Genomic DNA, 144179 nt, shown 5'->3' with positions numbered 1-144179 from the left:
ATGTTTCAATATCTATATTAAAATTTCTACAATGAGTTTAACAAGAATTTCAAGTCTTATGCTACTTTTAGAATGATTTTAGTATGAATATGATGCAGCGAGCCTCATAAAATTTGTCATAAAGCACTATAATGGGAATCTAATCCATTTCTTAAATGCACTAGGGATCTCTGGATGCTTAAGGAGATCAGTAAACTACACAGTGTTTTCTGAAGAGGGAATATGTACATAAACAAGTGGAATTGACATAATAGAAAATAAGAAAAATGGTAACATAATTTTGGTATTTTTATAACGAAATTATTGCAGAATTGTTCATGAAATTTACTTTTATATAATTTGATCTTTAAACAAAACCTACTAAGTTGATAAATTGGAGAAAAAAGAAAAATGAGTCACAAAATAGTATAATTTAATCTAAAAAATTTGTGCTGACATTTATTGCCCTACATCTCAGGAAATATTCAGTCTTTCAGAGGCACCATCATATAATCCTGGAATGCTTTACTTGCATAGACTTAGGTTTAATTTCCATAATTTTATAGCCATGGTAATTAAGAGATAGAGAAGTAAATTATTTCCCAATAAAATTAAGCTAATTAGAGTTATGTCTTTACAAAAACCTAACCCCACTCTGTCTGCAACATTCTTCTATTCTTGTTTGGTGGGAAATGATTTTTATTGGTTTTATAATTTGATAATGATTTGTGTGGCAGTTTGACTCATACAGGATTCCTCACAGCCACAGTTATAGGCAACACCATGAACTCTAAAGATATACTAAAGGCTTACTAAATAAGCAGTTATTTTACTGTCTTATTTATGATTAATAGTATGAATTTGGAAAAACCCAAATTCAGTGTTGGTGGTGCAGTATGTGACCATTGAATAGAATTAACCTCACAGCATGCATACAAATTCAACCCATACAGTGCACTTTGAAAAAAGCCTTCTAGATTGTAGTACTATAAAGATTTAAAACAAAATTAAAATAGTAATTTGATTGTTTTTATTAAATATTAATAAGTACGTATAAAACAAAATTTCTAGGGCTTGTCAAGGAAAAATATTTCTCAGTGACCAGCTTAACTTTAGAATATTACTAGTCCTGTACAGGACTTTTGCAAATTATTTCCTGACTCTATACTTCTCACTCCTCCTCAGCAGGTACATATACTTTGAAATTTTGGTCTCTTATTTATTTGTTGTTTTTTACTACTTTATCTCACATACTTTTACTTCAATCATTTGTTGTTTATTTTATGACCTGTTGAATTTTAGCCAAGTGGAATTAACCAATGCATATTCCTGTGTAAAATAGTTTAACTCAACCCTTGAGTGATAAGAGATACATACATCAAAACATACATAAAAATACATACATACCTATATACATCAAAAGGGCAAGTTATGTTGGGTGAAAAAGCAGGCCTTACTGGGAAAAATAGCATGCAGATTTTTGGGAGAGAATTCTCCATGTGTCTCTTAGGTTTTTGCATGTCTTGTGAAGAGAGAACTGACTGCCCTTTCTTTTGGAATATAATTTCAAAGACGTTTGTTTAGTGTACAATCTTAGAAGACAGAGATAGAATCTCTCTGGAGCAAAGGGAAGGTTTGGAAGATAGAGATGGTGTCACTTTCCAAACAAAAGTGCAGCCCTGTTTACTGTTCAGTTTAATCAAGGTAATATTTGCATCTGGTAAAAAGTGTAGGGCTTCCCTGGTGGCGCAGTGGTTGGGAGTCCACCTGCCGATGCAGGGGACACGGGTTTGTGCCCCGGTCTGGTAAGATCCCACATGCCGTGAAGTGGCTGGGCCTGTGAGCCGTGGCCGCTGGGCCTGCGCGTCCGGAGCCTGTGCTCCGCGGCGGGAGAGGCCACAGCACTGAGAGGCCCGCGTACCGCAAAAAAAAAAAAAAAAAAAGTGTAGGTACACTTGCTGCCCACTGTAGAACATTCAGGTTTTGTAAGCTCAGGGTTTCTCTTCTATAACACAATTACTATGTGTAATGTGTCATCTGGATCTATTTGCATTCCTCTATGGAAATCATGGTTTATAAATTGGTTAAAATGCCATTACTCCGGTTCCTATTACTGTTTTGAGTAATAAATTTGTTTGTGTTTGATCCAAGGACACATATCTTCTACCAACTTTCATGCAATCTATGGAAATTTTATTTAAGAAAAAAATTACTTAAGCTCAGAGGACAGTGAGACTTACAAAAGTTAACTTGGCCTACCTCATTCCTCTCCCCTGCTCTGTGGTGGTCTTAAAAAACATCAGACTTACAATTTATGGTAATGATGAAGACCAGCAATGTTGCAGGTATTGGAAGAGATAGGCCAAATTTGGAGCACCTTATAAATCCCTGCTCCCAGGCATTGTCACCATTTGTTCTATCTGTGGCCCTATAGAAAAGCCCTATTCTAATGGTATTGTCAATTTGTGACTTGACTTGGAACACCCTTCGTAGAAAAGGCCCTTTTCCCAGGGTATTTTTCAAAAAGAATCAGCTGCAACTGACTAACACCAAAGCTGCCAAAGACTGTGGTACTAGTTGAAGCAAACAAAAGCCTAGACAAAGTTTAAAAGTAAGGTTTGGGAACTAGATGTCCATAGGGTACTCTGAAATGCTCTGACAGATTGCTGAGGATTTAGAAGGATGTGTGCATATGCAGCACTGTGCGCATGCCCAGGCAAGATATGAAACATCTCCAGTTCCTTACCTCTGGCTGACTTTAGGCCCTGTGCAAGCAAGAAGCAATCGTTAATGCAGACTTGTAAACTGCCTGAGCATTGAAAGTATATCCCAACACACACACACACACACACAGACACACACACACACACACGCGCACACACACAGCCACTTGGCTAAGGTAGAAGATATATGTATGTTAGCTAACCTATAAACTAATCAAGCAGTTGCTTCAGTGGCTGCATATGACAAGGAACACAAATTTTACAGAGTCCAGGGAAGTCACTCAACAAACAAACAGCAATAAAAACAACAAACAACAAAGATCAAAAACAAACTCTGGAGACAGGAGAAGAATCTCATTTCCAGAGTTTCCACATGACATTTTTATATTGTTCAGTTTCAAACAAAAATGTTAAGACATACAAAGGAATAGGAAAATATGGCTTATAAGTTAGAAAAGAAAAATCAGTCAATAGAAATTGTCCTAGAGGGGGCCCAGAAGTTGGAAAATTATAATATGTTGAGTACTTTAGATTTAAAAAACCAAATAATTTGAAAGTAAAATGATGAAATATATGCAAATATAACCTAGAAAGAGAGTGGCTATGCTAACCTCAAAAAAAGAATAGTCATTAAGATAGTAATTACTACTAAAGACAATGAGGGACAGTGCATAATGATAAAAAATTAGAGATAACAATTATAAGTATATATGCACCTAACAAGAGAACATCAAATTATGTGAAACTAAAGCTGATAATAGTAGACAGAAATAATTTAACAATAAGTTCATGATTTCAATATTTTATTCTCAATAATTGATAGAAGTAGAATTAGTTATTAAAAATTAGAAATTAACAGTGATTTGTTATTAGAAAATAACAATATTTAGAAAACTTGTGTAGAGCAATCAACCAACTTGATCTAAGAGACATCTACGGAACACTAAAAGCCAAAACAGCAGAGTATACTTTCTTTTGACATGCTCATGGAACATTTTCCAAGATAGTCTGTATGGTATGCCATAGACCAATTTTAACACATTTAAAAGAATAAAAGTCATACAAAATATGAATTTTGTACAAAATGCTAAAATATAAATTAAAAATTGAAAGAAATTTGGTAAATCAACATATATTAAAGTTGACATAAAATCTTAGGTAAATATATTATTTTCTTTTTGTCCTTCGGCCCCTACTAATCATTACAAAAGATATATATGTATCCATATTTAAAAAGTGTTTTTGGCAACTGGTCTGTTAAATCTTATGTGTTTATATTAAAACTATCAACAATGAGGACAAAATAAAAGAAACTACAAAGAAGCTGTAGTACAAAGATGCTAAAATTGAGGGCAAAACAAATAAAATTCAGTTTTTATTTTTGTTTTCCAGTTGAAATCAAGGTGAAAACTCTATCTCATTTTGTTAGCTTCATGTTCTGGCTATAATTTGGGCAACAGAGATACATGAGACTTGCCTAGTGAAGAGCTGGCAGTCCATTAGTAAATCCTTCAGGGAATCTTAAAACCAGGGAGAGAGATCCTTACAAATTAACAATAAAATGAGATAAGAACCATTCCTCTTGGAAGAAAAAACTTTGAGAAGTGCACCACAAATACAAGATATGTTAACCTTGGACTGAAGTTTAAGTGGCTTGATACAAATTAGTTCAGTCTTTTTTTCTGGGTCTCACTGCAGATTTAACCTGGTGAGTTGATACAATGCAATTACTTAAAACATCATTATTCTAAGTTCTATGTGAAGTCATGCTATTCTGTCCCTATTTAAGAAAGATAATATATACATCATAATATGGTATTCCATAGAAACAATGAAATAAAAAGGAGGATATCTTTTCCAATAAAGTGGCATTGCTTGGCTGAATACAAAAATTGCCTCTTCTGAGAATCTGTGTAATTTAATCACTCATTTGGCAAATACAACTTTTTATAAAGCACTGTATTTAAAAACACACATGAGAGTAAATCCCTTATAAGAGATACACACATTGGTTTAACTTCATACATAAGACATGAGGAAATTCTGAATAAGAAAACACTCTCAGAGGTGCAATATTAATGATGTAAGGCAACAAAACAAATGGGAATGACTGTTTATTAGTTTCTGAAAATCTTCACACATATATAAGACTGTTTCTGTGTGTGGCTCATTTTTAGTTTTTCATTGTTATGTTTTTAACCTTTTTCAAAAAATGTTTTTCCTCTCTGTCCTTACTCCTAAACACACGGGTGTACACACACACACATCCCAATACTCACATACAAGGATTCCATTAATTTATAATACAGAAAAGAAAAATCCAACCAACCTATGTCTTAAGTAAATTTCGACTTATTATTTTCTCATTTAACAGGAAAAACAGATATAGTCATTTGAGGACTGAACTAATTTCTTCATAATGACATCAATGATTCAGTTGCCTTATAAATTTCTACTCTGTCATTTTTTTTTTTTTTTTTTTTTTGCGTTACGTAGGCCTCTCACTTTTGTGGCCTCTCCCGTTGTGGAGCACAGGCTCCGGACGCGCAGGCTCAGCGGCCATGGCTCCGGGGCCCAGCCGCTCTGTGGCATGTGGGATCTTCCCCGACCAGGGCACGAACCCATGTCCCCTGCATCGGCAGGTGGACTCTCAACCACTGCGCCACCAGGGAAGCCCTCTACTCTGTCGTTTTTAGTTTATGGGCTTCATCCTCATATTTATCACCTCAAAGTCCCAAGAAATCTTCTTCACTTCCATTATATATCTGTATTTCCAGCAGGGAAAAAGAATAGGAAGATGGATAAAATAATATCAATCACCCAAATTTGTTCTTTTTCAAGGATATTTACTGTGAGCCTTATCCAATATCATCTACTAACATCTCTTTCGTCAGAATTATTGTGTCAGATACTTATTTTTAGCTATGAATAATGATGAGAAATGTAGTTAGTTTAAAGCTGAGCACATTGCCCCCAAACTAAATATAAGTTCTGTTAGTTAGCAAGAAAAGGAGGGTGAATATTGAATTGGAATTTGTCAGTGTGTGTGCACATACACACAGGTTTGAGTCGAATATACTCTATTAAGCTCTCCTGTTTTGTTTTTTTCTTCTGGCTCTCTGCCACTTATATAGTATAAGTAACAATTTGTTATATTTTTATTTTATTTTTTTTGTGGTACGTGGGCCTCACTGTTGTGGCCTCTCTCATTGCGGAGCACAGGCTCCAGACGCGCAGGCTCAGCGACCATGGTTCACGGGCCCAGCCGCTCCGCGGCATGTGGGATCTTCCCGGACCGGGGCACGAACCCGTGTTCCCTGCATCAGCAGGCGGACTCTCCACCACTGTGCCACCAGGGAAGCCCTAAGTAACAATTTTTAATACTCTCTATTCTTCACTGTGCATCCCTTTACCTAACACATTGCCTAGGAAATGGGGACATTTAAGAAATATATGTTAATTTGTGCTTATATATCTGTGTGTATGTGTATATACATGAGTAAACACATCAGATTAGGTTTGAAACTGGTAAGCATATGATGCCAGCAGCCTGGTGACGTCCAGAATTCATTGATGGTGACTGCCAACTAGAAACTGTTAAATAAGGCTGCAGAAGTTCTATTGAGAACACAGAAGGAAAAAAGGAAAATCCTTGTATTTTTTTTAGCAAATTTATATAACCTTATTTTGTACTCCTTATCAGAATAGCAATATATGTGAAAGATGAGTCTCACTGTCTGACTTTTTCTGTTTGTTTTTTTTGTTAAATTCAGTAAAAAAAAAAAAACAAGAATGTTAAGAATGAGTCAACTCATATGAAACCCATGTTAAGAGGTAGCAGCTTCCCAGGATAGTGCATCAGAGTACAAGATAAATGAGTATAAATGAAGAATTCATTTCAGGGAATTAGATGTTGATGTATGTTTTGTGCCTTATGGGCTTGTTTCACTGAATGAATTTGAAAAATAATAAACTTTCTTATAAGCTGATTGGAAAAAATTGAGAAAGCTTTTAAAAAATCGGTTTATAAGTAGTTCACATGATTATAAAGGCAAAGAGAAATAATAACTATGAAGTTTGTGTGTGCGTCTTTGTGTGTGTGTGTATATGTGGTAACTCTGATAATAGAAGTCATTTATTTAATTCAACAAACCAATAAGCAGCTATTAGTATCTTGATTTTATAGATTTAAAAAACTGATGGGCTTCCCTGGTGGTGCAGTGGTTGAAAGTCTGCCTGCCGATGCAGGGGACACGGGTTCGTGCCCCAGTCAGGGAAGATCCCACATGCCTCGGAGTGGCTGGGCCTGTGAGCCATGGCTGCTGAGCCTGCACGTCCGGAGTCTGTGCTCCACAATGGGAGAGGCCACAACAGTGAAAGGCCCGCGTACCGCAAAAACAAAACAAAACAAAATGAAACTGATGATCAGAGTTTAGTAATGTCCTCAAGTATAAGAGCTGGTTAATGGAACATCTAGGATGTCCCTCTCTTCAGAGTCCTTTTGCGATATATGGCGCATTCAACCCACAATTTTCTTAAAAATAGATATTCTGAGGAATTTGTTGTAGAATATAATTGCCTTTATATAATTCCCTGCTTTGGCTATCCATTGAGCAGGCATATTCTTTACTAAGATTGTCTACTTATTAAAATGTGACTTTTAAAAAGTTTTCCAAATTACTCACATACAAGTTTTATCTTAGAATTTTAATATTCGTTGTTTATCTGTATAACTCTGTTTAACTCAGCCATGACCTCAGTGATTTAACAGCCTTCTTCTTTTGTGCTGTCACTTGGTCTTAGACCCTTCGTACTGAAGAGTCATATTATTTTCTGTCTCTTCTTATACAGCAGCTCTTTTCATCCTATCTATCTACCTATATCTATATCAATATCATCTATATCTATATCTATGTAGGTTTATGTGTGTATGTGTGTTTCTCATTGATCTTTCCCTGCATATTATTTTATTTTAACTTTCTGAAGGTGCACATTTAGAGTTACATACAGCATGCCATAATTTTAATATTATTTTATTTAAGAAAATTGAGCACTTGATTTTAATAAGGTACTATACCAGACCTCTTAATATTTTCTCTTTTGTTTCTGTTTGTCTCCATCATGCCAATATATTCTTTTAAGCTATAGCAGCACATTAGGAACAACTTATTGGCTCATTTACATGGTCATATGTTTGGGCAAGACACTTTTTCATTAAAAAGTTATTTTGGGAGGGGCAATGTCCTTGGCATTGTGAATTCTATGTATCAAATATTTTAATAAAAATGCCTTCCAAATAAAAAACCCATATTTTCCAATTAACTTTTAGATGTGAAACTGAATAAAACAAATATCTACTTAAAGTAATTTATTAATTTTATATGTGTAAGTACATGTCATCTTTGTAAAATGTATTAATTCTTATATATTGTTTACATATATGATAAAATTAAATTTTACATCTACTTTAAGCATCTTTTTCTCTGCAATAAATATAAAAAAAAATTCAGATGCTGTGCTGGCATCTTTGATAACAATTTTTGATTTATTAACACACTATTCCAGAGGATATCGGGGTTTTTTTTTTTTTTTGCGGTACGCGGGCCTCTCACTGTTGTGGCCTCTCCCGCTGCAGAGCACAGGCTCCAGACGCACAGGCCCAGCAGCCATGGCTCACGGACCCAGCTGCTCCGCAGCATGTGGGATCTTCCCGGACCGGGGCACGAACGTGTGTCCCCTGCATCGGCAGGTGAACTCTCAACCACTGCGCCACCAGGGAAGCCCGAGGATATCGTTTTTACTTCCTTTTAAGCCATTTAATATGGATTATTTTTCCTTGTGTGAATTTCGTTTTTAGTTCATGTATTACAATACCTGAAGAATCCATTCACACATCATTGGACTGCTGTTTTTATGTTTGTATTTTTATGATTACCATATTTTAGTTACTTCTAGTGACTTAAAATGTTTATTTGCAATTACATCAAATAATTGCAATTGTGAAGTTGCATCTTTGAGATTAAATGGCAGATCTGTGTTGTTTGTTTGTTTATCCCCATGATTTTATTTAACAATTTTAAAACAAATTTCTTTAAGTATGCAAATTGATATTGATTGAAAATGTTTCTGGTTATTCTATATTCCCTGAACCATATTTAGGGCTCAAAATACAGCATTATATTTTATCCATTTTAAGACGTTTATTTTCATGTTTTAACAACTTTGAAATTAGGATGTCTCTTATAGTCAGTGATATGTCATAGTTTAATTGCAATCATTTTTTCCCTTTTTAGTAATATATAAAATAATGTGCCTCTTCCAATGAATGGCATTTTAAATTTGAAGAACTAGAGCAATTGAGTACTTTGTTACAACCGATATATTTAATGAACCCCTCTTTTCGGGGGAATAATTATGTACATCCAAGTTTGTACATTTGGGAACAGATGGAACATGGTTTCTAACCTTAAAGCTCTCATGGAGGAGGATAATTACACTGCAGTTAGTAATGTCTATAATAGAAGTATAAAGAAAGCTCTGCTGGAGTCCACTGAAGGGCTAAACAGAGTGTCTCACTGTAGAGAGTCAGAAAAGGCTTTAAAGAGTAGATGACTTTGAGGTGAAATTTGTAAAATTAGGCTTTTATTAGGTGGAAAATGTGAAGAGGAAAATTTGAACAGAGAAGGAAAACTGTGAATAAACATGAAGACCAATGAAAGAATGACATGATCTAGATGCCCAATTATTCTGACTGGATTATAGGGTGTGGGACAAAATTGTGAAAATAATCTGAAAAATTATACAGGAGCACTTAAATAAAAGTCTGTGGCCTTAATAAAGAAAATGGACTTTTTCTTATAGGTAAAAGAGCACCATGGAACAGCTATTATTATCCACTATATGATTTAGAATGATCAGTATGAGGGCAATGTGCAGATCAAGACGAAAAGGCTGGAAGTCGGAAGATATAACATGTTAATGAAGAGAGGACCTTAAAAGAGAAACAGTGATTGTATCTAGAGATTATCTAGAAGAAATTATCTGGCATATGTGATAATGTTACTGAACCAAACGTGGATCCATTGTCCTGTGGGCAGTAAAGCCAATGTACTGACACCAGGTGGTGGTGAAGGAAAGTACAGCATTTATTGCAGGGCACCAAGCAAGAAGAAACAGGCAACTCATGCTCAAAAGACCTGAACTCCAAGTTTCAAGGAAGGGGTTTTAAAGGGAGTGTGAGGGAGGGGGCTGCAGGGTACTTGATCACCTAGTGCACAAATGTCGGATTGGTTGGCATGAGGTGAAGTTTCAAGCATCATCAACCTTCTGGTTTCAACCAGTCTAGGGTCTATGTTCTTGCAGTCCATAGTTTTCATCTGGTGGAGGTCTGCTTCCTGTAAAAACAACTTAGGAGTGTGTGTCAGGACTTTATCTATATCTTTCAAGGAACTGTGTGTTTTGTGATTCTGCTATGTGACAGATTTATAGTCTAAATTTTACCAGTTTCCCAGCCCAACAGCTAATTTTTGTTTCTACACCTTTACATTTCCTAATCATTAACTCTTGAGTCGGCCTTTAGAGACTCAAGGGAGGCCTGGGAGACTAAAGCAAAAGCCTGTTACTTCAAAGGACAGGGACACAAGGGCTTGTATATGGTTTCAATAGTAGACTACATACAAAAAGAAAGAACTTGAACATGAGCATTTAGGATTTGGGGAACATTAGCTGAGATAATATGTAAAGGAGTAGCTTTGGTGAGAATGTATGTGTTGTTCTAGGTATGGAGATGTACAGTAGATAGAAATAGTATAAAGTCAGATATCTTAACTTGTAGTAGGCCTCAGAAAAGTAATCATTATAACTATGGAGGATTTTATGTCATAAATAATACCACACAGCTCTTACTTAAAGCTTAAATGTTGCTTAAGTTAATTGTTCCTGGACTGTTAGGGGGAAGCACTAGATAGCACAGGGTTATTTTAAGAGTCTCTTGGATGGTGGGGGTTGTGGGATTTGATAAAAGTAAGTAAAATTTTAGTTTCTTCATCACACTTCACCAAGAGGAGCTCTGCTGATATTTAATTTATTTGTCTATGTTCCTTGGTATGATTTCATTGGAAGAGAGACAGAGACAGACAGACAAACAGGACAGAGATTTCCCATGTACCCACTGCCCTCACTACACATGCATAGCCTTTCTTATTACCCATATCCTCCACCAGAGTTGTACATTTGTTACAATTGGTAACTAATAGATTAACCTCAATTTACACATTATTATCACCCAAAGTCAATAGTTTACATTGGGGTTGACTCTTGGTATTGCACATTATATAGATTTGGACTAATATATAATTACATGTATTCACCAGGTAATTATAGTATCATACATAGTGTTGCTACTGGTCTAAAAACCTTCTGTGCTTTGCCTTTTCATCCCATTTTCCCCCCGTCCCTTGGCAACTGCTGATCTTTTTACTGTCTACATAGTTTTGCCTTTTCCAGAATGTCATGTAGTTAGAAACGTACAGCATGTAGATATTTCAGAATGCCTTACTTCATTCTCCATGTCTTTTCATGGCTAGATAGCTCATTTCTTTTGAGCACAATATTATTCCATTGTCTGGGTATAATTCAATGTATTTATCCATTCATCTACTAAAGGACATCTTGACTGCTTCCAAGTTTTGGTGATTATGAATAAAGCTGCTATAAATATCCCTGTGCAGGTTTGTATGTGGATATAAGTTTTCACTTCATTTGGGTAAATACCAAAGAGCACAATTTCTGGATCGTATAAGAGTATGGTTAGTTTTACAAGAAACTGCCAAACTGTCCTCCAAAGTAACTGTACCATTTTGCGTTCCCACCAGAAATAATGAGAGTTTTGGTTATTCCATACTCTCTGCCTCTCTGCAGTATTTGGTGTTGTCAGTATTCTGAATTTTGCCAAAGGTGTGTAGTGTTAATAGGTGTGTAATGCTATCTCATTGTTTTAATTTACATTTCCATGATGACAAATAATATGAAGTACCTTTTTCTAAGTTTATTTGCCATTTGTATAACTTTATTTTGAAGTGTCTGTTAAGGTCATTGGCCCACTTTTTAATTGCTTTTTTATTGTTGAGTTATGAGTTACTTTTATATTTTGGATAACAGTCATTTATCAGATACATCTTTTGCAAATATTTTCTCCCAGTTTGTGGTTTATCTTTTAATTCTATTGTCCTTCACAGAGAAGAAAATTTAATTTTAATAAAGTCCAACTTAATTATTTCTTCCATTGATTGTGTGTTTGGTGTTGTATCTCAAAAATCATCATCAAACCCAAGGTCACCTAGACTTTCTCTTATGTTATCCTCTCGAAGTTTTATAGTTTAATGTTTTACATTCATGTTTGTAATCTATTCTTAGTTGATTTTTTGTGAAGGGTGTAAGGTCTTTGTCTAGGTTCAATTTTTTTTGCATGTTGATGTCCAGTTGAAAAGACTATCTTTGCTCCATTGTATTGCTTTTGCTCCATTGTCAAAGATAAGTTGACTATATTTATATATTCTATTTCTGGTCTTTCTATTATCTTCCATTGATCTAGCCATCTACGTTTTTGTCAAGACTAAGCTGCCTTGATTATTGTAGCTTTATAATAAGTCAATATCTGGAAGTATCAGTCCTCCAACTTTGTTTTTCTCCTTCCATTTGCTATTCTGGGTCTTTTAGCTCGGCATATAAATTTTAGAAGAAAATTGTCAATATTCACAAAGTAACTTGCTGGAGTTTTGTTTAGGATTGCAATGAATCTATACATCAAGTTGGGAAGAACTGCCATCTTGACAATATTGAGACTTCTTATTCACAAGCATTAAAGATCTCTCCATTTGCTTAGTTCTTTGATTTCTTTCATCAGAGTTCTGTAGTTTTTCTCATATAGTTCTTAAACATATTTTGTTAGATTTATATTGCTAATGTAAATGGTATTGTGTTTTAAATTTTAAATTACACTTGTTTATTGCTGATATATAGGAAAGTGATTGACTTTTATATATTAATGTTGTATCCTATAACTGTCCTATAATTGCTCATTAGTTCCTGAGGTTTATTTTTTCTGTTCTTTCAGATTTTCAACTTTTCAATCATGTCATCTGAAAACAAAGACAGTTTTATTTCTTCCTTCTCAGTGCCATTTATTTTATTTTCTTGTCTTACTGCATTACCTAGGACTTCCAGTACAGGGTTGAAAAGCAGTGGTGAGAGTGGACATTCTTGTCTTGTTTTTAATCTCTGTGAGAAAGCTTCAAGTTTTTCATCATTAGTATGCTATTAGCTAAACGTTTCTTTAATAGATATTCTTTATCAAATTGGGGAAGTTCCCTTCTACTCCTAGTTTACTTAGAGCTTTTATCATATATTAGTGTTGGAATTTTGTCAAATATTGAATAGTTTTTCTGCATCTATTGATATCATGCGAGTTTTTGTTTTGTTTTTTTTTTTTTGCCTTTTGATGTGATGGATTATATTAACTGCCTTTTGGAATGTGAACTAGCCTTGCATACCTGGAATAAATCCTACTTGGTCATGGTGTGTAATTCATTTTATACATTGTTGGATTCAATTTGAGAACATTTTGTTGACAATTTTTGCACCTATGTTCCTGAGAGGTATTGGTTTGTAGCTTTCTTGTAATATCTTTGTCTTGTCTTGGTATTAAGGTAGTGCTGGCCTTCAGCTTCTGTCTTTTGAAAGAGATTATAGAGAAGTGGTGTAATTTCTTTCTTTAACTGGAATTCACTTTTTATCTGAGCCTAGTGCTTTCTGTTTTGGAAGGTTATTAATTATTGATTCATTTTTATATTTGATAAAGTCTTATTCAGATTGTTTATTTCTTCTTGTATAAGTTTTGGCAGGTGTGTCTTTCAAGAAATTGTTTAATTTCATCTATGTTATCAAATTTTAGGGCATAGAGTTTTTTATAGTATTCCTTGATTATCCTTTTTCTGTCCTTGGGATCTGTTGTGATGTCCCCTATTTCATTTTTGATATCAGTAATACATGCCCTCTCATTTGTCTTAGATATTCTGGTTAGAAGCGTATTGATTTTATTGTTTAGAAAAATTTTAAATAGAATGGTAAAGAAAATCTCACCAGGAAGTTGGCATTTAAAAACAAACAATCAAACAAAAAGTTTGTAGGAAGAAAAGTGTGAATCGTGTATATTTGGGGAAAATATAAATGTGAAAATGTGTTTCAGGCAGAGAAAACAGCAAGAGGAAATCCTTGAGTTTTAAGCTTGTCTGGTGTGCTCCAGGAATAGGAATGGTGCCAAAATAGCTAGAATTAAATGAGCATGATTGGGGAGACAGTATAAAAAGAGATCAGACATGCTATGAGAAAGTGCTTAGAGTTTATAGGTTATTTTATGCAAATGTAAATATTGGGATACTTATTTCAAGTAAGATGGAATTTTGTTGGAAATGAGTGAGCCTTTACATTAAAAAAATCACTTTAGCTTTTGATGAAGATGGGGTAGACAATACTAGAAGCATTTATCAGATAGAAAACATTTTGTGATTATCCAAGTGAGAGATAATGGTGGCTTGGACCAGAGTCTTAGCAATGGAGGCTCTGAAACATTGCTGTGTCATAACCACTAGGATTTGATCATTTGTTTTTTAAAAGCCCCAAGTAAATTACAATTGCCAAGTTTATACATACATACATACATATTTGTGTGTGTGTGTGTGTGTGTGTGTGTATGTGTATATACATAGAGAGAGAGAGCGAGAGCACTTCTGTATACAAGAAAAGTGATGGGAGTAATACAAAAATAATAACTAACAGTTACTGAGTGCTTAGTAGCTTAGTATATGTCAGGCCCTGTTCTGTGTGTTTGAGATATATTTACTCAGTTAATCGTGATAATAACCCTTTAAGGTAAGTAAGTACTATATATATATGACTATTATAAAGAAAATAAACTTTCTGTATATGGTGCTGTCCAAAGTCCCAAAGTTAATAAATGTAATAGAAACTAAAACCTAAACAGTTTAATCTAGAACCTATACACCTCACCATTGTTGTATATTGCTTCCCTCCTGTATATAAATGTGAAGGTAGAAGAATGAGCAAGTATGTGTGCTAAAATTTTCAGCTTTTTTATGGAAAAGCATAGGAGGTTTTCAACATTTAATGAATCAAGTACACAATTTAATTCACATTATACAATTGTACAATTATAGAAGTAATCACCAGAAGCACTAAAACCAGAAATGTTTAATAGAAATTCCCTCTTGGGAATGATTCTCTAAAACAGGGAAGATAAGGGCAGAAGCCGTTACCTTAAAACCGAACTTCCATGATCACCCCAGTCAGTGCCCACTTTACATGTTTACTAGGCTCACCCACTTTATGGGAAACATTTTCACTGTTAGATGTAAGATGATTTTTTTAAGGGCTAAAAGTTATATTCTGCTTTATTATCAGTAGAAGGATTTTATGAAAGTCAATGAAATTGTAACCTCATAAACATTAGGATTTTATGGAAGATAGTGCTAATCTCTAATGTAACCCCAGCTCCTTAGCTATTTGAGAGGCTTTTGAATAAATAGACTTGGTCTAGTGTTTGTCCAGCTTTTTGAATTTTGATATTAGCTGTAGTATTACTGAGTTACAGATATTTGTCCACATAATTTGTGTGAGAACAACATAGGAGGTATTCAGTAGAGGGCCAAGAGAAGATCAAGAGTGCCAATTAGTAGCCACTCAGAGTCCCCTGCCAGGAACTTTTTCATTTGTATTCAGAGGTTTGGAAAAGATGGTTATCCACGCCCAGAAGAATTCAATGTGAACTCTTGGGTGACATATAAAAGAGAAAAGTTTCATTTCCAGAGAGCAGTGGAAACACAACTAATCTTATGTCCACAATTCTTCCTTCCAAATTTAAGAGAAAATATGTATAGAAATTTTTAATTTTTATTTTAATATTATAATGTAGATGAAAGTCTGAAATTTAAAAAGAAAAAGCAACTCATGAAAAGAAATAGTGTATTCATTTCTTTAATTTATAACCTTTGTTTTTGCAAACAAATGACCCAGGGCTTCAAAATTACTTATGTCTTTTGTAATTTAGGATTGTTTTCTTCTTCTTTCTGAAACACTTCCTTATATACTTATTTTCTATGCCCCGTGCCTACAACCTATCCTTTTAGAACCTGATTAAAGGAAGACAGAGGGTCAAATAACTTTTGAAGCTCAATAATTTATTAATATAGCTCCAGTCAAAAACATTGACCTGAATACTGTCTTCCTTTTTAACTGAGATGTTAAAAGCTATTTTAGGGATTCTTTTTTCCATTTAATTATGCTTATACTTAATTAAATCTACATAATTCAGCTGATTTCCATCATTATAAAGTATTGTTGTAGGCATGCAGAGAATAAATAGATTTGATTCTATCAGGAAGAAAGAGCAAAAGCTGAGAGTTGCTGATTCTTTAAAATGTAATTTCTACTTAGTAAAGAAATTAACTCCAAAAAATACTTATGTCCTTGCTTTTTCTCAGGATCACACTCAAGTAATGAGCAATTGGGTAATCTCCAGAGCCTACCCTAGGTTTAATGATAATTTTCCCCTTATCTTTCCCATTACTTTCTTTACTCTTTTTTCTTCGTGGTCTACAGTCCTCTGCATGCCCTAAATTCTAAAGCTTTCCCCTGATTTCCCAGAGATTCTTCTGTGACACATGTGATTCTCCACCCTGAATTCAAACTAATCTATAATTTCTTAGCTAGTGTCTTGTGCTCTTGATCTCGTCATCCTTTCCCTACCTCAACTGTCAATAATTCAATATGATAACTCATATGAGACTCATCTGTGCCCATGTAGTATTTCCTCATAGGAGTAATTCTCTAACTAGATATTTAGGGTTGCTGGGGAAACATATTTTCAGAGTGTAGTGAGTTCTGTACAAGAATCTATGAAAACCTTTTATTTGTATTTCAAAGATCATCTATTATAAGCATATTTTCCGTACTTATTATTGGGATAAGTATTGAATCATTTAGTATCTAAAGGAATTATTCAGTGGATGATTATCATCATTTTTGCAGCATGCATAGATCCAAAGACCCTCCATGAAATTGTAGTTAGTTCAATAGTTCAAATAGAGAAAAACAGTGGAAAAATTAAGCCATTATATCATGTCTAGGAAAAAACGCATGTAGGGGAGAAAAAAATTTCCTTAACTCCCTTAGGATCCCTGGCTGAGCCTGAAAATTAGACTGACAAAGACAAATCAACAGGAGAAACACATAAAAATGTATTTAATTAATAGAAGTTTTATGTGATATGGGGACCTTCATAAGGAAATGAAGACTTAGAAGAAATGATTAAGTCTGATGATTTTATACTATGATGAAAAGTGGAGAGCTGTGGGAAAACATGATAGCACAAAGGGTATGAGCCAAGGGTAGTAAACTGGGGAAAACTTAGCAAGGCCTGTTCATTCAGATTCCTCTTAGTGTCTTTCCATCTTTGCAGATAAAAATGTTACTTTCCTCTGGATATGAAGTCTCCTCTCACATGAAGGTCCTATGATCTGCTTCAGGGGAGAAAGGGGAGTTTAGAGAGCCCTTCACCTGCTGTTGCTAGTATTCCTTAAAATCTTCAATATGCCAAAGCACCATATTTCAGGAGCAATGCATCCTGAACCCCAATAGGTATATCAAATTTAAAGAAATCAATTCTATCACCATCAATACTCAATTTACATGACTAGCAAAAGTAATATGTCAGTCATATCTATTTAATACTAACTTGCTAAAATTCATTGGCAATAAGAATCCTGGTCAGTGTAAAATGAGTAAATGCTATGTTCCTGATTCTATCAGTATAGATTATATATCCATTTTTGGTAAAGCCAGAGAGCTAAATTTAAATTTCAGGTGAGTGAGACAGTTTTTAGAGATACCTTGTTAAAATAAGCCTTTGAAAGTTGTTCCCAGGAAGTTGTTCCCATATTATTTTGGCTAAATGTAAATTGGAATTATCCTGAGTTAGCAAGTATATTTTCAAGTTATTAGAATGTTTTGCACAGTATACTTATGTTACATTTTACTAAAGTCAAAATGCAGAATCAGAATAAATCTAGACCTGAACCTGATGCTACTGTTTGTATTTTTAAACTTCACATTAGAAGTTGGTCAACTGGTTTTAGGAAAAACAAGATCTGTCACATTAAACTATGTATGCTATTGAATTTTATTGTTTTTTAAGAATCATTTGTATCTAGCTTATAATTTTATTGTTAAAATTTAATAATGTTTGTATCTATTGTTATATTTATTTGTTTTTAAATAGCATCAAAAGAAATATAAAATACATTGACACAGAGTCAAGTAAAATTATTGCATTACTTTTCACTTGGATATCACTGAAGTTTGAAGAAAAATGCCTCATGGCTTCTGCAGATAAAGGGATTGTTAGTCTCTAAGTTAAATGTTTCAATTAGAAGAACGGATTTGTTTTAACCTTTTGCTAATGTTAGCATTTAAATGAAGAAAAGTACATTTATGAGGAAAATTTTTATTCTATGGCTAGTCAGCTAAGACATGCCTTTTTTTTTTTTTTTTTTTTTTTTTGTCTCACTGTTGTGGCCTCTCCCGTTGTGGAGCACAGGCTCCGGATGCGCAGGCTCATCGGCCATGGCTCACGGGCCTAGCTGCTCCACGGCATGTGGGATTTTCCCAGACTGGTGCACGAACCTGTGTCCCCTGCATCGGCAGGTGGACTCTCAACAACTGTGCCACCAGGGAAGCCCTAAGACATGCCTTTTGCACAGCTAAAAAACACACACAAAATATTTTTACCCATAACTTTCAGGTCATATCTTGACAGTTATCTATTTTCTTACAAATTATGCCATCCTCCAAACTGAAGTTAGTTCTCCATCGTCTCAAAAATGTTACATTTTGATTACTTTAAAGGTGAACACTTTATAAGACAAGTCCTTCAAAATATCTCATTTATTTTGATACCTGCAAATTGTTTTGCTTTCTTTGCTGTCTCACATCAGTGATCAGTTTTCTTCACAACACAAGGTACTAGGAGGAATGGGAACTCTACCAGGTTTAATGTTACTAATAGAAAATTTTAATTTTTTTTTCCATAGGATCCGAGGTTTTAATCATATATACTTTAAAAAAGCAATTATTTTAATATGGAATAGTACAAACACATATAGATTTTATAATCACTGGCATTCAGAGTGTCTCATCTTCCTGGACATCTGCTTTTACTTACATGGGAATGCATGTGTGTAACTTTACATAATATTTTACTTTTTTAAATTTTTTATTTTTTAAAATCTTTATTGAAGTATAATTGCTTTACAATGGTGTGTTAGTTTCTGCTTTATAACAAAGTGAATCAGCTATACATATACAAATATCCCCATATCTCCTCCCTCTGGCATCTCCCTTCCACCCTCCCTATGCCACCCCTCTAGGTGGACACAAGGCACCAAGCTGATCACCCTGTGCTATGTGGCTGCTTCCCACTAGCTATCTATTTTACATTTGGTAGTGTATATATGTAAATGTTACTCTCTCACTTTGTTCCAGCTTACCCTTCCCCCTCCCCTTGTCCTCAAATCCATTCTCTACATCTGCATCTTTATTCCTGTCCTGACCCTAGGTTCATCAGAACCATTTCTTTTTTATAGATTCCATATATATGTGTTAGCATACAGTATTTGATTTTCTCTTTCTGACTTACTTCACTCTGTATGACAGACAATAGGTCCATCCACCTCACTACAAATAACTCAATTTTGTTTCTTTTCATGGCTGAGTAGTATTCCATTGTGTATATTCCATTGTGTATATTCCATATGTACATTCCATTGTACATATTCCATTGTGTATATGTGCTATGTCTTCTTTATCCATTTATCTGTCGATGGACACTTAGGTTGCTTCCATATCCTGGCTATTGTTAATAGAGCTGCAATAAACATTGTGCTAAATGACTCTTTGTGAATTATGGTTTTCTCAGGGTATATGCCCAGTGGTGGGATTGCTGGGTCATACGGTAGTTCTATTTTTTAGTTTTTTAAGGAACCTCCATACTGTTCTCTGTAGTGGCTATATCAATTTATATTCCCACCAAGAGTGCAAGAATGTTCCCTTTTCTCCACACCCTCTACAGCATTTATTGTTTGTAAATTTTTGATGATGGCCATTCTGACCAGTGTGAGGTGATACCTCATTGTAGTTTTGATTTGCATTTCTCTAATGATTAGTGTTGTTGAGCATCCTTTCACGTGTTTGCTGGCAATCTGTATATCTTCTTTGGAGAATTGTCTATTTAGGTCTTCTGCCCATTTTTGGATTGGGTTGTTGGTTTTTTTGGTATTGAGCTGCATTAGCTGCTTATATATTTTGGAGATTAATCCACTGTCAGTTGCTTCATTTCCAAATATTTTCTCCCATTCTGAGGGTTTTCTTTTCGTCTAGTCTGTGGTTTCCTTTGCTGTGCAAAAGCTTTAAAGTTTCATTAGGTCCCATTTGTTTACTTTTGTTTTTGTTTCCATTTCTCTGCGAGGGGGGTCAAAAGGGATCTTGCTGTGATTTATACCGTAGAGTGTTCTGCCTGTGTTTTACTCTAAGAGATTTATACGCTCTGGCCTTACATTTAGGTCTTTAATCCATTTTGAGTTTATTTTTGTGTATGGTGTTAGGGAGTGTTCTAATTTCATTGTTTTACATGTAGCTGTCCAGTTTTCCCAGTGCCACTTATTGAAGAGGCTGTCGTTTATCTATTGTATAGTCTTTTATTAAAAATAAGGAGTCCATATGTGTGTGAGTTTATCTCTGGGCTTCCTATCCTGTTCCATTGATGTATATTTCTGTTTTTGTGCCAGTACCATACTGTCTTGATTACTGTAGCTTTGTAGTGTAGTCTAAAGTCAGGGAGTCTGATTCCCCCAGCTCCATTTTTCTTTCTCAAGATTCTTTTTGTTATTCGGGGTCTTTTGTGTTTCCATACAAATTGTGAATTTTTTTGTTCTAGTTCTGTGAAAAATGCCATTGGTAGTTTGGTAGAGATTGCATTGAATCTGTAGATTGCTTTGGGTCATATAGTTATTTTCACAATGTTGATTCTTCCAATCCAAGAACATGGTATCTCTCCATCTGTTTATATCATCTTTAATTTCTTTCATCAGTGTCTTATAGTTTTCTGCCTACAGGTCTTTTTTCTCCATAGGTAGGTTTATTCCTAGGCATTTTATTATTTTTGTTGCAATGGTAAATGGAAGTGTTTCCTTAATATCTCATTCAGATTTTTCATCGTTAGTTTATAGGAATGCAAGAGATTTCTCTGAATTAATTTTGTATTCTACTTTACCAAGCTCATTGATTAGCTGTAGTAGTTTTCTGGTAGCATCTTTCGGATTCTGTATGTATAGTATCATGTCATCTGCAAACAGTGACGGTTTTACTTCTTCTTTTCTGAGTTGGATTCCTTTTACTTCTTTTTCTTCTCTGATTGCTGTGACTAAAACTTTCAAATCTATGTTGAATAAGTGGTGAGAGTGGGCAACCTTGTCTTCTTCCTGATCTTAGTGGAAATGGTATCAATTTTTCACCATTGAGAATGATGTTGGCTGTGGGTTTGTCATATATGGCCTTTATTAAGTTAGGTAAGATCCCTCTATGCCAATTTTCTGGAGGGTTTTTATCATAAATGGGTGTTGAATTTTGTCGAAAGCTTTTTCTGCATCTATTGAGATGATCATATGGTTTTTCTCTTTCAATTTGTTAATATGATTTATCACATTGATTGATTTGCATATATTGAAGAATCCTTGCATTCCTGGGATAAAACCCACTTGATCATGATGTATGATCTTTTAATGTGCTATAGGATTCTGTTTGCTAGTATTTGGTTGAGGATTTTGGTATCTGTGTTCATCAGCGATATTGGCCTGTAATTTTTTTTTTGTAGTACATTTCTCTGGTTTTGATATCAGGGTGATGGTGGCCTTGTAGACCTCTGAGCTGAATGCTGTTTTTCTCCTTAATAGGAGTAATGATTAATGTATCTTACCCTGATCGCTTGTGAGATTGTATTAGTTTTCCACAACTATCCACTCCCCTTTCTCTTTAATACCTTGAGAGGACTACATTTCCCCCTTCCTCACATTTCCTTAACTTTGTGTTTGGCCAAGTAACTTGCTTCAGCCAAGGACATGTGGGAAGACATGAAAATACATGAGTTCCAAGTTTCTATGAGCTTTCTTGCCCTCCTGCAGTCTACCATAAGAAGATTGTGACTGCTTCACGTAGTTACTGCTCTTTGCCTTGTTCCCCAAAAAGCAAATCTATACAGTGGACCTAAACCCAAGTCTAGTCAAGCTCAGCTGAGCCAAGTAGTATGCCATACAACCTACTGACCCATGAGTGAAAAATACATGTCTGTTTTAAGCTAATAAATTTTGATCTGTTGTTTATGTAGAATTTTTGCAGCAAAATCTAAGATATTTCTTGCAGAGCTGTGATCTTCAAATAGGTTCCCATATACAAATATGATTTATAAATGTTATAGTATAAAAATATCTTACAGCCATTATACTGCAAATAAATCAAAGACTAAAAATACACACTGCATAATTGTACTTTTGTGAAGTTGTAGAACAGGCAAAACAAGTCCATGGTGATAGTAATTGCCTCAGGGGTGAGGCTGAAGGACCTTGGCAATAATTTAATAGTATGAGCATTAAGGAACTATTTGGAGTAGTGGAAAGTTTCTAAAATTTGTTATCCATGTTGAATACAGAGATATGTACAACTGTCAAAGCTCAAATAGCTTAAAAATTATGCACCATATTATATGTTAATTATAACTTAGTAACACAAAACCCATTCAATATTGCTGACTCATCCCTGAACTTGACTTTTACATCCAAGTACACACTCAGCATTTTCACTTGAACATTGATAGGCAACTCCCACTCAGTATTCTCACAACCAAACTCCTAATTCTACCCACCCCTTAAGAAAATTTCTCTCGCAACAGTATGCCTTATCCAAGAAGAGAAAACAGCTCCATTTCCCTAGTTCTTCAGGCCAAAAATTTTTTAAAAACATTGATTCCTATCTCTCAAATAGTGCATCCAACTCATTGTCCACTCCTCACTACTTCCTCTGCAAATATCCTGGTCCAAGCCGTAGTCATTTGTAAGGCTCCCAACTTTTATCCTTGACATTCTGCTGCTCAGATAGCTAGTGTGCATAGTTGATTCTCATTGATATTTACTAAAGTGATGAGTGAATGAAAATGACTTTGCATCCTAGCTTTTTCTATTTAATTTCATCCAGAAGAATCGTGATCTCCCAGGAGTTTTTATGGCTCAAACACCAGCTCTGCAAGCACTTACTGCTTGTTCAATCTAATTAGCATTACTTACAAAGGAAATGTAGAACAGCCCAATGCAAGTGTAAAGAAAGCATTAATCATCCTGAGTGCAAAGCTTAAAAGCAAGATAGTAAGTAAGAGAAACTACTTCCCTGCTCCGTTAATTATTCTGGCAGCCACAAACAAAACAGAATGAAGAGAGAGGATGAAGGCACTAAAAAGAACACTGCCATGATTTTATCCCAAGGAAGTCATCCTTTCTCCCATTTTCTTCCAGGTTTCTGGCACCTCCATCCTAAACAGTTCTAAATCTTTACAAAGTGAATTCAATCACCCTAGAATTCATGCCTGAATTCTAAAATTTACAAGCCTGCCTTATATCGGTTAAGTAAAAACAAAATCTTCACAGAGAGAAGAGAGCATCAGTGAGCCCAAAACAATATGATAATGACAACCCAAGTATCTGAACACATGTTAAGAAGACCAACTTTCCCTCTTTAACTTTGTACATTCTGGTTCTTCCAGTCATTAATTCACTTAATAATAGCAGTAAAGTATAATTTTTAAAAAGAATAAATTTATGATTCACACACAAATATAAATGAACACTTGTAAAATATTTCAGTCAACTCAATAATTAATGAGTGAGCCAATAGACATTACAACCAGTTCAAATGAGATTTTAATTACAGAGATTTTTATTCTGTACAGGACAAAATTCATTTCCATCACCATGAACAAGAATCATCTGCATTGCTGTAAGCATTACTGTTTTCTACAAGTTAACTTCTATCTACAGAGTTGTTCAGTTGTTGGTTGAAGACATAGCTAGCTACACACCCCTATGGAATCCAGTATTTCCAGTAAGTCTGTTAAACAATGCAAGCATGCCACTCAAAAGACACTTGAATTCTATTTTGCCCATTTCCAAGTCGTTGTCAATTTTTCCTGGCAACAAGAAAAGGAATTACCTTACTGAACTATTATATAATAACTTTTCAAAACAAGTTCTACTGAAAAGTTTCCTAAACAGTGAAATAGTTTAAACATCTTTATTATATCAAAAAAACAGTATGTACATGTTTTCTTCTCAATTCTTCTTCGACTCATGGCTTAAAAGTTTACTCTCTAGAGGACTGACTTTAAAAAAAAACAATTGCACTCCATTGCTGCAGTGAAACTATCATTTGTTATGAGTGTGTGACTGCAAAAACAGTGACAAAGCAACAAGCAAAATGTTACAGAAATGCTTCATTTAAATTTATTGTTTTCCATTTTTCGTTTTCATGTGTCTGTAGTCTGAGTGCTCCTGCTGGCAAGAGAAAAGCTCTTTACTCTGTGGCAAAAGTGAAATCAATGAACAATGCCACATACATTGTACAATACTGTTCTCACAGTTTCACTAAGACACATAAACATAAATACCTCCATTCTATAAGAAATTGCTCTTTCAATTTTATACACAGAATTGCCAGTAAGCATTTGGATTTTAAAGTTTGTCATGCTCTCAAATTAAAATATATATATATATATATATAATTTTACATATACTTTAAAGTCTTCTCATCCCAATGGCTTAGAGAATGTCTTCATTTTAAATACATACATACATACATACATAGTATAAAAATGTAAATCATTTCAAAAATCTGAAATTGATTAGTCACCACCACCACTGCCAACAACAACCAAATAACATGAAATTTATTTTAGTAAGTTTACCAGTTTTATATTATTTGTAAGCAATTTTTTTTACTGAATATCAAATCTTGGAAAAGGTTTGAAAAATCATTACCATTTGCTAAACACACTCTTATTATCCTGTTTCACCCTTCTAAATTCAACTACCTTCTCTCTGTTTTGTATTCTCTCAGGGACAAATTCACATCTTCTATTGCCCCATGTGGAATTTTCCTTTGGGTAACATATCTCCATGATTTTTCCACATTTGAATAAAATGAAAAAATATTATGGTTCACATAAACCTACATCCAAATCATCTATACTAGCATAAAAAGCCATTTTTTTGATGCTAACATCAGTTCTTTTTTATTTTTTACAAACGTAACATCTTACTCATTTTATTTTGTTTTTAGTTTTTCAATTGTGTGCTTGTTATTTAGTTGTGACAAAATTATTATTAAATTTAATCCCAACAGATGTTTTTATATAATTCAATAAATATTGCACGCATCATTTATTATTTCTTGATATGCAAAGAATCCATGATGATATTACATATTTAAATATGCTACAGTATATTTAAAATGTTATGGGAGAGACCTTCAAGACGGCGGAGGAGTAAGACGTGGAGATCACCTTCCTCCCCACAAATACATCAGAAATACAACTACATGGGGAACAACTCTTACAGAACACCTTGCCTTTGGGGCAAGAAACTCCCCACATACCTGGGCAGGGCAAAGAAAAAAGAAAAAACAGAGACAAAAGAACAGGGATGGGACCTGCACCAGTGGGAGGGAGCTGTGAAGGAGGAAAGGTTTCCACACACTAGGAAGCCCCTTCACTGGCAGAGATGGGGGGTGCGTGGGCAGGAAGCTTCAGAGCCACGGAGGAGAGCGCAGCCACAGGGGTGTAGAGGGCAAAGCGGAGAGATTCCTGCACAGAGGATCAGTGCCGACCAGCACTCACCAGCCCGAGAGGCTTGTCTGCTCACCCGCTGGGGCGGGTGGGGCTGGGAGCTGAGGCTCGGGCTTCGGAGGTCGGATCCCAAGGAGAGGACTGGGGTTGGCTGCCTGTGCGAGGAGAGAGGTTTCAGAGCACCACCTAAACCAGCTCCAGAGCCGCGGCCATCAGCGTGGACACCAGAGACGGGCATGAAATGCTAAGGCTGCTGCTGCAGTCACCAAGAAACCTGTGTGGGAGCACATGTCACACGTATAAAAAGTGATAAAGTAAATGGAATGCTTCTTTAGAGGATATGAAGACATAGCACAAGGTAAAGCAGCTTTTTTTTAAACTCTATGAGACATCTGGAAAACACTATAGACCAAAATTTAGTGTAGTGTAGACCATCTTGGAAGCCATTTATGTCAATTTAGTCTCTAAATTATTATGCCTAACACAGGGTCTTGGTCAACATAAGTGCATTTTTGCCTTTATGAAGTGTTTTTCTTGAAGTGGCTCCAGTGGCATAAATCCCAAGGATTTCTATAAAATAAAGCACAGGATACAGTCCAAACTCAACTTATTTTCATGTTGATTTACATATATGATAATTTATGTGATGGATATCTTATTTAGGCATCTACAGGAATATTTCATTTTTTCTGTTGTTACAGATTTACTTCTATTTGAAGAAGGAATAATTGCTTTTTATAATTCGATTGATGGTTTATTTGAGATGGCTTTTATTTGAGAATCACTAAGTTAGCTGCCAGAGATGCAGAGGTAGAAAATTCATGTAGCTTGGAGTTCAGCATAAAAGTAAAATGAATGAACAATTATAACAGAGTTTGGGAAAAGTGTTATGATGTAGTTATGCCCAAAGGCCTGCGGGGTTACAGTGAAAGGGTTCAAACTGAGATTAAAAGATCAATGTTTGAAGGATGAATAGGAGTTAGATATAACTAAAGTTAAAGAGAATGAAGAGAGAAGAACATTCTTAACACGGGAAACAGACTGCATGGATGAATAAGAGGTGTGCTGAGAATTTCAAGTGGTTCAACATGACTGAATTGAAAAATGAATATGATGCAATGGCAGAATATAAAGGATCCCACAGTACTTGAACTTTCCTTTTTTCACTTTGCCTATGTTTCTTCCCCATAAATTCCCTGTCTCAGAAGCTCCAGTGTCTCCCAGGATCTTCTTATTCACCCAGAAAATAAAGAGTTAGTTGAAATCAGAAACTAGTAAAGCTGGAAGGAACCTTAAAGGTGATATATTAAACCCTTCGTTTTTCAGATAAATATCTTTAAGTACATAAAATTTCAATTTGTAAATAGGAATTCAAATATGACTATAAACTAAGACTTCCTGCTTTAATTTCAAATATGTTACTAAAGAACTTGTTGATAGTCTCCTATTTTTCAATCAGATTTTCAACCAGCTGAACATCTTGTTTTATTCAAGCTTAAAACCCAGCTACTGGATGACACTTATTTTTAGAGTAAAATGTTAAACCCCCAGCTTTTTTCCACCCAGTTTCAATTATTTTGTCAGAGGTCCTTGTTAATTCTAAACACATTCACTAGGCAGAGTTGATGGGCACTACTGAGGCCTAATTATTCTTGAATAACATACCACACATATCTAAATCATTCCCTTATGATTGGGATGACTTATAGCCTGGCTTTCCCAGGAGATGCTCACTTTACTACTGTTGTCCTAAATGTAATTACTCATAGCTCTTATTTTGTTCTCTAATAGCACCCAAGTTTGGACAATAAATGATATGGTCACCTTTCTAGTCAGTCAGATGAGTCCCTTTTACAATTAGCATAATTGTCCTGCAAAATTTCACCCAATACCATTTTAAGTTATAATTCAGCTATTCCATAATCAAGATAAATGAACAATATGATATAAGCACTCTTATCAAGTTGTCAAGGAACAGGGAAGTCCCTAAACTTATAGATACCAGGAACATATACTCTTAGCACATTTATTCTAGAACAGGATCAGGGGAGTTATGACCATGAGTTGTGTCTGGGATACTTCTAATGGGACATTCTGAAAGTGGATGTGGTCTTTGAGCTTTCCAGGGTACTTTTAAAGAACTGACTGATTTTGTATGCCTTTAATTGTGAGAAATGTATATCTTCTTTTATACCTCGGCTAAAATATCTCTTCCTGCCATTTCCTACACAGTGTGAGAAGGAACTTAGCAGAGAGTGAAGATCCCTAGATAGCAACCTACTGCCAGCCTAACAGCCCCCACATAACAGTTATTTTTGCTTTGCCCATGGAACTGCTCTATGTTTAATGCCTTCCTGATTGAGGAACCAAATTTAACCTCCTCAGAGCCATGAGAAAAGTCCTGTGAGCCTGTGTCATTTCTGAGTGCCCTTATCCAGGTACAAAAGCTATTGAGCTGTTTTAAAGCACCATTTCTTCTTTCCAGAAATGTGATTACCCCTGCTGTAGAAAAGGGAACTAAAACCCTCTCTGACAGAGAACAGCTAAACTTTCATGTGTATGTTTAACAAAGTGGGGATGAAGAAAAATACAAGAAGCAAATGGAAACTCACATCCTTCATATCACAGAAAAGATCTAGGCACCCTTCCAAGAACTTTTCAGCTTAGGTTAAAACTGTCTGGAGTGAGACACCATTAAACTCAGTAATACTCCAGACATATTTGTTTAACAATAAATAATTCCACAGTAAATGATTCTGGAAATGGAGTTGTGGTAAAGATATTCATGTATTTAGATACTTTAAAGTAAGTAATTTTTTAAAATTATAAATTACATACGCTTGAAAGGATTAGTACAGTGACTTAACTGATGATGCATATTTGCCAAAAGTTGTCCTAGTGGGTTTTCTATTCATAAAAGAGAAAATTCAGTTATACTTAGCGACAACTCTTTTACTCCTGAAATCCAGCTGCTCAGGTTCTTAAAAATTGTTTTCCATTGAAGTATATTGAACATGACTATCTATATACATATTTTAACAAACTTTTCCCCAAAAGGTATGTGAAGATAAATCACAGTCCAATGTGTGAGAATCATTTTGCTGAAAACTGTTTGTTCTGATCAATATAAATCGTTTTATTCAACTAATGTCTGTCTAGTCTATATTTAAATGTGTTTAACAATAAGAAATCAATGCTACTTGATTATTATTGTAGAACTTTAAAAAATTTTCTTTAAAGGAAACAAAAGTATGACGTGTTCCCACCAGTGTCAGACTTCATAGGCTAGCTAGATCATTTGTCAATGATATTCTACTGTTCACAGTTTTGTTCTTAACACCAACTCCCCCTACTACTCCCAAGCACACATTGACTCTACTAACTTGGCCTAGTGACCTGACCAGTCAGGCTTGTCTGTGATGCTTACATAGTCATGTAATAATTACATAGGTATTGGCACTCCAAGACACCTGCCAGCAAATCAGGGGAGAATAACATCTAAGTGGGTTGTCACCAAGAGAGCTGAGTTAACCCCACGATGATCAAACTGTCAGAGAAAGGCTAGTAAACATCAACCAGTGTGCTTCAGTGCACAGGGACTTGCAGAGAGGAGTCAACAGTACATGGCTTCTTGGCTTCTGGTCCTCTCATGGAAAAGCAAGCATCTGCCAGGCCGTACCTGGAAGCCTCATGACTTTGTATAAACTGAGGAGATACCCTGCCCTTGACACTCTCTCTTTCTATGTTTTTCCTTTTATAGGCTATCTAAAGAGAATGGAAGCATTTTGATCACACAACGCTTTTACTAGAAAATGCACAGAATCTCCAAATCATATAATTGTTTCTCTCTCACTCTCTTTCTCTCCCTGTGTTTATCTGTCTCTCCTTCTCTCATTTTCTCTACACACACACACACACACACACACACACACATACACATTGCATTCCACTTCATTATACAGCATAGTATGTCTGACAATGCAAAAAGAACCAGCAACTTTGAGAGGGTTCTTTATCTTTTCATTTCAGAAACAATCCAACAATTAAAAGTAAGCATAATAGTTAAAATAATAAAACAATATGTGATTTACAATCAATATTGTGATTTACAATCATTGTAATCTTTATTTTACAGTCCACATAATATTACTTTTGTAAATACAGCTTTTGGACAACAAATATCAACCAGATTTCCACCTTTACAATCATCCTAATAAGACAAAGAGGACACTCTTGAACTTTAACAGTGTCGAAAAAATGCCTAGGGAAAAAAAATAGGCAAACTCCATAAGAAACTACTAAAAGAAAAGAAAAAGAATCAATCAAGATATTTCAGCTGATGAAAATTCCTTTCCTCCCAAAGCTACCCACAAAGCAGAATAAAATGAAAACACAACTTTTCAACTAAATTCAATATACTTAAATGAGCATTTAGACCTATAAAAACATTGTAAAACAAAAATCCAAAAACTCTGAAAAGAAATAGAGAAGAAATACACTGAGAGCTGATCAAACTAAGAAAGTCTGGAGTGGAGGGTGGGTGAAATGAGAGTAGAAGGTCAAAAGGTACAAACTTCCACTTTTAAGATACGTAAGTCCTGGGAGTGTAATATACAGCATGGTGACTATAGTAATAATGCTGTATTCCATATTTGAAAGTTGCTAAGAGAGTAGATCTCAAAAATTCTCATCACAAGAAAAAAATGTAAGGGTGCTGATGGATGTTAACTAGACCTTATTTTGGTGATCATTTCATGATATATACATATATTGAGCCATTAGAATCATTGTATTGTTTACCTGAAACTAATATAATGGTTTATGTCAATTATATTTAAATTAAAAAAATAGGAAAAAAAAAAAAAACCTCAGAAGTAAAGCATAAACTGTAAGGTGCCCAAAATAGAAATTAAAAATAAATTATAGCAGATAATTTTATATTGCTCTACAGAAATATTCTTTAAAATTTATATGATATAAATTCATAGAAGGATAAAATTGACAAAACTGGCCACAGTAGAGATAAGCACACACACACATAAATACATACATACACAGCCCCAGATGGTTTTACTAACCAATACAACCAACCTTTAGATACACAGTAGTGTCAATAAATAAATTGTTTTAGAAAAAAGAAAATGAAAGAAACTTGCCACGTGATTTTGTTAAGTAAGTATAAAATTCATGCTTAAAGATGATAAAGACTGCACAAAAAAGAATAATATTATGCATGAATATTGATGGAAAATATCTGAATAAAATATTAGCAAACAGGATCTAATTTAACATTTAAAAAATGATATAACATGACCAAGTGGGTTTGTATGAGAAATATAAAGGGAATTCAATAGTGAGTCATTTTAATATAATGTACTAATAGGTATAAGGAGAAAAATGATACCTTTATAGAGGCTGAAAATCCTTTTAGACTTAGCTCATCACATATTACTAATTAAAATCTTGGGAAAATAGGAATGGGTGGATACTTCCTTAATATGATAAAATGTATATGTATATGTGTATATATCTCAATTTTAAACTCAGCATTCTATTTAACAAAAAAGTAATGAAGGCATTCTGGCTGTGATCAGGAAAAAGGCAAGGATGCTCAACATCTCCAGTAATATTTAATATTGTATTGTAGATATTAACTACTCAATAAAATTTGATAAGAGTAGACAAATTGAGAAATAATAATTTTAAAAATATAATTTATTTGAAGATGGCAAAATAACATTCCTGGAAAAACGTATAAGACTAATAAAACTAATTCAAACAATAAGATAATTCAGCCAATTAGTATAATATAAAATTAATGTACAAAATATTCATGTAATAACCATTTAAAAGATATAGTGAAAGAGAAGACCCTACTCAATATAGCACACAAAAAATAAAATTCTTAGGAATAAACTTAAAACTTTTTGAAACTTGCAAAAAATTAAAATATTCCTAAAAACACAGAAGTTGACTTGAAGAAATGTAAATATAACCCTGTTCTTAGGATGTTTGAGTTCTCTATGAGTTGCTTTATAAATTTAATAAGATCACAGTAAATTTTCATTAAGATTTTTTTCTGGAACTAAGAGTTGATTCTAAATCTCATAGGAAAAAGTAAGCACACAAGAATAGATACTGAGAAGGAAGAGTTATGGAGGTTGATGAGCCCTGCCAAAGCTTAAATATCTATTACAAAGCCTCTATACTTAAAACAGAAAAAGAATATAGAAATAGAATACACAACAAAGACAGTATTATGGGCTAATTCTGTCCCCCAAAATTCCTATGTCAAAGCCCTAACCCTGGTACTTCAGAATGTGATTGTATTTGGAGAATGGGCTTTCAAAGAAGTGATTAAGTTAAAATGAGGCCCTTAGGGTGTGCCCTAATCCAATCTGATTGGTGTCCTTATAAGAAGAGGATATTAAGACATATAAAGAGGCAAGGAGAAAAGACCTGTGAACACAGTGAGAAGGTGGCCTTTTGTAAGCTAAGCTGAGAGTCTTCAGAAGAAAGCAAACCTGCTGACACCTTGATCTTGAACTGCCAGCCTCCACAACTGTGAGAAAATTAATTTACCTTATTCAAGTCACCCAGTCTGTTATATTTTGTTATGACCCTAGCAAATATACACAGATAGTATCTCAAATTCTTGGAAAAGATAGACTTTGAAATAAATGGTGCTTGAACCACTGGCAGCTTTATGAGTGTAAAATTAAATTAGATACATTTCTCACTGTGCACAAGAATAATTTCCATTTAGGTATACAGATCTAAATTTAAGAAAAAAATTCGAGTATTAAAAGACAATATGTGTTAATTCTTATACAAGCTCAGTCATCAAAAAAGTCTCTCTAAATATGACTAAAAATTCAGATACAATGAAAGAAAAGAGTGATAAATTTGATTATGAAATATAAAATATTTTTGCATGACAAAAGAAAAACAACAAAAAACTCAAAAGACAACAACTGGGATAAAATATTTGCACTATATATAATAAATAGAGGGCCAATATTAGACTAAAAGAACATTTAAAATTGAGGGTAATAAAGAACTATATTCCTACAGAAAATTTTGTAGAAATCATCAATAGAAAATTAACAGAAGAGAAATAAAGAATGACCTTTAAAAATATGAAAAGATATTCAACTTCATATATACTAGAGTAAATGAGGATTAAAACTGTGTTGACATACTATTTCTTACCCATCAGATTAGTAAAAATTGAACAACCTATATCTATTGGTGAGGCTGTGAGTAAAAAGGCACTCTTTTACATTGCTGGCCATAATGCAAAATGGCATAAATTTTAGAAAGGAATTTAGCAATAAAATGACATGATATATATACAACCTAAGCCCAAATAGGTCAGAATTTTGTTGAACTTTGTGTGTGTATGTGTAACAGAGAGAGAGACAGACTGATCAAGAAATAAATCTGATTGAAGGGCATATAAAAGTGTCTCTGAATTAGTTTTGTAACTTTTCTATAATTTTAAAATAAAAATAAAATAATTTATAAAGAATGTAGGGAAGAGCATTTTTATGACATTGAGTTGGGTAAATTTGGGTTAGGAAAATATTTCTTAAGCAAGTAAAAAAAGCACACCTCCCCCCAAAATTTTTGCAATCTAGGAGAAGATAAGTAGAATGCATATAATTAACTGAGGATTAATATTCATAATAAATAAATAATATTCACAGTTATAATTTTTAATAGAAAAATAGGCTAATCATGAAAACTTAATTCAGAGAATAAGAATGCTTAACATTTGATAAAATGTAAAAACATTCTAAAAATCTATACTAACCAAATTAATTTTAAAAACAGCCTTGGAATATTGAACATAGATTTTAAATAATATTATACTAATAGTCTTTGATGTTACACCAAGAACTCTCAAACTTTGCTGAAAGTATTACAGTACTTTGGAACACAGTTTGGGAATATCTAAAAAAATGGAAAATCTATGTATCCTATATTCAGTAATTCTGTTCCTATGTGCATCCAAGAGAAAATTCCCTTCGTGTTAAAAAGAAAGATCTGTGCAACAATATTACTTTATTATGATATAAAAACAAAAAAAGGAGCAACCTCAGCTTTATCAATTAATAGGATAAATAGTGGTGTATTCATGTAATTGAAAACTAAAGAACAATTAAAGAGAATGGATTATATGTATATATCTTTCTATTTGTATACATGAACCTCAAAAACATAATTTGAGGGGAAAAGTATATATAGAATTATATGTAGAGTAGTATATGTTACATAAAATTTAAGAACTCAAGAACAATACATGTTTAATATATTCAGACACATGTAGAAAAAGCATAACAAAGGGAAGTATTATATAGACAACTCATGAGAGTGTTTTTATCTCTGATTCCATTCAGAACATGGAATGTGGAAGAGGTAGAGTTTCTCTTGAAAGGATTTTCAATATTTATTCTGAAATCAACTTGTTAAATATGGATGATTGGATTATGGTTGATTCCTATATTACATATACATTTTTCTAAGCATTTTAAATACTTCTAATACAAAAGTATATTTATAAATAAAATGTAACTGTAGTTGATGTATTTGCTTTTATCCTGTTAAACAGTGAGCCTGTCTCTGATTTGTAATTTTCCTGTTCTCCTTCCTCCCTTCCTTGTCCATACTTGTCTCCTCTTCCTTTTCTAAAATGCTTAGGATCTACATCATAATACCACATACAATAATAAGTGTTAAGAATTAGATGGGAAGACTCTAAATCCTGGTGTCACTTCTTACTAGCTGAATAAGCTTACTGAGATACTAAAATTTGCATAATTTTCCTAATCTTTTGTGAGCTACTGCTAGTAACCAGCTACAACTAGCTATATCAAACTAACTAGCTGCTATGTACTACCTCAAAATATATGCCTTAGATGGATCTCAAAAGCATAATTTGAGGGAAAAAAGCATATTTCAAAATACATACAAGTCTCTTTCTGTCATACCAACATGGAGATTTTGGAGATATTTGACTAAATTTAGAGTCTATTTAGTAGACAGAATCTCCTTTTTCCACTTTACCCTTTTCATACATCCCTTCCTTCCCCTCTTCCCACCCTCCCTCCCTCTCTCCCTTCCTTCCCTCCTTCCCTCCTGCCTCCCTCCCTTCCTTCCTTCCTTTACATTTTCTCTCTTTTTAGCTAAATGTCATTTCTTTTGCTCAGAGTCAGGCAAAATATCTCTGCTAAAATGGCATCAGTGGTGGCCTAGTGGATTGTCAACATTTTTTAACCACTATGCAAGTATACTATCCACTCTCACCAAAATGTCAGTGAAGAACCTGTGGGAAGCTGCTCCCAACCCTGCCCAATAATAAGGAGGCTTCCTTCAGGTGTCAACAGATGTTGACTGGTAAACATGAACTTCTACCTCCACCTGAAAGTACCAAGGCAACCCCCCTTCCATGATGGAGCAGTGTCAGAAAAAGCCACCAAAATTAGAAAGTTTAAATAAGATTTTGTATCTCATAATATAATATGAAAGTGTCTAGGTTTCAAACAAAAATCAAGACACAGGAAGATCTCAAACTGAATTTTAAAAAATCAATTGCTGCTAACACTGAGATGACAGAGATATTAGACTTAGGACTTTCAAACAGCCATTATGAAAATGTTTCAATAACCATATACAAGAAGTAATTAAAAATAGAAAGGTAGGGACTTCCCTGGTGGCCCAGTGGTTAAGACTCCACGCTTCCACTGCAGGGGGTGTGGGTCAATCCCTGGTCAGGGAACTAAGATCCCACAGGCTGCATGGGCAGCCAATAAAAATAAATAAATAATAGAAAGGAAAAGCAAAAAATAGAAATTCTCAACAAAGTAATAGATTATATAAATAATCAAATGGAAATTATTAAACTTAAAAATATAATAACCAATATAAAAAGCTCAGTGGATGTGTTCAACAACAGACTGGATATGGCAGAGTAAGGGATCAGTGAGCTGGAAGACAGAACAAAATAAATTGCTCATATGAACAAGAGAGATAAAATAGGTTAAACAACACCAAAACAAAGCAAAAAATGTGATCGAACCTCATGAACCTGTGGGACTATAACATAGATCTAATAGCTGAAAGCTTCACAAATGTGCTAAGAGCCAGATACCTACAGATTCAAGAAGTGGAGCAAAACCCAAATTGGATAAATGCAGAGGAATCTGTGGCAAGACATATCATAATTACACTTTTGAAAAGTAATGAAAGAAAAAATCTTGAAAGCAGCTAGAGAAAAGAAACACCTTACCTATGAAGAGAAAATAATTCAAATGATAAATACTGCTTATCAGAGACAAAGGAGGCCAGAAGGAAGTGGCACAATGTTTTTAAATACTGGAAGAAAAGAATTATCAACCATGGAATCTGTATCTGGCAAAGCTATGCTTTAAGAATGAAGGAGAAATCGAGACATTCTCAGCTGAAGGAAAACCAAGAAAATCTGTTGTGAGACCTACCCTAAAACAATGGTTAAAAGATGTTATCTAAACAGAAAAAGAAATAATAAAAGAAAAACTACTAGAGCATCAAGAGTAAAAAAAAAACATGATAAGCAAAAATGTGAGAAAATAAAATAGGCTTTCCTTCACCTGTTGGATTTCCTAAGTTATGTATCATCGTTGAAACAAAGATTATCACATTGTCTAATGTGATTCTAAATCTGTATACAAGAAATATTTAAGACTGGACACACATTGGCCAAATAACAAACAACAAAAAACCTCAGCTAAGTCTCACACCTTATACAAAATTAATTCAAAATTGATCAGAGACTTAAATGTCAAATAGAAAACTACAAGTTTTTAGAAAAGAAATGTAGGTAAAAATTTTTAGTATCTAGGACTAATCGAAGAGCTTTTAGACTTGGTGCCAAATGCACAACCCACACAGGTATAAATTAACAAATTGGACTTTATAAAAATTAAGAACTTCTGCACTGCAAAAGGTTATGTGAAGAGGATGAAAGGACAAATTACAGACCAAACGAAAATATTTGTAAACCACATGTCCAAAAAGCGTTTGGTATCCAGAATAAATAATGTACTCTAATCTTAATAGAAACCAACCAAATCCAATAGAAAATGGGCAAAAGACATGAAGAGACATTTAACTGAAGAAGATATACAGATGGCAAATAAGCACATGAAATGATTTTTAACATCATTAACAATTAGGGAAATGCAAATTAAAACCATAAAGAATAAACAAGATGAAAAGACAATCCTCAGAATGGGAGAAAATATTTGCAAATTAAGCAACTGACAAAGGATTAATCTCCAAAATTTACAAGCAGCTCATGCAGCTCAATATTAAAAAAATAAACAACCTAATCCAAAAATGGGCAGAAGACCTAAATAGACATTTCTCCAAAGAAGATATACAGATTGCCAACAAACACATGAAAGAATGCTCAGCACCACTAATTATTAGAGAAATACATGTCAAAACTACAATGAGGTATCACCTCACAGTGGTCATAATGGCCATCATCAAAAAATCTACAAACTATAAATACTGGAGAGGGTGTGGAGAAAAGGGAACCCTCTTGCACTGTTGGTGGGAATGTAAATTGATACAGCCACTATGGAGAACAGTATGGAGGTTTCTTAAAAAACTAAAAATAGAACTATCATATGACCCAGCAATCCCATTACTGGGCATATACCCTGAGAAAACCTTAATTCAAAATAGTCATTTAGCACAATGTTCATTGCAGCTCTATTTACAACAGCCAGGACATGGAAGCAACCTAAGTGTCCATCAACAGATGAATGGATAAAGAAGATATGGCATATATATACACAATGGAATATTACTCAGCCATAAACAGAAATGAAATTGAGTTATTTGTAGTGAGGTGGATGGACTTAGAGTCAGTCGTACAGAGTGAAGTAAGTCAGAAAGAGAAAAACAAATACTGTATGCTAACACATATATATGGAATCTAAAAAAAAAAAAAAAAGGTTCTGAAGAACGTAGAGGCAGGACAGGAATAAAGACACAGACGTAGAGCATGGACTTGAGAACATGTGGAGGGGGAAGGGGAAGCTGGGACGAAGTGAGAGAGTAGCATGGACTTATATACACTACCAAACGTAAAAATAAATAGCTAGTGGGAAGCAGCTGCCTAGCACAGTGAGATCAGCTTAGTGCTTTGTGACCACCTAGAGGGGTAGGATAGGGAGGGTGGGAGGAGACGCAAGAGGGAGGAGATATGGGTATATATGTATATGTATAGCTGATTCACTTTGTTATAAAGCAGAAACTAACACACCATTGTAAAGCAATTATACTCCAGTAAAGATGTTAAAAAAAAAACAAACACTAAAAGATATAATTACATACTTATAAGAATGGTTAAAAATGATTGACAATACCAAACGCTGATGAGGATGTAGACTAGATCACTCATATATTGCTGGTAGGAATGAGAAATGGTACAATGACCCTGGGAAACAGTTGGACAGTCTCCTAAACAATCTAAACATGCACCTATCACATGACCCAGCAATTTGCACTCCGGGGTATTTTTCCCAGAGAAATGATGGGTTTAGGTCACACAAAAAACTGTACACAAAGAGTTTTAGAAGTTTTATCCATAACAGCTCCAAACTGGAAAAACTAAATGTGTTTTTCAGTGGGTGAATAGTTAAACAAATAATATACACCCGTATCGTGACATACTACTCAGCAATAAAAATGAATGAACTACTGATACACATGAAGCAACCTGGATAAATCTCTAGAGAATTATGAGTGAACAGAGCCAATCCCCAAAGGTTACATGATATATGATTGCATATACTTGAAATGACAAATTTATAGAAATGAGAACAGATTAGGAATTGACAGTTTATAAGGAGTAGATGGGGTGTAAGCAACCTGGGATGGCTATACAAGGGCAATATGAAGGATTCTTGTGGTGATGGAAACATTCTGTATCTGCCTGTAGCAGTGTCAGTATTTTGGTTGTGATATTTTACTATAGAGTTGAAGATGCTACCATTAAGAGAAATTAGGTAAAGGACACATAGGATCTTTCTGTATTATTTCTTGTAACTGTATGTAAATTTATAATAATTCCAAAATAAAAAGTTTTATCAAAAAAACAAGAATTTTTAAAATTTTCACATTGGAATGCCTGGGAACATTGGCATAGAGGGCCAATCTAAAGCAATTAGATAGAACAATGGTAGGAATAAATAAAAGACATAAATATATGACCAATTAGATTAATCCTGAAGAACTTGCCCTAAGATTAAGGAAAATGGTATCACATTCAGAAATTTACATGTGGTTTTGTTTACATTTTCACTTTAATATCAGACTATAGTATTTTACAAAAGTCTACATCATTATAAAATAACAAAAGTAAAGGCTGCCATTACTTGAGCACTGTGTAGATTTTCAGCACTGTACTGCTCTGTGGGTAGCTTTACAATCATTGATGCACTAGATCCTCTCAAATCTCGTTGAGACTAGAACCATAATTATTTTGAAATGCTTGAGACAAACAGAGGTGAAGTTAATTATGTAAGACCAAATAGTTAATAAATACTGGATTGAACTCATTTGTGACCTGATGATAAATACTGGGTTGAACTCAAGTATCTGTGACCTGAGAACCCGAAGTTTTTAAACCCTATACATCCACCAGACAGATTACCAGAGATTTTAATTTTTCGTCCCTCTCTTTCCCTCTCCTTCCTCACCTCTGATTCTTAGTCACACCCCCACCCTTCTTTCTCCCTCCCTGCCCACCCCCCCACCCCCATCCCTAGCATTTAATTACAACCACTTTATGTCTGGCACTGAACTAGATGGTAGAAATAAAAGATTATATGTACTGATAATTCAGGTCAGTAAGATATAGTCTTCATCTTTGAAATAATGCTCTGTTTCTCTTTAAATAAAAGACAGTATTTTGAAAGAGCAAGTTGGCAGTTTACTCCTGCCCCCTCATAAACTGTTCTGATCCTTCTTGTATCAGAAAAATAAGAAAGTTTAATTATATATATATAAAAATTGCTAGTATTTTGCTGCCTTTTGCCCCACGACCACTATTAAGAACTTGTTCTGGCTGGCAGGGCTTTTCCCTCTCCAAAGTGCTAGGAGGATGATGAGCTGGAAATCAGGAGTTCAGGATTTATTCTTATGAAACCATCATTCTTCTAAATTCAGGAGAAAAAGGAAAACTTCTACTGACTTCCTTCAGAGTCCAAAATATATTCCATAATATTGGGGATACATCCATTTCTGTCAAGATCAAAATGTATAGATATGAAAATTTGAATAATGAACTTTAAAATGGTTTTAGAAAAAATTTAGGTTATCTCCCCCAAATTTCTGCCATATAGGAAGCTATATTACTTTGCTAACTTAATATGTTAGTTACTGATTTTTGAGCACAAAAATGTAATACCTGATACTTTTAATAATGAACATGTCATGGTTTTTTCTCTCTATCTTAAAAAAAATTATCTATTTATCAATAACTTGCAATCCTGGATTTTTTACTCTATTTTCTTTAAAATTATATATCTCTTGAATTTATGAGCTAGCTCAAATTTACCACTTGAAAATTTGTTAAAATGAAAGCAAACATCCCTTTCTCAAAATACGTGTTTTTTTTTTTACTTCTTATTTACTATTTCTATTTAGAAAAATTGTTTTTATTTTTATTTGCATATTTATGCACAGTGAAGCCACAGGAGGAGAGAATAAAGGTTTTCTTCTCAGAAGGGGACATCTGTAGATACCCTAAGCTCACGGGTAGCTTCAGGGTAGGATTTAGTTCGATGAGAAAGGGAAAGAAATCAACTATAAGAAAGTCATCCATGAAAATCACTTTATTGCCACATAGCTGGTATCCTGTTCAGAATTCCATAACTTGGCAGACATTGGGAGCATACTGCCTGATAACTGAGTATCACTGTATTTTTTGAATAGGATTCCAATGAGACACATATCCATGGGGATCTTTTATAGTGAAATAGAAAACTCAATTTTTCTCCAGTAAACTGTGATGTAACACTGTTTTTCAGAATAAATGAAAAGGAAGATAGCAGAGGAAAGAATCATCATGTGCCCCCATGCACATTCTGCCCATTGGTTCTGAATTATTCAGCTACTATGTGAAACCTGGGCATAAGTCCTGACCTATCGTGCCAGTTACACCAGAGCCATCTGATGGTTTGTTGACATTCAGATTTTTAGTCCCCCAAACAGAGTTCCCCACTGAAACAGAATCTGCTTCATTCTTACTCATTCTACAGGGAGAGAATTGCTTCTCTAAACATCTACAGCCTCCTGGGTAGTTAGCATCTTGAATCACACCTGGAAATGACTACATAGCTTGTCCATAAGGCATCAACAGCAGATGTCCTGCACTGTGTGCAGAGGAAGCTCTTTCCAATACCTAAATCTAGGACTAAGAAGTGTGTTTCTTTCATTTATTATGCTGTTATTTCATGATTCCAGGAACGGTGTTTTAGTCAGCAGATGGAGAGCTAGATCACGCCTGCCTTCTTATTTATTATCAATAGTTTGCTGTATCCTTAGAGGAATGAACAACTATTGCACTACTTAGAACAAAAAGAAAATTATAAAATTAGTGTAAAAATCAAGCATCTATTCCTCTCGTTCCCCTTTAGGGGGTGTCCAATAAATGATTTATAGGCACTTATATAATGCACTTATGACTGTTTATAGAATTGGCTATTCAAAGCATAATTCTTCTGGTCATATATTGTACATCATAGAGTTTAATTAAAAGTGTATCTGCTTCACTATGTAGTAAATGTTGCATGCACCTTACTCCACAGTACATACATATTTCATGTTATAATTATGCATTTCACAATCTAAAGTTTGCATTTAATTATACAAAAAGGTTTTACAATTTACAAACTTCGTAGATGATAAACACCGTTTTTTTAGGAAGGAATGAGGGGAATGTGAAAACAGGGGTTCTCTTAAAGAATTTGTACTTGAAAATTTAACCTCTCTAATATCAATTGCTTTTATCTTTAGAACCATATATTTTAATCCAATATATCATATATATCTTATAGAATGTTTTAGCTGAGGGCCAAGCTGAGGATGATGATACTGAGAATCATAATTCTTGTTTTTACAAACCCAAAAACATTTTCTGTGAAAAGGCAAATATTTTAAGTTTGTGAAATTTGACATAAATACTCTTAGATGTGTCTTTTGTTAGCCATTCTCTTTTGGGCCTCCTTAGACTTTCAGTTAGTACTGCTGCCATCACTCTTTTAAAACCTGATCTCTGGAATGAAGCTGAAACTTGCTATTTACAAAGAATTTGCTCTGAAATTGACCCTACCTCTCCCAGGGTTAGGCTCATTTAAGTGTCACCTCTATGTGAGCACATCTTGCTGACCAAGCCACTGTTAACATTTTCCTAGAAAAGTACCTGCTTCTTTTTTCATACCTAAGTTGTGTAGATTGGCCTCGAGTCTATTTGTTGCATCACTGTAGATGACTTTTTCTTTCTGTTGCTGCTTTTAATGTTTCCTAAGTTTTATTTTCATCAGTTTTGCCTAAAAGAAAACTACTTTAATACAAAGACACAAATAGATTAAATGCACAATTATGGATAAAGATATCCTATGACAATGCAGCTAAAAAAAGTTGGAATGACTATATCTCAAACAGAGGGCAAAATATTACCAGACATATGGAGGATCAATTCATAATTATGAAAAAGCCAGTTCATGAAGGACATAACAATTCTAAACATTTATGCATTGAATCATGTACCTTAAAAACACATGAAGCAAAAACTACTAGTACTGCAAGGAGAAAGACAAATCCATAATTATTATCAGAGATTTCAGAAACCTAAATTCAATAATTAATTAAAAATATGGGAGAAAATCAGTAAAGACATCGAAGACTTGAAGAATACTACCAACCAATCAGACCTAACTGACATTTATAAAACAGTTCACCCTACAATGAAGAATATATATTGTTTACAAGTGCTACTGTATTTACCAAGAATGATTTATTTTTGGTCATGTAACAAGTCTCAATACATTTTAAGTACTCTAATTACATAAAGTATTAATATATTCTTTGACCACAATTGATTTAAAATACATACCAACAGCAAAAAGTTATATAGATGATCCCCAAATATTTGCAGACTAAATAACACATTTGTAAATAATGCAGGGGACAATGAAGAAATACAATTAAATTTGAAATAATTTTAAACCAAATAACAATGAAAAGATGGCACATAAAAATTTGTAGCATGCTGCTAATGCAGTAAAGAGGGAAATTTACATCACTAACTGCCTAAATTAGAAATTATGAAAGATATCAAATCACTGACCTCAGCTTCCACCTTCAAAATTTAGAAAACAATTAGTGCAAAAACCAGAAGATAGGAAATGGATATCAATGAAAGAGTAAAGAGTCAAAAAATGCAGAAAAATTGATGAAACCAAAAGGTAGTTTGCTGAGAAGAGAAATAAATATAACAATCATCCAGCCAGACTAATCACAAAATAAAGTCATAAACTACAGGAAATAAGAATGAGAAAGATAACATTGCTAAAGATTCTACAGATATTTAAAATACATTAAGGAAATAACATGAAAAACTTTAAAGCAATTCAATTGACAACTTGGATAAAATGAAAAAAATTCTTTAAAGAGAAAAATTATCAAAGTTTGCTTAGGAAGAAACATATAACCTAAATGACTCTAATCCACATATAACCTAAATGACTAATCCATTAAAGAAATTTAAAAAATTTTAAAACCTTTCTCACAAAGAAAACTTCAGGCCCACATGGCATTACTGAGAAATTCTATATAACATTTAAGAAAGAGATAATACCAATTCTACATGATTCTTCCAGAAAATTGCATAAGAAACACTTTCAAATTCTTCCTATGAAGCTAGAATTAGTATGAAACCATACCAGACAAAAAAGATATTACAAGAAAAGAAATCTACAGAACAATGTCTCTCATAAATATAGATGCAAAAAAACTTTTCAAAATTATAGCAAGTTATATTCAATGATATTTAAAAAGGACAGTATAACTTGGCAAAATAGTGTTTATCTGAAGAGTGCAGTGTAGGTTTAACATTTGAGAATGAAGTCATGTTATTCATCATAGAAATAAACTAAAAGATAAAAGCTATGCTATCATCTCAATAGACACTAAAAGAACCACTGACAAAATTCAACATCCATTCTTGGTACAAACTTCCTCAGCACACACTATAACCAAACTTTCTCAGTCTCATGAAGGGCATGTACAAAAAACCTTACGGCTTACACCATATTTAATAATGAAAGACTGAATGCTATAATGTTAAGATCAGGAAGAAAACAAAGATATGCACTCTCACTATGTCTATTCAACGTTTGACTGAGAGTTCTGGCCAGTACAAGTAAATAAAGTATAATTGATTTTTTTTTTTAAAGACTTAAAATAATACATGAACGTACCTGTACTTGCTGATGAAAGGACTGTTCATGTAAAAAAAAAGTGATAAAATTTTAAAAAGAGCTACTATAACTGCATTGACACCAGATCAATATGCAAAAGTCAAATTTAATTCTATGTTCTAGCACAAATTTAATTCTATATTACAGTAATAATCAGAAATTGAAATAAAAAGAATCATAAGATTTACAATAGCAAGATCTAAGTCTGTCTGAAGATGTGCATATCCTGAACATTAAAAACTGTAAAACATTGCTGAAAAGAATTAAAGAAGACCTAAATAGATGTAGACATATAGGTATTTAATATATATAATAAAATTTATTTATATACATTTAATTATATTCATATATTTACATATTATATGTATATATCTTATTTATATATATTTAATATATTTATTAAATGTATGTATATAAATTACTGTTATGTATAATATAGTATTTATATACCAGAAAACCGATTATAGTTAAAGTGCTAATTCTACTCCCAAATTAATATATATATTTAATGTAATCTCAATCAAAATCCCAGCAGCCTTTTGTAGAAACTGATGATTCTTAACTTCATATAGATATATGAATAATCAAATCATTTTGAAAAAGAACAAAGCTAGATAACTTATCCTATCTGACATTAAGACTTATTATGAAGCTATGTTATTGAGAGAGTGTGGTACTAACATCACAGCAGACAAAAGTCAATGGCATAAAATAGATAATCAAGAAATAAACCTACAAGTAAAAGGAAAATAATTTTGGAGAAAGATCTAAAGGCATATCAATTGAGAAATGTTAGTCTTTTTTTTTTTTGGCGGTACGCGGGCCTCTCACTATCGTGGCCTCTCCCGTTGCGGAGCAGAGGCTCCGGACGCGCAGACCCAGCGGCCATGGCTCCCGGGCCCAGCGGCTCCGCGGCATGTGCCTCCCGGACCGGGGCACGAACCTGTGTCCCCTGCATCGGCAGGCGGACTCTCAACCACTGCGCCACCAGGGAAGCCCGAGAAATGTTAGTCTTTTCAATAAATTGCTCTTAAACTAAAATTAAATTAAATTAAATTTAATTTAAATTGCTCTTAAATTAAACTTTAATTTATACCTTATACCTAAAAAAATTAGTGTATAATAATTTATATCCAAAATATGTAAATGGACTTTGACACATATGTCACACCTGCAAAAATTAATACAAAATGTTTCATCACCCCAAATGTAAAATGTAAAACTTCAAAAATTCTAAAAGTAAACATAGAAGAAAAAATGGTGACCTTGGGTTAAACAAATGTTTCTTATTTATGATGCCAAAACTATGATCCATAAAGAAATAGGACTTTATCAAAATTAAGAACTGGTTTTTGTAGAACACTATTAGAACAATGAAAAATAAATAAATAAACTGGGAGAAATTCCTTGAAACCATATACCTGATAAAGAACTTCCAACCATAATACATGAAACATCTCAAAACTCAATAACAAGTAAACAATAAAATTAGGCAAAAATTTCGAATAGACATTTGACCAAAGAAAATATGGATGTTCAGTTAGCATAGAAATGATATACAACATTATCAGTCATTAGGGAAATGCAAAATCCAATGAGATGTCTCTCTATATTATCTATTAGAATGGATAAAGTTAAGATGACTGATCATGCCAAATGCTAGAGAGGATGCAGAGGAACCATAACTCATGTCCTGGTGGTGAGAATGTTAATTGCAAAATGTCTTTGCAAAACAGTTTGGCTGTTTCTAAAAAGCAAAATATATATTTTATTCTTATATCAACCATCCTATCTACTCTTAGGTATTAACCCAAGAGAAATTAAAACAATTGTCCATACAAATACTTGTATACCAATGTTCATAATAGCTTTATTGTAATAGCTAAAAGTTGGCAACAAACCAAACGTTCATTTGGCGCCAAATGGGTAAGCATATTTTGTCATATCAACACAATGGAACACTATTCAGCATTAAAAATGAAGTTACACACAAAAACATGAATGAATCTCAAAATAATTATGCTGAGTTAAAGAAGCCAGACAGAAAGATTAATACTGTATGATTTAATTTATATAAAATTCCAGAAAATAATCATAGTAACAGAAAGTGGATCAGTGGTTTCCTGAGGAAAGGGATTGGGCAAGGAAAAAGGGTCAAAAAGGGAACTGGTTTTATAGCTATATTTAGGCAACGATGTTTATGGTCACTATCTTGATTGTGATCATGATTTCACGCATATATGCATACAACACAACTTGAACACTTTAAAGATGTGAAGTTTATTATATGTCAATTATACCATTATAAATTTGTTTAAGAATTAAAAAGTAATAAAATATGCAAAATGGCAGTAGCTAGAGAAATGTGTTTCTATATCAATGAGAATGAGCCAGTAGAGAATCAGATATTGATTATGAGGCATGGGGTTTAATTTAAGGAGAAAAATATTAAAGAAGGCAAAATAAAATTGAATTCAGAGAAAAGAAGGATTATAATCAAAATAAAAATATATTTTATTGTAACTAAAAGGATGACAGAGATACATAGTATAAGTGGACTAAACATTTAGGGGTGGCAAATGAGAACATTCCACTTCGCAGTGAAATCAAAAACTTGTGAAGAAAGAAAAATTTGAGAGAAGAGGAAAGCTATACATAGTTTCCTTAGAGAGCTGGAAGGAAAATTACTGTACACTAATTGCAGTGTTAATAGAGATGTATACATCATGATGTGGAAGGAGAATGCTGGAGGAAATGCAAAAGATTTCAGGATAGAAGAGATATATATTCTATAATGTAAAAAGGGTTCTGAAGCTACCAGCATATAATGAAGACCATATTTCTTTAAATATTATTTGAAGTGCAGTATTAGTATGACTAAGATTAGACTGTTGTTTTCTTTCCTTTATATTATTGGGTAGAAGTTGATGAACAGAAATGAATATGCTGATTCATGAAATGGAGCTCATTAAGCTTTATTTTCATCTTTTTTTTTTTTTTTTTTTTTTTTTTTTGCGGTATGCGGGCCTCTCACTGTTGTGGCCTCTCCCGTTGCGGAGCACAGGCTCCGGACGCGCAGGCTCAGCGGCCATGGCTCACGGGCCTAGCCGCTCCGCGGCATGTGGGATCTTCCCGGACCGGGGCACTAACCCGTGTCCCCTGCATCGGCAGGCGGACTCTCAACCACTGCGCCACCAGGGAAGCCCTCATCAATATTTTTAATAAGTAAGACATACTTATTATTATGCCAGTACCAAGTCAGCTGTCAAACGTAGACTGAAATAAGATGGACAGGTGTGTATGACATTTCTATGAATGGTTAGGGCTACACATTTTAAGTGTGCATAGTGTAACAGGAGTCAATATTCATAACAGATGCCATATGTAGCATGGCAATACAATCATAACATTAATGATTATCCTAAGGCTATGACTGCTACAAGAAAGAAAACACTATAATCCACAAACCAGAGTTTCTTTTTAGAGAATAATGGGAAAAAATAAGAAAAATGAACCAGAAATAACCCAAGCTTGTCAGACTGCTAATTATCTACCAGTATCCATTCTCTTCTTTCTTAGTCATAGAGTTTGGGTAGGCATGTGACCACTCAGCTAAATACTAATTTCTTTTTTCTTCTTCTTGGTAGATGTGGTCATGTAAATCAATTTTGCCCAGTCTTATGTGTACGATAGAGTGGTTGCCTATTCTAAGAATGGTTCATAAAAGGGTTAGGTATTTCCTACTTTAGTCCTTTCTCACATCCATTTGCAAAAAGATGACAGAAACAGAATAGCACAGTTGACACAGAGAATGGCAAGAATGTCTGAGCAGCCAAAACAGCCCTAATATGCCTACCTTTCTACAGTTACTTACTTCAACCTTGTTTCAGCCATTATCTTTTGTGGTCTTCTTGTTTGAGCAATTTATCAAAATCTTCCCAGAGAACTACCAAATATGTGATAACCATAATGGATACTGTTTATCAAGAGCTTACAATAAGCCAGTATTTTCTTATATTATTTATATCCTAAACAACCCTATAGGCTATAGAGAGAACAATGAGACTGGGAGAAAATAAGCAGCATTCACAAGTTCAGACATTTAACAGGTTGTAGATGTGGAATGGAATTTGAACCCCGATCTTGGAGGGGCGCTAAAGTTCTTCTTCCTTCCATTATGTTACAGAATCTTTTCAAAAGCCAAGAAAAAACTTCATAGAAGCAGCAAACACCCAATCTGAAAGATGTAAAAATGAATCTGAGGTCATGGCTTACCCATTTTTGCATTTCTAGAATTTCTAAGACATTTAAGAAATGCTTTAAGCTGCTTTAAGTTATTCATTAGAAAGAAATTGTACCTTCTCTGTCTGTGTTAGACAAGAAAAGTAGCTGAGTGACCTTGTAGGACTTTTCCATGATAACATCAAAAACCAATTCAAAGATATGGGTGGCATACAATCCAAACAATATGCCTCTTTTCAAAACAGAAATAGCAGAATCAGGATGGAAGTCTTTCTTGCAGGGCTTGTTGCTGTTGTTGTTTATTTAATAAAGTTTACTGATAATTTATAATCATTAACAACTACTGAATCAATAGTGTAAAACAATTATAAAGTGCCTCAGAAGCATGTGCCTTTAAGGGAGTGTGAGATGGCAGAGTGGATAGTATAATCTGTGACAGTCTTTAACACAGCCAGCTAAGGCAGCCACATAGGATTTAGTAGTTAAGAGGCCATGTAGCAACAGCAGCATATCCAGCCAGTTTTCAGAGAAGGAGCGTGGCCTCCTCAGTGTTGAAGTCAGTGTGGCTCACCCAGAGCTATTTAGGAACATTGGGTATAGCAGGACCTCTAAGGGTCCACAGCCACAGGAGAAGTGGCACACAGATGAGAAAACTCCATTTGTCAGGTTATTGCTTGTGACCAAATGGTAGCTTACCAACTGCTGCCAGGGCTCGGGAGAGTGACCCAGCAGCTGCTTCTGTATGGGAGAGCATACTTCATGAAAGGACAGATTCAGTGTTGCAAAATAGGCCAATTCCCAGGATGCCTGTGAAACTCTGATAAGCCCAGCTTCTTTCCTTATAGCCTAAGGACACAAAGTGGAACAAACTTAGGTAGACTTTCTTTTTAAATTTTATTTCATTTTATTTTTGTTTTGTTTTGTTTTTGCCAAGAGTATGTAGGATTAAAAAAAACCACTGACTGAACCAAATAATGACTTAAGATGAAATTTCAGAATAAGTTATAGAAACCAGGCTTAATTATTGTGTTAAAATACTGTTTCTAGAAAAAAAAAAAGAATGTTAAAATGTTCCACTATTGCATTTGCTTCATAGTAATATAATTTACTTCTCAGCTAATTGTCAATTCCTATAAGCTACATCTTCCATTTACCATCTAAAAATGGCTTTTCCTACATACACTTGATGCTATCTCATGCCAGAAATTATAATCATCAAAACCACTGAAGGAAAGAATAGCAATTGTTAAAAAGTAATGAGAGGCATGTGTGGTCATTGGGTGGTAATAGGAATCAGAATATTGCAGCAGAATCCCCCATGACTCCCCTTTCCCACATACACAATACACTCATACCTATCTTCTCCTAGCATATTGCCTCAGTCAACTAAACCGGGAATCAAAACTCGTTGCTAGACCATGTTAAGGATGGCACCTGCCCTTAGAGCAAGAAAAATAGAGGCCTCAAGAATTCGGTTCCTTGTCCACACATGCACTACCCCATTTGTGATATTCTCTCAAGTATTTGTTAATATGTATATCTTTAAATATGTGCATTTATATAAACTCACAAGAGAGAAAAAGAGCCTGCAAAATACAAATGCTGCCAAAGTTTGCCCATATTTTCAAAAGATTTTATGGACATCAACAAAGTTCAGCAACTGTCTTTTGAGCAACCTCTTAGGTGGTTAGCAAGGCAGACACAATCTCCTTTACTAGGACTTAGAGTCTTGCAAAAAGACACACCTTAATCAAATATTTAGCAGGATATAAGCTTTTTTTTTTTTTGCAGTACACGGGTCTCTCACTGTTGTGGCCTCTCCCGTTGCGGAGCACAGGCTCCAGATGCGCAGGCTCAGCGGCCATGGCTTACGGGCCCAGCCTCTCCGCGGCATATGGGATCTTCCCGGACAGGGGCATGAACCCGTGTCCCCTGCATTGGCAGGTGGAATCTCAACCACTGCGCCACCAGGGAAGTCCCAGGACATAAGCTATTTGAGTTCAGAGATGGTTTTGTGTTCTATATATATAACAACCTAGAGCAGAACTGGGCATATATTAAAGACTCAGTAAATACTTGTGAATGACTCCTAAGTAAAGTTCTATGAAGAGCTTTAGTTCAACATAACCTAATCTACATGGTCTGGAAAGAATTCCCTGCAGAAAGAATATTGAAATTCTAATCTAAAAGTTATGAAGATGTTAGCTGGGTGAAGAAAGATATGAGACCATCCAAGCAGAGGAACATATGGGAATGTTTCTAAGATGTTAGCATGATGCTGTGTTCATATAAATGGAAGAATTCTAACAGGGGATTGGAAAGTAAAGAATGGTATAAGAAGACAGGTAGAAAATATATAAGACAAAAAGTCTTAAAGGGCACCATATAGACTGGGTATTTTTTGCTAAGAACAATAGAAAGTCATTGGAGCAATCAATACATTTTGTCTATTTATTATGTTTTCATTCATTCAATCATTTATTATTTAATTAATTTAATTTATCAACGCTGTTTCAATATTAGGAGATATTATATTGACTCAGATCAAATCTTCCATACTTAGTTCTGTAATCTTAGAGGAATCACTTAACTTTTTCTTGTCTTAGTTTTAATCATTCATAAAATATTTTTAAAATGTAAATAGGTAATCACCAACCTTCCCTTGTCTAAAAGCTTATACTTTGTAACAGTTGCAAGTATTTTTTAATAGACCCTTAATTTAATGTTTGGCCAGCAATGGGTACCTTCCCTTAGTGAGCAGGATAATCAGAGAGGAAGAAGAAATGCCTACTTCCTGACATTGTGCCTATTTACATATACTGTTGCTTTAGTTTCAGTTCTCTCAAAAGCAAAATATATGTATCAATACAGATAGAGGGAGGATGTGGACAGAGCTGATTTGGATGAGGGGATCAGGAGGATAGGATAGGATGAAGAAGGAAGAAAAGTCAAAAGGACCATTGTTGAGCTCCTTACTGCAGTGGACAACTGAGTCTCCATCCTACTTGGAACCCTCTGAGGATTTGTGTAAAATGCACCTTAAAATTGCACCTCCAGATTACAGGGATATAGACCAAATTTCTACACCCTCTTGCTCTCATTAATTGAAGGCTAGTTCTGAGAACATTAACTCTTCGTACTTCTAAGCTGTACCAACGCACAGGCTTAAGGAGACTTCTGTCACTCAGGAGACATCTCTGGAGTAGAAATGAAAAAAAAAAAATGCCCCAATTAGTTCCTGAGGGGAACCAAAGGTCTACCAAGTTGGCAATGTGAGGATACAGGGAATCAGTAAAGGTATAGAGAGTGATTCTAGGGAATCTGAGTATCATTCCATTGGAAAGAGTAGTCATTAAAGGGGTCTATGGCGATAAGTGATGGCCCTATCTGTATTTTAGACTGAAAAGTTTGGATGCAATGTGGAAGTCAGTTTAAAACTGGGAAACTCCCACTCGAATACCTCTTTAATTCTTATTTAAAAAAAGTCCAGGGCTTCCCTGGTGGCGCAGTGGTTGAGAGTCTGCCTGCCGATGCAGGGGACACAGGTTCGTGCCCCAGTCTGGGAAGATCCCACATGCCGCGGAGTGGCTAGGCCCGTGAGCCATGGCCGCTGAGCCTGTGCGTCTGGAGCCTGTGCTCTGCAACGTGAGAAGCCACAACAGTGAGAGGCCCGTGTACCACACACACACAAAAAAGTCCACACTCAATATTCTGTATATTCTACTCAATTAATGTAGGGAGGCTATAAAAGTGATACAAATAATAGATTCATAAGATGATAGAATGAATGAAATGGTGGGGAAAGAACTGTGAAACATTTTGGAAATTAAATCGATTTTATTTGTGGACTGAGTATGGTGAAGGAAGAATTATCTAGACTGATTCTCAAGTCTCTGGCATGAGTGACTGAGAGTAAATTAATAACATCAACTAATGCTGGGAATACAGATAAGAAAATATTTGTTGTGTTTTGTGTTTTTTATAGTTATGTCTTGAAAATAGGAAGTTGAATTCACTTTTGAATGATGAGTCTAAGGTTCTAGCTTGAACTAGCACTAGTGATTTGGAAGTCATTCAAACACAATTATATTTCCTGCTCAATCAGGACTTGTTAGAGAAATGTTTGATTCCAACTCTGAGACATTAAATATACAATATAAACCTGGAACACATTGTCACTTCAGAGAGCAAAAACTAGCAAAGTCCACGTGGGTCACGTTAAAAGAACTTAGGAGCCAACTAGAAATGGTACCAAAGGCCAAAAATGGAACTTTTTTTAATCGTTAATTTAAAAAATTACAATTGATTAAGCATATCAGATATTTAAATTTCTGAGGTCATAATGGGACAAAAAATCTAATTTGCTATAATTGGAGGATGTGAGGGAACAGCCTACTGTTTTGAAAACTAGTAATTAATGAGAAAATAATAACATTTATTCCTGCTATTCCTATGCAAATTTTATCACTGTATAACTAAATAGTAAACAAAAGATGTTTTTATTATACAAATACACAGGTAAGCAAATGTGAAAGGAACAATAAGATTAAAGAACATTGTTTTATAACTCCAGTAAATCAATGGAGCAAGGCAATGATTATTGACAGTTGTTAATAGAATAAAGAGTCAAGCAGGACTTTTGAAGATGGAGTAGGAGGACTGGAGTTCATCTCTCCTCACAAACACATCACGAATACATGTACAAATGGAGCAATTCTCACAGAACATCTGCTGAACACTAGCAGAGGACCTTGGACACCTAAAAGGACAAGAAAGATCCCCATGTAACCGTGTAGGATGAAAGAAAGAAGAAGGGAAAAGAAAGAGGAGAGGAAGCAGGATGGGACCTGCACCTCTGGCAGGGAACTGAAGGTGAGGAGAGGTTCCCACATCTGGGGAAGCCCCCTCACCAACGGGGAGATCTGGGACGGAAGGGGAGCTTCGGGGGCTTGGAGGAGAGCTCAGCAACCGGTCTGTGGCAGGCAAGACAGAGTGAAACCTACACAGATGACCCATGCCACAGCCCTGCACAGCCCAGCCTGAGATGAGTGTCCGCTGGTGCACTCAGGGACTGGGGGCTGGAACGTGGGGTTTGCAGAGCAGACCCAGGGAGGGGACTGCTGTTGGCTGTGAGGGGACAGCCTGAAAGGATGGGAGTGAGGAGCTCTGCAACTGGGAATGCTCGTGGAGCAAGTCTGGACCGCGCACAGAAGCGAAGCGCCATTGTTGAGTGACCCGCAAAGGGTGGGGACACCATTGTAGCCTCTCTCCTCATGTACTGGCCCCTGCCTCCACTGGCACTAGGGAGGGCTCCTGCCAGAGCCGGCTCTGGTGCCCGAGCCCTTGCCTCCTCCGTTTTCTCCCCCTGCCTGGGCAACCCGCTTGCCCAGATCTCCACCTGATAGGTGCACTTTCCAATCGGTACCCCAGCACCCTCCTTCCTGGGTGGCCTGCTCACCCTGATGGCTGCCTTGGTTCCTTCCTGTCTGACGGGCTTGTGGGCTCTGGCAACCTCTAAAGCAGACTCCAGAGGGAGGAACACACACAGAAGTGGGGCTGAAATCACAGCGGAGCCCCAGGGGTCGTGTGACTAAGGAAGAAGAGCTGAAATCTCTCTTCCTGGCTGTGTGAACCACAGAGTTACAACTCCAGTGATGGCTTCCTAAATCCAGCGCCTGCAAAACATCCCAAAGGACAAGTGCTCCTGCAACTGGGAAGGTTCTAGCTTTAGCAGCTGTGGGATTTATGGACGTGTACATGCAGGGGTTAGGCCAGGCCAGAGTCTGAGCTGTCTCCATATCTCCCAAATGGGGCCAGATGCACAACTACTGCAGCACCTGACCTCAGTGGATCTATTCCAGTGGCCTGATGAAAACAATGCCTGATAGTCACCAGCGTCAGTGGCTGGTATACCCACAGTTAAAGTGGGACCGAGAGCAGTGCCAACAACAGTGTACTTTGAGAGCCTGCACAGTGGGTGAAAGGGGACAAAACAGTGCATATTCACAGGTGAACAGCTCCAGAGCAGGAATACTCAGTGGCTTCTCTCCCAGTGGGAGTGCTCCAATCCCACCTACCTTGCACCACAAATCAGAAACACAGCTCAGAAACAAATCTGGGAGCCTCTACTCCAACAACTAGGGAGCAGACCATGTCCCTGATAGGGCAGTGACAACCACACAGCAAAGGGGAGGAACCACTCAATATCCAGGGCAGGATCTGATCACCACAACACCAATCAAACCCCCTATTAAGAGGATAACGGCACAAACCTCTGGACCAACCTCACCCACCAGGGGGCAGACACCAGAAGCAAGAGGAACCATGATCCTGAAACCTGTGGAGAGGAGACCACAAACACAGTAAGTTAGACAAAATGAGATGACAAAGAAATATGTTGCAGACAAAGGAGCAAGATGAAAACCTAGCCACGACATTCAGAGAAGAACGAGAAATAAAAGAAATCCAAATTAGAAAAGAAGAAGTAAAACTCTCACTGTTTGCAGATGACATGATACTATACATAGAAAATCCTAAAGATGCTACCAGAAAACTACACAAGTCTCACCAATGAATTTGGTAAAGTTGTTAATACACAAAAATCTCTTGCATTGTTACGCACTAACAACAAAAAATCAGAAGACAAAATCAAGGAAAAATCCCATTTACCTTTGCACCAAGAAGAATAAAATACCTAGGAATAAACCTACCTAAGGAGACAAAAGACCTTTATCTGAAAACTATAAGATACTGATGAAAGAAATAAAATATTACATAAATAGAGGGAGAGATATACCATGTTCTTAGGTTGGAAGAATCAATATTGTGAAAATGACATACTACACAATGCAGTCTACAGATTCAATGCAATACCTATCAAATTACCAATGGCATTTTTTCACAGAATTAGAACAAATTTTTTTACAATTTGTATGGAAACACAAAAGACCCAAATAGCCAAAGCAATCTTGAGAAAGAAAAATGGAGCTGGAGGAATCAGGATCTGTGTCTTTAGACTATACTACAAAATGACAGTCATCAAAACAGTATGGTACTGGCACAAAAACAGAAATATAAATCAATGGAGCAGGATAGAAAGTCCAGAGGTAAAGCCACACACCTATGGTACCCCAATCTATGACAAAGGAGGCAAGAATATCTAATGGAGAAAAGACAGTCCTTCAATAAGTGGTGCTGGGGAAACTGGACAGCTACATGTAAATGAATGAAATTAGAACACTCACTAACACCATACACAGAAATAGACTCGAAATGGATTAAAGACCTAAATGTAAGACCGGACACTATATAACCCTTAGAGGAAAACATAGGCAAAACACCCTTTGACAAAAATCACAGCACAATCTTTTTTGAACCACCTCCTAGAGTAATGAAAATAAGAACAAGAATAAACAAAAGGGACCTAATTAAACTCAAAAGCTTTTACACACCAAAGGAAACCATAAACAAAATGAAAAGACAGCCCTCAGAATGGGAGAAAATATTTGCCAATGAAGCAACTGACAAGGGATTAATCTCTAAAATATACAAACAGCTCATGGAGCTCAATATCAAAAAAGAACAAGCAACCCAATCAAAAAATGGGTGGAAGATCTTAATAGACATTTTTCCAAAGAAGACATACAAATGGCTAAAAAGCACATGAAAAGATGCTCAACATCACTAATTATTAGAGAAATGCAAATCAAAACTACAATGAGGTATCACCTCAAACCTGTCAGAATGGCTTTCATCAAAAAATCTACAAACAATAAATGCTGGAGAGGGTGTGGAGAAAAGGGAACACTCCTACACTGTTGGTGGGAATGTAAATTGGTACAGCCACGTTGGAGAATGGTATGGAAGTTCCTTAAAAAGCTAAAAATAGCACTACCATATGATCCAGCAATCCCAGTCCTGAGCATATATCCAGAGAAAACCATAATTCGAAAAGATACATGCACTCCAATGTTCATTGCAGCACTACTTACAATAGCCAGGACATGCAAACAACCTAAATGTCCATCAACAGAGGAATGGATAAAGAAGATGTGGTACATATATACAATGGAATATTACTCAGCCATAAAAAAGAATGAAATAATGCCATTTGCAGCAACATGGATGGACCTAGAGATTGTCATACTGAGTGCCATAAGTCAGACAGAAAAAGGCAAATATCATATGGTATTGCTTACAAGTGGAATCTTAAAAATGTGTACAAATGAACTTATCTACAGAACAGAAATAGAGTTACAGATGTTGAAAAGAAACTTATGGTTACCAGGCAGTAAAGTAGAGAGGGAGGGATAAATTGGGAGATTGGGATTGACATATATACACTACTGTATATATAAAATAGATAACTAATAAGGACTTACTGTATACCAAAGAGAACTCTACTCAATACTCAGTAACGGCCATGTACTGGGAAAAAAATCTAAAAAAGAGTGGATATATGTATATGTATAACTGATTCACTTTTCTGTACACCTGAAAATAATACAACATTGTAAATCAACTATACTCCAATAAAAATTTTTAAAAACTAAAATAATTTCAGTTTACTAAATAAAATTTAAAAAAAAGAGTCAAGCAGACGTGTTTAATGGTAGAAGAACATAATATGACCTATACTTTCTTAAAAGAATTGAAACCAGAATCTATCAAGCCTCTATATATAATGCCAATTTACAGAAAATAGAGCCAAAAAGTACACTTAAACTACAACATCAGGAAAAAATCAGCAAAATCCTAACAAATTCTATAGAAAAAGCGATCTAGTTTCCTCAACAATTTAATTTCTAGGAAAAAAGAAAACATAGAAGATGAACCTATAGATTAAAAGAAAGTTAAAAAAAATATCCAAACATAATGTGTGGAATGTCTTTGGATTCTGAGGCAACATAATTGTAAAAGTAGACATTTATGAGACAGTTGAGAATTTGTCCACTGACTGAATATTTGAAATTATTATATTATTGTTATATTATTAACTTGCTAATATATTATGATTTTGTTTAAAATATATATTTAGTTTTTTAGACATATATACTGAATTATTTATGGGTAAAATGGTATATCTAAAGTTTGCTTCAATATAATCTAGGAGTAGCAAAGGAGGCTGTGGTTATGATTTGATAGTTGTTGAGGTTGGATGAAATTAGATGGAAGTTCATTATACTGTTTATCTTTCTTTGGTGTATGTTTGAAATCTCCTTTTTTAAAAAAAAAACAAATAAAAATAATCATTAGAATACAGAAAAAAAGCATACCAGAAGAGTTATAAAGTTAGTAGGTCAAGTATAAGGAAAAGAACAGTAATATTTAAGAAGTGCTAAAATTGGGAGACTTGTTAATGTGAATAAGTCTCAGTTTTTATATCTATACATGAAATAGGTATATAAAACACCTATAAGCAAAGAGGACCTTGAAGAGTGTCAGTTCTCTTCCTAAAAAATGTGAATGAAAATCCTGCTTGTATGTATGTCTACATATTTGTCTCCTGCAGTCAAGGAAATGAGACTGAGCATTAGAAGCTATAGTGATTATATAAAAATATAAAAGTGAGCATATAGGAATAAGAAATTAAGAAAAGTAACAATGTGAAAATCAGCCCCATTCTGAAAATCAGACAGAAATACTTTAAACCCTCTGTTGCTTTATGCCTCCTTGCTGTGAAGAACATCATCATAATAGCTGAGTACTACTCCTCTCCCACAATTTATAGTTTATTTAAAACCCATTTTAAGCTGCCTCTCCAAACTGTAAAAGTGGAAATCCTTTGGCTTTTGACAAAGCCTGGAGGGAGAAGGAGGAGGAGGAGATGATGGGGAAGTGATATAAGTAACTGTAAAAATGAAAAGGGCATTGACTTAGAATCAATGGTTAATATGAAAGGCAAATGGAATAATTAATACCAATACCTCAAACCTCTACCATCTTTGAGGAATTGATATTTTGGCTTATCACCATAATAGGCACAAGCACATTTTGTCATAAACTCTAAAATGCAAATCAATATATTTTTTCTCTTCTACCAAATCCCTAACAGCACCTTTATTAAAGATGTTTAAGGCTAGTGAGGTTAGTAAATGCAACTGATACCAAGAAGATAATAAACCTGACCCAGTAATCTCACTGGGTGATTACTGCCTCTCAGGCATGCAATATTCTTATATTTACTCGTCCACAATTATAAACAGCAACTGAAATTTCCCTCAGAGGGAAAAGCCTTGCAGCAAGATACTGTAAAATAGTCTTGCTTGTTTTTTTAAAGTGTAAATTTCTATAACAAAACATAATTGAAAAAGAATGATTTAAAAACAAAGAAAATGAATGAATATGTATGAGACATTGGCTATCTCATATGGATATGTATGAGAAATTTAGCAGCTGTGTGTCTCACACACATACACACACACACACGTCCAATTTTAAGTTGGCCTTTATCCTGTGAACTGGATTCAAGTCTGCCTCTATTCTGTAATTGTCAAATAAAACCCTTAAAATCAGAACTTGCTTCCTAAATCCTCAAGTTTCTGTAAATAATATAAGCCTCCACCTATATTTTTAACATTAGTCTGAGTTGTTTCAGTAAAACCTAAGATTAACTAGTGGTATGTGTCAGACAACTGTTTTATAGCCAAATGCCAACAGAACCGAGAGATAGAATGGTATATTTACAGTAGCAGAGCATCCATGGATCACTCATGAACTGGAACAGGTTACTGTGGAAATGGCCTTTAATATGGTTAGTCAATAACTATACACTCATAATGCAAAAGGGTGATATGTAGTGTACATCAAAAATCATGACATTTAGCTGCTTGACATTTTGAAGATATAATCAGATTACTAATGTGACATTTCAAAACCAGAAATGGTTATCATAAAAAGTAAATTATCAGATGGGGAGATGGGTAACTCAAAAAGTGTTGATGCCTATTAGAATGTAGAGAAAATGGCTGTATATACCATATGAATTTGCTGCAAATGATGTGTGTGATAAAGAACAATGTGACCTCTAAAACAGGAAAAGAAAATCTACTAGTAGCCATATTTTCAGACTTCATTATTTTCTTTTTTTATCCTGAAGACAAATTTCAATTTCAATTGCTGTTTATAACTGTGGATAAGTAAATATAAGAATATTATATATCTGAATGGCAGTAACCACTCAGTGAGATTACTGAGTAAGGTTTATTATCTTGCTAGTATCACTTACATTTACCAATAATAGTTTGGAAGTTTCCCCACGGTATAAAACTTAGGTCAGATGGCTCATCGACAGTGTATCATATGGATTAAGATATCTGGAACTTTCTATAATACCTGATAGGAACCATGGGTTTCCAATTTATTCTGTCAAAGAAGAATTATAGATATTAATCTTCAGCTGGAAGATATGCACAAAAGAACTATAAACTCTCAATTTACAAGGATGTATTCCTCTTCCCCTTGTATTTATAGGTGCTATGCCATCATAATGCTGGGAAATGTCGTATTTATATGTTTTCTGCAAAGGGATCACTTACCGTAAGACTATTATACTGACTGAAGAACAGTCACTAAAATTGAGGCAATCAGGAGATCCCCTCCTATATTACTAAATTTTTACGTGGTGAGAAAATTTCTTTGGGCTATTTAATATTAGTGTGGATTAATTAGTACAATGGAGCAGGAAATCAGGAGCATTATTTTCCTAAAGATGTGATCTGTGCATGTTTACCTGAGAAATTATCTGACCTCCTACCTTTCTGACACTTTTACTCAGGACAGTATCTTACAGAATTGCCTGAACATATTGATACTCATGATATCAAATGTGGGTCTGCTCTATTCTCCCTGCTTGTAAATATCTCCCTGTAAATGTTTGTTTTTCCATGCATGCAATAAACTATATGGAACACATTACAATTCTGAGTGATGCTTGCAACAGGAAATAGCAGTTTTGAATTGCAGAAATGAATAAAAAAATAATCCACTTGTGTAGGAAATCAGATTTTAATGAAATTGTCATTAATATTTATGTTAAATGCCATCTAAATCTAAAGAGACATGTTAACATCAGTGTCTGAATACATTAGGATTGCTTGAAACTACATTTCCAAGGAAATATTTTGTTTTTATTCAAAAGCTCTCTGATTTCTGATCAAATGTTTATTGTTTTATTTGAAAATGCTTTCTCATTTTTGGTCCAGATGTTCACAGAGCAAACACAGAACATGGTAGATAAATGAGAGTTTACAGCTGTAAGCCTAAATTGACTGTTTCATTCACTAACAAGTTACTCTGATAAGGTCTTCTGATGATTGAACAGCAAAATATTCTTTCCACATGGCTCTTATGGCTCACAGTATTATGTACTTGCTATGCAACATTTCACTTAAAATTTCTTCTTCTTATCCAATAACCACAGGCTGTATCTTTTTGCTCGTAAGAGGTCATTTTGATATTCACTATCTACTGTTTTATGAAATTATGTTTCAGGAAAATATTATTAAAGCTTAAATTACAGTGTTTGGAGAGTTAGAACAAAATTATTAAAGTATGTAATCTTTCAGAAATGAAGGGAAATGATAAAATGCTTATGATGAATTGTGATCAACATATCAAATGCAGTACAATATTCACAATATTTGGGTATAATTATACTCATCTATCATATATAATTGACCACATGCTTTTATGCTAATAATCTCTTTCCCTAAAATGATAATTCACTTGCATATTCTCAGTGTAATCAAAGAAATGTTTACTTTTTTGTTTTTTTTTTCCTAGTTCCCTAGACTTACAATGTACTTTTCATCAGAGATGTCAGTAATCCTTTGGGTTCTTAGGAGTGCCATTAGGGAAACTTTCCCAGAATGCTTAGAGGTGTTTGCTTTATCAAACACTTTTATTTATATGGAGTATAAATAAAAAGGAAAGTGGCCTATTTATAAATTGACAGAAGAGAACCCACAAATTTGTTTTTTGACAATTTCAGAGCCTATGCTTTGACTTTCAGAGCCTATGCATTTACTTTAATAGTAAAGTTATTGCTCAAATAATCTTAAAACTCCTTTTAGTAACTATCTTCAAAATAAGGCTACCAGCCTCTTAGAGAAGCAGTTGCATCTTCTATATTCACCATTCTTTCACCCAGTCTCTCCTAATAGATCATTTAAGAATTTTAAGGAACCTAAGCTTTGTAGTGATTTTTTTTTAAAGCAATCATAAAGAGTTGTTCTTTCAGTGATCTACTATCGTAGGGAAACATGTGTAGCAGGGTAGGTGCAGGGAATCCACTTTCAACAATCCCCCAGGTGGCTGATACTCTAAATGTGTCCTCAGCACCATGAAGTATGGAACACAAGTCTTATGCCAAGAATAGTTTATATGCTCTATAGACTTCTCAAAAATAGCTTTGGACTAGTAGTAAGGAGATGTGTGTTCCCATTACCTTTCCAATATAAAAATGTAAGAAATGTACCTAGTTCACTCTATTTCACAGGGAGATTAAAAATAAATATATAAACTCATGTCAGTCAGGCCTTAGTAACTGTTGTATAATAGGTTAATTTTTTTTTTGAAGTACTCCTGTTTTCTATCACACAGCTTCCTCCCCACCTCACCATAAGGCAACACGGTGTTGTCATTCTGTACAAGCCTTTATCTCAAAATGAGCAAAACATAACATGCCACTGACATTTTTGTCTGATTTTAAAATTACCTTTAATGTTGAAAACACTCTGAGAGTTCTGACATCTTGGAAACTAGATCAGGAAATTATTTTAGAATAGATTGACTTCCATGTAATATGTCTTCAAAATGACAGTGATAACTATCACACTTACCTTGTGTTCTGTCCTCCAGAAAGAGGGTCATTTACATTTTAGTTAAAGTGATAGGAACTGAAGTTGTGGAAAGAAAACAATGATTTGTTCTATTTCATAAGGCAAGGAGGATGGCTTACTATGCAAATTCTTTTTCCTTTCATCCTTTTTCTCTTTCTTCCTTCTTCCCCCCCACTCTTTTTTTTTCCTTTTTTTCTTTCTAAGGTTTTAGATGAGTGAATTTTCACTTTTAGATATCCACTCCTGGAAATGATATGAAAGTAATTAAGAATAAGCTGTAACCTTAATTGATAAATCTTTTCTTTGAGCTGAATATAGGTGTGTCTGTGGAAAAAAATATCTAAGATAGACTGGGGAAATAAAAAAGAGTTTTTACTTACATTAAACATGAATTTATGTAGAGGAAGGACATTTATCTTCCCCTTTTTAAAGGAGAATTAATCCTATTGTTCTTTAATGAATACCCTAAAGACAAAGTTATTATCTTAATATATAAAGATATTAGATATATACATAGATATATACATATATGTATGTTTGTGGATCTATCTATTTATCATCTCTTTATCATCTGCCCAAGAGAGTGACCTTTATACATTTATATTGATGCCATATATTCATATCAAACACAATATTTATAGATTTAAGGAAACTCTATTTGAAGTAGCATTTTAAAAAGTGCTTTTGTGAAGTGTGGAGCTTCAAATTACCTATGTAAATCCAATGATAAATAATGGATGGATCAACCCCATTTTTTTTTTTATCTTAAATGCATAAGTGTGCTATTTAGTTTTCTAAAGAGAAAACTGGTTTGATCCATAATAGGTTTATAATGTCTAATAGGATTATAAGCAAATATTTTAGATGCATTTTGGTTTTCTCAAATTTGGTCTTCTATCTGAAAATCTCTTCTAGTTAAGAGTTGTGAAATGATTCTTCTTTTGCTTAACTTTTACAAACAAAACTAACAGAAGTTTTTATTCTATATGTCTGAAAAATATGGTAGATAGGATTGTATATCTGATCATAGTTTTAGATAATCCACACAGCACATTTTCTCATCCTCCTACCTATGTTTATTTGACTCACCAGAATAATTGCAGTGTTTACAATTAAGGCCTATCGACCATACATAGACCAGTCTTTAGGAGTAAAGATATTGATAATACTAAGGAGAAAGGGAAAGGCTCAATAAAAAAGAAGACAAAGGGGAAGAGGTGAAGTGTAGGAGGTGGAGGAGGGGAGAAAAGGAAGGAGAAAGGATCAAAGGAAGGAAGGAAGGAAGGGAATGAAGGAAAGGCAACATCTGCTGTTAGAGAGAAAGTTCATTTCAGTCTTTGGTAGAAAGACTACAAGAAAAATTCTTCCCTTTTCTATTAGATTTATTTGATGATGTCATCATTACTCTGAAACAGAAGTTACCAATGTAGTGAGTATACAAAATTATAAAATGGTGACATCCCCTCCTCCAAAAAAATGTATTATTTTTATTTTAAAAAATCATCCAGTAGGCCAAAAGGAATAATTTGAGTGTTTCTTCAATTGTCATTAGATCAAAATGCTGTGAATCATTTTAAGTTCCTTATTTACATTTAATACTTTCCTACACAAATGCCTATCATCTTAAATAAAATTGTAAATGAATTTGATTTTGTGCGCCTCAAAACACTAAAAAAGGAACAAATTTCTTGCTACCTTTAATTCTAATAAATATACTCAGTACATGATCAAACTATCAAAATGCTTTTTTTTTTTGAACACGTGGATCGAAACCCAGTTTCCTCAGGGAAATCCTCTGACTTCAAATAGAATCACAAACAGAAGCTCCTAACAGTATGAGCCTCATTAACCAGATATATTGCAATACTTTAGAAGAGGGGTTAAAGAGCTAGAGTGAAATGGCAATGGCTTGCAGTGCCTAATCCTTAGAAGTAGATACACTTCTCATATATAACAGGCTTTTTGTTATGCAGATACCATATAAACCACTACAGTTGGCACATCAGAGACATTTTTGTTTTTTTGCTTTTTTGGCCCACATTATTAATGAAATGAAGATGAAAAACCAATATTTTATAAATCATTAATTTTAGCCACATAATCAGAAGAGAGTTAACAATCATAGTTGTTTTTAGAAATTTGATGCATAAGAATATGGTAGAATAGTTTGTCATTGAAGAAGATCCAAGGTTTCTTTTATCTGAAGCAGGAAAAGGGTGAAGTTCAGTAATTACCCTTAGAATTATGAATCATTCATAAAAGTTGGAATTTTAATGACTGCAGATACAACATTCATCATTCTGGTTGAAAATATTTTATTATTCAATTATTAAACATGTTATGCAGTGTTGCATTCAAAATGAGAAATTTTCCTGTGTAAACTATTATGCAAGGATATTAGTCCATATATGTTTATTTATGCTAGATTATGCAGTCTTGCACCTTATTTTCTAAAATATAAAAATTAATAGAAAATGTTTCACATAATTTCAAATGTTTCACATAATGAAATTCCTGCTGATTATCCAACATATTCAGAGTTTTTTCAATATATCCACTTATAAGGATTACAATTCAATAATAACGAATTTTTTTAACTTAAAGAAAGAATTGCCTGTCGTTTCAGATTCATATGCTGTATAATGTTGATTACTACATGGAATGAGATATAATACCAAATTCTGGCTGAGTCAAAAAAGAAGACCAACTTTTAAAAATTGAAGTATAGTTGATTTACAATGTTGTGATAGTTTCTGGTGTATAGCAAAGTGATTCAGTTATATATATATATATATATATATATATATATATATATTCTTTCTCATATTCTTTTCCATTATGTTTTTTTTAAAGGGTATTGAATATAGTTCCCTGTGCTATACAGTAAGACCTCGTTGTTTATCTATTTTATATATAGTAGAGATGTACTTTTAAGTCATGAAATATTGCATAGAGTTGACTCAGTGGAGACCCAGCCTTGAATTTATATTTTGAAATATGAGATTTTATTATCTATTTACCCATGTGGTAGACAGGACAGTGCCCCCTCAAAGATGTCCAGAAACCTGTGAATATGTTACTTTAAGTGGCAAAAGAGACTTTACAGTTGTGATTAATTTGTGAATCTTGAGATGGGAAGACTACCTTGACTAATACAGATGGGCCCAATGTAATCACAAGGATCCTCATAAAAGAGAGGCAGGAGGGTTAAAGTCAAAGAAGGAGGTAGTGATGATGAGTGACGACAGAAGCAGAAATTGGAGTGATGCCGTTTCTGGAAGGGGCCATGAGCCCAGAAATGCAGACAATCTCTAGGAGCTAGAAAAGCTGAGGAATGGAATCCTCCCTAGAGCATCTAGAAGCAACACAGCCCAGCCAGCATCTTGACTTATAGCAAGTAGGATACATTTCTGATCACCGTAGGTATAGGATAATATATTTGTATTGTTGAAGCCACTAAGTTTGTGGTAATTAGTTATAGAAGCAATAGACAATAAATATACACAGATACCATAGATAATTTTCTCTCTTCCTATTTTCAAATTAAAGATAGTTCTTAATAATTAAAAACATCCATAGTTCTGTCATCCAGAAAAGAAAGGAAATACAAGTGCATCAGCAGTACAGTAACTGTGCACATGGCATTCAGTGTTACACTTCCACATTCTAAGATTTTATGCATAAGAAAGAATACTTACTGGTTGAGCTTTCTTCTATAGCTCCACTATGATTTTGCTTCCTTAACTATTGCAGTTTTATAATATTATTTATGTCTTTTCAGTTACTTAAGACTTCATAAAAATAACATTGGTTCAGGCAAATGACTAATAATAAGGACAATTTTTTCAAATTTTATATCACCCTCTGTCGTTAGTGCTCTCCATTGCGAAGGGACAAGAGTCAGTGTAGAAGTGATTAAACACAGGTTTCATTTCTTCCTCCATCCATCAGCAACTCTGCAAAAGTTGACAAAACCTTTTCCTTTATATTTTGACTTTTAATTTTCATGTAATTTTAGATTGACATGCACTTGTAAGAAGTAATACAAAGTAAGCAGATATAACTATCCCCTAATTGTAACATCTTGCCCGGGAATTGACATTGATGTAGTACAATCTTAGTCTTACTAAGATTTCACTTGTTTTACATTTACTCATGTGTGTGTATACGTGTGTCTGCCTATGCGTGTGTATTTACTTCTGCATAATTTTATCACATTTGTAGACTTGTGCGGTCACCACCACAGACAAGATTCAGAAAAGTTCTATTATAAGGATCTTTCTTGCTACACTTTTATAGCCACTGCCACCTTCCTCCTCTCCACCCTATAGAGGTCTGACAACTACTATCTCTTCTCCACGTCTATAATTTTGTCATTTCAAGAACATTATATAAATAGAATCGTACAGAATATAACATTTTGAGATTATGCTTTTCACTCAGCCTCACACTGAACTTGGGTCCTGCCACTCTGCTGACTTCAGTTATTATTTCTAGGAATGATTTTGTAGATATTTTGGGATTTTTTACATAGACAATCATGCCATCTGTAAGTAGAATTTATTTTTTACAATCTATATTCATTTTACTTATTTGTTTGTTTGTTGCTTTGTTTATTTGGCTAGAACTTCCAGTACTCTGTCCAATAACAAAGATGAGAATGGACATTTAGATTTCAATTTTAGATGGAAAGCATTTAGTCTTTCACCATTAACGTATGATATTAGTTGTAGGATTTTTGTAAATTCTTTTTATCAAATTAATGAAGCTTTCCTCTATTCCTAGTTTATTGAGATTTTCTATATTGAGTGTGTGTTGAATTTTGTCAAATGTTTTTTATGCATCAATTCATAGGAAAATGACTTCTTTTTAGCTTGTTATCTTAGGTTACATTAATTGATTTTTCATATGCCAAACCATTCTTGCTTATGTAGAATAAATCCCACTTAGTCATGTTGTGTAATTCTTTTTATTCTTTCCTGGATTTGATTAGCTATATTTCATTGATGATTTTTTTGGTCTTAGTTCATGAGATAGTAGCTTTTCTTTTTTTGTTACTGTCTTTGTCTGGTTTTGGTATCAAATGAGTGTCATAAAATGGGTTGAGAAGTATTCCCTCTCATACTTTTTGGAAGAGATTACATAAGATTGGTTTAAATTTTTCTTTAAATACTGGGCAGAATTATTCAGTGAAATCATGTGAGCTTGGATATTTGTTTTTCAGGAGTTGTAATTACAGATAAAATGTCCTTATTGATTATAGAATTATTCAGGTTGTCTGTTTCATCTTGGATGAGTTTTGACAGTTTGTGGGTTTTGAGTACTTGGTTCTTTTAAGTTGTCATATTTATGAAAATAAAGTTGTTTTATATTACCTTATAATTTTTATTGGCTTCAAAATCTATGGCACTAGCCTCTGTTTTCATTCCTACTATTGGTGGTTTGTCTCTTATCTCTGTCATTCTTGCTTTTTTATTGAAATTTCAAGAACATTATATAAATGGAATGATATATAATGAAATTGATTTCTTCTCTTATATAATTTTATTTTTTTCTATTTGGTTTAAGTTTATTTTCCCTTCTAGTTTCTTCAGGTAGTAACTCAGATTATTGAAATGAGACATTTTCTCTTTTTAAGGGCAAAAGATTAGTATTGTATATTTTCTTCTCTGTGCTACTCTGGCTGGATCTCATATATTTTGGTATGTTGTATTTTAATTCCATTCAGTTCCATATATTTCATAATTTATTTTAAATTATATGAGACCTCTCCTTTGACCTATAGATTATTTAAAAGTGTATTTGTTTAATTTCCAAGCATTTGCCTATTTTGCAGCCTTTCTGTTATTGAAACAGAAATGCTAATTCATATGTTAAGCTATTCAATTATCATAGAATATACTCTGAATGATTTCAATTCTTTTAAATTTCTTGAGGTTTATTTTATGCCCCAGAATATTCTCAGTCTTGTAGACTGTTCCATGAGGGCTTGACAAACATATGTATTCTGCTGTTGCTTGATGTGGTGATGTGTATATGTCAACTTGTTGGCTGATTGTTTTGTTCAACCATTTCCTTTTCTGCCTTAGTCTCACCAGTCATTTAGTGCTGATTTCTTTCTCCATAAAAATGGAAACAAGTAGTTTCCTGTGTTGCAGAATTTTTGTGAGAATCATATGGAATAATATAGGTAAAAGTTATTTGTTATTATTAAAGTACCAAACATATAGATGCCATTATCATATCTCTGCAATGAGTGTATCTTTTCCATAAACTGAAGACCTGTCCCTTTAGATGTTTCAAGTAGAATGTTATGAAAGATTTTGGCACAGTGATCAGTTGAGATAAGGATTATAGAAAATAAATAAATATACTTAGCTTCAGGTCATCTGTAAAAAAAAGAAAAAACTGTACTGTGTTTTGAATGAGCTATAAAGATATTCAACAAATATTTAATAATATCTGTTATATTATTTATACCACATTAAAATTTTAACAACTCTTCAGAAATGCCTATTAAGGCAAACCATTTCTATCTGTATTTTAGAAGTCATACTTAGATTTGGCTTACCTCCCCCCACCAAAATCTCACATCACATTGTTTACTCTTTCTATTAATATTCTATTTAGAAATAGACTTAAAATATTTAGACTAGCATGTGACATTCCTAAATCAAACCACAATTACAAAGACAGTGCTTCTCAAACTATCTGTAGGGAAAGACCAATATTTCATTTTCTGTTTAATTACCAACATGACTAGTAATTGCCCATTACCAGTAACTCACACCTCATCTAACTCACCACCCAAGTTTTACAACACCTACACTACTCTGCAACTTGTTTAACAATATGTCAAATATTCCTATAACTTTTCCTATACCTTCGAGTGAGGAACAACAATAAACAGTTAGCAAATGTTTATTTTGCTTCTTTGTTTGTTTGTCTTTGAATAGTCCTAGTACCCATATATTCTCTTATCTAATCTAACAAACTTCTGTCAAGACCTGTGACAAAGCAACAGCTCAAGATATGTGTTGTAACTAAGGATGTACACATGTTAAACATAAGAACCTTTCCAAACAGCATGGATTTTTTTTAACAGAAACTCTAATGTGAATATATGCATCATCACCGGCATCCCCAAAAGCATTTTCAATTATTCTCTTGGGATCTAAGCTTTATCAAATGTGGTAGGGAGAGTGTCAGCTCAAGATGGCAATGCAGGAAGATCCTGAACTTACCTCTTTCCATAGACATACTGAGTCTACAGCTACATATGGAACAATTTCCTCTTTAAAAACCTAAAGGTTGACAGTGATAGCTACAGGTCAGGAAATGAGTAAGAAAAATAAGCCAGTGGGAGAGGCTGGGCCACATTATTGCTGTGAACCTTACTCCTGTCACAGTGACCCACAACCAGGAGGAAACTCAAAACCCAGAGCTGCTCCCAGAGGAACGAAATGTTCTCGCCCCACATTGAGCATCCCAAGTTTTAAGACATATACTTGAGATGCGAGCCTTGAAAACTAACTTTGAAAACCAGTGGGGCTTGTTTCCCAAGACCCACAAGACTATAGTGATCTGATAAACCACTCTTAAAGGGCTCAGGTGCTCAGATTCACCAGCCCCTGGGTCCAGCTCAGAGGCAGCCAATCAAACCAACATTTAAAGTGAAGGAAGCTCACCTGCTTATATTAATGTGTGTGGCTGAGAGGCAGGCATCTAGTCTAACACACACATCTAGGAGCCTCCTGGAACACTCTCAGGGACAGACTGGCAGATGCCCTGTTTGTACTCTCCCTTTGCTGTGCTCCAGAGCACCAGTATCTCCCAGAAGGAAGCTTTTACATGTACCTGGTACTCCAGTTTTTGTGGCTGCTGTGCAGGGGATGCCTCTTGTTCATCTGCATCTGGAGGCCAGGGAAGCCTGTGTTCCTGGTCACATGGGACTGTAATAATGGGTGTCACTCAGAAGGGAGCTCGAACGTACCCTTGTCTGGTGTCCTGATTATTGCAAGTGCTGCCAGGAGACACCTCTACAATGCCTGGCTCTGGTGGCTAGTGGGGCTTATGCTCATGGGTTGCTCAGGACTGTAACCAACAGAAAAGGTGTTCTTTAACAGCTACCACCCCCAAGAGGCAGCAGACCCAGCAGCTTGGTCTTTCTGTAAAGGAGGCCCATTAGCTAATCTTTATGACTGTAGCTTAAGGGGCAGGCTTCTAATGACACATCTAGGGACTGATTGTAATCCTTTCCAGAGACATCGAGGCAGGAACTTTCTTTGCTCTCACCCTCTGCCACACTCCAGAGTACCAATGTCTCCTGGAGAGAGGCTTTATACATGTCTGGTGCTCTGGTTTTTATATCTGGTGCCTCCGTTTTTTCAGCTGCTGCCCAGGGTGGAGCCCTTGATTACCTGGTGGCTAGGGCTTGCATTGGAGAGACAGTTCTTGGCAGACTACAACCCCCAGGGCACAGCATGGACAGCCGACTGAGCCACACCTCCTGGTTTTTCTGTGAGGGAGGCCTCTTCGCTTGTCCTGGAGCTTCAGCCTGAGGGGCAGGCTTCAGGTTTGGCACACATCTAGTGGTATGGAGCTGCTCTCAAGGAACATAGGCTGTGGACAACATCTTGGTTCTCTCCTGCTTTGCTCAGCTTGCTTGTATCACCCAGAAAGGAGCTTATATACTCATCTGATCCCCAGTTTTTGTGACTGCTGCTCAAGAGACACCTCTAGATCACCTGGTTCTGGTAGCCAGAGGAGCTATGCTTGTAGTCCCGCAGAACTGTATATATTTGCATACTTTTAAAAACTTGATTCCTGAGAGTATGACTTCCAGTCAACTTGAATATAAGTGCTGATATCCTCCCCTCTGGGACAGTTATAAGCCTTGGAACACCCGCAAATACTGCGAACTATTACAAATATAATAGTCTGCTTGACAAGCACAAAGGTTTGAGAGACAATTGAGAGCTGAGGCAGTTGTGAATGACTGTGTTCATCTCTTGCATGAGGATACTCCTTCAAGACTGGGAGACATGGTTGCTTCATCTACTTTATAAAACCAACACAGACAGCCACGCAAAATTAAGAAACAGAGGAATACATTCCAAATGAAAGAGCAAGATAAAACCTCAGGAAAAAAAAAGTAATAAAACAGACAAATAATTTGCCTAATAAAGAAGTCAAAGTAATTGTCATAAAAGTGCTCATGAAACTGGGGAGAAGAATGAATGAACACTGTGAGAACTTCACAGGAGATGGAAAATATAAGAAAGTACCAAATAGAAGTCAGAGCTGAAGAATACGATAATTCACTAGTTTCAATAACAGGCTAGATGAAACAGAAAAAAAAAGTTTAGTCAACTCAAAGACAAGGCAGTGAAATTCAATCAGAGCAGCAAAAAGAAAAACAAATTAAAAAGTGACTTTTGTCATTGATCAAACAGACTAACATTTGCATCATAGGGCTCCCAGAAGAAGAAGAGAAGAGAAAGGGGTAGAAGTCTTATTTAAAGAAATAACGGCTGAATACTTTCCAAACTTGGAGAAAGAAAGACAGCCAGACTCAGGAATCCCAGAGAGTGTTATATATGAGGAACCCAAAGATACCCAGACCAAGACACATTATAATTAAAATGTCAAAAATTAAAGAAAAGGAGAGAATGTTAAAAACAGTAACATTGAGAAATGAGAAAAACAACTTATTATGTACAAGGGAATCTACATAAGACTATCAGCAGATTTTTTAGCAGAAACTTTGCAAGCCAAAAGGTAGTGGCACATTATATATAGTTAAAGTGCTGAAAGGGAACAAAAAACAAAAAACAAAACTTCTAACCAAAAGCACTCTACCCAGCAAAGTTATCATTCAGAACTGAAAGAGAGGAAAAGACTTTTTAAGCCAAGCAAAATCTAAAGGAGTTCATCATGACTAAACAAGCTAGGCTTATGAGAAATGTTAAAGGGAATTCTTTAAGCTGAAAAGAAAGCATGCTAAACAGTACCAAGAACACATATAAAAGAATAAATATCTCTGGAAATGTAAATATATAGTAAAGGCAGTGAATTAATCACTTATAAAGCTAGTAAAAAGGTTAAAAGAAAAAAGTAGTAAAAATAACTATGATTACAATAATTAGTTAAGGGATACACAAGATAAAAAGATGTATAATGTGACACTTAAAAACACAAAACATGGGTGAGGGAGAGTAATAATATTGACCTTTACAGTAGGATCAGACTTAACCAAAATGTATGGCGTGAAGCAAAATCAGTTCTAAGAGGGAAGTTCATAGCAAGAAATGCCTATTTCAATAAATAAGAAAAGTCTCAAATAAACAATCTAACTTTGCACCTCAAGGAAGTAGTGAAAGAAAAAGAAGAATAAACAAAGCCCAAAGTCAGTGAAAGGAAGGAACTTAACAAAGATTAGAACAGAAATAAATGAAATAGAGACTAAAAAGACAATAGAAAAGATTAATGAAACTACACACTGGTTCTTTGAATAGATAAATAAAATTTACAAACCTCTAGCTACACATACCAAGAAAAAAATAGAGAGAATCCAAATAAGTAAAATCATAAATAAAAGAGGAGATATGTTATAACCAATACCATAAGAATACAAAGAATTATAAGATATGATATAAGCAACTATATGCCAACAAATTGAACAACTGAGAAGAAATGGATGAATTCCTAGAAACGAACAACTTACCAAGGCTGAATTATGATGAAACAGAAAATCTGAACAGACTGATTATTAGACTGAATAAGAAATCAAAAAACTCTTAACAAACAAAATTCCAGGACCAGATGGCTATCCTGATGCTACCACACATTCAAAGAAGAATTAATACCAATCCTTCTCAAATGTTTCCAAAAATAGAAGAGGAGAGTACTCTTCCAAACTCACTTTGCAAGGCTAGCATCACCCTGATACAAAAACTAGACAAGGATACCATAAGAAAAGAAAATTACAAACCAATATCCCTGATGAAAATACATGCAAAAATCCTCAACAAAATGTTAGCAAACCTAATTCAACAATACATTAAAAGGATCATACAACATGATCATGTGGGTTTTTTCTCATGAATGGAAGGATGATTCAACATTGGCAAATCAACCAATACGATGCACCACGTTAACAAAAGGAAGGATAAAAATAATATGATCATCTCAAGAGATGCAGAAAAAACATTTGACAAAATTCAACATCCATTTATGATTAAAACTCTCAATAAAGTAAGTATACAGGGAATGCACATCCACATAATAAAAGCTATATATGACAAGACCACAGCTAGCATCATAATCAATGGAGAAAAGCTGAAAACTTCCTGTAAGATCAGGAACAAGATATTGATGCCTCCTGTTGCCATTTTTATTTAATGTGGTATTAGAAGTCCTAGCCAGAGCAATGAGGCAAGAAAAAGAAATAGAAGGCATTCAAATTTGAAAGGAAGAAGTAAAACAGTCACTATTTGCAAATGACATGATATTATATATAGAAAACCCTAAAGATTTCATTAAAAAAAAAAACTGTTAGAAGTAATAAACAAATTCAGTAAATTCTCAGGATACCTCACACGTGTCAGATGGCTATCACCAAAAAGAACACAACAAATGTTGGCAAGGATGTGGAGAAAAGAGAACTCTCCTACACTGTTGGTGGGAATGTAAATTGGTGCAGCCACTGTGGAAAACAGTGTGAAGGTTCTCAAAACACTAAAATCAGGACTACCATATGAGCCAGCAATTCCACTCCTAGGTATATATCAAAAACAAAAACATTAATTGAAAAAGACACATGTAACCCAATATTCACAACAGCATTATTGATAATTGCCAAGATATGGATGCAACCTGAGTGTTCATTGACAGATGAATGGATAAAGAAGATGTGATATGTAAATATATATATATATGTATGTATGTATATATGTATACACACACACACATATATACACACAATGGAATACTACACAGCCATAAAAATGAAAGAGATTTTGTCATTGGCAGCAACATGGATGGACTTGGAGGGCATTATGCTAAGTAAATAGTCAGACAGAGAAAGACAAATACTGTGTATTACTTATATGTGGAGTCTAAAAAATACAACAAACTAGCAAATATAATGAAAAAGAAGCAGACACATATATAGAGAACAAACTAGTGGTTATCAGTGGGGAGAGAGAAGTGGGGAGGGGTACGATAAGGGTAAGGGTCTAAAGTCACAAACTATTAAGTGTAAAAAAAGCTACAAGGATATATTATATAACATGGGGAATATAGCAAATATGTTATAATAAATATAAATGGAACATAATCTTTAAAAATTGTGAATCACTATGTTGTAACCTGTAAATTATATAATACTGTATATAAACTATACTTCAATTTAAAAAATCGTTTATATTTCTATACATGAAGAGCAAACTACCATAAAGAGAAATTTTTTTAAAATCCATTTACAGTGCATCAAAAAGAATAAAAAACCTAGGAATAAATTTAACCGAGGAGGTGAAAGACTTTGTATATTGAATACAAAAGTAATACAAGGGGGTAGACCTTCAGGATGGTAGAGGTGTAAGACGTGGAGATCACCTTCCTCCCCACAAATACATCTACATGGGGAACAGTTCCTACAGAACACCTACTGAATGCTGGCAGAAGACCTCAGACTTCCCAAAAGGCAAGAAACTCCCTACATACCTGAGTAGGGCACAAGAAAAAAAGAGAAAACAGAGACAAAAGAATAGAAACAGGACCTGCACCTCTGGGAGGGAGCTGTGAAGGAGGAAAAGTTTCCACACACTAGGATGCCCCTTCACTGGCAGAGATGGAGAGTGGTGGGGGTGTGGAGAAGCTTCAGAGCCAAGAGGAGAGCGCAGCAATAGGAGTGCAGAGGGCAAAGTGGAGAGATTCCCGCACAGAGGAACAGTGCCGACCAGCACTCAACAGTCTGAGAGGCTTGTCTGCTCACCCGCTGGGGTGGGTGGGGGCTGAGAGCTGAGGCTCCGGCTTCAGAGGTCAGACCCCCAGGGAGAGGACTGGGATTGGCTGTGTGAACACAGCCTGAAGGGAGCTAGTGCACCACAGTTAGCTGGGAGGGAGTCCGGGAAAAAGTCTGGAATTGCCTAAGAGGCAAGAGACCATTGTTTCAGGGTGAGCAAGGAGAGGGGATTCAGACCACCGCCAAAATGAGCTCCAGAGATGGGTGTGAGCTGCAGCTATCAGTACAGACACTAGTAAAGGGCATGAAATACTAAGCCTGCTAATGCAGCCGCCAAGAAACCTATGTGCAAGCACAGGTCACTATCCATACCTCCCATCCTGGGAGCATGTGCAGCCCGCCACTGCCAGGGTCCTGTGATCCAGGGACAACTTCCCTGGTAGAACACATAGCATGGCTCACACTGTTGCAATGTCATGCTGGCCTCTGCTGCCACAGACTTGCCCTGCATTCCGTAACCCTCCTTCCTCCCAGCCTGAGTGAGCCAAAGCCCCATAATCAACTGCTACTTCAACCCCGGTCTGTCTGAGTGAAGAACAGATGCCCTCAGGCGACATACATGCAGAAGCGGGGCCAAATCCAAAGCTGAACCCCAGGAGCTGTGTGAACAGGGAAGGTAAAGGGAAATTTCTGCCAACAGCCTCAGGAGAAGCGGATTAAATCTCTTCAGTCAACTTGATGTACCCTGCATCTGTGGAATACATGAGTAGACAACGAATCATCCCAAAATTGAGGTGGTGGACTTTGGGAGCAACTGTAGACTTGGGGTTTGATTTCTGCATTTAATCTGTGTCTGGTTTTATGTTTATCTTAGTTTAGTATTTAGAGTTTATTATCATTGGTAGAGTTCTTTATTGATTTGGTTGCTCTCTTCTTTTTTTATATATAGATATATACATTTTTTTCTTTTTCTCTTTTTGTGTGTATGTGTATGCTTCTTTGTGTGATTTTGTCTGTATAGCTTTGCTTTTGCTATTTCTCCTAGGGTTCTGTCTGTCCATTTTTTTTGTTTTAGTATAGATTTTAGCACTTGCTATCATTGGTAGATTTGTATTTGGTTTGGTTGCTCTCTTCTTTCTTCTTTTTATTTATTTAAATACATTTTAATTTTTCATATATTTTTTTTATTTTTTAATTTGATGACTTTCTTTTCTTTTTCTCTTTCTTCCTTTCTTTTTTCTCCCCTTTCTTCTGAGCCATGTGGCTGACAGGGTCTTAGTGCTCCAGCTGTCTATCAGGCCGGTGCCTCTGAGGTGGAAGAGCTGAGTTCAGGACATTTGTCCACCAGAGACCTCCCAGCTCCATGTAATATCAAAAGGTGAAAGCTCTCCCAGAAATCTCCATCTCACGCTAATACCCAGCTCCACTCAATGACCAGCAAGTTACAGTGCTGGACACCCTATGCCAAACAATTAGCAAGACAGGAACACAAACCCACCGAGTAGCAGAGACGCTGCCTAAAATCACAATAAGTTCACAGGCATTGTAAAACACACCAATGGACATGGTCCTGGCCACCAGAAAGACAAGACTCAGCCTCATCCACCAGAACACAAGCACCAGTCCCCTCCACTCGGAAGCCTACAAAACCCATTGAACCAACCTTAGCCGCTGGGAACAGACACCAAAAACAAGGGGAACTATGAACCTGCAGCCTGCAAAAAGGAGACCCCAAACACAGTAAGGTAAGCAAAATGAGAAGACAGAGAAACAAACAGCAGATGAAGGAGCAAGGTTAAAGCCCATCAGACCAAACAAACGAAGACAAAATAGTCAGTCTACCTGAAAAAGAAATCAGAGTAATGTTAAGTAAAAGTGATCCAAAATCTTGAATTAGAATGGAAAAAATACAAGAAACGTTTAACAAGGACCTAGAAGAAGTAAGAGCAAACAAACAATGATGAACAACACAATAAAAGAAATTAAAAATTCTCTAGAAGGAATCAATAGCAGAATAACAGAGGCAGAAGAATGGATAAGTGACCTGGGAGATAAAATAGTGGAAATAACTACTGCAGAGCAGAATAAAGAAAAAAGAATGAAAAGAATTGAGGACAGTCTCAGAGACCTGTGGGACAGCATTAAATGCACCAACATTCGAATTATAGGGATCCCAGAAGAAGAGAAAAGGAAAGGGACCGAGAATATATTTGAAGAGATTACAGTAGAAAACTTCCCTGATATGGGAAAGGAATTAGTCAGTCAAGTCCAGGAAGTGCAGAGAGTCCAATACAGGATAAATCCAAGAAGAAACACACCATGACACATATTAATCATACTATCAAAAATTAAATAGACAACAAAATGTAAAGCAGCAAGGAAAAAGCAACAAATAACATACAAGGGAATACTCATAAGATTAACAGTTGATCATTCAGCAGAAACTCTGCAAGCCAGAAGGGCATGGCAGGACATATATAAAGTGATGAAAGGGAAAAACCTACAACAAAGATTACCCAGCCAGGATCTCATTCAGATTCGACGGAGAAATTAAAACCTTTACAGACAAGTAAAAGCTAAGAGAATTCAGCACCACCACCCAGCTTTACAACAAATGCTTAAGGAAATTCTCTAGGCTGCAAACACAAGAAGGAAAAAACCTACAATAACAAACACAAAGCAATTAAGAAAATTGTAATAGGAACATACATTATCGATAACAACCTAAAATATAAATGGATTAAATGCTCCAACCAAAAGATATAGACTGGCTGAATGGATACAAAAACAAGACCCATAGATATGCTGTCTACAAAGGACACACTTCAGATCAAGGGACAAATACAGACTGAAAGATAGGGGATGGAAAAAGATAGTCCATGCAAATGGAAATCAAAAGAAAGCAATTCTCATATCAGACAAAATAGACTTTAAAATAAAGACCATTACAAGAGACAAAGTAGGACATTACATAGTGATCAAGGGTTCAATCCAAGAAGAAGATATAACAATTGTAAATATTTATGCACCCAACATACGAGCACTTCAATACCTAAGGCAAATGCTAACAGTGATAAAAGGGGAAATCGACAGTAACACAATCATACTAGGGGACTTTAACACCCCATTATCACCAATGGGGAGATCATCCAAAATGAAAATAAATAACGAAACACAAGCTTTAAATGATACATTAAACAAGATGGACTTAATTGATATTTATAGGACATTCCATCGAAAAACAATAGAGTACACTTTCTTCTCAAGTGCTCATGAAACATGCTCCAGGATAGATCATATCTTGGGTCACTAATCAAGCCTTGGTAAATTTAATAAAATTGAAATTGTATCAAGTATCTTTTCCAACCACAATGCTATGAGACTACATATCAATTAGAGAGAAAAATCTATAAAAAATACAAACACATGGAGGCTAAACAATACACTACATAATAATCAAGAGATCACTGAAGAAATCAAAGAGGAAATAAAAAAAATACCTAGAAACAAATGACAATGAAAACACAATGTTCCAAAACCTATGGGATGCAGCACAAGCAGTTCTAAGAGGGAAGATTATAGCAATACAATCCTACCTCAGAAACAAGAAATATCTCAAATAAACAACCTAACATTACATCTAAAGGAATTAGAGAAAGAAGAGCAAAAAGAAGAACCCAAAGTTAGCAGAAGGAAAGAAATCATAAACATCAGATCAGATATAAATGAAAAAGAAATGAGGAAACGATAGCAAAGATCAATAAAACTAAAAGCTGTTTTTTTAGAAACAAAAATATAGATCAATGGAAAAGGATGGAAAACCCAGAGACAAACACAGGCACATATGATCACCTATCTTTGATAAAAGAGGCAAGAATATAAAGTGGAGAAAAGACAGCCTCTTCAATAAGTGGTGCTGGGAAAACTGGACAGCTACATGTAAAAGAATGAAATTAGAATACTCCCTAACACCATACACAAAAATAAACTTAAAATGGATTAAAAACCTAAATGTAAGGCCAGACACTATCAAACTCTTAGAGGAAAAAATGGGCAGAACACTCTATGACATAAATCAGAGCAAGATTCTTTTTGACACACCTCCTAGAGAAATGGAAATAAAAAGAAAAATAAACAAATGGAACCTAATGAAACTTAAACGCTTTTGAATAGCAAAGGAAACCATAAAAAAGACAAAAAGATAACCCTCAGAATTGGGGAAAATATTTGCAAATGAAGCAATTGACAAAGGATTAATCCCCAAAATATACAAGCAGCTCATGCAGCTCAATATCAAAAAAACAAACAACCCAATCCAAAAATGGGCAGAAGACCTAAATAGACAGTTCTCCGAAGAAGATATACAGATTGCCAACAAACACATGAAAGAATACTCAACATCATTAATCATTAGAGAAATGCAAATCAAAACTGCAATGAGATATCATCTCACACTGGTCAGAATGGCCATCATCAAAAAATTTAGAAATAATAAATGCTGGAGAGGGTGTGGAGAAAAGGGAACAATCTTGCACTGTTGGTGGGAATGTAAATTGACACAGCCACTATGGAGAACAGTTTGGAGGTTCCTTAAAAAACTAAAAATAGAACTACCATACAACCCAGCAATCCCCCTATTGGGCATATACCCTGAAAAACCATAATTCAAAAAGAATCATGTACCAAAATGTTAATCACAGCTCTGTTTACAGTAGCCAGGACATGGAAGCAACCTAAGTGTCTATCAACGGATGAATGGATAAAGATGTGGTACATATATACTATGGAATATTACTCAACCATAAAAAGAAGTGAAATTGAGTTATTTGTAGTGAGGTGGATGGATGTAGAGTCTGTAATACAGAATGAAGTAAGTCAGAAAGAGAAAAACAAATACCATATGCTAACATATATATATGGAATCTAAAAAAAAAAAAAATGGTCATGAAGAACCTAGGGGCAAGACAGGAATAAAGACACAGACCTACTAGAGAATGGACTTGAGGACACAGGGAAGGGGAAGGGTAAGCTGGGACAAACTGAGAGAGTGGCATGGACGTATATACACTACCAAACGTAAAATAGAGAGCTAGTGGGAAGCAACCGAATAGCATAGGGAGATCAGCTCAGTGCTTTGTGACCACCTAGAGTTGGGGGATACGGAGGGTGGGAGGGAGGTAGACGCAAGAGGTAAGAGATATGGGGACATATGTATATGTATAACTGATTCACTTTGTTATAAAACAGAAACTGACACACAATTGTAAAGCAATTATACTCCAATAAAGATGTTTAAAAAAAAAAAGCTGGTTCTTTGATAAGATAAGGAAAACTGATGAACTATTACCAGATTCATCAAGAAAAAAAGGGAGAAGACTCAAATCAATAGAATTAGTGATGAAAAAGGAGAAGTAATGGGGCTTCCCTGGTGGGGCAGTGGTTGGGAGTCTGTCTGCCGATGCAGGGGATGCGGGTTCGTGCCCCGGTCCGGGAGGATCCTGCGTGCTGCGGAGCAGCTGGGCCTGTGAGCCGTGGCCGCTGAACCTGCACGTCCGGAGCCTGTGCTCCGCAGCGGGGGAGGCCACAGCAGTGAGGCCACGAAATACAAAAGGTCATGAGAGATTACTACGAGCAACTATATGCCAATAAAATAGACAACCTGGAAGAAATGGACAAATTCTTAGAAAAGCACAACCTTTTGGGACTGAACCTGGAATAAATAGAATATATAAATAAACCAATCACAAGCACTGAAATTGAGACTGTGATTTAAAAACTTCCAATAAACAAAAGCCCAGGACCAGATGGCTTCAATTGTTGAATTTTATCAAACTTTTAGAGAAGAGTTAATACCCATCCTTCTCAAACTCTTCCACAAAATTTGAGAGGAAGGAACACTCCCAAACGCATTCTAGGAGGCCACCATCACCCTAATACCAAAACCAGACAAAGATATCACAAAGAAAGATAACTACAGGCCAATATCACTGCTGAACATAGAAGCAAAAATCTTCAACAAAATACTACCAAACACAATCCTACAGCACATGAAAAGGAGCATATATGATGATCTTGTGGTTTATCCCAGGAATGCAAGGATTCTTCAATGTATTCAAATCAATCAATGTGATATACCATATTAACAAATTGAAAGAGAAAAACCATATGATCATCTCAGTAGATGCAGAAAAAGCTTTTGACAAAATTCAACACCTATTTATGATAAAAATCCTCCAGAAAGTAGGCATAGAGGGAACTTACCTCAACATAATAAAGGCCATATATGACAAACTCACAGCCAGCATTGTTCTCAATTGTGAAAAACTCAAACCATTTCCCCCAAGATCCGGAACAAAACAAGGTTGCCCACTCTCACCACTATTATTTAACATAGTTTTGGAAGTTTTAGCAACAGCATTCAGAGAAGAAAAAGAAATAAAAGGAATCCAAATCGGAAAAGAAGAGGTAAAACTGTCACTGTTTGCAGATGACATGATACTATACATACAGAATCCTAAAGATGCTACCTGAAAACTTCTAGAGCTAATCAATGAATTTGGCATACAAAATTAATGCCCAGAAATCTCTGCCATTCCTATACACTAATGGTGAAAAATCTGAAAGAGAAATTAAGGAAACACTCCCATTTACCATTGCAACAAAAAGAATAAAATACCTACGAATAAACCTACCTAAGGAGACAAAAGAACTGTAGCAGAAAACTATAAGACATGGATAAAAGAAATTAAAGATGATATAAACAAATGGAGAGATATACCATGTTCTTGTATTGGAAGAATCTACATTTTGAAAATGACTATACTACCCAAAGGAATCTATAGATTCAGTGCAATCCCTATCAAACTACCAATGGCATTTTTCGTAGAACCAGCACAAAAAATTTCACAATTTGTATGGAAACAAAAAAGACTCTGAATAGCCAAAACAATCTTGAGAAAGAAAAACAGAGCTGGAGGAATCAGGCTCCCTGACTTCAGACTACACTACAAAGCTACAGTAATCAAGACAGTATGGTACTGGCACAAAAACAGAAAGATAGATCAATGGAACAGGATAGAAAGCCCAGAGATAAACCCACACACATATGGTCACCTTATCTTTGATAAAGGAGGCAAGAATATACAATGGAGAAAAGACAACCTCTTCAATAAGTGGTGCTGGGAAAACTGGACAGCTACATATACAAGAATGAAATTAGAACACTCCTTAACACCATACACAAAAATAAACTCAAAATGGATTAAAGACTTAAATGTAAGGTCAGACACTGTAAAACTCTTAGAGGAAAACATAGGCAGAACACTCTATGACATAAATCGCAGCAAGATCCTTTTTGACCCACCTCCTAGAGAAATGGAAATAAAAACAAAAATAAACTAATGGGACATAATGAAACTTAAAAGCTTTTGCACAGCAAAGGAAACCATAATCAAGATGAAAAGACATCCCTCAGATTGGGGGAACATATTTGCAAATGAAGCAACTGAAAAAGAGATAATCTCCAAAATATACAAGCAGCTCATGCAGCTCAATACTAAAAATCAAACAACCCAATCCAAAAATTGGCAGAAGAACTAAATAGACATTCCTCCATAGAAGATATGCAGATTGCCAACAAACACATGAAGGGATGCTCAACATCACTAATCATTAATAGAACTGCAAATCAAAACTACAATGAGGTATCACCTCACACCAGTCAGAATGGCCATCATTAAAATGTGTACAAACAGTAAATGCTGGAGAGGGTGTGGAGAAAAGGGAACCCTCTTGCACTGTTGGTGAGAATGTAAATTGATACAGCCACTATGGAGAACAGTATGGAGATTCCTTAAAAAACTAAAAATAGAACTACCATATGACCCAACAATCCCACTACTGGGCATATACAACCATAATTCAAAAAAGTCATGTACCACAATGTTCATTGCTGCTCTATTTACAATAGCCAGGACATGGAAGCAACTTAAGTGTCCATCAAGAGATGAATGGATAAAGAAGATGTGACACATATATACAATGGAATATTACGAAATGAAATTGAGTTATTTGTAGTTAGGTGGATGGACCTACAGTCTGTCATACAGAGTGAAGTAAGTCAGAAAGGGAAAAACAAACACTGTATGCTAACACATATATATGGAATCTAAGAAAAAGAAAAAAATGGTTCTGAAGAACCTAGGGGCAGGACAGGAATAAAGACGCAGATGTAGAGAATGGACTTGCAGACACAGGGAGGGGGAAAGGTAAGCTGGGACGAAGTGAGAGAGTGGCATGGACATATGTACACTATGAAATGTAAAATAGATAGCTAGTAGGAAGCAACCATATAGCACAGGGAGATCAGCTCGATGCTTTGTGTTCAACTAGAGGGGTGGGATAGGGAGGGTGGGAGTGAGACACAAGAGGGAGGGGACATGGCGATATATGTATACTTATAGCTGTTTCACTTTGTTATAAAGCAGAAGCTAACACACCATTGTAAAGCAGTTATACTCCAATAAAGATGTTACCATGAAATGATGCTCAATATCACTAATCATCAGGGAAATCCAAATCCAAATTACAAAAGTGATATCACCTCACAACTCTTGTAATAGCTATTATCAAAAAAAACCCCAAAAAACTAGAAATAACACTTTGAAGAAAAGGAAACCCCTGCGCACTGCTGGTGGGAATGTAAACTAGTGTGGCCATATGGTAAAGTATGAAATGTTCTTCAAAATATTATAAATAAAACTATCATATGATCCAGCAGTCCCACTTCTCGATGTATATACAAAGGAAATGAAAACAGGATACCAAAAACACAGCTGCACTCCCCTGTTTTTTGTAGCATTTTTCACAATAGCCAAGATATGGAAAGGAACTAAGAGTCCATTAATGGATGAATGTGGATGAATGCATACAGAAACTGTGATATGCACATGTGCGCATGCACGTGCATGCACGCGCACACACACAGACAATGGACTATCATTCAGCCATAAAAAGAATGAAATTTTGCCATTTGTGGCAACATGGATGGATCTCATGGGCATTATGCTAAGTGAAATAAGTCAGACAGAAAAAGACAAATATGGTATAATCTCACTCATATATGAAATCTAAAATACAAACAAACAAACAAAAACCCAAACAAACTCATAAACACAGAGAACAGACTGGTGACTGAAAGAGGTGGAGGGTGACGGGTGGGAGAAATGGGCAAACTCTTTTGGTTTTTTTTAGTTTAAATACAGTGAATAATAATGAAAGGTGGTAAGTCTCTAGAAACTTTGAATTATACTGATTTTTCTAGAAATATTGAATTGATTTGGGAAGCCAAGACCATGGAAAGTGTGTGGACTCATACAGTGGGTATAAAATAATTTTCTATGATTGTGGAATAAATGGGTACCTTTGAAATTACATTTTAGAAATCTACAGTTTTGAAGATTTTCTAAATCTGATATGTGAAGAATATCCTAAATCTCTTACATAAGTAAAAACCACGTAATGAATAAATCCCCACTGAGAAAGCTGGCAGAAACTAGTTTAAGAATATCCAGATGGACCAGCTGTCCCAGCATATCAGCAGACCTTGGCCATTAGTGACTGCTTCAGTGGTATTCAACTGAGGAATTTAATTCTCAGAGGTTTCCAGTCTATGAAACTCAAAACAACACATCTAGATGGATTAAATCTATTACTGCTCCTTGAGTCTCTCAGGCTTTCTGTTGTATTGCAGAAGATTAAATTGCTAAAAATTATTTATTTTTACAAAAATGGTGTTTTTTCTTTCTAATTTTCTTGTCATAGAAACTTCATGGAATTATTTTTTGTCTTTTTTTAAAAATAAAAACTATATAGGTTATGAGTAACTTCTATTATGATTTTGGAAGTGTAGGTACCCGTTGTCATTTCTAACGATGATCTCAGAATAGAGACAAAAATAAAAATGAGTCTTACACATTCCTCAAATATGATGCTTAATGCAATAACAAATATAAACACTGTATCATAACAGTTAAATTGTTACTTATCACCCCCTGCAGGGGACAAAAATCCCATAGCAGATAAACAGAGGAATTTAATGTTAAGAGATTGTGGGCATAAACTGCACGTATCTGATTATATTACCTGGAGGCATTTGATAATATTACATTTAGGAAAATTATGTTGATGGACACTTTTGATGCCATCCTCACATCTCTAGATATTTAAAAATATGTATGTGTGTATATAAATGTGGGACTTGCTTTAGCCACAGAATTCTTTGAAGCTATTTATTAGCTTTTTATATGTATCTTAACTAATTAATTCACCAGAATCTGATGAATTGTAACTTTATATTTTAACAGTAATAAATCAAGAAATCTTTAAATAGAAGAAACTGCATAAGATTGTCATTATTTTAATACTACTTTTCCATTCCACATTTTATCAAAATAGTGATTATTTAGAACTTATCAATTTTCCATCTGCTACCAGGTAAATTTAATGATATGACATACCCATACATATATATATATATATATATATATAATAGTTGTAAACCTAATTTTTACTTTTATTACTATTTTTTCATGTTCTTTCGTGTGTGATCTTAAAGATGTACAGTAAAGTGAAGGTGAAATATGCAAGATTATAGAAATTTTAGTGTTCTTTTCCAGATAACTAATTTTTTATTATATATTTATAGATTAATTTATTTCTAACTTTATTAAGAAATTTTTAAACATATATTTTCTTATTTTTATATCCTTTCATCTATGTGACTTTGCAATATTTTTTTTCTTCTTTTATAGTTGAAGCTTTTGATGAATAGCTTTCATTTATTGAGTAGTGAACTTTCTCATTAACCCATAAAGGTGTTTTCTTGACTTGTTATCCTCTTCAAGTAATATGCTGAAGATATTTTAGACCTGTCTGTCTTTACTATCTACCAAATTAAAACAATTCCTGACTCCTACAATATGACATGTATTAATTCTCTGTCCAAATCCTAAATGTTAGTAGACATTTTAATTTCAAATCATCTAAATATTATCTTAAATTCTAGTTATGAAGGCAATATCTATAGTACTGTGAAACACAGATTAGGAGAGATTTTAAAATTTTGTGTGGAGAGCAGAGAATTCTTCTCCACTCCCAGAAAGTATTTAAAATAGGGATCAGTTTAAAGACAAAAACAAGGAAGTGCTCAAATACACTGGAAAGTTTAACAGAATAGGAGTAATAGAATAGAACATTTAATTCAGTGTATCCAGCTATTTTAGTTGCACCCGTTAGAGGAGACTAATTCTTAAGAGGATTTTTAAAATTATTATCACTTTCAAAACAGTTGATTATTCCTATTTGATACAGGTATAATAACAGATATACAACACAACCTTATTTTAGTTATTTGTTTAGTAAAATTGATCACAAAAAATTCCAAAATACTCCTATTACTACTGATGAACTGGGTATTTTAACTGACTATACAAAGTCTGTTATAATCATATTCAATTTGGGAGTTTATCCTTTTCAATCCTTCAGATTTCATTTTATGCTCTATTTAGCTCATGTTTAAAACTTCCACATCTCAGAAGCACATTTTTTACTTATTTTACATGTGCCTAAATTGACCCTAATTATAAATATATAATAAAAACACTTCTGCAAATAAATAGATTACAAGATTTTTTATCATCTCTGATAACACATCTAGTTCACAGAAGAGTTCAAACATGCCATCAAATACAGGAAAAAAATTGGTGTTATATACATAATATTTTGCAAAGAAAATAAAGAGCTTGTGGTTTCTAATGAGACTATGGAGCCCATCAGAATTAGGTTCCTATAGTGTTTCTCAGTGGAGGTACCCTTAACATTTTGGTCAGGACAAGCTTTTATTTTGTTAGTCTATACTCTATATGGGAGGGTGTTCAGCACTTCCTGTTCCAGAAAACAAATGTCAATACCATTCCCCAGTCAAAAGAGAACTGTAAGTTGCCCTTGCATGTTTTCGAATTTATCTGGGGGCTTGGGATTGTGACTCCTGATTGAAAACCACTGGATGTAGAGGGACCCATGTAGCTTCTACTTCCCAAAATTTCAAAGATGAATACTTCTGCTCTGCCCTATCTCACTCATTTCTTCCTAATGAAGACGTGTTTGAAGAAGGAACTGATTGTATGCTACTCAGTCTCTTCTGATTTCTTTCTTTAGGAGTACCTTGTCCTCACTGTGCCAACTCTTCCACTTCTCTCAGCAGTAGGGCCAGCAAAACTCTACAGTTTTCTAGATCCATCTGAGATGGGGAGAATAAAGTAAATTCTGGGGACAAATTGACACATGTTTATGTTATTTTAATCTTCATCTCTCTGGTTGCTTTTCCTCATTTGGTATCAAATTTGGGAGGACAAGAGAAGTGAATAATTCGGTTCCTCAAATCTCAGCTAGGCTGAGAACAGAGATCCCGCTCTCCCTAAGTGAATATGAGCTTATGCCAACTCTCTAGCTATACTTTAAGCATATAGGACACAGATACCAACTTTATCCTAGGACCCACAGATTTCATGGTCATTCCCAATCTCTTCTTTGGCTCTTAAATTCCTAAGTGCATTTATTGTTTCTTGGCATCAAATGTCTGGAAGTGTGAATTCTGAATAAATGAAGTATTTTCTGGTAACAGTAAATTCATAATTATGTGAAATGGATGGAGGTTAACTATAGTAAGAAATAGTATTAAAAACATATCTGAGGACAACAGTGAGAGGCCCGCATACCGCAAAAAAAAAAAAAGACAATGTAAATTTTCTAAGAAATCAAGAAAAACTTACAAGTTGTCTATGCTTTACTGTAACTGTAGTATAGTTTGTGCTTTCCTCTCAGTGTCTTCTTGCATTTATTTATACATAGTTCACACAATCTGGCCATCTGGCTTCACGCTCTTTGTTCAAGCTTTTATCATGTCCAATCTGAGGAATCTGCGTTTAAACTCTCCCTTCTTTTTTTTTTTTTGCTGTACGCGGGCCTCTCACTGTTGTGGCCTATACCATTGCGGAGCACAGGCTCCAGACGTGCAGACTCAGCGGCCATGGCTCACGGGCCCAGCTGCTCCACGGCATGTGGGATCTTCCCGGACAGGGGCACGAACCCGTGTCCCCTGCATCGGCAGGTGGACTCCCAACCACTGCGCCACCAGAAAAGCCCATAAACTCTCCCTTCTTCATTCCACCATGTGTACTTTCCGTTGTGTTATTTTCTAAAATATAAAGCTAATAATGTCACTCCATGTTTAGAAAAGGTTCAAAGCTCCTCATCACCTAAAGTAATATTAAACCTCTTTAGTTTCTTTGTGACTTTGAGCCATTATCATCTGTGGAACCTATTTCCTTATTTTGCAACTGCTATCTTCAGTTCTGGCAATTCAGAACTGATTGTAGTCATTGAATGCCTCCCTCTTTTTCCCCATTGCACATGTTGTTTGGTATACAAGGACTATCTGTGCTTTCTGGACTGCCTGGGAAAATCTTAAACATGATACTGCTTAAACATTCTATCTCTGTGAAGCATTTCCTGGCCTTCCTGAAATGAGTTTGAACATCCCAGTGCTCTACTTCTGCTCCTTGTTTTAGGTTCTATACCATATTTTAATTGCATACACAGACATGAACTTTTTGAAGTCACATCATTTTAATAATTTTGCATGTCACAAAGTTGCTAAGAGAAGGAACAAAAGACAGGAAGAAGATAAAACCAAGAAATTCTGCATAATTAGAATAATAAATGAGCATCTTCTTGTAGAAAGTAAACTGGGATTTTTAAGGAAAGAAGCATCATCTCATGTTCTTCATACCTTCCCGTTTATTCACTTCATTCACTCATTTATTTCTTTTTTCAAAAATACTCAGTACCATTCACAGAAAAAGAGGTGTTGAAAGATATAGAACTATGTTACTATTCTCTATGGAGAGAGCTATTGTTAGTGACACAACTTTATACACAGAGTGATTTAACTATGACCATGACCAGAATCTATAATTGGACAGATTGATTTCATTTCTTGTGTGGTGTTTTAGGAATGACTTAGGAATATATCCTATAAGCTATTGTTAGTGACACAACTTTATACACAGAGTGATTTAACTATGACCATGACCAGAATCTATAATTGGACAGATTGATTTCATTTCTTGTGTGGTGTTTTAGGAATGACTTAGGAATATATCCTATAAACAATATAAAGCAATACTTGATATCCTGAAAAGATGTACTGAACATTCAAAGACCACAAAATTTTAAAAGTAATGAGTATATTCTAAGTGTGAGGGTTGTACAAATCAGGACAAGTCATGGTTTATGACCGCAAAAATAGTGTGCACTTTAGGTAAACTGGTAAAGGAAACTTTAAAGCATAAAATGAGAGCAAAATGAGATAGGTATAGGGAGTGCTTTGTGGTCCTATGTGTGTCTTTACAAGAACTGGCATAATAAGACTTCTGTTTTAGAAAGCTAGATCTGCTAGTAATATGGAGAATAGAGATCCAAAACACAAGGCTGAAGAGCTGGAAGCTCATCACAGTTACACAACATAACCAGTATTTTGTTGATTTATGTTGGAATAAATGTTGAGCCAAGCCTTGAAATCTCATTTATGGATCAAAAGACTTTAAATCCTTGTGGCTTTTTCATCTCTTCTTTGGTTGATATTTTCAGAAAGGAAAAAGCATAAGTGGTGTATTAGATGATATCATAAATAAGATTGGATTCTATGGATTTTGCTATCAAAAAAAAGTGAGCTTCTAGGAAAATATGGATTGTGTAGTGAGAAGATTAGAAACATATATTTGAAGAGAAATGTGAGATATACCCAGATGAAAAAAACTTTAATGGATACTACAGATGCATGCCATAGAAGAAGTGCAATAGTTTTTAGTTTTGAAAAACAAAGAAAGGAGGCCAGGAATATTAAGTGTGAGTTAAAAAGAGAAGTGCAAATTTTAAAATGAGGTGAGTAGAATTTTATAGATGTCACCGAGATGTAGGGTAATAGTGTTTGTGACTAGAAAGCAAAAGTGAAGAATACGTTGTTCAAAGAGACAAATCTGGGGCTTCCCTGGTGGTGCAGTGGTTGAGAGTTCACCTGCCGATGCAGGGGACACGGGTTCGTTCCCCGGTCCGGGAAGACCCCACATGCCATGGAGCGGCTGGGCCCGTGAGCCATGGCCGCTGAGCCTGTGCGTCCGGAGCCTGTGCTCCACAACAGGAGAGGCCACAACAGTGAGAGGCCCGCATACCGCAAAAAAAAAAAAAAAAGAGAGACAAATCTATTGAATATGACATGTTTAATATGGATGCATTGTGGAGAGCATATGGATTAGTATAAAATTAAGATTTAGTAGAATTATTTTGAGAGAGTACTACAACACCTGTTCTGAGATAATATTCCAGATTCGATTTCAAGGAACATTCTAGAAAAATACAGTAAGAGAAGCCAAGAGAACACCTTTATGCTTGAAAGGAAATTTGAAAAACCTAGGCGCCTAAATGGGTAAACACAAGAATATATAACTGGTAGTTGTATTTGATTTGTGGCTCAAATAGTGATTTGATTAACTTGATATTTTGCCAAAATCCAAGATTAAATAGTGGCTCTATTCTATTGATAGTATATCTAATGAGTTAATCATATCCTACTTTGTAAATATACTAAAAGCCAGTTATATTGATAAGAAATATATTATAAATGGCCCCCAAAAATAGTTTTTTACTTTTGTACTGCAGTTTTCAAAGTGGTGAGTAAGAATAAGATGTCATGCAAATATTTGGACACAAGGAAAATAATTCCAGGGGCTTAATAAAAACAAACAAAAAGGATTATGTACAAATAGTTTGAAATTTATAAAAAATAAAATATATTCCCAAGACTATGTAAAAAATGTAAATTAGTAGACAGAATATAATTTGAAAGTCTGTATATATCTCTATTAGTCTATTAGACTACATAAAGGAAGGTCCTAATTTATTTAAGAAAAGTTTTAAAAAGTAGTCTGTAGGAATATGCAATGTGTACATATGTGCTAAAGGGTAAACTTTGGGTATTTCCTTCCTTATTGGAAAAGCCACTTATGTTACCAATGTTTATATACTGTCTCCCTCTTTAGGATATAGTTCAAATCATTTATCATAAGCAGTCTTTCTCAAAGTTTATGAATGTAAACTAATTTGAAAACTCTCCCAAGTTTTATTTTTCTCTCCTTATATTTTAAAATGAAATCCAATAAAGACTTACATTAAAAAAACTAAAAGAAAACAGAAAAGAAAATTTAATAACATTGACGACTTGAGAAGATTGAAAAAACTCATAGGCAGGAGAAAATTAAAATGAAATAAAAAGGAAATGACAAGAAATACAAATATGTCACAGAATCTCAAATGAAGAGTCAATTGAGGGAAATATGAGTAAAATAAGATAAAGAAATTAGAAAAAACTTTAAAAAACATAAAAAGGAAAATATGTAGCTTGAAAAATGAAAAACAAATGCATATAGAAAGGAAAGAACATAAAACATAACATTTGATAATACTTTTTGAATTTATATAGAAATTCCACTCAACTTTCCCTTTATTTCCCTGCAGCACAATCCTATTAACTTTTCTCCTACTGGGAGAAACCATTACCATCAATAGAGTTATCTCTTTGATCTATGTTTGATACATTTTTCGGTACAGGATATATATGTAAAATTTAGAAAATATTATGTTTTAAAATTTACAAAAATGATAACAAATTAAATGCATTGTACTTCAATGTCCTTTTCTTACTCAACATTGAAATTTAAAAATGTATTTTCTTTGATAAATAAAAATGCTATTTAAATATAGTAAAATAATTTTAACTCAAGTCATAAATATTTTGTCATATCAATAGACATACTTAGTTTTATATTCTAAAATCGTTTCTGACATTAACACACATGTATATGTTTCCTGTGTGCATATGAAAATGTCTTCCTAGAAGTAGAATTGCTGGGTAAGTATATTTTAAATGTTTTCCAAATTTGGTAAAAGTGTTTTCCAAAATATAGTTTTAAAAATTTCTACTACTACTAGAAGTATATGCAAGGTCCATTTTCCTCCCATCTCCCTAGAAACTTTCTATGAGAAGTTTAATTTTTGCCTTTCTTGTTGGATTGCATTAATAACTTACTGTTTTAATCTGCATTTCTTTGATTATTAATCAACTCAAACATATTTTCATATATGCATTGGCCCCAAATAGGCCTTCTTCAATGAAATATTTGTTTTCTCTTTTACTCTTGATTTCTTGACACTATTTACATATTCTAGATCTTCCATTTTCTTTATTTTATGGTTACAAATATCTTCTACTCTACTATTTGCCTTTTCATTATGTTGATAAAGGTTTGGAAAATTTTTGGTCTTAAATGTATCTGGCTTGGACTCTTTCACTCAAAGCATTCAGGTTTTAAATTCTTACCCTAGAAACCCTGTAGATTTACGGCTTTAGTCTCCATTTTCTGTATTAGGTTTGAATTTCATTTTGGTCCACATAGGTATTCATTTTGCTTTTAAATGTTACTGTATTTATTTTTATATCTTTTAAATACACTCTATCATTGTTAAATATTGAGGTGTACTTTGTAATACCTTGTATGTTTGCCTGTAACAGAATTCTGATGAAGACATGACTGAAGTTTTGAAGCAATAAAATCATTCATTCAAAATGTTGAATGTATACTCTGTTCTCTAAGAGAGAAAATACATATTACTTTTGTTCTAGGTAGACTTGTTCCCCAATTTTTTTTCAGAAACAAACCATATTTCAAACATTTGTTCTCGAGAAATCCTTAATACAGTGAAGCAATCCAATTCTTAGATTAAATTATATGAAAATGGCCTTATTTGACCATTGTATTAGTCAAGGTTCTCCAGAGAAACAGAACCAATAGTAAATACACACACACACACACACACACAAACATACACACACATACACACACACACAGAGTTGATCCTCAGTATCCTCAGAGAATCAGTTCCAGGACCTACCCATGGCTACAAAAACCCTGGGATGCTCAAGTCTCATAGTCAGCCCTCCATATCTGTAGATTCAACCAACCACTGTGGATCACTTACTAAATTTACAAACCTACAGATATGGAGGGCTGACTGTATAGTTATTGAAAAAAATCCACATGTAAGTAGGCCTGTACAGTTCAAACTGGTAATGTTCAAGAATTAACTATGTATAATAATATAATATATATACTTTTTTATATATAAAAAGACATTTATTGTAAGGAATTGGTTCATGTGATTATGGAGGCTGAGATGTCTCAATATATGCTGTTAGCAAGCTGGAGACCCAGGAAAGCTGATGGTATAATTCCAACCTAAGTCCAAAGGCCTGAGAACAAAGGTAGCACATGGTGTAAGGGCAAGAGAAGACCAGTCTTCCAGCTCAAGCAGGAAGGCAGGAAACAAAAGGGCTGAATTCCCCCTTCCTTCACTTCTTTGTTCTGTTCAGGCCCTTAATGGATTGGATGATACGCAGCACATTGGGAAAAGCAATCTACTTTATTGAGTCCACTGATTCAAATGCTAATCTCATCTGGAAACACCTTCACCCACATACCCAGAAATAATGTTTAATCTATGTATCACTTGGCCCAGTCAAGTTGACCCATAAAATTAACCATCATGCTTACATAAAAGAAAAAAGTCAGTATCAATTTCATATGATTCGACCTAGTAAATGTGGATGCTTCAGATCATATGGTTAAACATCCTATTTTGGAAATAAACTATACCACTATTTTGATTTAGAGAGTACTTTGACTAAAATGTATTGCTTTATTTTTAATTTTTCACCATCATAATATCTGTGAATGCATGTATATGAGTGTCTGGAGTTTGTGCATTTGGATCAGGAAGGATGTGAAGACTTAATCTTTATTTTGTTATTTACTAGAAGAAAGTCAGTGATATAACAAATATGGCGTTATTTGAAATGGAATCATCCCAAATCCCAGGCACATGTTATTTTATTTTTGAATAGTTAGCCATATGTCAGGCTCATTGGAGGCAGAACACACTCTTGGAGATAGGGGAAGGAATTCTCTACTGAAGGAAATAAATTCATTATATCATTCATTCTGAGAGGGTTTAATTGTTGGGCAAGAAATATGATAGGGCTTAGAGGATGAAGTGTATGTAAGGAGCCATTTATTCTTGGAAATTTCTGATGATGCAGATGAGTCAGAACTGACCTAAAGAAGTTATTCATGTGGTCTTAGCTGTTACCAAGCTTTCACAAAAAATGTCATTGTTACTTACACTTGGGCTTAGCTTACTGTAGGAAATTAGCTAAATTATGAAGAGGCTCTTCCATATTTTACAACAGCACATGTAAGAAAAATTTGTAAATGTCTTTGGGAATTAGAAGGGTGGCTATTTCTAATGACTAGTCAAATGGACCTAACTAATTTGATTACAAAATGATGAGTTCTGAAACAAACGTGACAAAATGTTATTTGCTAATTCAAAGTGGTAGTTAGAAGGGTATTTGTTGTCTTGCTCTCTGTATTTTTTCATATGTATGAAAAAATTCATTACTAAAAAGAAGTGTAAGCTTGTTTTACAGTACATATCACTTTGTACTAAAATTATTTACATGGCTTCACATCTGTGACTTCCAATATTTAGCAGAAATCATGACTTTTTCATCTTTGTATTCACATCTTTAATAAAATATGAAATCATGAATAATGACTGCATAAATAAGTAAATGATCAAATTAATGAACAAGATAAATAAATGCAGAGCAGAATGTGTATGACACATTTGTTGAACTATGAGTAGATACATTCATACAAATGAAGTGTTGGTTTAGAGATATAGGGAAAGTATAAATAAGTAGAAACAAGTCTAAATAAGGAATGTCCTGACTGAGACATGTAGACTTCATCATGAGAAAATAACTGTGAGTGCCAGATTTTTTTTTTTAGATCTAGGATATGATGAATTATGTGCAAAATAATGACATATGTGTGGCAGTGATGTTTAAGATGAAGGTGAATTGTACAGGAAAGAACGTTTTCGTTCCAAGGGATGCAATGAAAAACAATTGGAACAATCAACATATGGGGAGCTGAAAGTCTAGACTAGTTATATAGGTAGGAAGAAATGAAAGAAATATATATATATATAAATACTTCACAAATATTAAACAAAATGACACCATGACGTTGGTACTATAATTGCCTTTATTTTAAAGAGGAAGAAACTGAAGCACAGAGAATTTAAATAATTTACTCAGGGTTTTGTAGCCAGGCCTTCTGGCCCTAGAGTCAAGGTCTTTCTTCAGGGATTGAATAGCACATTATACTTGGTTAAAGAGCAAACTGGTAAAGTAAAACATCACCTTATTGAAAATCACTAAATTGCTATACAAAGAGATGCGTTGGAAACTATCAAATATAATTTAAAGAACAGAGGATAGATCCATAAAGCCCAACGTGTTACTAAGAGACATTAAGAAATCAGTGAATAAATAAGATGATAGAAGGATACTGTTTGTAGAAATAATGATTGAAAGTTTCCTAGAACTAGTAAAAGGCATGAGTCATAGGTTAAAATCTCAATAAATGGCAAGTAGGATTGAAATAAAATTTAAAAATATCTCTACACCTAGATATATCATAGTGTTTTAGAAAACTATGGGTAAAAGAAAAACATCTAAATGAAGAAAAAAATCAGATCTGTGGAAAAAATAATAGTGAAATTGACATTGGATTTATCATCAGCAGCACCAACAATGTCAAAGAAAGAAGAGGGATATCTTAACTATTATGCTTTTAGAAAGTAGCTTTGAGTTTACAATTTTCTACTTGGCCCAAGTATCATTACTGAGAGAAAATGGAAAATATCTGTCACAATGGTAAACAGAAAAGATGTGGAATTTCCCTTGCCATTCCACAAACTTGGTGCTGTTAAAAAATATATATATGAAATATGAAAAGAAAGCTCAACAGTCAGGAGATGTTGAAGATATGCTACACATGGAATAACCAGCAGCTACCACACCCCTTATGTCCTAGAGTGGAATGTCTGCATTAGAAGGAATTGAGCTTGCTGTATTTGGGCAAGGCTAGTGTGTGTATAACTGGGCTTCCTGCGCAAAGCCAGGAACAGAACAAGAACAACTATGGCCAGAACAGTTGTAGTTAAGGTAGTGCATGAGTTTTACTCCTTTTCTTTTAATCACTCACTTATTTTAAAAGTTATCAGTTAAGCATCACAACATAATTGGCATTGTCATAATTACTGGAAAAAAAATTCCTCAGACAAATCCACTGCCACTTAAGGAAGTTAAGTTTAATGGGAAGAATGACATGTAAAGGAGTAATTTTAAGACATTGTTCAATAAATATTTATCCCTGCCAGAGAAGTGGAAACATGGAGCATGATTTCTATTTAGAGCCCTAGCAACCTCAGTTGGGAGTGTACACCTGGGGTTGGGCACAGTGTGGAGCTGGCTAACTCAGAAGTCTGTCCAAGGGTGAAATGGGACTAGGAAAAAACTCTCTATCTGTGAGACTGTAGAAAGAGGGAAAATCCAAATATAAGAAAGTAAATTGGCATATGGAGATATTTGGAGATAAGACTTAAAGCATAGCCTAGGAAGAATAGCCTGAAGAGATATCTTGAGTCTAAACGCATATTTGTTTTTTTTTGTTTTGGTTTGAATTCTTTGTGTGAAACTCTGAAGTGATTTTTTTAAATGTCTATTAAATAATCAGTGAAAATAAAACCTACACTGAGTAGGATGTCTGCCATGATGTTCATGACAGGCATCAAAGAGGAAATAGGATACAAACTGTTTTGAGTTTACCAGTAAGGCAGACAGAAGAAAGAACATGCTAACACTTGGAGGCATGATATTGCAGCATGTTTGTGGCAGTGCAAAATGGTGATAAAGCTGACGCTTAGCCTATGGGAATATACGTGATTTGGGAGAAATAAATAGCAAATTTGGGGTCTGAGGTAACATGGAATATCTAAGGGAGGTATAATTCATAAACGGTTGAAATGTAAGTCTGAAACTCAGGAAGTAGACTTTCCCATTGGGAAGGCATTAGTATATAAGGAGCTCACAATTGAATTAAATAAGGTCACTCAGGGAGAAAAAAATATATTTATATACAGAAAAGGAGAGAGAGAAAAGAAAATAGTATTTGGTTCCAGTAGAGCACTAGATATGTGTCAGTGATATCTCACAACAATACTATGATGTAAGTATTAATGTAATAATTTAATACATGAGGAAACTGAGGATCAAAGAAGTTATGCTTTTCCTAAGACCACATATACTGTTTGAAAAATGAGATTGAAATCAACACTTCATGGCTTGAATACTATTACTGGTCTCCAACTACACGATGATAATTATAGGACTTTTGGAATGCAAAATATGAAAGTAAAGTCGGAGGAAGAGAGGCCTAAGAAACAACTATTAGAGATGTTTCTCTACAGCCCCATTAGCACATTGACATTCCAATTACCCTTTTCCCGTATTTGTTATCCTCATTCTACCAAACCTAGCTTAGACTTCATTATCCACCATTTCAATAATCTTCTTCCAAATACTCTGAACTTCTTTGCTTTTCTCATTTTTATTACAACCACCTGTTAAAACTGCCACCTCGCATGAATGTACCTATCCTTCTTCAACGTAACTGCACCAAAGTTGAAATTTTGAAATCTCTCTATAAAGTCATGCCTAGCATCGTAACTTGGGCTCGTTCTCTCAACACTCACTGCTGAAAAATCCTACTAGTTGTTTTTTATTTTGTTGTTGTTGTTTTTTTGCAGTACACGGGCCTCTCACTGTTGTGGCCTCTCCCGTTGCGGAGCACAGGCTCCGGATGCGCAGGCTCAGGGGCCATGGCTCACGGGCCCAGCCACTCCGCGGCATGTGGGATCCTCCAGGACCGGGGCACAAACCCGTGTCCCCTGCATCGGCAGGCGGACTCTCAACCACTGCGCCACCAGGGAAGCCCTACTAGTTTTCTTCAGTCACATTTTTCACCTTTTCTTCTGGATAATTATGATTACCATTCATACACACACACACACACACACACACACACTTTTAGAAACCAAGCCTGTCTACTACCTCAAGGAAAACAGAAACCATCAGAGGGTATCTCCATCAGTGTCACATTACCATGTGCATAAAGAAATGACACATGACCATCTGCTTCTCCTTTACATGGTTATATCAGAAATGATACCTTTCTCTAGGCCCACTCCTTACATTTTCAGAACACAGGGAAAGACAAGTCAAAATCAAACTAGAAAGTTGTTAAATAAAATATGTTCTCTCCTTCTTCTTTTGAAAATACAACTTTATGTTTACAACCAGAAAATAAGATTTGAATTTAGATTTCTTGCACTCCTCACAATCCCTTCTAGGAACTTAGCGACACAAAGAGTTTCCCTAACACCCTAAGCTGCTCTTAAAGCTGGCCCACCTTCTTTCTCTTCTCACACACTTTCCCTTACCAAATTTCATCAGCTTCTATTCTGAAGATCATGTATGTGCAAAAACATCTTTACATCTAAGATTTTTTTATATCCTTTGGCTATACCTCGTGTCTCGGGCTATACATGCTGGGGCACACTGGCCGTGCTGTTTCTTACAGGGAGGAAGAATGAAGAAGAAACCCAAGCAGCCTTGGATGTAGGTTTTCATCCAAGTTTGCATGCTATTGCAGAATCTTGGGTATTAGAAGAGCTGAGCATGTGCTCCAGATGGATACGTCTCCTTGGTCCCAAGGACTCCTCACTCTGCTCTGTCAAGCATGGTCAAAGGAGGGCCGTAGGGAGGCTTTCTAAACATAAATTCCAAAAAAAGTGGGTGGGGAGTCTCCTACTTGGATCCAATTTAAGTTTGCCAGAAAAATGCAGCATGTCTAGTTAAATTTGAATTTCACGTAAGTGACAAAATTTTAGTAAAAGTATGACCCAAATATTATATTGGACATACTTATAGTAAAAATTTGTTTATCTGAAATTCAATTTAATTGGAAATCATATACTTTTACTTGTTAAATCTGGAACCCTAGTCTAAGGGCCAAAATGTATTCATCCATCTAATGCTCATATTTTATCTTAGGCCATATATTATAATATATATTATTTTCTAGGAAACCTTACTTTATTGATTATTGTTCTCTCTCCTTTATCTTCACACTTATACTCTGCAAAAGCTTTCGTATCATTTAAAAATTCCCCTAAGAACCCACAGTTTCTATTATTTAAAATATTTTGTAAAACACAATTTGAAAGTTTTCAAAGTCCACTGTCTTTTAAACATTATCATCTTAACTGATTTTCTCCATTACTGCCAAGTTTTCAAGAGGTATTTATGCTGTTTACATTGCTCTTACCAACTCATTCCATCCTGTTACCATCTTTCATCATTCCACAGCATTTTCCATGTTTTGTCAAAGCCTAACTCCAATGGATGTATTTCAACCTTCTGATTTCTCAGTCCACCATATCTTTCCTCTGTAATTATATTTTCTGTGGTTTCCATGACACCACACATCTCAGGTATTATTCTTACTTTACTGGCCTCTGCTCAGTCTTTATCAGCTCATCATTATTTACCTGGTGTTTACATGTTTGAGTTCTTGAAGATGTCTCAAATTTCTTCTCTTACCACTTTTCACAGTTTGTCTAGAGAAAAATGTTTGTATATATAATGATTTCCAAAAAGAATATATCCAACCCAAGTTGTCCTTCAAGCTTGATACAAGTTTATTACATTGGTTTCTTGGCATCTGTACTTGGATATATCAAAAACAACTATTTTAAAACATCAGAACTCCAATCTTCCAGCCCTGATCTTTTATTCATTTTTTGATCTTTCAGAAAATTGAATAAACCACCCCACTAACACACTCACAACAAAAGTGGGGATCACTGATACCTAGCAGAGAGTTGATTAATGGGCTCAAAATTAAGTGCATGAAGATTTGAAAAGCAAAATTTTGAAATGATGTGCTTTCACCTAGTTTTCCTGACAATTTTAACCATTACCAATTCTAGTTTCTTTACTTTTTATGTGACTGATAATCCTGTCCCCTTCTCACTTTTTTTCCAACCCTAAAACTATTCAATAGATATCATTTTTTTAAATCTACTAAATGCATAGAGTGTTAATCTGGGATCATTGGTTATAAGAAACTGGTATTAGTTACTTATAAATATTAGTTTGTTTATAAGTAACAAATGTCCTCAAGACTACCATAATTATTAAGGAGAATTTGAGAGAATTTTACTGAGATCTAAAGTGTTAATATGATTCTGAAATATTTCTCAGGAGACAAAAACCATAAACAGTAAAGCTACCAGGAGTCAAGGCTCATATATTTCCTTGATATTTGTCACTCCACATGGTCCCTTTTTTTGGTGGGTGGGGGCACATAGTAAAAAATGGCTGCTTGGCATTATGTTGCCTTTATGTTCATTTGCTCAGTAGGGTCTGAATGCAGTCACTATATGGTCTTTCTGTAGAAAAGAGAATCTCAATATTCTGGCTTGAGACAAGTGAACACCTATAGTTATATCAGCAATGGCCAGAAGGTGGAATCAAGGGCTTCCTTCAGAAGAGTTTTTAGAGCAGACTAAAACGGCATAACCTTGTTCTCTACGAAGGAGATATGGGAGTAGGAAGGAAATAATAAGTAAAGGAAATGATTACTATCTCTCATAGACTAGGTGGAAACATATTTTAAGTACTGTGATTTGGATTCCTTATCAGAACCTAAAGGCACATCAGAAGGAAAGCCATTGACACTATTCCTCAACAAATTTATTTTAGATAATTTCTACCATGTATAATCTATAATGATTCTTACTACAGAGAAGAAAGACAATTATACAAACTAAAGATGGTTCTGTAGAATCTATTTTATTTTCAATCTATAATTCCACTCTCTGCTAATGAACCTTCATGGAGAGTGATTAGTAAACAAAATGTGTCTGATATAATATAGATTGTATCGTATTTGTTAATGACCAAATTATGCTATATATTTCCATAAAGTGTTAATCCAAAACAGACTAATTTAATTTTTGAATCTTTACTTACACTTTAGATTAACTAACTACAGAAGTCAATATAAACGTACAAACTGTGGAGACAAAACCTAAAATTGTTCCAAATTTAAAATAAGATAATTATAAATTTGAAAGATATCACTATGTTATTCAGGAAAAGAAATAATTGCCTGTGAACTAATTCATTTTCCCCGTAAAGCAGTACACCGCACAAACTAAAATTTCTTAATAAAATACTACCCAGGTAAAATTATATGTATGCACGTTATTTCTGTGAATGGTATATGTGCCTCTGTGCATGTGTGTGTGTGTGTGTTTGTTCATCTTGGACAAAGACAATTCTGGAGAATTAAATAGCTATGGTGTTCTCTCTTTTATCTATAAGCAATGCATCATTTGCACATAAATGACCCAAATGATTCTTACTAATAAGGCCAGAATTATTTATGTTTTAGAAAGGTAATCAGTATAATATGTATTCAGTTGTGTTTATTATGAATAGTCCGTAGTTCATCATCTTTAACCATATTAATTTTGCACCTTTTTTAGGTACTTTAAATAATTATGTGAATTCTGAGAATAAAACACATTCACTTAAACTGAATGATATTTGAATATATATTTTACTTCAGTATGTGAAAAGGAAATCTGTGAAATGACCAAGTAGAAGTTACTGATCATAAACAGTATACGGAAACTAAAACCATACTTAACAACTTACAGTTTGAAATGAAAAGCTCTTCTCTTTAATAATAATTATAATAAATAATAATTACAACCATAATGAAGATAATGATACCTGATTTTATAGAACATTAATATGTATCTTATATGTATTCATTCATTTAACCTTTGTAACTATCTTACCACTTCCATTTTATAGAAATAGAAACTGAGAAACAAAAGCATTAAGTGATGTGTCAAAGAAAATAATTGGTGAAATGAAGATTCTAATCTAGGCAATCTGTACCCAAGTTTTTATTATTTTCAGTAAAACAGAAAAGGATCTTTCACATATTTAAGCTGGGGAATATAAGCTCTTTTATTTATCAGTTCATCTCTAAGCATCACTGAGAATTCATTATTTTGTGTCACTCCTTTGAAACAGCGAGTGAATCACAGAAATATCAATGAATATACCCCGTGATTCTGAAGCCCATTCCACACAAGTCACTGAGTTTTCAAATCCTGCAACTTCCATCCCTTCATTTTGTAATTGTCCTGGAGGTCCAGTCAGTCTCCTTGGGTACCGTTATTGCTCTCCTGCTGTTGCTTTTCTCTGTTGTTCAGGATCCAAAGCTGCTGCTGCTGCTGCTCTATTACCTTTGCAACATCTTTATCTGTTCTTATAATTGCGGATTGTATTGTAGAAGTTCTCAGACTCCCTCTCATTCTTCTCACCCTCAGTTCCCCAGCTGTTAGTTCTGTGTTCATGAGAGAGGAGTTTCTATCCAGAAATGTAATACTCAATTCGTGTGTCTCACCTCAAAGCAATATCACTCCATTAGTTTTTGATCAATCTTGTAAACACTTATTGTTCTTTCTACCACAACCTTTTATAAAATTGTAAAAATTCTCTTCATAGATATCCTGGCAAGATTTGCTTGAAACCACCAGTGCTGTATAGAAAGCCACTTCTGCATGTTAGAATTAATCAATTTTCCAGGCTATTCAACTTCCTGAAGCTTCTAGTGGCCACCCATAATACTTCCTTAAAGATCTGTGCCTACCTCTATCCTTTACTCTTTTGAAGTTTTAATTCTTAGATCTTCTCAGTATTGCAGACTTTATTTCTCATTCTTCCTAGAAGACCAGCGTGTTCTTTTGTAAATCACATGGCAGAAGAAAGAAATTAACATGTATTGAGTTCTTGTACTTGCTAAGCACTGCGTGCTTATTATGAAGTGCCCATTACTTCTCAGGTGCTTTACATACATATATGTCATTTCATTCTCACAATAATACTGTAAGAAAGGTATTATCACACCAGTTTACAGAGAGGGAGGCCTTGAAAATTAAATAAAATACTCATTCTTAACTGCACTTAGGTAGGAGCACAAACCATTTTTGCCTGACTCCAAAGAATGCACGCCTTCTTTTTTTTCCTACTCACTATAAATATATAGACTTGCACACTTACATAGAGCTATAGTTTTCATTCCATGCAGAAAATTCCCAGTAGAAACAACGAGGGCAATATATTCAGGCACAGGTGTTAGCACTATCCACAGTTCAGTAGCAGATGGGAACGCACTCCAGATGCTCACCAAAAGAATAGTTTGACTCAGCTTTCTTGATCTGTGCTAAGAGTGAATTGCAAAATCAGTTCTTATGTCCAATAAAAAGAAAAACATTGAGGCACAATCGTTGTTGAAACATCGTAATATAAAGTGATATGAATTATTTCTTGGCATAAATAGCAAGGCCATAATACATAATATGAAACCAAAGAGGTGAAAACCCTCCAAGGAATATACTACTACCTCCTGTAAATATTTTCTTTTTTATTTAATAACTTGTATAGTGTTCTTATGGAAAATAATTGCAAAATGTTTATTAATTACTAAATAATTTGTTCTTTAGAGAATTACCTTAAAAACTAACTATGTTAAATTGCAACTTATGATGTGAGTAAAATTTAAATAAGTGCAGGTTTTTTATCCATTAAACATTAGGGCCATGAGGATTCTCAGAAGAGAAAGTTTCATTTAGGTGTAAAGAATTATGCAGAGTACTGCAGTTGCTGCCAAATAGCCAATACATAAAATATGAACTATTGACACAAGATGGTAAACTAACTTTTTGTTGTTTTTATTAAAAAGCAAGATGGTATTTCTAACATAAATGTAAGTGTGTTGAGGCTGTAGTAATGCATTCCAAAGAGAATAATAATAATGCTATTGCAGCTGAATTAAATCTTAGCTGGACTGAAACAAATCATTTTTCTTGCCTCAGATAAAAGTCAGCGGGCCACTTTTATTAACAGATCTATGATTTCATAGTATTTCATTTCAATGAAATGATGTGAAATCACCAGATCTGAATACGCAAAGACAAATAGGATTTTATGGAACTATTTTACTAAGGATGCTTCTTTGCTTTTGTTTCAAAAGAAAGCCTATGAATAATATGAGCTTTATGTAATTTGAAAATGTAATAATTATATCCCATTTAAATTTATACTTCTATTTATATTTTATATTATATTACTTCTAATGAAAATTAGCCTTTTTCCCTTGAAAAACCCTTTTTTAATTTAAAAGTTATCTTATAGAGTGTGAAATGAACAAATACATGCATGTTAGACAATTGGACATACACATGACATTTACATTTCTATAATAATAGTCATGATTCCTAAGAAGCAAATATCATGTATACTTAGATGAAACACTTCAAAGCTCTTAGTTGGGAAATTTCAAATTCAAATACTATGTAAATAAGTTAAAAGCAACACAATGACAATTAGATTTCACAATATTGACACACAATTGTTATCTCTTCTATAAGAATAAAGAAATAATTATTGCTGAAATTTGGCCATCCTCCATAACAAAAATAGTCAGATATAGTCTCATGAGTATTACACACGTATTCATGCATTTCTGGTTACCAACTCTGTATTCCCACTTTATTCCAAATTCAAAATCTATGAGAGTATTAGAGAAGAAAGTAAATTCACATTTTCAGTGGAGGAATAAAATGAGAAATCTTCCTCCAGAACTGTGGTTTCCACAGTTTAACAAAAGACAACAATGCTCTTTTTTGTAAATAAATTCAATTATAGAATGCTAATATATAAGAAGAAACAATAAAAGTTATGTCCTGCCTGATTCCTCCTTTGCATACCGTCATCTCTTAGAAACCTGAAGTTCTACATAGTGAGTTGAAAACCACTGTTCCAAAAAGTGCTTGCTTTCTTGCTTGTTGTAGTAGAAATTAACTGAGTTATTTTCTGCTTATTCTGAAAACTAAAATGCTCTAAAAATACGTACCGTGTTGTCATAATTAGTCAGGGGAGGTTTATATTTGGTTTTTCTAAAGACGTTATTTCAATTTGCTAAAAAGTTTCCATCTTGCTCATGTCTATCTTCCTTTAAAATGTTTTTCTTTTATTTTCTTTGCAATAACTTAACTCATATAGAAACAAATTAAAAAGAAATACCTTTGTACCATGACATTAGTCTGAAGTCTAGTGATATTTCAAGGCAGTTTTTTCTTTTTTTTCATTTGAATCATGTTATTCTGAAAAACTCATGGGAATTTGAGAGATTCTAACATGGGATTGCTTCACCCACAGTCTTCCCTATCTGCACTGATGGCAGATGTATCCTTCCATTACTCATTAATCAGGGTTCTCCAGAGAAACAGAACCAACAGATTTTATACACACACACACACACACACACACACATATATATATACATATATGCATAGTTTACATCTATATCTTAAGGAATTGGCTTTTGAGAGTCAATGATGTAAGCTCCCAGTCTGAAGGCAGAAGAATGATCATCATTCAAATAGCCTAGCAGAGAGAATGTATTTTCTCTTCCTGTGCTTTTATTTCTATTCAGACCCTCAATAAATTAGATGGTGCCCACCCACATTGGGGAGGGCAATCTGCTTTACGCACTTTACTGATTCAAATGCTGATCTCATCTGGAAATACCTTCACAGATATACTCAGAAATAACGTGAACAAAATATCTGGGCACCACATGACCTAGTCAAATTGATGCATAAAATTAACCATCACGATGCCTTACCAGGTTCTTTGCAGACTGGCTGCCATTACCTGAATATCTCATCTCTTGACGTCCTGCTGCTCCAGCTGCACTGGTTTGTTATACTTTAAACACAGAAGATATTCTCTGACTTTAGGATTTTGCATTGGCTATTTCCTTTTATAGAACATTTCTTTCTCATGTATCCGCATTGCTAACTCCTTTGCCTATATCAAGTCTGCTCAAAGATACATTACTACTGAGACTGCTTTGACCACCCCATTTAAAATTACAACTTTCCCCTCTGCCTTGGATCACCTTGAACTCCCAATTCCGCTTTCCCTTCTCTACCTTTTTTTTTAACATAGCTGTATCAACAACTAACATACACTATAATTTCCTTATTTTTACTTATTTTGTCTCCTTTCAACAAGAACTACACATAAAGGAGAAGAATATTTGTCTAATATGTTTGCTGACGGTTCTAAGAACCAAAAAAAGAAAAAGGAAACTGGTACATTTTAAGTTTTTTGTTTTTTGTTTTAACATCTTTATTGGGGTATAATTGCTTTACAATGGTGTGTTAGTTTCTGCTTTATAACAAAGTGAATCAGTTATACATATACATATGTTCCCATATCTCTTCCCTCTTGCGTCTCCCTCCCTCCCACCCTCCCTATCCCACCCCTCCAGGCAGTCACAAAGCACCGAGCCGATATCCCTGTGCCATGCGGCTGCTTCCCTTAGCTATCTTCCTTACGTTTGTTAGTGTGTATATGTGTATGACTCTCTCTCGCCCTGTCAAAGCTCACCCTTCCCCCTCCCCATATCCTCAAGTCGATTCTCCAGTAGGTCTGTGTCTTTATTCCTGTCTTACTCCTAGGTTCTTCATGACACTTTTTTTTCTTCTTAAATTCCATATATATGTGTTAGCATACGGTATTTGTCTTTTTCTTTCTGACTTACTTCACTCTGTATGACAGAGTCTAGGCCCATCCACCTCATTACAAATAGCTCAATTTCGTTTCTTTTTAAGGCTGAGTAATATTCCATTGTATATATGTGCCACATCTTCTTTATCCGTTCATCCGATGATGGGCACTTAGGTTGTTTCCATGTCCTGGCTATTGTAAATAGAGCTGCAATGAACATTTTGGTACATGACTCTTTTTGAATTGTGGTTTTCTCAGGGTATATGCCCAGTAGTGGGATTGCTGGGTCATATGGTAATTCTATTTGTAGTTTTTTAAGGAACCTCCATACTGTTCTCCATAGTGGCTGAACCAATTCACATTCCCACCAGCAGTGCAAGAGTGTTCCCTTTTCTCCACACCCTCTCCAGCATTTATTGTTTCTAGATTTTTTGATGATGGCCATTCTGACTGGTGTGAGATGATATCTCATTGTAGTTTTGATTTGCATTTCTCTAATGATTAATGATGTTGAGCATTCTTTCATGTGTTTGTTGGTGGTCTGTATATCTTCTTTGGAGAAATGTCTATTTAGGTCTTCTGCCCATTTTTGGATTGGGTTGTTTGTTTTTTTGTTATTGAGCTGCATGAGCTGCTTGTAAATTTTGGAGATTAATCCTTTGTCAGTTGCTTCATTTGCAAATATTTTCTCCCATTCTAAGGGTTGTCTTTTGGCCTTGTTTATGGTTTCCTTTGCTGTGCAAAAGCTTTGAAGTTTCATTAGGTCCTATTTGTTTATTTTTGTTTTTATTTCCATTACTCTAGGAGGTGGGTCAGAAAGGATCTTGCTGTGATTTATGTCATAGAGTGTTCTGCCTATGTTTTCCTCTAAGAGTTTGATAGTTTCTGGCCTTACATTTAGGTCTTTAATCCATTTTGAGCTTATTTTTGTGTATGGTGTTAGGGAGTGATCTAATCTCATACTTTTACATGTATCTGTCCAGTTTTCCCAGCACCACTTATTGAAGAGGCTGTCCTTTCTCCACTGTACATTCCTGCCACCTTTATCAAAGCTAAGGTGTCAATATGTGCCTGCGTGGGTTTATCTCTGGGTTTTCTATCCTGTTCCATTGATCTATCTTTCTGTTTTTGTGCCAGTACCATACTGTCTTGATTACTGTAGCTTTGTAGTATAGCCTGAAGTCAGGGAGCCTGATTCCTCCAGCTCCTTTTTTCGTTCTCAAGATTGCTTTGGCTATTCGGGGTCTTTTGTGTTTTCATACAAATTGGGAAATTTTTTGTTCTAATTCTGTGAAAAATGCCAGTGGTAGTTTGATAGGGATTGCATTGAATCTATAGATTGCTTTGGGTAGTAGAGTCATTTTCACAATGTTGATTCTTCCAATCCAAGAACATGGTATATCTCTCCATCTATTTGTATCATCTTTAATTTCTTTCATCAGTGTCTTATAATTTTCTGCATACAGGTCTTTTGTCTCCTTAGATAGGTTTATTCCTAGATATTTTATTCGTTTTGTTACAATGGTAAATGGGAGTGTTTTCTTGATTTCACTTTCAGATTTTTCATCATTAGTATATAGGAATGCCAGAGATTTCTCTGCATTAATTTTGTATCCTGCTACTTTACCAAATTCATTGATTAGCTCTAGTAGTTTTCTGGTAGCATCTTTAGGATTCTCCATGTATAGTATCATGTCATCTGCAAACAGTGACAGCTTTACTTCTTCTTTTCCGATTTGAATTCCTTTTATCTCATTTTCTTCTCTGATTGCTGTGGCTAAAACTTCCAAAACTATGTTGAATAAGAGTGGTGAGAGTGGGCAACCTTGTCTTGTTCCTGATCTTAGTGGAAATGCTTTCAGTTTTTCACCATTGAGGATGATGTTGGCTGTGGGTTTGTCATATATGGCCTTTATTATGTTGAGGAAAGTTCCCTCTATGCCTACTTTCTGGAGGGTTTTTATCATAAATGGGTGTTGAATTTTGTCAAAAGCTTTCTCTGCATCTACTGAGATGATCATATGGTTTTTCTCCTTCAGTTTGTTAATATGGTTTATCACATTGATAGATTTGCATATATTGAAGAATCCTTGCATTCCTGGAATAAACCCCACTTGATCATGGTGTATGATCCTTTTAATGTGCTGTTGGATTCTGTTTGCTAGTATTTTGTTGAGGATTTTTGCATCTATGTTCATCTGTGATACTGGCCTGTAATTTTCTTTCTTTGTGACATCCTTGTCTGGTTTTGGTATCAAGGTGATGGTGGCCTCGTAGAAGGAGTTTGGGAGTGTTCCTCCCTCTGCTATATTTTGGAAGAGTTTGAGAAGGATAGGTGTTAGCTCTTCTCTAAATTTTTGATAGAATTTGCCTGTGAAGCCATCTGGTCCTGGGCTTTTGTTTGTTGGAAGATTTTTAATCACAGTTTCAATTTCAGTGCTTGTGATTGGTCTGTTCATATTTTCTATTTCTTCCTAAATCAGTCTTGGCAGGTTGTGCATTTCTAAGAATTTGTCCATTTCTTCCAGATTGTCCATTTTATTGGCATAGAGCTGCTTGTAGTAATCTCTCATGATTCTTTTTATTTCTGCAGTGTCAGTTGTTACTTCTCCTTTTTCATTTCTAATTCTATTGATTTGAGTCTTCTCCCTTTTTTTCTTGATGAGTCTGGCTAGTGGTTTATCAATTTTGTTTATCTTCTCAAAGAACCAGCTTTTAGTTTTATTGATCTTTGCTATTGTTTCCTTCATTTCTTTTTCATTTATTTCTGATCTGATTTTTATGATTTCTTTCCTTCTGCTAGCTTTGGGGTTTTTTTGTTCTTCTTTCTCTAATTGCTTGAGGTGCAAGGTTAGGTTGTTTATTCGAGATGTTTCCTGCTTCTTAAGGTGGGCTTGTATTGCTATAAACTTCCCCTTAGAACGGCTTTTGCTGCATCCCATAGGTTTTGGGTCGTTGTGTCTCCATTGTCATTTGTTTCTAGGTATTTTTTTATTTCCTCTTTGATTTCTTCAGTGATCACTTCATTATTAAGTAGTGTATTGTTTAGCCTCCATGTGTTTGTATTTTTTACAGATCTTTTCCTGTAGTTGATATCTAGTCTCATGGCGTTGTGGTCGGAAAAGATACTTGATACAATTTCCATTTTCTTAAATTTACCAAGGCTTGATTAGTGACCCAAGATATGATCTATCCTGGAGCATGTTCCATGACCACTTGAGAAAAATGTGTATTCTGTTGTTTTTGGATGGAGTGTCCTATAAATATCAGTTAAGTCCATCTTGTTTAATGTATCATTTAAAGCTTGTGTTTCCTTATTTATTTTCATTTTGGATGATCTGTCCATGGGTGAAAATGGGGTGTTAAAGTCCCCTACTATGAATGTGTTACTGTTGATTTACCCTTTTATGGCTGTTAGTATTTGCCTTATGTGTTGAGGTGCTCCTATGTTGGGTGCATAAATATTTACAATTGTTATAAGTTCTTCTTGGATCGATCCCTTGATCATTATGTAGTGTCCTTCTTTGTCTCTTGTAATAGTGTTTATTTTTAAGTCTATTTTTTCTGATATGAGAATTGCTACTCCAGCTTTCTTTTGGTTTCCATTTGCATGGAATATCTTTTTCCATCCCCTTACTTTCAGTCTGTATGTGTCTCTAGGTCTGAAGTGGGTCTCTTGTAGACAGCATATATAAGGGTCTTGTTTTTGTATCCATTCAGCAAATCTGTGTCCTTTGGTGGGAGCATTTAGTCCATTTACATTTAAGGTAATTATCGATATGTATGTTCCTATTCCCATTTTCTAAATTGTTTTGGGTTCATTATGATAGGTCTTTTCCTTCTCTTGTGTTTCTTGTCTAGAGAAGTTCCTTTAGCATTTGTTGTAAAGCTGGTTTGGTGGTGCTGAACTCTCTCAGCTTTTGCTTGTCTGTAAAGGTTTTAATTTCTCCATGAAATCTGAATGAGATCCTTGCTGGGTAGAGTAGTCTTGGTTGCAGGTTTTTCTCCTTCATCACTTTCAGTATGTCCTGCCACTCCCTTCTGGCTTGTAGGGTTTCTGCTGAGAGATCAGCTGTTAACCTTATGGGGATTCCCTTGTGTGTTATTTGTTGTTTTTCCCTTGCTGCTTTTAATATGCTTTCTTTGTATTTAATTTTTGACAGTTTGATTAATATGTGTCTTGGCGTATTTCTCCTTGGATTTATCCTGTATGGGACTCTCTGTGCATCCTGAACTTGATTAACTATTTCCTTTCCCATATTAGGGAAGTTTTCAACTATAATGTCTTCAAATATTTTCTCAGTCCCTTTCTTTCTCTCTTCTTCTTCTGGAACCCCTATAATTCGAATGTTGGTGCGTTTAATGTTGTCCCAGAGGTCTCTGAGACTGTCCTCAGTTCTTTTCATTCTTTTTTCTTTATTCTGCTCTGCAGTAGTTATTTCCACTATTTTATCTTCCAGGTCACTTATCTATTCTTCTGCCTCAGTTATTCTGCTATTGATCCCATCTAGAGTACTTTTAATTTCATATATTGCGCTGTTCATCGTTGCTTGTTTCATCTTTATTTCTTCTAGGTCCTTGTTAACTGGTTCTTGCATTTTATCCATTCTATTTCCAAGATTTTGGATCATCCTTACTATCATTATTCTGAATTTTTTTTCAGGTAGACTGCATATTTCCTTTTCATTTGTTAGTTCTGGTGCATTTTTATCTTGCTCCTTTATCTGCTGTGTGTTTTTCTGTCTTCTCATTCTGCTTATCTTACTGTGTTTGGGGTCTCCTTTTTGCAGGCTGCAGGTTTGTAGTTCCCGCTGTTTTTGATGTCTGTCTCCAGTGGCTAAGGTTGGTTCAGTGGGTTGTGTAGGGTTCCTGGTGGAGGGGACTCGTGCCTGTGTTGTGGTGGATGAGGCTGGATGTTGTCTCTCTAGTGGGCAGGTTCACGTCTGGTGGTGTGTTTTGGGATGTCTGTGGTCTTATTATGATTTTAGGCAGCCTCTCTGCTAATGGGTGGGGTTGTGTTCCTGTTTTGCTAGTTGTTTGGCATAGGTTGTCCAGCACTCTAGCTTGCTGGTCGTTGAGTGAAGCTGGGTGCTGGTGTTAAGATGGAGGTCTCTGGGAGATTTTTGCCATTTGATATTATGTGGAGCTGGGAGGTCTCTTGTTGACCAGTGTCCTGAAGTTGGCTCTCCCACCTCAGAGGCAGAGCCCTGACTTCTGGCTGGAGCACCAAGAGCCTTTCATCCACACGGCTCAGAATAAAAGGGAGAAAAAGTAGAGAGAATTAGTAGAAGTATGAAGAAAGAAAAAAGGAGGGAAGGAAGGAAGGAAGGAAGGAAGAAAGAAAGAAGCAAAGAAGGAAAGAAGGCAAGAAGGAAAGAAAGGAGGGAGGGAGAGAGGGAGGAAGGAAGGAGGGAAGGAAGGAAAAAGACAGAAAGAAAGAAGATATAGTAAAATAAAATAAAGTATAATAAAGTTATTGAATTAAAAAATAATTATTTAGAAAAAAAAAAGGGACGGATAGAACCTTAGGACAAACGTTGGAAGCAAAGCTATACAGAGAAAATCTTACACAGAAGCATACACATACACCCTCACAAAAAGAGGTAAAGGGGAAAAAATCATAAATCTTGCTCTCTGAGACCACCTCCTCATTTTGGGATGATTCATTGTCTAAAGGAGGGAAGGAAGGAAGGAAGGAAAGAAAGAAAGAAAGAAAGAAAGAAAGAAAGAAAGAAAGAAAGAAAGAAAGAAAGAAAGAAAGAAAGAAAAGTATAATAAAGTTATTAAAATTAATTATTAAGAAAAAATTTTTTTTAAAAACCATGGATGGATAGAACCCTAGGACAAATGGTGGAAACAAAACTATACAGACAAGTTCTCACACAGAAGCATACACATACACATTCACAAAAAGAGGAAAAGGGGAAAAAAATCATAGATCTTGCTCTCGAAGCCCACCTCCTCAATTTGGGATGACTCGTTGTCTATTCATGTATTCCACAGATGCAGGGTACATCGAGTTGATTGTGGAGCTTTAATCCTCTGTTTCTGAGGCTGCTGGGAGAGATTTCCCTTTCTCTTCTTTGTTCTCACAGCTCACAGGGGCTCAGCTTTGGATTTGGCCCTGCCTCTGCGTGTAGGTCGCTGGAGGGCGTCTGTTTTTTGCTCAGACAGGACGGGGTTAAAGGAGCTGCTGCTTCGGGGGCTCTGGCGCACTCAGGCCGGGGGTAGGGAGGGGCACTGCGTGCGGGGCGGGCCTGCGGCGGCAGAGGCCCTCGTGACATTGCACCAGACTGAGGCCTGCCGTGCGTTCTCCCGGGGAAGTTGTCCCTGGATCCCGGGAACCTGGCAGTGGCGGGCTGCACAGGCTCCGCGGAAGAGGGGTGTGGATAGTGACCTGTGCTCGCACACAGGCCCCTTGGTGGCGGCAGCAGCAGCCTTAGCGTGTCCTGCCCATCCCTGGGGTCCGTGCTTTTAGCTGCGGCTCGCGCCCGCCTCTGGGGTTCCTTTATGCAGCGCTCTTAAACCTCTCTCCTCGCGCACCAGGAAACAAAGAGGGAAGAAAAAGTCTCTTGACTCTTCGGCAGGTGCAGACTTTCTCCCGGACTCCCTCCCGGCTAGCCGTGGTGCACTAACCCCTTCAGGCTATGTTCAAGCCGCCAACCCCATTCCTCTCCCTGTGCTCCGACCGCCATTGTAAGTTTTTAATGAATATTTATTGACAATAGATGAGGGGATGAATAAATCCATTTGTAGGTGAAAAGATTCATTTTCATCTTTCCCTTGAAACTTCTTTCATGTCTTTCTACATTTTAATCAATCACTTTTGAACCAAAGGCAATGTAATATACTGTAGCAGTTAATTGTTAATTAGTGCTATAGACTGCCATTTAGTTCAGCATCATAACAAGACTGAGAGCATGGCCCAATGTACATTTGCATCCTATACAGCTTCTTCAGGACAATGGAATCTACACATGGTCTACTGCTAGCTGAGTAATAAGGCTAAGCACTGGGAATAATGGAGAGAGTATAAGGAGTGACTTTTTTCCCCATTATGTAGCAAAAGCTGTTTTAATAACCTTGGCTATAGATAGCAAAAGAAAATAACAGTCACTAAAAATATATATATATATTCATTTATTAATCTTTAAAAGAAATATTGAATAGGTTTAATGTCTTAATATGTCACAAGTGAATATCAAATCTGAATTGGTCTGAGTTGAACTCATTCCAAAAATCCCTTGTATTATGACTGTTATTCAAGTGACAATTTTTTCCACTGCCTTTATACCATTCAATGTTTATTCTTCATATCATTTCTAAGTTAATTATTAGTACTATTGAGCTAATTCCATAGTGATAAAATCATGTAAGAAAGATTAAATGATCTATCCAAGGACAAATTGCTGTGCTTCAAGAATAAGATAAAATAAATTTTAAAAAATATTTACATCTGTGTGACTATAAATCCTTCTCTTTATCTCAAATTTCTTAATATTGTACATAGCTTTTTAAACCATATAAGTATTTACACTGCTCTTCTCTATTTTTTAAACTGCTTTAACATATAAAAGGTGAACTAAAGTTAAAAGATGAGAAAAAAATTCAGGATTTGAAAAATGAGAAATAAGTTTTGTTTTTTGTGTTTTAGCATTTTTCACATGGCAACATTATTGCCCAACTGTGAGGCTGTTTGTCATCAAGTTTGAAAAGGTTATTGCATGACCACTCAAACGAAGTATGAAACACTTAAACCTCTGCTTGCATTTAGAACCAGAAAACTATTCATTATATTTCATATTCTCCCTCTCCACTTGTCTTCAAACACAATAATCTTGATAGATTCAACATCAGTTATATTCTATGAATATTTCTGGAAAGCAAGAGTAGCAATATCAGGCAATTGCTGCTTAAGGATGAGTTCATCTCTCTTCCTATTACTTTTGCTAGTTTTGTGACTTAGGTATTATTTTTATAGCAGATTTCAGTGTCAAATATTATTGCATGGGTAATACAAGCAAAAAGCTCAACATAGCTGTTTCATTTTGAGTTTTGCTGTGCAATGCACGAGGCAACTCATGGGTCATAATTTCCTATTTCTTGTTAGCTACAGGAATCACTTAGCATGAGCGCCTACAGACTCTGATATTTGTCTTACACGTTGGTATGATTTCCTTTTTGTTTAATTTTCCTTCAGATTTGATTGATTGTAAATATCCTGATTCTTCACCCTCACACAACAACCCACCACTATTTTTAGTTGATTTAACTGTGTCAATATCTGACTTCAAATTACCAGCAGTCCTCTTTCAGTACTATTAATAATCCTTAGCCATTCACTGCATGCTTTTCTTTTTACCTGGCCTTTGGGATGGTTCTGAGCTATATTTAATTGATATTTCTCTTCTTTCATGTGCTTTGGTAATAGTCCCAAAGTTTCCTATCACATAAGAATATACACTATTAGGAAGTATTTGCCAAGTTTTAATATTACCAATATTGAACCTCTTAATTGAAACTCTTAAAATTATTAAATAATTAAGAAAACTTTGCTAACTTAATTATTTTTACATAAATAAATTTCCTCTGGAAACATATATAATCAATTTGTCAAAATTAATAACCAAAAGGATAATCCTATAATTAACCTTAATTCTATAATTAAACTTAATCCTTATATTTCAATGACAGTAAAGTAGGAAATACATTGTTATCTTCACTGTAGGGAAACTTATCCTTTTTTAAATCAAATATTTTAAGATAATTTTTACTACAATTTCAACAATTCAATCCCTAAATTAATGAGAATAAAGAATTCTAACGTTGAAAGAGAATTTCTAAAGATGTTACTATAGAAAATATTAATTTAGGAGGAAAAATCATGGTTTCAGTGAGTTAAAAAGATTTGTTCAATGTCATGAATCTAGTTAAGGGCCAGAGATGAACACGAAATAGTTTATCAAGATTTCAGTTTGGGTATGTTTCTTAAATCATTACCTTAGTCTCCCCTAAAATATTTAAAAATACTGTGTCTTGTTATTAAAATCAACATCAGTGGTTTCAGTCAACCAGTAGATTTATTTATTTATTTATTTTAAAAATCTTATTTAAATCTCATAAAATACTTTCAGTAATGTGCAGGATTCTGAAGTAAACAGCCTAATGTATTTTCACAAACTGAACACACAGATCAAAACAACAGGATCTAGTTAGTATCAGAAGTCCCCTCATGCTTCCTCCAGTCACAATTCCTTCCCACCAACCCCACCAAGAGTAATCCTTATCCTGACTTCTAACTTTATATATTAGTTTTTCCTGTTCTTGTACTTCACGTAAATGAAAGTATATGGTTGTGTACCCCTTTATGTTGGCCCCTTTCTGTTTGTAAGATCCATTCGTATGTCCTAATTGCTATATAGTAGTTCATAGTATAAATATATCAAAATTTACTTGCTCATTCGGTTTGTTACACTAATTTTGGGTAGATTATATTTTGGAGATATTATGAATAGTACTGCATTAAACAATAATGTGCAGGATTCTTCATAAATATGTATAGGCATTTCTGTTGAGTATCTTTATGGGCTGAATTATTCCCCCCTTCTCCAAAATTCATGTGTTGAAGTTCTAACCTCAGAATGTAACTACTTAGAGATAGGGTCTTTAGAGAGGTGATTAGTTTAAAATTAGGCTATATGGGTGAGTCCTAATCCAATATAACTTGTGTCTTTATAAGAAGAGGCAATTTGGACATAGACACAGACAGAAGGAAAACAAAGTGAAGGCATGGAGAAGACAACCATCTAAAAGCCAAGCTAAGACTCCCAGACAGATTCTTCCTAATGGATCTCAGAAGAAATCAGCTCTACCAAAATGTCAACCTTGGACTTCTAGCCTCTATACTGAGAGAAAAAAAATAAAATTTTCTGTCATTTAAGCCTAGTCTGTGATACTTTGTTCAGGGATCCCTAAAAAAGGAATGGCTCAGCAAAGTGTGTGTATATGTATAACTTGAGCACCAAAGATTTCTAAATTACAGATTTATACTTCTTCTAGACATGTATAAGCATTCCAGATGCTCCCAAAACTTCTCTAACACTTTGCATTTTCTTTCATTTGTCTATTCTGGTTGGTATGAAGTAGTATCTCATGGTTGCGTTTTGCATTCCCATGATTACTAATGTTGAGCACACTGACACATGTTTATCAGCCATTTGGATGTCATCTTTAATAGGAAGCCTCTCTTCATTACTGTGTACTTATCTCCATACCTTAAATTTAAGGAACATTTACTCTAGCTTCTTTGCATGTCTAAACTGTAATCTTTTTTTTTCAATTTATTTTTGGCTACATTGGGTCTTTGCTGCGTGCGGGCTTTCTTTATTTGTGGCGAGCGGGGGTTACTCTTCATTGTGGTGCACAGGCTTCTCATTGCGGTGGCTTCTCTTCAGTAGTTGTGGTGCGTAGTCTCAGTAGATGTGGCTCGCGGGCTCTAGACTGCAGGCTCAGTAGTTGTGGCACACGGGCTTAGCCACTCCACAGTATGTGGGATCTTCCCGGACCAGGGATCAAACCTGTGTCTTCTGCACTGGCAGGCAGATTCTCAACCACTGCGCCACCAGGGAAGTGTCTGTAATCTCTTTATATCCATCCTGTTGTCAGCTGTACAGCCTACTCTTTGTCAAAGTCTCCCATGTAGGGAAGTCAAGAAAGTCTTAGTTAATTATGTTTGATTATGTTTTATCTTTAATATCAGCTCTTCACTGTTATATTTTCTCCCTAAACCAGAGTTACTATTAAAAATGCTTGTATTTTTTACTGATTCTACCATTCTTTATACTGTACATATGTATTTCACTGTCATTAAACTATTCATAATTCCTTGCATAAAATGTGTTTCTCCCTAGTGTAGCAGTCCATTAAGCCTGTCTTTGAATGATGGTCACTGATCTTCTCTTTCCAGTTACAGAAGATTTGCAGGATATTTTTTTAAATCCTGCTGTATTCAAACTTTTAAAGAATCTAGTAATTATGATCTGAGCTAAGTAAAATAAATAGCTTCAAGGTTAGAGATAGCTGTGGTGTGAAACAAATGTTTTTCTTCAAGAGCTATTGGTTTAAATCTTTGTAAATAAGCAAATAATCATTTGAAGATTTTGATATGAATATAATGAGTTAAAAATAATGTGAAAAAGCAAAGATTCATCACTCATCAACTATTCAATAATTTATAATTAGTAGTAGTTCTAATTTACTGAGACCAATTTTTTTTTTCATCTCATTGCAAACATTTAAGAAGGGTAGTCTTAAGGGCATCCTTTCAAAATCAGACAGCACACTCTAGACACAAAACACCTGGATAAAGCAAGGGGGTCTAATTTCAAAGCAGTACATGTATTTTTAAAATTACATTTATGTATTCATAACATATAATTTATTATTATCCCAGTATTCAAAAACGTACCAGATGGTATCAAAGCACTGCTTGCCCTTTTCTGAACTCTGAAATGCATCCTAGGAGACTATCTAAATAGTTTATAAAATTTTACTTCCTTTTTCCATTTTGCTGTTTCTGCTAAGGAGTGTTTTGATTAACTTTATGATAAAAACTTGCTGCCTTTTATAAAATACCTAACTAACTTTTTTTTAATGTTATTCTAATTGTAGGAATGTTTAGAAAGGCAGGAAATATATATATTTCTTTTTAATGCACAGATGGTACTTCAAAAACAGAAACTTAAGTTTGCTTATGGATATTTTAAAACACAAACAAATAATATTCCATGTATATGTAGCTTCAATTTTCTTGCCATCCTATCATGTCCTCTTAACTATTTCATTGTGTTGGTGACCGTGTAACAAAGTTATTTTGATGAGCAAATTTAATGAAAACAAAAAGTATGTCATGAGATTTGCAAATGTCCTTTGCAATATTTCTATCAATATCTAATATTTTATGTAGATGTATAGGAAAAGGAGTTTTATCCGAGACCCCTTCACCCACACAATCTACCCCCTAATTCCTAGCTCTTTCTCATGGATGAGGAAAACCAAAAACTTATTGTCCAAATTCCAGGATCCTGAATAGAAATGCTGGGCTTTGAGGAATCAAGATAGTGTATGGTGGTCTCTCTTATGCTTCTTCCTTCTCTGCTGAAACAGCAGGTAACTTGTCATATGAAGTTCTGTAAAGTCCCTATAAGAACACCTTGAAGTAAATTGACGTTTTCTTTTGCAATTAAACGTAATTCTTTAAGAATAGCTCTTGTTTTTCTATTAGGCTTTTGATAGGAACTGGTTGTTAACCATGAAGTAACAAGGATACTTTATTTTCTCTTTATTAACTGGATCATTTCCACAAAGTCATATATTTCAGTGAAAATAGCATTGCCCAGTTTTAAAGGGGAAGTCGTATATTTTATATCAGACCTGAGTGACTATGAAAACTCGAGTAAATTGCATGAGCAAGTTTCTCATATTTCCACAGCACCTATTTTTGACTCGTTTCCATTCCTCCCTGAATTGATTCTTATATCCTCATGAGAAGTTTGCTATGATGAGTTAGCAAAGGAAAAACAAAAACAAAAACAAAAAAAACGCTGATATGTTAGTTTCCTATTGCTTAGTGGTATAAAACCACACAGATTTATTATCTTACAGTTCCAGAGGTCAGAAGTCCTAAGCGGTTTTCACTGAGCTAGAAATAAAGGCGTCATCAGGGCTGCATTCTTTCTGGAGGATCTAGGCAAGAATATGTTTCTTTGCCTTTTTCAGATGCTAGAGGTCTCCTGCATTACTTGGTATGGTCCCTTGCTCCATCTTCAAAACCAGAAGAGCAGCAAGGCATCTTAAAATCTTTTTCTGACTCTAATCCTCTTGCCTTAATCTTTCTCTTAAAAGGACCCTTGTGATTATATTGGACCTACCTGGATAATCCAGGATACTTTCCTTACCTCAAGGCCAGCTGATTAGCAAACATAATTCTACCTGCAACTTTAATTCTCTCTTGCCATGTAACATAACATATTCCAAGAATCCACATATTGGCTAGTGGACATATTTAACTATACTATATTATGGGGTATTTGAGCTGTTTATTTTTATCTAGTATAAAAATAATGCTGCAGTGGACATTTGTATGTGCAGTTTTTTTTTTCCCATACTGTTTATTAGGCTAGATTTGTAGTGATGGAATTACTAGTTCAAACAACTTAAATTTTAAAATATTATTATGTTTTGATAACAATATTTTTACTTATAAAATAATTTTTGTTTATTTTAGAATATTTGGAAACTATAAAAGAAACACCAAGAAAATAAAAATGATCTAATACTCAAAACAAAAAGGAAGTTAATATTGAACTCAAATACTTCTATTCTGAAGTGAGGGAACTAGTCTGGTAGCTTATATCAGGTTGATTATATTGGATCTGTTAAAACATGGAAAAGGAAACAGGATCTCAGGCCCATCCCAATCTTCTGGTGCCAGTAAGAAGATTGCCAAATGATGTAATCACTTTCAGGAGTGGTCCTTAAACATATTGGGAGAGAGTGTCTTCCCAGTAAGCAGAGTTTCAAGTGATATATTTGGTTGTCACTTTGTATGGATATAAATATAAATATGACCATATCTATAGCCATAAATATATATACAGAGACACTGGCTAATAATTTAACCATATGATCAAAGATGTGAAAAATTGGAGAATTGTTAACAAGTTGGTCAGAGGAAGAAATATGTGGATGAATCTTTAAAAAATGGCAGTGAGAGGGCCTCCCTGGTGGCGCAGTGGTTGAGAGTCCGCCTGCTGATGCAGGGGACACGGGTTCGTGCCCCGGTCCGGGAAGATCCCACGTGCTGCGGGGCGGCTGGGCCCGTGAGCCATGGCCACTGAGCCTGCGCGTCCGGAGCCTGTGCTCCGCAGTGGGAATGGCCACAACAGTGAGAGGCCCAAGTACCACAGGAAAAAAAAAATGGCAGTGAGAATGCTTGTGACTAAAGCAAATTTATAAATTATTGTATTTTATGCAGAAGATGCCATTATTAATTATATAATCAATCAATCAGCCGTATTTTTTCCAGACATGTCAGTACTTTCTCAATGGACTAATTTACAGAGTGGCCATGGTAGCAGAGTTGGAATTTACGACTTTAACAGCATAGATTATATCTCACCAAGTCTGATTAGTATAATGCATGACTAAATGCCCAACCTATGTACAGTGAAGGCTAATATTGAACTCTGAAATAATTCTATTCTATAGTGAAGGAACTAGTCTGGTAACTTATATCAGGTCGATCTGCTGGATCCTTTAAAACACAAAAAAGACAGCAGAATCTCAGGCTCACCCCGACCTACTGATCCAACATCTGCATTATAATAAACTCCCTGTATAATATGTACTTTTAAGTTGGAGAAGCAGTGATCCAGAGGATGGATAATCTCTACTCGTAAGAAAATGAAATAATTGATAGTTTTGAGTAAAATGGCATTTTACCATATAAATGATATGCATTATCTGCCCTTAGGAACATATTGAGGACGTAAAACAAAAACAAACAAAAACACTTTTAAAAGTACATAGAACGTCTAAGGTACCAATCTGAGGGATTTATATGATGATGATGAAGATGATGATGGCAAGGTTGATGATGATGTTAATAATGAGATGTTTTCAAAATTTAATACAAATGCAAATCATCTGGAGAGTTTGTTAGAATTTAGAAGGCCGGGATAGGAACTGAAGTTCATAATTTTTAAGAAGCTTCCAAGTAATATTGCCGTTGCTATTCCAAAGACCACACTTTGAATAGCAAGGATAATGATATAATAAAGATGCTACTGCTGCTGCTGATTCCAGTTATGAAAACATGGAAATCTAACTTTCCATAGTGGATAAAAATTTTTGTGCTTTATTAAGATATTTCTTATGATTCAAACAACTGTTTTCTCCTGATTCAAAAAGTAACTCATAATAAAATATTTTAAATTGTTATCAAAGATTTTTAAAAACCATTTATGGAAATGTCACTATAATCAGCATACATTAAACTCATGTCAGAAAATCAACATTGTAACTGGGTTTATTCACAGAAACAATGATGAGCTTATCCTCACATTAATTAAGCACAATGGCCTATATAATTCGATATTGACAAGAATTAACCAAGCAAAAATAGGAAAAGGGCAAACCTATAAATTTGGCCTCAAATAAATGCTGTTACAACATTGAACATTTTTAGCTTTGATATTTCACCCCAATGATGTAGACTTTTTATCCTAATTTTCCTGTCTCGTGCTTCTGGAACTGAGGGGCAATAAGTTGTCATATTATTTTGTTTGTTTTACTGTAAATAACTCCTTACTCGGGGTGTCTTCTGTGAAAACAGTCCACTAGTAAGGACCAGAGTATCAGAGGCTGTTTAGAAAATTGTATCTCTGAGTGATGCTTCTTAACTTTTTAAAAGCCTAACTAAAAATATAATGGCCATGACAGTCTGGGCCCTGAATGACAGCAGAGTTTCAGTGAACCCATGAATATACCAGCTCAGTGGGTTTATTCCAAAATAGAGTAAGTAATTCTCAGGCATTATTGCACCACAAAGACAAATATCAGAGAGATATTTCTTCAATCGAGTCAATTAATTAACCAATTAAAAATTAAACAATTTAATGCTAAATCAAAATCCACATATATGTCAAAAATCAGTTGGTTCATAGTATTTATCTAAGGACCAGAAGAAAGCAAAGACTTAAAGAATACTTTCTGATCATTCTTTTTAAAGAGAAGATATACAGAAATAAACAAATAGTGATATGTTACTTTTAAACTCACAATGATTGTAAGAATTTGGAGAAATAAGAAACAACTTTGGCCAAAACCATTAGAGAAAAAGATAAAATTCAATTGAGCTATTTAAAAAAATAGATTTTTCTGGGTAAACAATGAGGGGTGTGTATTTGTGTGTGTGTGTGTGTGTACTGCAAACAACTTCTGGTCAAATGTTCAGAAATTGTAGTATTTCTCTTCATTTTATTTGCATTATAAACCTAGTATATTTTGTGTTTGGGGATAGATGCTGGGCATATAATGATTAATAAGTTCTGATCCCAACTACCAGGAATGGACAACTAATTTAGGCACAATGATTTATAATGGATTATGGGAAGAAAAATGTTATAATGGAGGCATGAATAAGATACAGTTAAGTTGAGAGTCAACATGCGTATTAAACGTGAAGGAGTTCAGTGTGGGTACATATTAATATATAAAATTTTGGCTAAAAAAATGTTAATACATAAATATTGGGGAAGATTTGTTGAGAACAGATTCTAGAGGATTTTTTAGAATTTGTTTTGCTTTGCCTTTTCTCATGTTTCCTTTTTGTTTTATCTCCCCTTTTTGCATAACAAAGGCTATGCAATTTTTTTTAAGGAGGTGGGTTTGGCTTTTTTTATTGTGGTAACAAACACATAACATAAAATTTACCATCTTAACCAGTTTTAAGTGTACAGTTTGGTAATGCTTACTATATTCACATTGTTGTGAAACAGATCTCCAGGTCTTTTTTGCCTTGTATAACTGAAACTTAATATTTATTATACAGAAAATCCCCTTTCACTCCTTTCCATAGCCCCTGGCAACCACAGTTTCTACTCTTTGTTTCTATGAGTTTGACTATTTTAGGTATTTCATGTACATGGAATCATGCAGTGTTTGTTCTTCTGTGACTGACTTATTTGTCTTTAATGTAATATCCTCCAAGTTCATTCATATTGTCACGTATGACAGGATGTCCTTTTTTCAAGGCTGAGTAATATTTCATTATATGTATATACCACATTTTCATTTATTTATTTATTTAAACATATTTATTAGAGTATAATTCCTTTACAGTGTTGTGTTAGTTTCTGCTGTATAACAAAGTGAATCAGCTATATGGATACATATATCCCCATATACCCTCCCTCTAGCACCTTCCCCCCACCCTCCCTAACCCATCCCTCTAGGTGGTCACAAAGCACCAAGCTGATCTCCCTGTGCTATGTGGCTGCTTCCCACTAGCTATTTATTTTACATCTGGTAGCGTATATACGTCCATGCCACTCTCTCACTTCATCCCGGTTTACCTTTCCCACTCCCTGTGTCCTCAAGTCCATTCTCCATGTCTGCATCTTTATTCCTGTCCTGCCACTAGGTTCATCAGAACCATTTTTTTTTCTTTTAGATTCCATAAATATGTGTTAGCATACGGTATTTGTTTTTCTCTTTCTGACTTACTTCACTTTGTATGACAGACTCTAGGTCCAGCCACCTCACTACAAATAACTCAATTTCATTTCTTTTTATGGCTGAGTAATATTCCATTGTATACATGTGCCACATCTTCTTTATCCATTCATCTGTCAATGGACACTTAGGTTGCTTCCATGTCCTGACTATCGTAAATACTGCTGCAATGAACATTGCAGTACATGTTTCTTTTGGAACTGTGGTTTTCTCAGGGTATATGCCCAGTAGTGGGAGTGCTGGGTCATATGGTAGTTCTATTTTTAGTTTTTTAAGGAACCTCCATACTGTTCTCCATAGTGGCTGTATCAATTTACATTCCCACCAACAGTGCAAGAGGGTTCCCTTTTCTCCACACCCTCTCCAGTATGTATTGTTTGTAGATTTTTTTATGATGGCCATTTAAGCTCACTAATTCTTTCTTTGGCCTTTTAGGGTCTACTGATAAGTCTATCAAAGCCAGTCTTCATTGGTGTGACAATGTCTTTGATTTCTAGGACTTCCTTTTCACACTTACTTAGAGTTTCCATTTCTCTGCTTACATTATTCATTTATTCTTATCTGGTATCTATTTTTTCCATTATACCTCTTTAATATATTTATCACAATTAGTTTTAAATTTTTTATCTGCTAATTCCAAAATCCATATCATTATCTGAGTCTGGCTCTGATGATTGTGTTGTCTCTTCAGACTATGTTTTTCTTGCCTTTTGGCATTACCTTTTTGTTGTTGAATGTCCTGTATGTTACATCTGGTAATAGATACTGAAGTAAACAGGATTTCAGTGCAAGGATTAATTTTAATATGGCTAGGTATTGGTCTGTATTTAGTGTTATCTACTGCTCTAGGTGCCTGTAGTGTCCTATTCTTGTCTCCCTTCTTGACTTTAGGCTTCCTTAAGAACTCTTCCTTACAGAGAGTCTGTGCCTTGAAACTATTATAACATGGTACTCTTGTTGGTATGGAAGTAAGGTATAAGTGAGGAGGAAGGTTTTATAATCCTCCAATTAAAATCTCCATCTTTTAGTGGGCCTTTGACTCTTAGAAATGTTTTTCAAGCACTATAGCTGTTTTCCCCCAGTCCCTTACTCTCTCCCCTGGTGGCTGTATTTTCCCATCAAATGCTGATCTCTGCCGGCTGCATTTTTTTCCTTATGTGAGACAGAAGTTTAGAGGGGGCTGAAGTGGGAGGAATTTTCTTCCCTTAGGATAAGGATCTGGAAAAGCCTTCTGCCCTGGAGAAAAGGCCTTTGTTATGGAGAATGCTGTGGGCATATTTCACAATGAATTCTCTCTTCCTTTCCCCTGCTGAGCCAAGAGGGAATACTTATCACATCTCCATGAAATCTTGGTGGAGTTCCTAGAAGGAAAGTGTGGGGACCCTGCTCAGACTGCAGCTCCCAGGAATTTCTTACTCTATGACTAGTCCACACTCAGCCTCCAGCAGTTCATCAAAATTAGCATTTAAATTCTCCTACAGTTTGTGTCTTCAGAAGTTTCTGTTCCAGTAATTATATCTTGGCTGTGTCTCTCCGGATGTGCCTATCTCTCCAGATTTCTAGTCAATAGTTTTCCCTGCAACCTCAGTTCTCTGAAGCATCCAAGATTGATGACTTCCAAGAACTTTTCAGGCTAAAGCCCAAACCAGAAATCCTTATTTTTTCTTTAAAATTTAAGTATAAAAAGATTGGTAATAAAAAAAAAAAAATAATGTATTTAAAAAATTTTTCCTATATTTATCTTTGAGTAGATTTAGAGTATACAGTTTTATGCAAACAAACAGAAATCTTGGTAAAATGTTCTAGAAAACACAACATGAACAAATAGTCATGAGATTTCCAAATAAGTCACTCAAATGCACAGAACTACTCCAGAGTAGTTTTTGGAAGCTTCTTAAAACTAATCAGCTATACAATCCATATAACCCACCTCAGCCTTTAACTAAATAGTGTTTAATACTATCTGCTTCATGTCTGTACTAATTTATAACATCCTTGAAGATGAGATCTGTCAGTACATTTCGCATATCACTTAGGACATCCAAAATATTACTGAACACATCATATGCTCCATAAAATGTTGTCAAAATAGATTCAGAGATAATAAACACAAGTATTGTTTGTTGAGTGTTGGAGAAAGTACATGTATCCTCTTTATATTGCCTTTGAACCCTTATCTTAAATATGTAGTTGATTCTATTGCAATTATTTGGATGCTGTTCATTAAAACATCACAGTTTTAGCTATATCTAAGAGTCTCAGAGGGGTCTATATATAATACATTTCAGTGATGCTTTTCTTTATAACCATATGCTTGTTGTATATTGACATCATCAGTCATACTTGAATATTGATTTGCTGTATGTTTTCTGTGTAAGAAAGAGAGTTTGTCATTCATTAATTTCTTCATTTGATTACGTATATCTTTGAAGGTAATAATTTTATATGCTGAGTTAATGATTGCAATTTATTTGTATGCAGAGCTAATTGGTTTGTACAACACAAGGCTATAGAATATAAACACAAAAGATCTGCTGACTTGTTAAGTATAATAAAAGACAGTATCTATTATCAGGTACTTGTGACACTTTCAGCTTTGATTTTTTTTTTTTTTTTTTTTGCGGTCCACGGGCCTCTCACTGCTGTGGCCTCTTCCATTGCGGAGCACAGGCTCCGGACACGCAGGCTCAGTGGCCATGGCTCACGGGCCCAGCCGCTACGCAGCATGTGGGCCGGGACATGAACCCGTATCCCCAGCATCGGCAGGCGGACTCTCAACCACTGCGCCACCAGGGAAGCCCGATATTTTCTCTTTTGAAAAAGAAGCGAATACATTTAATTTCTTCTTCCAAAATATTTGTTTATTCTGATTACCAAAAGTAACTAATTAATTATGAATATATGAAATCATTCTTTAAGCTTGGAAAGTGAAAGTATTATCAGTTGCACATTACAGTATACAGATCTATGTCCATGCAAATGGACATTTTTATAAATGAATCATAATAAAACAACATTTGGTATGATTAATGTATAGTTTTTAAAGAAATGGAAAAAAAGAGCTAAAAAGAAGACCATCTGCTAGTTCAATAAATATTTGTTGAGCATTTATTATATACAAGATACTAGATTAGATGCTATGGAAATTTATAGTGATAAACCAGTCATGTACCATTACAGCAGGGAAAGAAGAGAGAAGGAAACTAGTCTTGACTGACTACCTAATAAAATAAGAAGTATTCTGTCAAAACACTTTACATAAATGATTTGTCTTCTGTTTTTGTTTACATGTAAACAAAATGGTTCCAGTAAATAAACATTATCATTGTTGGTAGTTGATAAATATTTGCTGACTAAGTGGATTTTAAGGAAGAAAACACTTTTATCACATACTGGCAATAGAGTTCTAGCTCTGTCTACAGGAGGGAAAATTTGCTTCCAGAAGATGTGTGAATTCTAGGAAAACATAAGAGGAGATCTGACACTTTAAATAAGCCCTAAGTGATAGGTAGGATTTACATGTCTTGATGGAGAGAAAGCCATTCTAGTAATAAGTGGACATGTGATTACTTTATGGTTATCAGTTAGACTTGCCTGAAAGGTAAGCCCTTGGAATATTGTGTAATATTGATAAACAAGTAAGTTTTTGTCAGGATATTGAAACACTTGATTCAGCCTGAGGATTTCAATTCTAGGTTGTAGGAAAGTGAAACCCCTGGAGACTTAGAGATAAGATGAGCCATGAACACATGAACACAAATGTGTTTTTCAGGATATTGAATCTGACAGTATGTAAGAAATGAACTAAGTCAGAAAGTGACTGAAGCTGATGAGATGAGTTGAAAAGCTATTAAAATATCCCAGGTAGGGCTTCCCTGGTGGCGCAGTGGTTGAGAGTCCGCCTGCCGATGCAGGGGACACGGGTTTGTGCCCCGGTCTGGGAAGATCCCACATGCCGCAGAGCGGCTGGGCCCGTGAGCCATGGCCGCTGAGCCTGCGCATCCAGAGCCTGTGCTCCGCAACGGGAGAGGCCACAACAGTGAGAGGCCCGCATACCGCAAAAAAAAAAAAAAAAAAAAAAAATATATATATATATATATATATATATATATATATATATATATCCCAGGTAATAGGTAATAATGACCTGAACTCTGATACCAGCATAGGAATGGAGCAGTAGGCCAAGGTAAGATAAATTATCCAACAATATATCTCATACTCCAGTCTCATTTCCATCTATCCTGCTAAAATGCATGTCAGCTCTCTTTCACACATCCTTGTGTGAAAGCAAATTTGAAGTTAATAACACCCCAACTTTCTGTCACTGTTTCTTTTTTCATTTAATTATGTGGAAATCATCTTCATTTCTCCATTTTCCTACATGTTAGCAGTTGTAAAACATAATTGAATAACATTTTACAGCAACCTAAGTATATGCCACAAGCCAAACAGCACAGTTTGTAGTGATAGTGATAAAATGTAGTCTAATTTTAAATCTCCTAATACTGTGGATAGGGGAGCCTAAATTTATCCAAAAGTTTCATGGGAACACCTGTCATTTCTAAATTCATTTTGCTTTATATATTTAATGCGATTTATCAGTACAGCTAATTTACTTTTCTTTCCTAATGTTCTTTTTTAAAATATCTGTGGTTAGCATCATAAAACTTCCTTGAAAGATAATACCTTGATTTAAACATGCTAAGGGGTTATCATGAACATATAACAGAGACAAAGCAAATGTCAAACTCAATTTGGCAAATAGATAGAGCACATTACCCAGATACAAGAGGAATATTGTCAGACTTCACCGCTTATTAAAAATTGTCATGAGAAGATGTGTTGACTCTAACTTGATTAATGCCAATGATATATTTGTCCCATCACAGTTTCTGGATTCTTTAAGATTTCCAATACAGGCTCTAAAGGTGACAAAAAAAGAGGAAGGAACTTGAAAAGTGATCTCCCTATGAGTATTTTTGAAGTGATTCAGTAATATTTAGAAATATACTAAAATGTGGATGCCAAGCCTCTTCAAGATTTCTCATCTACCCTCATTCAGCTTTTTTAATCCTATACCCTAACTTCTGGTGATGGGTGTAGTGGAGAGGTGTTGGAGAGGAAAAGAGGAATCATAAAGTTCACACATTTTGCATTTTATGTTTCCAAATTTTAAAATATTTTGCAACATTTTTTAGAAATGTCTCATCTTAAGAGGGTGGTTGAAATGCTTCAGTTGCATTCAGGGATAAAACAGTATAATTTTTTTAAAATATCAGTATATCTTGAATTTTTGAACCACTGGGATAATACTCAGTTGAATAATTCCATGAACAAGAACTGAATTAGGAAGGTTCTGACTCTTTTACTTCTTTATAAAACAACAATATTTTGCAGGCTTCTCATTCTATTTACATAGCCAAAAAGGAAGTGATGTTTTCTATATGCATGTGTATATTAAAACAAGATATACTGTACAGGAATGTTATTGAAGAGATCTCTACTTCAACCTAAATGGCCTCTGAGCATCTTAATAACTATGACAATAAGTATATAAAAGTACTGTGAAGTAAAGCATTATGCAGAAATATATAAATGTTTTGGTGAATTATATTTTTTCAAAGACAAAGAGGCTGTGTGAGACATATGCCCTGTTAAAACAAAATTTAAAATATCATATTTAAATTACATTAAATGTTAAGTGAAATCATCTATCCAAAAGAAGGCCAGATTTTTGGAGTATTTCTTTGCATCTACATGACTGAATTCTTCTGAAAGCTTATAATGACTATATTTACTGCGCTTCCTAGAATATGTTTACCAAGCTTTTTGTTTATTTAGTTGAACAGAAACCTCTATATCTATTCAACAATAATTCAAGGAGATTTTACATTTCATTTTTTTTATTTCCAAAATTTTTCTACCCAGTTAAGCCCCAAAATTAACTCCTGAACTCCTATTAATTTTATTTATAGGTGGAGGTAATAAAGTCAAATGGCTACAAAAGCCAGGTGATAAATAAGATGAAGGAGGTAAAGGTATTGTAGAGAAATTAGAGCATAGACACAAAAAGGATAAATCCTAAACTCATGTCCAAGTGACTGTTGCCATATTATAATTCAGGACTAGTGTTACTGGATATACTGTTTGCTTGTTGTTTTCCCCAACAGAATCCAGAAATCCAAATCTTTACAAGTTAAATCTCAAGAGTTTAATTGTTTTTTTAGTCCAAACAAAACCTGTTGTGTCACTGTTGTCTTCTCTTGCATAGGCAGCCAGTTCCCCTAGAATATATAGTGAGTCACTAAAATTGCTGGGTATAAAATTCATGATTAATTAAGTAATAAGTGTTACTAGATATCCAAAATGACAGATACTCCTATTAAAGTGTGGTACCAAGGTCATTTAATTATTATTAGGAAGGCTCCATACTTTAAAAAATCATTATCAATGAGGTTGTTAAAGTATTAAATCAGATTTTTCTTATCTGAAGGGTATTAAAGAATTTGGATTAAAAAAAAAATAGGGACTTCCCTGGTGGCACAGTGGTTAAGAATCTGCCTGCCAATGCAGGGGGCACAGGAGTGAGCTCAGGTCCGGGAGGATCCCACATGCCACGGAGCAACTAAACCTGTGTGCCACAACTACTGAGCCTGAGCTCTAGAGCTCACGAGTCACAACTACTGAGCCCACGTGCCACAACTACTGAAACCTGCACGCCTAGAGTCTGTGCTCGGCAACAAGACAAGCCACCACAGTGAGAAGCCCACACACCTCAACGAAGAGTAACCCCTGCTCACTGCAATTAGAGAAAGCCCACACGCAGCAATGAAGACCCAACGCAGCCAAAAATAATAAAATAAAATAAAATAAATTAAAAAAAAAAAGAAGCAGAGGAAGAATGTTGTGAGCACAACGCAAAGCTATAAAGATTCAGTCCTGCCATGGCGGTAATAATGATGTGAGACATTAGGTACTTGTGGAAAAGGGGAAAGGGAGCAAGTCTTTGCCAGGGCTCTTAGGTGGGGGACAACTGCTGGTGTTTTTATTTTGCTTCACTTTTCCTTATTTCAGTTTCACAAATATCCATCAGCTAAGCATTGTATAGCCATCATGTGTCTGACTAGATGTTAAGGACTAAAACTATAAAAGTGAACTAGCAAGGATATAACTTAGTGTTTTTTAGAGAAGCTAGGCACTAAACAAGTAATTAACACCATGGTAGGTATTAAGAAAAGAGACCTGTTGGGTTCTATCACCCTCCCCACTATGTACTGTGGATTATTATTTGCTTTGTAGTGTGTGCTTCAATATTATTCTTGGAAACCTGTTATTACTATTTGTATGTGTATGCAAACATTTCTAGTTAAAATTAAATGAAGTATAGGCATTTCCACTCATAATTCTGAAAATAATACTGCTCAGAAAGACCCAGCAATCATTTAAATTCAGTTAAGTGAGAACTGAAGAGAAGTCTTTACAAATTCTGGAAAACTTAATATTGTTGAAAGAGTCATATATGAATCATAAAGTATTCGCTTGGAAGCTAATGAGACTTTTTTCAAGCTATTTGGAGGGAGAGTAAGATAAATTCCCTGCCTGGTTCTGTTGTGAGTGTAGTCCTCAGCCTTTAAAACATGTTGTTATCAGATTGCTTCTCCTTTACTTTCATTTATAAGTGCTTGAACAAATGAGTCCACCACCAGAGTCTTTGGGGAATGTTTGATTTATTTGAGTTAATCTATGCCCCCAAGAAGAGGGTCAGCTAGGGAGGAGGTGGGGCAGGCAGTTAGTTCAGTTTGATTCTCTTTTCTAATACCTTACAGACCTTGCCATGGTCTAAAAGGAACCACTGCTTCTTAAAAGAGTTCTTTGCTGTTCTAAAATGTTTACTTCCACCAGGAACTTGACGGATGCGTAGAATTTCTGCACATTATATTATTACCTTTGCTCATCCAGTCTAAATCCTTACAACCCAGGCTTGATGATGTTGAGTTGGAGCTTTCTGCTCTCCTTATAAAACGTGAGCAGCTCAGTATGATTTTCCAAAACACTCTGCTGTGCTCTGCTCTTTACTGCTCTGCGTCATTGGAGACTTTGTATCGCAGTTGGAGTTGCTTTAAATGATCACTCCTAAGGATGCCCAAGAAGAAGAATTTGTACATCCTTAGGTCTCTGAGTTTGGAGGTATACATTGTTCTTTAGGGAAACAAACAAACAAATACTGAAGAGATTCCCAACATGAAGCAAGGAGTGTGTTTTCAGTTACAGTTACTAGTTATCTTGGTCATTATTAGTTACTGGTAATAAGTAACTAATAATGGCATTAATCAAGGAGTGTGTTTGCAGTTACAATTACTAGTTATCTTGGTTAAATTCTCTAATTCGTCTGAATCTTACTTTTCTTCTATGTAAAATTAAAACAATAAAATATGTTGGATTGTTGAAGTTGATGCCATTTTAAAATGTGTGAAAATATTTTTACAAAAATACTGAATACATATCAGGGAATATTGAAATATTGCTATGAATTTTTATCACCTCATTTACTATCTGATAATGAGGGCTTTGGTATTGAGCAATTGAAGAGTCCAGCTGAATACATACCCCAATAAAAAAGGTAGTAGGCATTCCAAAAGCAATCACAAGGATACTGGGATTAAATGTAATTTGCTTTCCTACATCACAGATTCAGTCCTGTGTTTACGGGATCTGACACAAGCTAGTTTAGTGTGAAATTTTTGGTGACTTTTCTTCTTCTTTTTTTTTTTCGGTATGCGGGCCTCTCACTGCTGTGGCCTCTCCTGTTGCGGAGCACAGGCTCCAGACACACAGGCTCAGCGGCCATGGCTCACGGGCCCAGCCGCTCCGGGGCATGTGGGATCTTCCCGGACCAGGGCACGAACCCATGTCTCCTGCATCAGCAGGCGGACTCTAAACCACTGCGCCACCAGGGAAGCCCAGTGACTTTTCTTCTTAACTTTGACTCTTAGGGCATTGAGAAGTATAATTCCGATGGCATTTATAAGAAGCCCTATAGACACTGAGTATCGTTTAAAATGATAGCATTGCTATTCTGCCTGAATTTTAAAATGTCAACCCACATTTTTTTCCTCAGTATACATTCAAGACCACTTGCTGCCCTTTAAAAAATAGACTGGAGCTGGAAATATTGGCAGATCTGGGTAACATATCCAACAGCAGAGCACCTCTTAGGTGATATACATTCACTTGATTGGCACCTGTTCTCTGATGACATTGTGGAGACCTTCAGGCTTTCAGATCTGCACTGCAGAGAAGCAGTCAGGGCTTCCCCAACATAAGAAACCTCTGTTGTCTCACTGTACCTTGCTTCTTCTTCAGTGCAGACTGAGACCTCACTAGGAAGTGTCTTTACAACTTCAAAGTGCATGATTCCATTCTTACACATAGCTAACCATTTCTGAATTAATTATTGATATTTTGTCAGAGGGATATTTTTCCTCAGTGGTTTATATGGAGCAGTTCTATCCTAAATAGCATAACCATGCTCTGCTATAGACCCCAACAGGGGGGAATGTTAGAAGTATTTCGTTTTCTACTGTGGTGTCAAATCTAGCTTTGTCAATTCAACATTTTAGAAAGTGGTACAGCTTCAATTTTCAGAGTACAAACAAAAACTAAAAAAAAAAAAAAAAGAAAAAGGGAATCACTATATAATATATGAGAATTGTTTGACTGTTTTGTGGGCTTTTTTGTGAAGTATTCTTTCACTGTTTTATCTGCACCCAGTCCAGGACTCAGTGCTGTGGTAGATCCAAGAAAAAGAGAGAGACAGGAAAAAAAACAGAAAGAAAGCAAGCAAGCAAGCAGATTTTGGCTTAGAAAAAGTTTATCATTTAGTAAAGAATCCACATTGTAAACATATAAAACAACTTGAGAAAAATCTATTAACAGATTCTGATTTTTTTTTCTGATGTTGATTCTTTTATCTTCCTTTTGCATCACTCAAAACTAGGCTTTTTGAATTATCATTCTTGAGGGTAGAGTAAAAGTAAAACAAGGAACAAAAAAGTGACATCTAGGAAATAATTGTAGAAATAACAGAGATAAGCTAAGTGTAGACAAGTGCTTCTGGTATAAATTTAATACCTTGTTAATGTACTTTTCAAAGGCTGAGCTACTGTTATGGTGCAATTATGGTCATTCACTATCTAGGTGTGTGTGTGTTTATGTATGTGTGTGCATATGTGTGTACATTAACCTTCAACAATAAGAAATATCTTCACAGCACTGAGTAATAGTCTTTGAATAACTGGTGTTTTCCTTCCCTTGGATGTGTCCAGCAGTTCAGAATAAACCCAAAATTTCAGCTGCTTGAGTACCCCAAATATCAGTTCTTCAGCAGAGAGTATCTGCATATAGAGCAAGCTCACTGCTCTCTAATTTTCAGTGACCTACACCTCCTCCTTTCTCTTTTATTTCTGATGTAGGATCTGACTAACAAATTTTATTATTGAGAAAAGGAATAAGCAATTAACTAAACATAGAGACAGTTGTCCAAATGCTATGGGAAATGATAATCATCATCTTTTGTGGCACTTAAAAGAGTAATTATTTAGATAAGTGCAACCCTGAGGTGAGGCTTTGCAGAAGCCAGTGTAAATAACCAGGGCCACAGATCAGACAGGGACCAAGCCTAAATCCATGTTCATTGTGAGTATTTTTAGCTAGGCTGCCCTCGATGAGTGTTCTGAAACTCACCTTCAGTGGCCTTGGGCAACTTCTAGTTATTCAATTGGCTTAATGGAATTTAAATAACTGGCTAAACAAAATAAGGGTTTTTAGTATTTTGAAAGTCTATACAGGGGAGACCTTCAAGTTGGCAGAGGAGTAAGACGAGATGTGGAGATCACCTTCCTCCCCACAAATACATCAAAAATACATCTACGTGTGGAACAACTCCTACAGAACGCCTACTGAACGCTGGCAGAAGACCTCAGACTTCCCAAAAGGCAAGAAAATCCCCACATACCTGGATAGGGCAAAAGAAAAACAGAAACAAGAGAGACAAAAGAATAGGGACGGGACCTGGGCCTCTGGGAGGGAGCTGAGAAGGAGGAAAAGTTTCCACACACTAGGAAGCCGCTTCACTGGCAGAGATGGGGGACTGGCAGAGGGGGGAAACTACTGAGCCACAGAGGAGAGCACAGCAACAAGGGTGCAGAGGGCAAAGCGGAGAGATTCCCGCACAGAGGATCGGTGTCTACCAGCACTCACCAGCCTGAGAGGCTTGTCTGCTCACCTGCCTTGGTGGGCGGGGGCTGGGAGCTGAGGTTCGGGCTTCGGAGATCAGATCCCAGGGAGAGGACTGGGGTTGGCTGCGTGAACACAGCCTGAAGGGGGCTAGTGCGCCACAGCTAGCTGGGAGGGAGTCTGGGAAAAAGTCTGGAGCTGCAGAAGAGGCAAGAGACCATTGTTTTAGGGTGTGCAAGGAGAGGGGATTCAGAGCTCAGCCTAAACGAGCTCCAGAGATGGGCACAAGCCACGGCTATCAGTGCAGACACCAGAGACGGGCATGAAATGCTAAGGCTGCTGCTGCAGTTACCAAGAAGCCTGTGTGCAAGCACAGGTCACTCTCCACACCTCCCCTCCCAGGATCCTGTGCAGCCCGACACACCAGAGTCCCGTGATCCAGGGACAACTTCCCTGGAAGAACACATGGCACGCCTCAGGCTGTTGCAATGCCATGCTGGGTTCTGCTGCCGCAGGCTTGCCCCGCATCCGTACCTCTCCCTCCCCCCGGCCTGAGTGAGCCAGAGCCCCCTAATCAGCTGTTACTTTTAACCCTGTCCTGTCTGGGCAGGGAACAGATGCCTTCAGGCGACCTACATGCAGAGGCGGGTCCAAATCCAAAGCTGAACCCCGGGAGCTGTGCGAACAAAGAAGAGAAAGTGAAATATCTCCCAGCAGCCTCAGGAGCAGCGGATTAAATCTCTACAGTCAACTTGATGTACCCTGCATCTGTGGAATACCTGAATAGAAAACAAATCATCCCAAAATTGAGGCAGTGGACTTTGAGAGCAACTGTTGAATTGGGGTTTGCTTTCTGCAACTAATTTGTTTCTGGTTTTATGTTTATCTTAGTTCAGTATTTAGAGCTTATTAACACTGGTAGATTCGTTTATTGATTTGGTTGCTCTCTTCCATTTCTTTATATATATATATATATTTTTTTTTTCCTTTTTCACTTTTTGTGAGTGTGTATGTGTATGCTTCTTTGTGTGATTTTGTCTGTATAGCTTTGCTTTTACCATTTGTCCTAGGGTTCTGCCTGTCCATTTTTTTAAATATAGTTTTTAGCACTTTTTATCAATGGTGGATTGGTTTTTTGGTTTGGTTGCTCTCTGCTTTCTTTCTTTCTTTTTTGTTTTTTTCTTATTTTTATTACTTTTTTATTTTTTAATTTTTAATATTTTAAAATTTTTTTATTTTAAAAACATTTTAATTTAATTTTTCTTTCTTTCTTTCTTTTTTCTCTTTCTGCCATTTCTTCTGAGCCATGTGACATGACAGGGTCTTGGTACCCTGGCTGGGTTTCAGGCCTGAACCTCTGAGGTGGAAGAGCCAAGATCAGGACATTTGTCCACCAGAGACCTCCCAGCCCCATGTAATATCAAATGGCGAAAGCTCTCCCAGAGATCTCCATCTCAATGCTAAGACCCAGCTCCACCCAACAACCAGCAAGCTACAGTGCTGGACACCCTATGACAAACAAATGGCAAGACAGGAACACAACCCCATCCATTAGCAGAGAGCCTGCCTGAAATCATAATAAGTTCACAGAGACCCCAAAACACACCACTGGACTTCTTCCTGCCCCGAAGAAAGACAAGATCCAGCCTCATCTACCAGAACACAGGAACAAGTCCCCTACACCAGGAAGCCACACAACCCGCTTAACCAATTTTACCCACTGGGGGCAGACACCAAAAACAATGGGAAATGAGAACCTGCAGGCTGCAAAAAGGAGACAGTAAGTTAAGCAGAATGGGAAGACAGAAACATGAAGCAGATGAAGGAGCAAGGTAAAAACACACCAGACCAAAAAATGAAGAGGAAATAGGCACTCTACCTGAAAAAGAATTCAGAGTAATGATAGTAAAGATTATCCCAAATCTTGGAAATAGAATGGAGAAAATACAAGAAACATTTAACAAGGACCTAGAAGAACTAAAGAGCAAACAAACAATGATGAAACACACAATAAATGAAATTAAAAATTCTCTAGAGGGAATCAATAGCAGAATAACTGAGGCAGAAGAATAGATAAGTGACCTGGAAGATAAAATAGTGGAAATGACTCCCGAAGAGCAGAATAAAGAAAAAAGAATGAAAGGGATTGAGGACAGTCCCAGAGACCTCTGGGACAACATTAAATGACCCAACATTTGAATTATAAGGGTCTCAGAAGAAGAGTAAAAGAAAGGAGCTGAGAAAATATTTGAAGAGATTATAGTTGAAAACCTCCCTATAGGAAAGGAAATAGTCAATCAAGTCCCGAAAGCACAGAGTCCCATACAGGATAAATCCAAGGAGAAATAAGCCAAGAAATATATTAATCCAGCTATCAAAAATTAAATACAAAGCAAAAATATTGAAAGCAGCAAGGGAAAAGTAACAAATAAGATACAAGGGAATCCCCATAAGGTTAACAGCTAATCTTTCTGCAGAAACTCTACAAGCCAGAAGGGAGTGGCAGGATATATTTACAGTGATGAAAGGTAAAAACCTACAACCAAAATTACTCAACCCAGCAAGGATCTCATTCAGATTCGACGAAGAAATTAAAAACTTTACAGACAAGCACAAGCTAGGAGAAATCAGCACCACCAAACCAGCTTTACAACAAATGCTAAAGGAACTTCTCTAGGCAGGAAACACAAGAGAAGGAAAAGACCTACAATAACAAACCCAAAACAATTAAGAAAATGGTAATAGGAACATACATATGGATAATTACCTTAAATGTAAATGAATTAAATGATCCAACCAAAAGACATAGACTGTCTGAATGGATACATAAACAAGACATATATATGCTGTCTACAAGAAACACAGTTCAGACCTAGAGACACATACAGACTGAAATTGTGGAGATGGAAAAAGATATTCCATGCAAATGGAAATCAAAAGAAAGCTGGAGTACCAATTCTCATATCAGACAAAATAGACTTTAAAATAAAGACTATTACAAGAGACAAAGAACACTACATAATGATCAAGGGATCAATCCAAGAAGAAGATATAAAAATTGTAAATATTTATGCACCCAACATACAAGCACCTCAATACCTAAGGCAAATGCTAACAGCCATAAAAGGGGAAATTGACAGTAACACAATCATAGTAGGGGACTTTAACTCTCCACTCTCACCAATGGACAGATCATCCAAAATGGAAATAAATAAGGAAACACAAGCTTTAACTGATACATTAAACAAGATGGACTTAATTGATATTTATAGGACATTCCATCCAAAAACCACAGAATACACTTTCTTCTCAAGTGCTCATGGAACATTCTCCAGGATAGATCATATCATGGGCCACAAATCAAGCCTTGGTAAATTTAAGAAAATTGAAATCATATTAAGTATCTTTTCTGACCACAATGCTATGACATCAATTACAGGAAAAAATCTGTACAAAATACAAACACATGGAGGCTAAACAGTACACTACTTAATGACGAAGAGATCATGGAGAAATCAAAGAGGAAATCAAAAAATACCTAGAAACAAATGACAATGAAAACATGATGATGAAAAACCTATGGGATGCAGCAAAAGCAGTTCTAAAAGGGAAGTTGAGAGCAATACAATCCTACCTCAAGAAACAAAAGATCTCAAATAAACAAGCTAAACTTACACCTAAAGCTATTAGAGAAAGAAGAAGAAAAAAACCCAAAGTTAGCAAAAGGAAAGAAATCATAAATATCAGATCAGAAATAAATGAAAAAGAAGTGAAGGAAAGGATAGCAAAGATCAATAAAACTAAAAGCTAGTTCTTTGAGAAGATAAACAAAATTGATAAACCATTAGCTAGCTCATCAAGAAAAAAAGGGAGAAGACTCAAATCAACAGAAGTAGAAATGGAAAAGGATCAGCAACAACTTAATCTGCAGAAATACAAAGGATCATGAGAGATTCCTACAAGCAGCTATATGCCAATAAAATGGACAACCTGGAAGAAATGGACAAATTCTTAGAAAAGCTCAACCTTCTGAGACTGAACCAGGAAGAAATAGAAAATATAAACAGACCAATCACAAGCACTGAAATTGAGACTGTGATTAAAAATCTTCCAACAAACAAAAGCCCAGGACCAGATGGCTTCACAGGCGAATTCTAACATTGAGAGAAGAGTTAAAACCTATCCTTTTCAAACTCTTCCAAAATATAGCAGAGGGAGGAACACTCCCAAATTCCTTCTACGAGGCCACCATCACCTTGATACCAAAACCAGACAAGGATGTCACAAAGAAAGAATACTACAAGCCAATTTCACTGATGAACATAGATGCAAAAATCCTCAATAAAATACTATCAAACAGAATCCAACAGTACATTAACAGGGTCATACACCATGATCAAATGGGGTTTATTCCAGGAATGCAAGGATTCTTCAATATCTGCAAATCAGTCAATGTGATTGATTTGTTAGTAACCATATTAACAAATTGAAGGATTAAAACCATAATATCATCTCAATGGATGCAGAAAAAGCTTTCAACAAAATTCAACACCTATTTATGATAAAAACTCTCTAGAAAGTAGGCATAGAGGGAACTTACCTCAACATAATAAAGGCCATATATGACAAAACCACAGCCAACACCGTTCTCAATGGTGAAATACTGAAACCATTTCCACTAAGATAAGGAACAAGACAAGGTTGCCCACTCTCACCACTATTATCCAACATAGTTTTGGAAGTTTTAGCCACAGCAATCAGAGAAGAAAATAAATAAAAGGCATCCAAATTCGAAAAGGGGAAGTAAAACTGTCACTGTTTGCAGATGACATGACAGTGTACAAAAAGAATTCTAAAGCTGCTACCAGAAAACTAGTAGAACTAATCAATGAATTTGTTAAAGTAGCAGGATAAAAAATTAATGCACAGAACCTCTTGCATTCCTATACAGTAATGATGAAAAATCTGAAAGAGAAATGAAGGAAACATTCCATTTACCATTGCAACAAAAAGAATAAAATACTTAGGAATAAACCTACGTAAGGAGACAAGAGACCTGTATGCAGAAATCTATAAGACCCTGATGAAAGAAGTTAAAGATGATACAGATGGAGAGATATACCATGTTCTTGGATTGGAAGAATCAACATTGTGAAAACGACTATACTACCCAAAGCAGTCTATAGATTCAATGCAATCCCTATCAAACTACCAATGGCATTTATCACAGAACTAGAACAAAATATTTCACAATTTGTATGGAAACACAAAGTCACCGAATAGCCAAAGCAATCTTGAGAAAGAAAAACGGAGCTGGAAGAATCAGGGTCTCTGACTTCAGACTATACTACAAAGCTACAGTAATCAAAACAGTATGGTACTGGCACAAAAACAGAAATACAGATCAATGGAACAGGATAGAAAGCCCAGAGATAAACCCACGCACATATAGTCACCTTATCTCTGATAATGGAGGCAAGACTATACAATGGAGAAAAGACAGCCTCTTCAATAAGTGGTGGTGGGAAAACTAGACAGCTACATGTAAAGGAATGAAATTAGAACTCTCCCTAACACCATACACAAAAATAAACTCAAAATGGATTAAAGACCTAAATGTAAGACCAGACACTATAAAACTCTTAGAGGAAAATATAGGCAGACACTCTATGACATAAATCACAGCAAGATCCTTTTTGACCCACGTCCTTGAGAAATGGAAATAAAAACTAAAATAAAAAAATGGGACCTAATGAAACTTCAAAGCTTTTGCACAGCAAAGGAAACCATAAACAAGACAAAAAGACAACCCTCTGAATGGGGAAAATATTTGGAAACAAGCAACTGTTAAAGGATTAATCTCCAAAATATACAAGCAACTCATGCAGCTCAATATAAAAAGAAACAAACAACTGAATCCAAAAATAGGCAGAAGACTAAATAGACATTTCTCCAAAGAAGATATACAGATTGCTGACAAACACATGAAAGGATGCTCAACATCACTAATCATTAGAGAAATGCAAGTCAAAACTACAATGAGTTATTACCTCACACTGGTCAGAGTGGCCATCACCAAAAATCTGCAAACAATAAATGCTGGAGAGGGTGTGGAGAAAATGGAGCCCTCCTACCCTGTTGGTGGGAATGTAAATTGATACAGCCACTATGGAGAACAGTATGCAGGGTCCTTTAAAAACTAAAAATAGAACTACCGTACCACCCAGCACTCTCGCTACTGGTCATATACCCTGAGAAAACCTTAATTCAAAATAGTCATGTACCACAATATTCATTGCAGCTCTATTTACAATAGCCAGGACATGGAAGCAACCTAAGTGTCCTTTGACAGATGAATAGATAAAGAAGATTGGCACATATTTACAATGGAATATTACTTAGCCACAAAAAGAAATGAAATTGAGTTATTTATAGTGAGATGGATGGACCTAGAGTGTGTCATACAGAGTGAAGTAAGTCAGAAAGAGAAAAACAAATACCTTATGCTAACACATTTATATGGAATCCAGAAAAAAAAAAAAGGTTCTGAAGCACCTAGGGGTAGGACAGGAAGAAAGATGCAGACATAGAGAATGGATATGAGGATAGTGGAGTAGGAAGGGTAAGCTGGGATGAAGTGAGAGAATGGCATGGACATATATACACTATCAAATGTAAAAAAGATAGCTAGTGGGAAGCAGCCACATAGCACAGGGAGATCAGCTCCGTGCTTTGTGTCCACCTAGAGGGGTAGGATAGGGAGCGTGGGAGGGAGACTCCAGAGGGAGGTGTTATAGGGATATATGTATATGTATGGCTGATTTACTTTGTTATAAAGCAGACACTAACACACCATTGTAAAACATTTATACTCCAAAAAAGGTGTTTAAAAAATAAAATAAAAAAGTAAAAGAAAGTCTATACAAATAAAGTAGTCCATTCCCAGCATGAGTTAACCCATTATTTTCCTTTCCTCTTGTTGCAATCTTTTGTTTATAGAAATTATCCTTTATTTCTTATACCCTTTCCTCTGTGACTCAGATGGGTACAGATCAAGCAGTGTATGAATGCAGTGAAGATGAGTGGGATTTGTATCTATTTGTCTTACTATTATTTCTTAATCATAATGATTGATTTACCACTTGAATAGGAAAATGGGATTGGAGCACTGATAGTTTGGAGCTACAGAAAGAGCTAATAAAAGTGATTACAAGAGATGGAAATATCTCCATTGGGTTATAATGGTAAAAGAAGTCTAGGTTGGTAAGAATATGTGAATGAGATAATGTGGTATGGTGGTGTTGGGCTGCACCCCACAGTCTTGCAATCCTTGCAACTGCCCAGTCTTGAGACCAAAGAAAGAACCCAAAGTCAGCGACAGAGACATCAACAATTTATTGGACAGGGAATCTTACAAGTCAGCGGCAAATATCTTGGAGCTACACCTCATCATGTGTGGCAGATTGCAGGCAGGACACAGTAGCAATCTTCACTACACAAGGGAGGAAGAGGCTGTCAGTTACAGAGGACATGACATCAGAAGGCTCTGTGGTTGCAAGGGGAACTGCTAGAACAGGTCTCCCACAACTCTTTGGGTTAGCAACTGTTGCAAGGGCTGCTGTTTCCAGTTGATGACCAAATATACTGGAGCCATTTTGGTTTGAGGGCTAGAACAATCTTTAGCTGGGGGTCTGGCCTATCACACAGGTAGTTACTGATTAAGCTTTCAGCTTAGAAAGGGGAGCAATCATTCACTTAAGGTAAGGCTGAGGCAGGGCCTGGTCAGGCAGGGGATGTACAGAGAGCAAGAGAGCAGCCATTTTATAATGACTGATCAGGCTTGGACTAGAAGAAAAGGAACAGGTCTGAAAGACAGAAACCTTGAATTCCAGTCCTGGCTATTTTTCACCTAGGAATTAAGTGACCTTAGGCAAAACATTCGACTTCTCGGAGACTTGCTTTCTCTTGGTTGCTAACATGTGCCCAACCAATCTCAGTGATGATTTATAACAATCAGATGAGATCATGAGTGCAGTATAGTAATTTCTTCTCTGTCTATATGTATACATGCTCTCTTTATAAATAAGGTTGGAATTGCTTTGAGTAGGTAAGAATAAGGAATTTTTGCAGAGATAGATGTGACTTTTTTTTTAAGTAATACAGTTTCCTTCCCTTGAATCATGTGGGTAAAAGAAGCTCTGACTCTTTTAAATCCAAGAAAAGTACTGTGGTCCTAGTGTTTAATTTCTCATGGCTTCAGCCTAAGTAGTTACTAGAGAAGGAAAGTTCCTTGAGACATTAGAATGTAAACTAGAAGATAAGACGTGGATATAATTTAATTTAACTAAATGTTTATGAAAGTTTGCTCTTAAAATTTAGTTTGAAAATTCACATGAACTTTTTTCTCCCCTCTTCCTAGAATACCCTTATTTAACATTGTTCGTGTGATTGAGTCAACTTCCCACTGTGTATGTAGGCCATATTTCAAAGCAAGACTACAGCTTTCTGAGGCAGCTCTAGGCAAAGTTTAAAAGTAC

The sequence above is a fragment of the Delphinapterus leucas genome, chromosome 4 (genome assembly GCF_059928025.1).
Source record: "Delphinapterus leucas isolate spDelLeu-1000000601 "Yukka" chromosome 4, BTC_Dleu_Yukka2, whole genome shotgun sequence".
Lineage (NCBI taxonomy): Eukaryota > Metazoa > Chordata > Mammalia > Artiodactyla > Monodontidae > Delphinapterus > Delphinapterus leucas.
Note: the sequence above shows the minus strand (reverse complement) of the source record.